Source organism: Eutrigla gurnardus (genome assembly GCF_963514095.1).
Source record: "Eutrigla gurnardus genome assembly, chromosome: 10".
NCBI lineage: Eukaryota > Metazoa > Chordata > Actinopteri > Perciformes > Triglidae > Eutrigla > Eutrigla gurnardus.
The window spans coordinates 7654180-7798358 of NC_139924.1; the positions used below are offsets into that span (position 1 = coordinate 7654180).

At 42.1% G+C, this 144179-nt stretch overlaps 5 protein-coding genes and 1 long non-coding RNA gene across 7 annotated transcripts; 3 read left to right on the plus strand and 3 right to left on the minus strand.

Moving 5' to 3' along the window:
- The first annotated feature begins 2761 nt into the window (after nt 1-2761).
- On the plus strand, nt 2762-39048 carry LOC311020371 (solute carrier organic anion transporter family member 1C1-like). The gene is made up of 15 exons (XM_084020369.1): nt 2762-3040; nt 16425-16576; nt 22099-22240; nt 25072-25204; nt 25422-25543; nt 25618-25764; nt 26541-26639; nt 27563-27811; nt 29091-29255; nt 30795-30990; nt 33135-33300; nt 33633-33805; nt 34315-34379; nt 34614-34731; nt 37092-39048. Exons 2-15 carry the CDS (start codon nt 16502-16504, stop codon nt 37327-37329), a joined length of 2088 nt encoding a protein of 695 aa, XP_083876495.1. The 5' UTR covers nt 2762-3040; nt 16425-16501; the 3' UTR covers nt 37330-39048.
- A 65-nt stretch (nt 39049-39113) lies between these two features.
- On the minus strand, nt 39114-46331 carry dus4l (dihydrouridine synthase 4-like). The gene is made up of 14 exons (XM_084020468.1): nt 46025-46331; nt 45805-45926; nt 45489-45606; nt 45213-45335; nt 44619-44845; nt 44261-44523; nt 43031-43151; nt 42161-42278; nt 41677-41777; nt 41332-41479; nt 41112-41247; nt 40703-40805; nt 40422-40522; nt 39114-40172 (listed from the first exon to the last, which is right to left on the minus strand). Exons 1-14 carry the CDS (start codon nt 46114-46116, stop codon nt 40137-40139), a joined length of 1809 nt encoding a protein of 602 aa, XP_083876594.1. The 5' UTR covers nt 46117-46331; the 3' UTR covers nt 39114-40136.
- A 2283-nt stretch (nt 46332-48614) lies between these two features.
- rflnb (refilin B) lies at nt 48615-51138 on the minus strand. The gene is made up of 3 exons (XM_084019618.1): nt 50565-51138; nt 50094-50188; nt 48615-49926 (listed from the first exon to the last, which is right to left on the minus strand). Exons 1-3 carry the CDS (start codon nt 50763-50765, stop codon nt 49608-49610), a joined length of 615 nt encoding a protein of 204 aa, XP_083875744.1. The 5' UTR covers nt 50766-51138; the 3' UTR covers nt 48615-49607.
- A 256-nt stretch (nt 51139-51394) lies between these two features.
- vps53 (VPS53 subunit of GARP complex) lies at nt 51395-74526 on the minus strand. Of its 2 annotated transcripts, none has more exons than XM_084020287.1 (22): nt 74386-74526; nt 73923-74003; nt 72696-72745; nt 72533-72599; nt 68125-68211; nt 67347-67462; nt 66853-66972; nt 64372-64450; nt 64087-64230; nt 63824-63966; nt 63147-63288; nt 62312-62398; nt 61574-61668; nt 60260-60502; nt 58264-58411; nt 57871-57953; nt 57684-57762; nt 57294-57442; nt 57118-57187; nt 56767-56904; nt 53226-53330; nt 51395-52736 (listed from the first exon to the last, which is right to left on the minus strand). In XM_084020287.1, the coding sequence occupies exons 1-22, from the start codon at nt 74470-74472 to the stop codon at nt 52569-52571; spliced, it is 2481 nt and encodes an 826-aa protein (XP_083876413.1). In that variant the 5' UTR covers nt 74473-74526; the 3' UTR covers nt 51395-52568. The 2 variants fall into 2 exon arrangements, with proteins under 2 accessions (XP_083876413.1, XP_083876412.1); XM_084020286.1 differs by having other exon boundaries at nt 62312-62401.
- Nucleotides 74527-107765: 33239 nt separating this feature from the next.
- Nucleotides 107766-137868, plus strand: LOC311020383. Its single transcript, XR_014597902.1, has 3 exons — nt 107766-107909; nt 137077-137590; nt 137751-137868. It is a non-coding gene; the product is annotated as an uncharacterized lncRNA (long non-coding RNA).
- Nucleotides 127360-128540, plus strand: LOC311020425 (uncharacterized protein; the record flags this gene model as incomplete). The annotated part of the gene is made up of 5 exons (XM_084020447.1): nt 127360-127411; nt 127494-127690; nt 127792-127951; nt 128040-128127; nt 128231-128540. The coding sequence occupies 5 exons, from the start codon at nt 127360-127362 to the stop codon at nt 128250-128252; spliced, it is 519 nt and encodes a 172-aa protein (XP_083876573.1). The 3' UTR covers nt 128253-128540.
- Nucleotides 137869-144179: the final 6311 nt, after the last annotated feature.

The window sequence follows — 144179 nt, forward strand, 5'->3', positions numbered from 1 at the left end:
GTTTGGTTGCAAATGAAATAATTAATTTGTCACGTTGAAGGTGATTTCACAGCGGTTTCATGCATTGTGACTATAGCCAACAGCTGAGAATCCTACCTAAAGGGCTACTTTCTGCATCATGAAACGAACGGCAGAAAACCAAAAGTGAGTGCCGAAACATGCAGTGGAAATGAGGCATAAGCATATAGGATTAGTAGTGCAGGATTTGTAATTTGATACGAACATTTACTCTTCACCGTCTCCCGATGAGGCTCATTCTCGGCTCTCTGTTGTGATCTCTAGCTCCCTTTCACCGTCTTTCTGTATCACCAACTATCTCAGAGCTTCACTTCCTCCCCTCCATTCATTCCTCCCTCCAGATAATCTGTGGCGTTCTTAGCTCTAACCTTGTGACATCTGTGGATAATGAGCATGGATAGGAATCGAGCCGAGGGATCACCACTCACCATTAGTCACGTCTGCACTTGAATCAACCTTCATCACAGGAAGCAGGTATTTGTCACAACCAGACCAGAGTGGACAAATCCAAAATAAATCCATCCTTTCTTTATGGTGCGTCTACTGGGTAATTTTACCTGGAAATATTAATTAACCGCTTTCTGGAGCGAGAGGGTGGCCTTACCAAAACTGCTTGAAATGTATTATGAAAAACAGGTTTTCTCTGGTTTCTACATCTATAAACTGGTCCTCCCTGAGCCCGTCAACTCCCAGAATGAGGAAAACAAGCGACTCCTGCATGGTCTCTGCAGCCCCCTCACTGGTACAACGGCGCTACTACAGGCTGTTCAGATTCAGCTCCTGTTGTTACGTAACAAAGGGAGTCATTTGCATAAGCCGACCTCCTCTGATGATAGGAGATATCCGAGAGGGTTCATCACCGAGGGGAAGTTCGGTCTGTCCTGGTGAGACAGCTGTGAGATAGCAGTGTTTCACAATGTTGAGCGACGACATTGTGAAACACTGCTATCTCACAGCTGTCTCACCAGGACAGGAACTAGACACGCAGATTGCTCTGTTGTTGGTTGTACAAATCAACATAAGTGCTTATATTCTGTCCCAGCTATACAGAAAAACAGAAGAGACGGTGGTTGTGTTTCATTTTTAATGACAATGTGCCGGCTACGGTCCGTGTTAGCTTGTATGTGTGTGCTAACCACTTCACATCGGACTGCTTCAGTAACGAGGGTCAGTACAAAGCTGGCTTTGCCTCGACAATGACCCTCGTAAAAGGATCTGTCCCAACCATACGGGACCCAGCAACTTCACCTGAGCCACATAGGTGAGCCATAGCGATACATCCACCATAAAGATTAGCGCATGCTGCCACTAGCATAAGTGGCATCGTCTCCGTCACTCTCCAAGGAGGCGATGACAGACGGAGCTCATTAGCATTTAAAGGTCCAGGCACACAACCAGCCTGTTCTCAGCAGAGCTCATTTGAGCAACTTTTAGACAGCTGAAATTCAGAACCATGGATGGGTTTGGGGCAATGCATATGGAATACAGTGTTGTTGGACCTCTGACAGCTGTGTGGAATTGATGAAAAACAGTATAATATGGGACCTTTAATGAAGAAACGTGCTGAAAGTATGGGGCACATCAAAGTTGGTAGCATTCATTCCCTGGGGACCATGCATCTCTGTTGAGGCTTTGTGTATCATATCAGTGATTTGCCATGTGAGTGTTGTACCCTCAATGCCTTCATTACAATTCATTCTTCAGACTGGGAATACTCCAACTATTCTGTGGCTTCAGTAAATGAAAACATGTTTAGCTTCATTACTGCAGCTGATGAATATTACTGTTTACGTCGATGTAAACTGACAGTCTGTCGTAAAGTACAAATTAGCTGTAATCCATATCTAATCGCATAACATTGCTTTTTATGTTACGGCCAGAGGCCAGGGTCACGTCACAGAATTGCAACAAGTAAAATCGCCTTCATCTTGCCTCTGTCGTGATTAATAGCAATATTTTGTTCAGTGTCATCCAAAAATAGTCACCTAAAAAATAATTTCAAGAGAGTAAGTATCCCAATCCAGAGACTGATAAAGCTAAAACAGGTTAGAGTAACAGTAAATTGATATTCAAGGCAAGGGAATTGTGTGATTCAGTTAGTCAGCATTGAAGGTCTCACTAGTCCCCTAAAGACATCTGGGATTATGTTGGTGTTTATTCTCAATTAATAAAGTAACAAAGTAATAAAGAAACAAAGTTGGCTAATTCCTTTTGAGCCTCAAGCTATTTTGGACCTCTTAGGAAATGCAATTAGCAGGCAAATTGTCTGAACTTAATGAAATCCCCGGTAAGAGAGGAGAGAATGTTTGTTGTCAGCGCAGAGCAACATGGAAATGGAGCTGAATCAGCGAAATACACTCAAAGTCACTTTAAGAAACATGACTGAGCAGTTATCTCCAAATGAATTCAATCGGGGGAAATACAACTAATGGCATAATGCAGACCATGTGACCATGACTCGGATCAATACCCAGCAGCAATGACGACATTACAGTAACCCATTGATAAACGCTAAAAAAGCTCTGTTGAATTGTAAAGACGAGAGAGAGAGAGAGAGAGAGAGAGAGAGAGAGAGAGAGAGAGAGAGAGAGAGAGAGAGAGAGAGAGGGAGGGAGAGAGAGAGAGGGAGAGAGGGAGAGGGAGAGGGAGAGAGAGAGAGAGAGGGAGAGAGAGGGAGGGAGAGAGGGAGGTGTGTGCTGAAGCCCGTCTGTGTGCTCAGTCAGTCCGGGAGACAGAGGGAGCAGCCGGGTCACCTTTCAGCGCTACCTTAAAGACCCGACATGATGTTTCCCTTTTGATTTGGATTAGTCCGCCAGCGAGAGTGAGCGTGAAGTCGGCTGGAGATGAACTGTGAACGTCGGTCTCAGAGCATTCATGATACGAGTCGGCGCGTTTCCTCCGTCACCATCCACATGAGAAGTTCGACCGGAGCCGGCTGAAGGGAGGCAGACGCTCTTTCCGATTGGCTGTTTAATCTTCGTAGTTCAAGCAACCGGAACGGCTGTTTCACAGAGACACCGAGGTAATTCATGCTTTTTGTTTGCTATCCCAAATTAATTATTAAGATTTTTTTTTATCATGGTGTGTCGTCACATTTTTATTTTTATTCGAGTAGCAATATTAAATGAAAGGCCAATGATCCCTCTTTAAAACATTTCCATCCAACTGAGAATTATTTTTTCCTTCTTTTTTTATTCTTGAAAACGCAACTATGACACACTGCTTCGTGAACTGTGCACTAAGTGTATGTAGTTATCAGTGAAAGAGATGTAAGATGAAATTCTCCACAAGGCATCTGCTGTGCCTGCAGGGCATGCGGGTTCATGCAGGATCTACTTCAGTTTATATCTGACACTTTGATAGAGATAAGTGCCACAAGTATCACTCAGATAATTGTGGCTCTTAAAAATGAAGGTCTAAAAAACAACCTTTAATTGAATAATCTAAATTAAAGTTTCCATATGTAGCCTATAGGCTACAGTTGCCTTATATATAACCAGAGCCATCTTCATACAAATGTTTACTGAGGTCCTTTAACTCTTTTACCCAACTATAGTACAATAATCATCTGAATAAATAATCTAAACAAATGTATAGGAATAATTTAAGATGGCACCACTAACACCTGCACTAGTGAGGAGAGATTATTGAAATGATGTTCAAACTGATGTGGAGCTGATGTGGTAATGTTGTGTGGATGACACCAACTGGACCCCATTTACCCAAACCTTTTCCTCAACCCCCCAACCACAAAATATTATTCTAAACCTAATCACCTTTAATCTACATTTTAAACCCAATCTCCCAGTTTCCTGGTTGGTGGTTCCTGAATGCAAGAGAGTGTTTGACCCTGTTGGCTATATACAGTATATATATGTATATACTGTATATAAATATATGTACTCCACAACTCCGACACCTTTACTTACCTTTCACATTATAGTTTCCGTACCCTTCCTGTCCACTGTATCTGCAGTTGTGATTTTAAAGTGTGTGATACACTGAAGGACACACAAAATGTTCCTACTTCCTCAAACTAACTAAATTATTTGAAATTCTTCTGGATCTGCTGGATATGACGTCATCACAAAGCTGAAAACTGTTTTCTGTGGTACAGGATGGAACCTACAGCAGTAAAATGCAAAGTACATTAATGCAGCAGTAATATTAATCAAGAAACATCTAATAGCAAAACACCAACAGAGGCATTATATTCTTACTTTTGATACTTTTTTAAAATACTGGTGATATAACTTAAATACTTTTACTGAATGTAGGACTTTTACCTGTAGTATTTTCATAGTGTGGTGTTGTGGCCATTTGTCCTTCAAACAAATCATAATCAAAGGGCCACCGACGCACCACGGGGAGGTGGCGTATGCAGGCAAAAGAAGTGAATCGTCCATCCAAGTTTTGGTGTTTTTTGATGGTTTATTTTCCAACAAGCAAGCAAACAAAAGAACAAAGGATTGCTCCGGCTGCCTCTCTAGCGCTGGTAAAAAAAAACAACCCATAGGCCCACCCAGGTGCATTCTGGCCCTATACCTGCCTATATTATCTCAGGTGCACACAGTTTTACCCAATTCAAAACACAATACTTAAAAACTGAATATGCTCTTAACTAAACAAATAATTAGCAAAGAACATACATCCAAAGATCTGAATAAACAAACTTCTAGAATAGACCACCAAACCAATAATACTCATTAATAAACCACCCACCAAATACTAACAACAGATAAATGGCTCCTACAGTGTGGTATTAGTACTTTTATTTTAGATCTGAATACTGCTTCCACTACTGGCTTTAAGTCGTTTTTTTTGTTTGATTGCTGCAAGTGAATGGAATACATCTTAGTTTATTTAATATTATGTGTGTAGCGGCGTCCAAAATTCCAAAAAAGAAGGCCGTGGGCGGCGTGGGTTCGGCTTGAAGACTTACGCACCAAACACAGTTTAAGTTCCAGGGTTTTATTCCAAAAATTCCATTTAAACACAAAAGCTCTTAATCATTCCATCTTCCATCTCCAAAGCATTCCATATTGCCTGCGATTTGTGTATGTGTGTGGTAAAAATCATTTTTTTTGTCCACCCGCCCCACAATGTTTGCCCAACACTTCACCCAACCCGCACTCAATCATTCAAGCCTCTCAAATACCTGCAGCCGTGCGCAGGTAGGCGTCACCGAACCCAGACCCACGGTGATAAAAAAGAAAAAACACAGAATTGGCCATTACATTCCGGCCCCTAATTCTTGAAACAAGTAATTATAAACGGAATGGCCATAACACATTACTATGTGACAATTACCTACGTCAATTGTATGATCCCATCATGCATGATTCAATACTTACGTATATACATGGCACACATACAAGTTTCCCCCCTTTTTTTTTTTTTAAACAAAGGCTTCAGAGTCCATGATTTCAAATACAAAAACTTTTAGTCCAAAAAATAAGAAAAATTAATCCTCTTCTTCTTCTTGAATCTTCAAATGTTTCTTCCAGATGTGTGCATAATGGTTTGTGTAAAAATGTGTGGACTGTGTGTGTGTCGATGTCAAGGCCTCAATGTCATTAGGATCTTCAGAGGAGGCAGTGATTGGACGGTCGTTCAGTATGGCCTCCGTTTCACAGAAGACTGTCTGCAGGGCTTCATCATCTAGGAGTTGCTGGTTAGTTATAGAGCATAGTACTCTTTTAATGTCTTTAACCAAGCGTTCCCATACACCACCATGGTGGGCTCCATAGGGAGGGTTAAAAGACCACTTAATACCATCCTGCATCAGAGTGTTCTGTATTTTACTTTGGTTCAGCTCCAGGATGGCTTGTTTCAACTCACGGTTTGTGCTGACAAAGTTGGTTCCGTTATCCGACCGGATTTCTTCCACTTGCCCTCTGCGGCAGATGAATCTCCTGATGGCGTTTATGCAGGAATCTGTATTGAGAGAATGTGCCACCTCTAGGTGTATTGCACGACAAGTTAAGCATGTAAAAAGGACCCCATACCTTTTGATTACACCTCTGCCCTTCTTTACTTCTATGGGCCCAAAGTAGTCTAGGCCAACATGTGTGAATGGCGGGGAATCCGCTGAAACTCTGTCACCAGGAAGATCAGACATTTTTTGCTCACCCGGTCTCTGGCGCTGCTTTTTACATACCATACACTCTCTGATGATTTTTCTGGCCGCTGCATTTGCGTGAAGGATCCAGTACTGTCGTCGTAGAGTGGAGAGCATATGATTTCTTCCCCTGTGCCCGACTTTACTGTGTACATGCTGCAGAATGAGCTTGGAGACATGGGCTGTGTCCGAAATCACTCCCTACTCCCTATATAGTGCACTATATAGGGAGTTCGCCATTTTGTAGGGGTGTCCGAATGTGTAGTGAGCATTACTATTCCCTATATAGTGCACTCAAAGTTTCCCACAATGCATCGTGAAAAGTAGTGTACAGCCGATGGTCACTAGCCGAGCAAATTTTACCATCATGCATTGCGCTGAAAGACAAATCGCGAAGGGACGAGAGGAGAGAGAGCAGGAAAAAGCGGAGGAAATATGAATAATCGTACAATAATAAATGTTAATATTTAATATATGTATTGCAGAGCAGAACAAGACGACACAAACGGCCAAAGTGTGATGTTTTCCTTTATTTACTTAAAAAAAACGCGATATATATTAATTATTTATATATGACTTTGGGCGAGCGGCGGCCGGCCGGCGCCCGGCGACAGGCTGCAGGGGCCGGCGACAGTTGGCGGTGGCTGGCGGCGGTGGTGGTCGCGGCGGCCGGTGATAGGCGGCGACAGTTGGCGGTGGCCGTGGCGGCCGGCCGGCCGGCGATAAGCTGCAGTGGCCAGCGACAGGCGCCGGTGGCCGTGGCGGCCGGCCGGCCGGCGATAAGCTGCAGTGGCCGGCGACAGGCCGACGAGGCGGCGGCCGGCCGACGAGGCGGCGGCGGGGTCTTCGTCTGTCAAAGACCGTCACTCAAACCAAAGCGCCGTATGACAGTCTGAAAACTATAAAGATGCGGAGATGAGGGACAGATTGTGGCGAGCGATCGCCGAGGAGTTTGGGATCGGGGACGGACTGCAGCCTGTTCAGGTCTGGTGGATCGCGGAGATGTGGGGTGCCGGTAGTGCTGCAACCTGGTCCTGAAGTCCACCTGGACCCGATCGGGATCGTTGAAAATAAAAATAGCAGTGAGGACGATGTAGTGATCGTCTCATTATTGAAAATTATTTTTTTCTCAAGAAATGAGACGGCCACGGAAACCCCTTATTGCTGGAGGACTCGTTCTTTTGGTTTTGTAAATTTTCGCAACGAATATGTATTAAAAAATAATTATCCTGGTAATTTCTCTGCGTGACACTAGGCGAATTCGACTTGATGTAGCCGCCTGCAGCGCGCTACCTAACGTGATGGATTGTGGGTTGAAAGCGATGCATGATGGCTAGAATTAGGCTTGTTTCGAATCAAGCATGCGCATGCATTTGCCTCGCAAAACAAGGCATTCTGGGAAAAAAACGTCACAAATGCTGGTGATAACTTCCCTTTGCGACATGTCACATGACTTTAAAAACTTGCGGTATCTCCAGGGTACCTCCCTTCGCATGCTTTTCTCTGCAGATGGTCTGAAATAAGTGCGGACATAAGACACTCCCCTCAACGTTGCCCTAGTTGGTTAGAATTATCACGTGGTATTTCCCACGTGAGAAAATTCCTCAGCCTCCGTCAACAACGGGACTTCAAATGCCTCGGCTCGAGTTCATCAGCGACGAAGAAAGCCAGTGCCACTGGGCAGGCCATATTCTTTGTGCAAAGTCCGTGAAGTTTCCCCATGGCGCGATAGTTTTTGTTATGTATACAATTATTAATAAAGTTTAAATTAAAAAAAAAAAAAAAAAAGTCCGTGAAGTGCACCTGTGTCCGACTTGACGTGGTGGGAACTTGGCGTGTTTATGACGAGTTCCGGCGGATCCTCTCAAGTCTCGTGCATGCATCGGCGCAAATGCATGCGATCCGAAACGCGCCCATTGTGTCCGACTTAGCAGCCGACTGCAAAGACGTCACAGGGTTGCGACCATATCACGTGACCCAAAACATTGCGGGAACAAGTTTTTAAGAGGCGCTTCTTGCAGCGCTTCTTGCAGCGCTTGGCAGCGCGGTCCACGGTGGCTGCAACCGGCTTGTCCTCACCTCCGCTACAGTGGAATGGTTCTCATTGGTTAAAAGTTCAATGACGTGTGTTCAGGTCCGCACTCGGCGGCCACCTTGTGGTGAAATGATACTTTTTATTTTGGTCGCATTGATCTCATGGCTTGATCTAAAGTTCCGTGCATTGTGTTGTTAGTAGGCCTATTATATGTGAGGTCTGGTTAATACAAACATAGAATGAAATCAAATATACTGAGAAAAAATAATGCCTTCCACATGTTGCCTTGCGTGTGTGTGTGTGTGTGTATGTATGTATTTATGTATATATGTATGTGTGTGTGTAATATATATATATATATATATATATATATATATATATATATATATATATATATATATATATATAAATAAAACATATCCTCTTTGGTTTGCTGCTGTTTTCTATCGCTTGAGCACCATAGTCACGTTGACTTTGTTGTCCGACTTGACAGCGTTTGGCTGCCGTCTCTTTTAGAGCCCGCCCCCTCAGACACCTGCAGCTCTCGTCGGCGTGGCAAGTCAAGTCAAGTCAAGCCAAGACCATCCCGAACAAGCCTACTTAAGAGCCGTTGGCGGAATCTGACACGTATTAATTATGCGTCAGGACAACGTCATCAACGGCGCCGAAAGAAATCCCCCGAGTAGTGTCCGAAAGTGTTTTTTCATTTTGCCTTTGAGTCCACTATATAGTGCCCTCCATAGAACTACCCTATATAGGGAGTAGGGAGTAGGGAATGATTTCGGACACAGCGATGGTTTTCTTTTGGTAATATTGCAGGATGCTTCGTTTCCTCAGGTAAAGCTGACCTGCTCAGCCGGCCACCCACTCTCAACACATTATCAATAACAACGGGGTCGAGTTTGTACAGGTGACTAGATTTTTTCACGCTACCAGATTTCAATGCAGCTATTTCTCTGGAATAATGTTTACTTTGTATGAAGCGCACTATAGCCTCCTCTGCCAAGGACAGGTCATCAGTTGTGAGTGGTGAGCATGTTTTCTTTTTCTGATTCATTTATCTATACAAATAAAGTTGCCTTGCCTTGATTTCCAGGGTTTATATTTTGTTTCAGCTTCGTCCTTAGAATGGTTTTCAGTTTCAAAATCCAAGCCACGGCTCTCTTAAGCCTGGTCCAACTGGAGAAGTATGTCAGCAGCTTAGTGGTGGGGCATACCTCTTCAGCTTGTACTGCGTAGGAAAATACCTTCTCCCTCACCTCTGGGTCAGCATCCAAATGGAGCGATGCTTCATCCACGCTTGCAGGCCACTCACACTCAGCTTTTCTGAGAAAGTCAGGACCAATAATCCAGGTTGCGGATTTCAGGAAGGGGCCAACTTTGACACCTCGGGATGCGGCATCTGCAGGATTCAGCTTGGAGCAAATATGTCTCCACTGACAGACTGTGGAGAGAGCTCTAATGATTGAAACTCTATTAGCCACGTACGTCTTAAAGCGAGTAGTTGTATTTGCAATGTACTTCAGGACGGTCATGCTGTCAGACCAAAAGACAGACTCGCTGAGGTTGAACTCCAGTTGTTTAGACAGCATCTTGTCCAGGCGCACCGCTACAACTGCTGCAGCCAGCTCCAGGCGTGGAATGGTGACTTGCTTAAGTGGTGCCACTCTTGCTTTACCTGTAACTAAGGCAACACACACTTCCTCCTTGCTGTTGGTTAGACGCAGGTATGATACAGCACCAAATCCAACTTCACTGGCGTCACAAAAGTGATGCAGCTGTGCCATTTTTGTCTTTCCAAATTTGTTGGGTGTGAAACATCTTCTTACACTAAATGTGTGTAACAGATTTAAGTCATCCACCCACCTTTGCCATGCTTGTGCCATCTCTGGTGGTATTGCCTCATCCCACCCCAACTTCATTTTGCACAGATGTTGCAAAATCAGTTTTGCAGGAAGGATGACTGGACTTAAAAAGCCCAGTGGGTCGTAAATGGAGCTCACACTTGACAGAATTCCACACCTTGTCAGCGGTTTGTGTTTGTTCAGGATGCTGAAGGTGAAGGAATCCTGTTCAACATCCCACTGGACGCCCAGAGCTCTTTCCATGGGGAGCTGGTCCCGGCTCAGGTCGGGTGTTTTCACGCCACTGGCTCGATCTGCTTCAGGGATCTCAGATAGAACAGAGCGGTTATTGCATATCCATTTATTGAGCTTGAACCCTCCTTTCGCACATACCTCAGTGAGTTTCTGGTAGAGAGAGAGAGCCTGCTCGTTGGAGTCGACTGACTTGAGGGCATCATCAACATAGAAACTATTTCTGATTGTGCTGATAACCTCCTCTGGATACAGATGTTCATTATCCTCAGCGGTTTTCAACAGAGCATATGTAGCACAACTCGGGGACGACACTGCTCCAAAGATGTGGACTAACATCCTGTGCTCAGCAAGTTCTTTGGTAATGTCACCGTCGGGCCACCATAGAAAGCGTAAGAAATTAACATGTTCTTCTGCCACCCTGACTTGGTGAAACATCCCTTTGACGTCGGTCATAAGGGCTATTTGACCCTGACGGAAGCGGATGAGCACGCCTAGCAGGGTGTTTGTCAGGTCAGGCCCTTGGAGGAGCTGTTTGTTCAATGAGGTTCCTGCAAAGGTAGCAGCACAATCATACACCACACGTAATTTTTTCTTGCGGGGGTGATACACTCCATGATGCGGTATGTACCACACCTTTCCTTTTTCATGCTCCAACTGATCTGGTGATATGATCTCTGAGTACCCTTCCAAACTAACTTCTTGCATGAAGCTTTTGTACTCCTCAAAAAATGCCTCATCTCTTTTGAACCTTTTCAGCAGGTGTTGCGCCCTCTGCTAGGCAACTTGTTTGTTGTTGGGCATTTTCACATCAGCATCACGAAATGGTAACTTCAGGTAGTAGTGACCATTATTGAGAGTCGCTGAGCTTGACAGTATATCCATAAATTGTTTGTCTTCCTCAGACATTTCAGCATTTTCGTCACAATGTTGTTCCACAAAATCTTGATTGTACTGCCTGATTAACATTTCCTCCAGGTTGCCTAAAGAAATGCGGTTCACCTGCACAGCAGCATCAGGGACAGCAGCGCCATAATCATCATGACCGAGTGGGCCATTGATAACCCACCCAAGACGAGTCTGGACAGCATAGGGTCCGTTACCCTCACTGTTTACTATTTTCCAGGGTTCCAGCGCTTTGGGAGCATTTGCACCAATCAGCTGTCCAATATATGCATCAATTGGCGTTATTTCCACTTCTTTTAGGTAAGGCCATTTTTTCAGGTCTTCTTTTTTGGGTATGTTGTCTTTGGTGACAGGGATTGACTTTTGAGTGTATACATCAGGTAGCAGCAAATAGTTATTGTCCTTCAAAGCAGCTATTTCCAAACCAGAGATCTTATAGCTTGTCACAGGCTTCTCCTGCCCCATTGTCTTCAGTAATATGCCCACCTTTTGTCCAGGTGCATGCAGCTGGGCCATTAAAGACTCAGTACAAAATGTTGCTGAGCTGCCTGGGTCGAGAAAAGCACATGTCTCAATCACTTTTGTTCCTTCGTTTAGTTTCACCTTAACTGGCAGAACAGACAGTGAACATTCCTTTCCACCGGCCCCAGTATAGCCTTCAGGATCCCGTTCCTGACAGTTCTTGCTTATGTGTCCTTTCGTTAAGCATCCAAAGCACACACCTTTGCTCTTTAGGAACTCAACCTTCTCTTTGTTTGGTTTCTTTTTGAATGCTCTACATTTATCAAGAATGTGGCTTTTGCTGCAAAACAGGCACAGGCTTTCATTACCATTTGTCGTCTGTTGACTGGACTGGTTTGAGAGTATTTTCATGTCACTCTGCTGTGACACATGAGCAACAGAGGTGGCAAAGCTGCTGCTTTTGACTTTTCCAGCTGATTTGAATAATGACGTTACTTTCGGGGACATTGTTATTTTTACTTTTGAGTTTTGACTTTCACAAAAGACAGGATCCATTGCAGCACTCACATGTTTTTCCAGGAAGTTGAGAAGATCTTTAAATTCCACTTTGCGTTTCTGTTCCTCTCGGATGCTCCACACTTTCATTCTCCAGCCCTCACGCAGTCGGAATGGCAGCTTGGAGACAAACACCTTCATGTGTGATGAGTTTTCCAATTCATCAAGAAATCCTGCTTCCTCCATTGTATTGTAACTTGTTCTCAGAAAGAATGTGTATGATCTTAATGCCATGATGTCCTCTGCTTTCAGAACTGGCCAATACAGCGCCTTATCCAGGAATGCAGCAGTAATTTTCACACTGCTTCCAAAGTTCCATTCCAACTGTCTTTTAGCCTCTCCAAGTGCTGTTTTGGGGTTCATGTGCATACAGCTCTGCACCAGTTTTTTGGGCTGTCCAGAAGTAAATTGTTCCAAATAATAAAGCTTGTCCTGCAAATCATCGGTTTTTGTCTCAATACCCTGCTCAAATGCCTTTAAAAAAGATCTGAATTGCAGGGGGTCACCATCAAAATGAGTATTTGTATGGGGGGTAAAAGTGACTGTCTTTGCTGCTTAATTAGCATTTCAGTTATCTTATTTTGCCTGCGCATTGCTTTAGCTAAATCACTTTGATCGCTGTTACTGCTGACGCTATGTTGGAGATGTCGGGTTTTAGCTTTACTTTTTGCGTGCGTTGTGGGCGGAGCGGCTGAAGTAGAAGGCTCAACAGTAGAGAGAGGAATAGGAGCTGGTGAAACTTTTATCTGCCTTTTAACTGGTCCAGCAGGTATGAATTTAGTAGATGAAGAGGACGTGGACACTGCTCTTCTCGGCGTGTCCAATTGATCTCCAAACACCTGCATCTTTGCCCTTGAGATAGCCAACTTTGTTTTCACAGCCAGTGTCTCTTTTTTAGCTTTTAACTGAGCCTCCTCCAGCTCAAGCGCATGCTTTTCCTTTAACGCCTCTGCCTGCCCCTGCAGAGTTGCTTGCTCTAGCCTAGCATGGAATTCTATTGCAGTAGCGGCTTTGCTTTTTCTAGAAGTACTGGAAGATCCACTGCATGCTTTAGAGCCATTGGATTGTACATTATGAGCTGCTTGTGAGACACTGTCGCCCGGAGTTACATCATCACTTTGGCAGAATGCGGGGTCGAAAGCAGGCAACACCTGGTGCTTCTTCACATTTTATCCGCGCTTCAATCAGACTGATAAACTCTCTGTAGTTTATTAATTTGGGTTCGTACCAGTCTGCGTGATCCGCTTCTCTTTCCTCTTCTTCCAGTAGACTTTGCACAGCAACCTGCAGCTCCATGAACTCCTTGAGCAGACGATGGAAAGTTTCCATTTGCTCTTGTACCACAAGCATGGATTCATCCTTATCAACCAAGCCATTAATTTCGTTCTTCTTTCTTGTCAGGGCGCAGAGTTTCCCTCTCCGTGCTTTAATCGCATGCAAAAGTCTTTGTTCCTTTTCCAACTCATCCTTCTCCGACTCCTGGTCACTCATAATGTTTAAACACAAAATCCGTTAGGAAAAAATCAAAAGAATGTTATCAAACAGAAAAGTCTCTGATTTTTCTTCTCTACAAGTTTTTAAACAATTAAATTAGGTCCGTCCCGACGTTGCGGCTCAATAGCAAAAAAAAAAAAGCGCCTTCTTAATTCGGCTTCCAAACTTCCAGCATTCCAATTAAGAAGAGAAAGGTTGCCCAAAATCCCAAAAAAAGATTTTTACTTAGTGTAGCGGCCTTCGTCGACTTCCAAAATTCCAAAAAAGAAGGCCGTGGGCGGCGTGGGTTCGGCTTGAAGACTTACGCACCAAACACAGTTTAAGTTCCAGGGTTTTATTCCAAAAATTCCATTTAAACACAAAAGCTCTTAATCATTCCATCTTCCATCTCCAAAGCATTCCATATTGCCTGCGATTTGTGTATGTGTGTGGTAAAAATCTTTTTTTTTGTCCACCCGCCCCACACTGTTTGCCCAACACTTCACCCAACCCGCACTCAATCATTCAAGCCTCTCAAATACCTGCAGCCGTGCGCAGGTAGGCGTCACCGAGCCCAGACCCACGGTGATAAAAAAGAAAAAACACAGAATTGGCCATTACAATGTGTATGAACAAGGATGTTGGTGTTGCCAATGGCTACTGCAGTCCTGCTCTACACGTCTCAGAAAAGTTAATAATACTGTCGTCTCCATCATCAACCTATAACCACTGCCCTTCAAGAGCATGCTGTTTATTCAGCAGGGAGCTCAGTCATCACCCAAGTGATATTGTAAATGATATATGTACATACACAAAGAAAACATTTAAAATTGTATTTCACCAGTTTATTTAAAGGTCCCATATTATGAAAAACACTGGGGCGATGCATATCGAAAACTGGGGCGATGCATATCGAAAACAGTGTTGTTGGACCTCTGACAGCTGAGTGAAATTGATGAAAAACAGTATAGTATGGGACCTTTAAGTTTAAATGACAGTATCCAGAAGTGGCTTACAGGAAATAGTATAGTAATAATAGCATTTGTTTTTTGTCATTTTGTACATTTGTTGTGTGACAGGAACAGAATACACTCAGTGTTGTCATTATATCAGAGCGATGAACTGTCACAGAACTTGCTTGTCTTGATTCTTCAAAAGATAATAATAGTATCACATGACATTCATATAGTATATCATTCCGATATTTCATTCATCTATAATAAGGAAGTGATGCAAGAGCAGGCCATCCTAAAATCACCCACTTTTATCCCTGCTGCGGTGACTAAGTTAGAATCTGAATATAAAAGTCTAGAAAGGACATCCAAGTGATCAATTAAATGTTGTTTGATATCGTACTTAATGGGAATTAGAGAATGAGATTCAAATTCAAAGATCGGTGGTACACAAGGAAAAAGCAGTGAAGTACTGCCTCATATCGGCCTACTTAAAGCTGCTGCTGGTCTAATTCCTTGAAAGTAGGTCAAACCTGTTGTGATTAGCCAGCTCTGGCCTTCAAGACAGAAAAATCATTCAGGAAGAAATCCAAATGCGTTACAATTGGCACCAGGGCCAGTGTCATTGACAGAAGTGGTGATGCTAATGCGGTTGTGTTCTTCCCTGCATGGCAAACACTAATCAAGTCCCCTTGAGCAATTACATTCACTGTTTTACACAACTTCTGGGAACGGACTGTGGGAGGAGAGGCCAATATGGTAAATAAGTAAGATGAATGTGACCAGTTAGACAAAATTATTACTTGAAAGGGAGAGGAAGAGGTGGAAGGAAACAAAAGAAATGAAGTATAAAAGCACCACCAGAAGACTTTTACAGTTAGACAGCTGCTACCAGCTGTTGATTTTACATCTGAAATATATAGAATCACTTTGCAACTCTATTGAGGAAAATTAAGTCGCAATCTAAGGGATCAGATCAGAAAACATAGGGGCATCGTTCCATACTTTTCATGGATTGTAAGAATAGGAAGCTAAACAGCAACTTCTGCTTTTCACAGCACGCTGAATGGTCAGCAGCATATGTGAGTGTTTTCCGTGATGCCCTTTTTTTCTTAGTTGGAGCCACTCTGGTGACCATGATGTCAGTACAGCTCAGCTTGTGGTGGCACGATCATGCTTTGGCCCTGTTCACAAGCCTGCATGGATACTGCACAGGCTTCCTCAGGAATCCCTGCTGCAAATGCATGATGGGACAGACTCACAGGCATAACACCTAAAGTGGGTTAAAGTGGTTAAGGTGCAGCACATGTACATCATCCAGTGGTTGTATTTTTGCGAAATACTGCCTATGGCATAACTATGTGGCACACAATGGAATGACTTCCTTTATGTATTTATTTCTTTCCATTATACCTTTAATATTCCTACGTAAAATGCACATTTATTCCACACGTTTTAAAAGGTCCTCTTTAGTAGATGTGGTTTAAGATCACACACATTCAAGTCACATGCTGGTAGTTACCAGTTAAACAGTAAATCCAAGTATGTGGTTGTGATATGTAAGAATGTTGGGCTCCCAGTTTTGGCACAAGCTTCATAGTTTACTGGAAATGAAAACATTTTTGCTTTGAAGTAAGTGCATATGTCACCTGTGCCATGACAATCTTAAGTTGTGATTTAAGATCACGGACTGTTCTTTTGTGCGTTTGTGTGTCAGTTCCCCCTCTGCTGGCTGACGAAGACGTGCTTCTGTTGTTGTGCAGAGGATGAGAAATGGGTCACATGCTTGAATTATCCATTTGCAGGGTTGCATGCATCAGTGCCAAGAAATTGCATTACGTGGGAGACTTCTGCTAAGGAGACACAGAGACGTTACTGAAGGATGGAGACGGGAGCTGAGCAAGGACGCGCACAGAGGAACGGACAGCAACGCTCGGCGCCCTGCACCAGCCTGAAGGTACGGAAAAGTCTGGGATGGAGAAGTTCTAGTTGACACCTATTTCTCTGGGAGATGCTGTGTGTGTGTGTGTGTGTGTGTGTGTGTGTGTGTGTGTGTGTGTGTGTGTGTGTGTGTGTGTGTGTGTGTGTGTGTGTGTGTGTGTGTGAGTGTGTGTGTTTTGGAAGAGGGGTCACATGCTCTCTAAGAATGTAGGCTTGCATGTGTAGAGACCTGTACTAAGTAACTTATAACTAAATTACAGTCATTTCCACAAGCATGACGTGTGCGATGTCCATGAGGGATGCTGGTGTTTGTAACCTGAGACCGTTCTGTCTTAATAATAGCCAGACATTTGTAAGGTACTTCACTTCATCAATACACTGTGGAAGTCTGATACAAGGCTTTGCATTATTGTAGCGGATTTGACATCAGCGTGGCATGTCCTAACATTTTTTTTACTGGTTTCCAGTAAGTTGCTTCTAGATACTGGAAATGCCCACGTGTACACGTGTTTAACAGGAAAGCAGTGTATATATCGCCACTTGTATGTATTGCTTTGCAATGCTGAGGCTTCCTTCCTTCCTTTTGCTCAAGTGTTGGAAGAGCAGTTGTCATAACAATCTCACCGCCGGGAGATCATTCAGCACGTCAAGGCCTTCTCATCCAGACGCATTCTTGACCTGAGAAAGAGCAATTGACAAAGCATTTACTAGGTATTCAGCATTTGTTGATCATATCACATCTTCATGATGTTAGCATATGATGAGCAGAACTGAGTTGATTTCCTGACTTTATGACTGATATGACTTGTGTTTTTGGGCATAGCTGATATTAGAAAAATGACAGGAAAAGAGGGAACAGAGAGATGAGGAATGGATGTTAATGGAAGAATTGGTCTGTGGTCAGCACCTTAACCCGAGGCCAGTAATTCCCAAAGACTGGGTCAGGACCCAGAGGTGGGTCGCAGACGATTCTATCATGGTCTACCCTACATTTGCATAATTCTATCAGCATTTAGCTCTGCAGTACAGCTTTGACATACGAGGGAGCCTGAACATTCATATTGTCCTGATATGTGTGGCACATAATGTACTATGAAAAACTAGCATACATTCTGGTCTCATTTATCAAGTATTTAATGTTGTCAACAACACACGCATGAAACGTGTCCTGATTCCTGAAATGTTTATCTCTTCAGAACGTCTTGTCTACCTATTCAAGATAATATGAAGCGATGCAGAAAGGGCATTGAAAATGGTTTGTTTACCCACAAATTTACTCTTCTCACTATTTATAGAGGAGGCCTATCATGAATTGGGTCGCCATTGTTTGTCGTTTTTGCGAAGCGGGTCTCCAGAAAAAAGCAGGGAGACAATTTTGAACTTGTTCCAGTGAGCGAGACGACATTACAGGAAAGGTTCCTCTCGTTGTGAAATCTCATAGAGGGGTCTTGTGATTTGTTGGATAAGAGTTGCGGAGGAGAGTGCTCGGGGGAGTGTGGCTGAAGATTCAGCTGATTTCGGCAATGTGGACACAACTTCTCCTTGAGGGAGACTTGGTGAGACACAATAAAAGAAAAGATCACGCTTCATCATGGTGTGCCACATGCTGCACATTCAATTTTGGTCCAGTTTTTTTTGCCCCCACTTAGACACAAGATATAAAATAATTAAAAAAAATAAGGTTGAGGTTGAATAATTCCCCCTTTTCCCTTCCCTCAACCATTCAGAATAAAGGGTAACCCAATTTAGGTTAACATTTTTCATAATATTCCTATTTTCTTTTTAAATGGCTCTTAAAAAAAAACCCTGTGGTATCCCATAGCATTTAAGAAAGCAAGTAAGCCATAATATTTTTATATATAACAACATATCAATGTTCACTGTTATACAGTGAACATTGATGCTTAACCTTTTCTCAGATTGCCCCATCATAGAAAAAAAAAATCCATCTGTAAATCCTAATTCAACCATTTTTATTCAACAGGCAACACCACGCCACTGCTTATCTGTTATACATCTCATGTAGTTAGTAAACAAATAAAAGTGATTTCTTTGTGTTCTTAAAGAGTAAAAGTCATGTTGGGATAAAGACGCTTGAGTCTATCAGCGTTGAATTAATGGTTTTCTACTGAAGCAACTGCATGCTTTTTTATAATAATATTGTTACTCTTGTAGCCATAGCGCCAAAATCACAATATTCATGGTTTATTTCTAAGAAAAAGGCAGAACATCAGTGAATCTCATAGTTATAAATAGTCAACCTCAGGCTTTTCGTCTTTATCCTTTTTTCTCCCGTCTCAAGCAGCCCTAATAATAAAAAAGAGGGCTCATAGAAATCAGACAACCTTGTTGATTTTCCCCACTTGAAAGTGATGTGAGACAATGGTGTTCAAGCAGCTTATCATAATACAGGTTCCAGTGGCAGGATAGACTTGTGTTTCTTCTCAGAATTGTTTGCTCCCCTGACCGGCTGGGTGGGACATGGCATCCACTCTAATCGGCTCCGTTTCATTTTGTGCTTTTTGTTCACTAAACCAATAAGTATAATGTCCCAAATCTGTTCTTTTATCGTTTGATTCCTGCTAAAAAAAAACTCAACTCTTTTATAATCATGTCATGTGTTGTGTGATAAATTATCACTCTCACAAATAACAGAAAAGGGTGTGCTTGTGCTTTTTATTTCTGCCTCGTGTTTTTTCCGCTCTCGACTGGAAAATATTGGATAAGAGCAATATTCCACCACAAGTAAATTAGAATATATATATATATATATATATATATATATATATATATATATATATATATATATATATATATATATATATATAAATATATTTCTCATGTCGCATCAGGCATGTCATATCAAAAGATTGCAGTGGCTGTAAGTAAGTTGGATATTTTTCCAAACTTGAGTTTCTAACAGACTCTGTTACCCACTCTGGTACAAACAATGTCACCGTGACCTATAAATAACCCAACAAGCGTCAACTCGATCATATTGCACTAACCCCAACAGCTTTAAATGTGAAATATTGTAACTAAGCATGTGACTAAGAATGGCTTTGGACTTTTATTATTATGTATTAGTTTTGCATAAACCACTTACTCAGCAACAAAATAAGCGAGAAGTAGCCTGGAAATGGTAATTAAGAAAAGCCTTTTCCTTGCTTTAGAGGGAAACAAGCGTATGCATGCGTGCTTGCTCGCTAATCCCCCCAGGAAATGCACATATGATGAGCTACTTTGGTTAATGCCCCACAGCCAGCACTTGTGGTCATCAAGATATCAACAGAGGTCTGTTTGCACTGATCTCATCCTATCATGCAAATGGACTCTTTGTGTGTGAGGAGAGGAGCAGGTATTCGTTATAACAGTAAACCTCCTGATTCTCTCACAACTGTTGCCATGATGAATAGACTTCTACTTCTCTTTGCCTCTCTAACTTTCTTAATGGGGTTTTCTCAGTGCTGGCAGCGCTGCTTCCCATTCAACTACCACTATATGGTCAAAACTGATTTGCACCCTTTGAGCGATTCTGTTGGGTGATGCTACGGGTGACTAATGCCAGCCATCGTCCCGTCTGCTATGATGCGTCTTTGCCTGATCACGTGTGCAATGTGACTCTCATGCACGCTGCTTTTCTCACGTCAGCGCTGGATGCAGAGTGAGCCGACGGGATAAAGTACAAGAACCGTGACCAAGGGCACAAACCATTACTTATTTACAAGCACTCAGGAAGACTGAAAGAGATCACACTTAGTCCATTGCTCAAAGGCTTTTTTTTAAATTCTCCTTCTGACTAAAACCACTGCCATCATGTCTGCAAGACAAATTGGCGAGAAAGGCAGTTATTGTGGATATAGACTGAGGAAGAGATATATGGAGGTATAAAGAAAAGAAAAAGACTACAACTGTATAAACCTGCAAAGGCTTTTCACATATGTGGCCTTGAATATACCTTTTCTACTGAAATAATAGTATTACTTTTACAATGTCACATGTTGTAGGTTCCCCATAATGCTTGAGGAAATAGCTGCATTTGGACTGCTTCTTTCATACGAGCCAGCTGCTGTCTAATTGGTCTCTGTGCCTCTTATGGATGTTCACATACGGTGCCATGCTAGCTCATTTGGGGGCAAAAGAAGCATACACTTGTTAACATAATTGAATAATTGCTGTTGGAATGCCCCGTTCCCTATGATGTTATGCCAGGATTTTTATGATGGCTCCCATGTGTCTGTGTGTGTGTGTGTAAGCACTTGCGGCATTAATAAGCAGATGGTTTGTGCTCTCTATGCCATTTTTCTAATAATAATTATTAATAATTATGTATGTTATAACTAAGATTATCTGCACTGCTTGCTTCTTTAGCCTAGCAGGGGCAAACATGTGACTCTTGATTAGAAAAAATAACCTATTTCTGACATATTTCACAGGAAGCTGTGTTATTTTGTGTTTTCTTTAAATGCATTTATTTCATCCAAGGGCTCAATGAAGCGATTGTGAACATTCAAAAGCATACAAATATGACATGCAGCCATAAAACAAACCGGATGTGAGAATGAAGATTTTATTCCTCATTTAAGGGCACCACTGTAGAAATGCACCACCTTAAGGCTTGATCATAACTTTCCACAAAATCTCAAGCATGGAGGGGGGATGTGGTAAGCCTTGGCCAATTTCCCAAAAAGCATACAGAACACCATTATACTCCAAGTTGGTTAGTGGAATATAAAACTGTAAATGATTTGGCAATTTCAAATAAATCACAACAGGCAAATAAAATAAAAGGGTTCAATATAAAAAAACAACAAACTAATACCATAACATATTGATTAAATTATTTAAAGAATCTAAAAAACTATTGATTAAATTATTTAAAGAATCTAAAAAACATAGTGATTACAGCTTTTTCTTGTGCTGGAGGTGGAGGGTTATTGGAGACTGTTATATCCATCGTATAATGTAAAAAGGCCAGAGTCGATATATATTTTGTTGTTTAATCATTTTTAGTCTCATTTAGACTGCTTTGATGTCAATAAGAAAACTGAATTTGTGTAGGGATTTGGACCTCTGTCTTCAATGAATATATGAGTTTATTTGATTTTTTATTTTGTCTTTGGTCTCTTTGGTCAGTCACTGTTGGAAGTGGCTCTTATTCATCGATATGAGTAGATATAAGAAGTGGGCGTAGTCTTCCCATTGGTTTGTGGACTTCATCCCATCGCTCAGCTCCACTCCACAACCTCTAACTAATATAAAGCCCATTATTCCTGTGGCGCTGGCACTTGTTAATTAGTGAATGTTGGACCAGTTAAAGTAGGTTAATGGGCCGAGTTCATGCATCACGGCACCAATAGTGATTTCACACCAGTGCTTCTTTTTTTTTTTTTGTTCTTACACAGTGCACACAATCAAGATTGTTAGTAATAATAAGGTGAAAACAGCATTTGCATTATACTTCCATGCTCCTATGCATTAAATCCCTTTCTTTGTTTCTTTCTCTCCCTCTTTTCTCATCTCATTCTCTTCTCCCAGATGTTTCTGGTGGCTTTGTCCTTTGCCTATTTTGCAAAGGCTCTGTCAGGGAGCTACATGAAGAGCACAATAACTCAGCTGGAGAGGCGCTTTGACATCCCCAGTTACCTAATAGGTGTCATTGACGGCAGCTTCGAGATAGGTGAGTAGGCCTCGTCGGTCACTGTTGTTATTTTGTTCGCAGCCTCAGTTTGGTGGGCTCCCCTCCCTTCTCTCTTTCTGTCTTTGGGACAGAAATATGAATGGATCACAGAGGTATTCAAGCTGCAGATAAAGGATTCATCAGGCTTCCAAGAAGAGGACAGAGGGGTGTGTTTGTGTGTGCGTACGTGTGTGCGCGTAGTGAGTCAGTGTCGAGCAGGGACACAACAGCCCATCTCTGGAATTATTTTATGCGATCACTTCTCTATACTCTTTGTCGCCGTATACCCCCAGAAATATACATGGGAATTTACAAGCTTCAAACATGCAAATCAGACCCTTCAGGCAAAACCAAACAACGTGTTGTTTAAGTGAAGCTCAAACTGCCCAGCTCTGTATGAAATATCACATTCACCCTGTTCTTGCACTGCATATCCAGATGTGAGTTGTCTTAGAGACACATAATCATTTCAAAATGAGGTAGATGGTAAAAACACACAACACAGTAAAAAAAAACTTGATACAAAGCAACTACCCTCATTAAAGCATCTGATATGTTCACTGCCACTGTCGCTGTAACACTTGCCCCTGGGTGATGTTGGGACTTTGAAAATGTGTTGACTCTTGAAATTTTGAGCGTATTCTAGTCCTGCTCAATGTGTTAAGTGTCCTGAGATGACTTCTGTTGTGATTTGACACTATAAATAAAATTGAATTGAATTCACACGCTGAATACTTTAAGCCGATTTCGACTTATCCCAGATACTATATCTATATCTATGTAAATGCTACCTTAATGCCAACCTGATTTTGAAACAGTGTCTTAGTCGCTTACAATACCAGTTCTCCTGGAAATTTGCTGCTTTTAAAGTTGAACTCCTTCGATTTTCTAGTCTGTTTCCACGTCTTGGAGAGTACGGGTTTTGACAAGATTTTCCTTTTCCTGTGTTTGAAGCTTATTTCAGATTTTCAGATACCACTTGTCATGACGCTTACATAGCAACCTCTTATAGCCTACCTTTCATTGCAGCAGGAGTGCGATATCACATAGATAGTTCAAATGAAATGACTTGACCAAATCACAGGTTTCATTTGTGAATATACAGGTACTGAGTAGATCTGGCTTGCAGCACTGTACATACTGTATGTAACAAAGTTTACGATGTTGTAACCCGAGTTCTATAAGCACAAGTAGAGCCCTCTGCTGGACTTGATGAGTAGAGGGTCGCGTAGAGGGTGGAGCCTGTGTGAGTTACAATCTCTGCTCCCTTTTAGCGCTGAATAATTCTTGATGACGTTGAGCAAAGTGTGTTTCCAGCGTGTCCCCCGACCCGTTTCTAGGCCAGTGATGCAAGGCTTTATTCAACTAAAGATTCTAAAAGCTCAGGAGACGGGATTCATCCGATATACAAGTCGTCATCTACTATCGGACATTCTGCTTCTGTTCTTTGGCTGACAGGGAGGTGGTCAGGGTGCATGGTGACACGCTAGTAGTGAGAAATAAGGACCGTAGGTCCTCAGTAGCACTATGGCACCCTGCTGTTACTCTGTTGGAGGTGGGGCTGTGTGCCGACCTGCTGGACAAAAAGGTGAGGACGACACCTTCAGTGCAGTCAGAGCTGAATACCCCCCCATATCTCTCCATCTCTGTCTCCTGTGAAAGCTGCTTCTTTTGCGTGGCCTAGGCAACAAGCTTTTTCTATAGGACCGTTGCCAGGGGAACATAGAGGCAAAGCAGGGCAGTGTGAAGAGGAAAGAAAAGGGGAAAGGACAGCAGAGCAGATAGAGGAGAGAAATAAAGAATAAAGTCGATTAGAGAGTGCTAACGATGGAAGAGGAGCACAGATGATTCACCCCAGCTCTAGTACATGCTGCATGAAATCACACACTGCACATCAAAATCCAAAAAGTTAGAACAAGTAATGAAACATACATAATTATCATAAATGAAACAGAATTAAATCGTTTTTAAGTCAAGATGAATTAAAAAAAAAACACATTTTAACCCTTTTAGATCACATGCGGGTCATATTTTGCACATATTTAACAAAATATGCAACAATATTTACTTTTCTTCCTAAAAATGTGTTTGCAAGCATCAAGTGAAATGGTTCTATATTGTAGCCTGCCTCTTTATTAGCGGTCAACAAAGACAATCACTTTCTTATGACTATGCACGCAGACAAGGATATGCACACTTACTCCTAATTACTTGACATTTCACATTCAATGCTGCTGCTCTCTCCGTCTCTCTCACGTCCACGACAACAACAGCCCAAGTATTATTGTAGGGTTTGACGTCATCCGTTAAATTAGACTTCACAATGGAGAAAGGTCAGGCAGCATGGATTAGGTTTAATTTCTAGGCCAGATTTCCGTCTTGATCTTACAAATTAGTTTCCACGTCATCATTTTTTTTATGAATGCCTATGTTTGCTGCTACATGCTGTAGATAATAAAAATCTCTTGGAGCATGAAGATAATGCATCATATGTGAGAACACTTCATCTGCCTTTCAAAGTACGGATATACACAGCAGCCTAGCTGTCCGTTTTCATCTGATCATTTTCACATGAAGGGAGAAGTCATCTTATATGAAAACATGAAAATGTTGTACTGCATGAAAGGTATCTGCAGTATGTAATCGACATGATACTGGCTAATATATATGAAGAGAATGATTGTTTGAGATGGTTGTTTTCCAGATCTTTTCTTTTTTTCCCTCTTTAATTGAGTAAAACCATCTGAATGAAAATATAACGTAGCAATGATCCTGTTCCTTCGTTCTGGAGATGTACAGTAGCACTAGTAAGTCCCTGATACTCCTCCCAGGTAACCTGCTGGTGATAGCTTTCGTCAGTTACTTTGGGGCCAAGCTCCATCGGCCAAAGATCATCGCAGTGGGTTGCGTACTGATGTCCATCGGCACATTCATCATCGCTCTGCCTCACTTCATCATCGGACGGTGAGTTAAAGAAAAGTCAATTGACTTGTAAAAATTCCATTAAAAAACACATGCTTCCCAGGCTGACAGCATTATTTCTCCTGATATATTACTGCACCCAATAAAGCAGTATATAGGAGAACATAATGCTACTGATTGCATTCTGTAACCATTTAATTCTGATTATTTCATCACTGCCCCCTGCATTTTAACACTTCTGTGTGTGTTTCGTGCACAGCTATGAATATGAAAGTTCTGTGCGACGGGTAGCGAACTCGACCCTTAACCCCTCTCCCTGTACGGTGGACTCACCGGCAGACGTGACTCAAGATGGTAAATTGCCTCAAGTGCCATCCACAGGTAAGCACTTGTACGTGTACACACTAGTGTGGGCAAGTAAAGACGTCTGAGACGGTTCTCATCTTTTCCTCCAGGTTGCGAAGGCGACTCCAACCTGTCGATGTGGATCTATGTGCTTCTGGGAAATGTCTTGAGGGGGATCGGAGAGACGCCTGTTCAGCCACTCGGGATCTCTTACATAGATGATTTCGCTACTGAGGAGAATGCTGCGCTATATGTTGGTAAGGTAAACCTCATCCAGTGGTAGAGATACACTGAAGTAAACACATTGATGATATTCCCTGTAAATTATCTGCAAAATATCATTTCTAAAAATGTGCAACCCCCAACAAATATAAGCAATACACAGGGGTTCTGTATCTTGATGTCAGTTTAACACGCGTTGCATTTTATGCAGCTTTATTCACCCTGGACTTGACAACACTATTATATCCAATGTATATCTCTTTGATACATATACAGTATATGCACTGTATATGTTGAAATATATATATATTTTTTAGATTTTCATAGGCAAAGCACACATTTATCCCATGTGAATTAGCCCCGGACACTCTGCTGACTTCTATCGGTGTCACAGTAGGTGCAAGGCTATTTCTGCTACATGGGCACTCAAAAGGTTTTTAAAAAGGTAGAAAAATGTTTTGCATGCTCGTTGCATGAAATTAAAATGTTGCTGCAGCATTCATTTCAAGCAGCCAAAGCACGCTTCTTCAGAGCCCATTACAGTATCTCACAATAATGCCATGTGCAGTGGTGTTTAGCTCAGCATGAGCAATAGACATTAAATCCCTTTAGTGTTCTACAATAGCAGAGGAGTATTGCTGAAGTAGAACATGTTTACTTAGCAAGCCTTTCCCAAACCAAATGAGGCTTAAACCATGTATATAGAGTAAATGTGAGCACAATTTGTGGTAAAATGTTGGTGTAACCATCTACATTCAATCCTGGAATTCTAACCGCACTGTGTGTTGTGTGTCTCTTTACCACATCCAAGGCTGTGTGCAGACCATTTCAGTGGTTGGACCCGTGTTTGGCTACCTGTTAGGCTCCCTTTGTGCCAAAATCTACGTGGACATTGGATTTGTGAAAATGGGTGAGTTTAAACAAAAGTACACGTCTAAGTATTTTAAAGCCTTTCTTTGAATTTGAGGATGTCATTCACCTCTCACCCAGACTGACAAAGAGCTCATGTGAATGAATTTGTTCAACATCATATTCCTTAGCCAGTATGATGTCCATTACACACAGCAGCTCATCACAATGGTATACCAGAACCCAAACATTTTGATGTCTTCCCATTCAGTTTTCATGTGAAAAGCTTGCTGGTTCACTGATATGACTTTCTGGGATACTTGAATAGAACAGGGTCATTGGTAATGTTAGCTCTACTTTCTCTACCATTCCGGATCAAAATGTCCGTTTCATTCATAAAACTGAGCCATGATAATAGGCTCGTTGGAGATGAACTGCGCCTCGCCTGGAAAGAGCAGGTGTGCATGATTAGGATCAATTGGCTAATGAACAAGGCATGGTGAGGGAGAGGAGGGACAATGTCCTGTGATGAGCTACAATCAAATAGAGTGCAGTGAAGGGAGAAGGCAGGAAGGCAGCCAAAGAAAAGATGTAACTAGCAACAGAAGAACACCAGTTAATAAAACAATTTTAAAATGTTCCCTGAATCATAGACATTTTAGAACTTGTTTTTAATAATAGCTAATCAAAGCCACTGTTTTCAACTCAAATGAAACCACATGAGTACCTTCTAACCTTCATGTCAGACTTTGAATTTCAGAAATGATAGAAATTAAAAGGCAGCCTGCAGGTTCTCAGAGTTCTGTTGTGCCTGATAGGAAAATCTGCCCCTGGTGTTCCATCTTTGAATCCTTTTCATTTGGTTATCCAGTTTAGTAGAGGCCTTAAAAACAATATGTTAAACTTCTTCTCATAAAATTGTCCCACTGAACCACAACAGATCTGTGTTTATCCAAAGCATTCATCATCTGTACCCCAACACAGAATCTATCACCATCACCCCAGCGGATGCTCGCTGGGTGGGGGCCTGGTGGCTGGGCTACCTCATAGCTGGGGTCATCACCCTGCTGTCCGCCATCCCATTCTGGTTCCTGCCCCGCTCCCTGCCCATAACCGGGCCCCAGGGCCCAGAAAAGTGCACACCAGAGCAGACAAGCTTCATTAAAGACCCTCCTCTTCTGAAGCACAAGTATCCTGTGGACGAAAATACTACCTTCATTGAAATGGCCAAAGGTAAGGCTGGATTAGGAGGTTTGTAGTCGTTTAACAGTAAAATGTGGAATTTTCATAGATGTCAACGTTGGAAAATGATGCTATCTGGAATATTAATGTTATTATACTAGTCTGAACACCCATGTGCAGTATGCACATTTTTTATGCTTGAGGGCTTCCGCTGATAATGCCATATAACGTGCTATGATTTATGGGTAATTCCCTCAGATATGTGGATTTAGGGAAGTGTGCATTAAGGGCTCTCTGTCTGAGAGAGCCCTTAAGCACTCGATGGGTTGACAGTGAGAGAGCACTAAGCCCTCAAGGACTTTGTGGGAAGGCGTCTCAAAGTTGGGATTGGGCCTCAGTATTTCAGATTCCATCAATGGCCTTTGTGTTCAGACATTCTGATGGATTGAATATTTAAAGTGTAAAGCCCCTAACTTCAGAGATGAATGGGCTGAATGAAATGGCTGAAAACACATAAACTGCACCATTTTTCTACAAGAACAAATGTACACCATCACAATGATTCACAATGTTGATATGATCGCATCAAAATTCTACACATAGGATCTTTAAAATATTTTATATCGTGCATTGTTTCTATCCATGGTTACTTGCTAGAAGTATTGTTCACTGCCTTTCTTGGTGCATTAAGGCGGGCTCACACCGGACCGAAAATCGGCGTCTTTGAGAGAGTCGGCGTCCGTGACATGAGTCTCCTTGGTGTGGTCGCTCGAATCGGCCCACGTCGGCGTTCATTTCAGCCGATTCAAATGTATAATCCGCCATTCGAGTCGGTCATTCTTTTACCATTCTGATTGGTGGAGGCTAGCAGCTTGACTAGCGAATCAGTGAAGCCCGGAAGTGACGATGGTAAACATACCAGATAACCAGTGGAATCGAAGAAGGTGGTCTAGAGAGGACCGCCTACTTCCGGTTTTTGTGTTTTTTGGCCCACAATACAGATTAGCGCCGCCTGTTGTTTTGGAGACATTACATCTGGCGCAAGCGCGGAACGTATGGCGTCGGCTGTAATTCCGTAGGTGTGAACCGCCCATGTCATTGTTCGAGTCGGCCATATTAAGTAGCCGACGCCGAATTTACCGACGCGAGTCGGGCAGTTCTTCCGGTGTGTACACAGCGTTACCGCCGTCAACTGTCAATCAGCAGAATAGTGCTTCATGTAGACAGAAAGGAACACTTCATAAACAGAGAGGAATTCAGTCAGTAACACATTGCATATTTAACATTTTCAGAAAGGTGTGTTTCAACTCTGATTTGTATCCCTCTACAGACTTCATTCCGACCCTGCGAACTCTGCTGGGACACCCTGTGTATTTGATCTACCTGTGTGTGACAATCATCCAGCTGAACTCTCTCATCGGCATGGTCACCTACAAGCCCAAGTACATCGAGCAACACTTCCGGCAGTCTGCCTCGAAGGCCAACTTTCTCATGGGTATTGTATTGTGCTCTTTGCCACATACATTATTGTGTTATGCAAACTGGAAAATCAGCACACAACCAATGCAGATGAGCAGATGCGTTTCTGCTGGGTTGAATGGGAGAAAGATCTATTGGATGTGCCTAAGTTTCAGATATATTCTTGTGTCAAGTATGTACACGACATACACTGTTAAAGTCGCAGTCAGCAACATTTGTTTGATCATATTCACTGAAACCGACACTATGCTCCGATAGAAAAATAAACGCGTCTCTACGTGCACATAGAGCCTGTTGTTTGTTTTGCAAAAATCCACCGCCCCCTGGACTTAAATCCTGTCCACTCAGCAGTTCACAGTTTGTGCACACGCCACAGATCCCACCTCCCCCCCTCACACATGTTACAATATCACAGGCACACGCCTCAAGCTAGGCATATGCTACATTAGCGTTAGCAGTTTCTATCTATGAGTAAGTTAGCCAGCCTACCTCTGTGTAGCGTGTACTCCATGCCGTTTATCGATGAGAAGACACGTTCACAGAATCTGGTGCACGCACACTGACGAACACTCGATGGGAGGAGCTTGTGGTAGAGGGGGAGGGGCCTGAGAGAAACATTCCAAATTTGACTGAGTCAACTCCATCTGCCAGACTGGCCGACTGCAGCTTTAAGCTTACACATTGTTTGTAAAACACATTGTTTATAAATCCAAATTTCAGAAATCATCTCGGTGTATCTTCAGGTCAGTGTTGTTTTCCCAGTGAATTAATGGTAATATTCAATTCAATTCAAATTTTATTTGTATAGCCCTTTACAATAGCCAGACGGTACCCAAAGTGCTTTACATCAAAGCAATAAAATAATCCATAAAAACAGTACATAAAAACACAAGAAAAGTGCTACTAGTGCTGCAGGGCCTTCTAAAGTGCATAAAGTAAAAACAGGCAAAACAAGTACACCTAAGAGCAGGACTACCCTAGTCAGAGTTAAATGCCACTCTGAACTCTGAATGAAGCAGAAAAGGCAATTTTCTAGAAGAGATATTGTTAAAGAAAGGAGAACTGGGTCGGGGTTTTTAATTCAGCCTATTTATCACAACAGCTGCAGAGAAGAGAGAGCTTTGTGGGTATGAAAAGTGCTTTGCATATGAATTGAAATATCTAATGAAGTTGATCACATCAGATGAAAGTCCCTACATACATGTGGTCTCATCAAAGGAGATGCCTCCACTGAATAGACTTGCTGCATGAAAGAGAATGCATTATTAGTGACCAGAGCAGATGACATGGGTGAAGATAAAAGTCCATGTTTTCACATTGATGTTAAATGAAGGTATAAGTGAAGACTGAAAAAATAATAAGTGTGGCTCTTTTTTCGATCAAGGCAGCTTGGAATTTCCTGTAGTCTTATTTCCCCTCTTGTGTGAAAGATCATAGCTGTACTTTGACACATTATGTTGATACATATTTTCTGCCTTTTTTCAAGATTTCCAGATGTTGCCTTTGAAGCAACATTTCATTTGTGATCTTGTGTTTTGCTGTCTCTTAAACTTAGGTGTGATCAATATCCCTGCTGTGGCACTGGGAATGTTTTCTGGAGGTCTACTGATGAAGAGGCTGAAGCTCAACATCATGGAAGCGGCCAGGTTTGCCTTTGGCACATCTCTGATCGGTTACGTCCTGTCGCTGTTCTTCTTCGCAATGAGCTGCGAGAACGCCAAGGTAGCCGGAGTGACACTTTCATACAACAGGTGAGTCATTGGTTGCAGTCGAATAGTCAAAAAATAAGGTCCTAACTCCTATTCCTAACTCCTATTCCTTGACCTCTTGGGAAAACGTCACAGGGTTAAAGGAAAACACCACCGCATTTCCATACTGAACTATGTTCTGCTCTGATCTTAGACGAGGTGATACATACCTCCCTCTCCTCTGTGCGTGCACTCAATGGCTCTTGCGCGCACTCCGCGCAGTGCTAATTTGCTAGCATGTAGCTTGTCCCAGTATATTCCTTAGGATCCAAAGGGGGGTGAAGTTAGAAGCGACCAAGCACTTCCACGTTGTCCCTATTTAAATACGGTTACGTGAGTAGTTACACAACCCAAGTTTGGTTACACAAAATGAAACATGCCAATTTTTCTAAGCGGATAACGAGGATAACTATATAGTATGGCGGAATAACAACTGGAAGCACTTCGACGTCGGCGCAGTAATATCATCACTCAAAACATGACGGGACTATATATCTTCTGCTTGTTTTCACAACCCTGTACGATGCACGTTATAACCATGATGTTTGATTGTTCACAAACTATCTTACTACAACCTGATGCTTCCTCAACTGTGCACAAACTACTACAGGTAGTGCAGGCGACGGCGTGCAGGTCACGTAGGTTCTATTGACGGAAGTAAGAGGGGGAGCGGAGTGATGATATTACTGCGCCGACGTCGAAGTGCTTCCAGTTGTTATTCCGCCATACTATATAGTTATCCTTGTTATCCGCTTAGAAAAATTGGCATGTTTCATTTTGTGTAACCAAACTTGGGTCGTGTAACTACTCACGTAACCGTATTTAAATAGGGACAACGTGGAAGTGCTTGGTCGCTTCTAACTTCACCCCCCTTTGGATCCTAAGGAATATACTGGGACAAGCTACATGCTAGCAAATTAGCGCTGCGCGGAGTGCGCGCAAGAGCCATTGAGTGCACGCACAGAGGAGAGGGAGGTATGTATCACCTCGTCTAAGATCAGAGCAGAACATAGTTCAGTATGGAAATGCGGTGGTGATTTCCTTTAAGGAAAGGCGATAGGAGAACTCAAAAGGATTTAGGAAAAGTCGATCGCGGTGCTCAGAAAATCCAACCGGACTTTCACTAAGCTACGTCATTATAACGCGGCCGCTGATGATTGACAGCTGATGATTGACAGCTGATGATCGGCACATAAATTCATGCCATATGCACAGCCAAAATGATCGTAAAAACAAAAATGAAAACGACAAAAATGTCCCCAAGGGTCCCTTAGGGTTAAATATGCAAATGCACATATCGTTTGTTTTCATGAACGGCCGAGGTGTGTAACACTTTAAATGTTGCTCTCGCAAAGAAATGTGGGTCGGCGTAATCTCCTTTCCTTTCGCATAGGAAGGTCCGTTGCATCCTATGCTAAAGGAGCTCTGAAAGGAAGCATTGGAGCTCCTTTCCTTTGCATTTAGAGAATCCCAACGGCTCTTATCACTTGTTTACTTCTGGGTCACTTCTTCAGTTAGGAACCTTCCTAAGCAAAATAGACTATTCGACTGCAGCCATTAAGTCGTTCCACTGTTTGTTTATTTGTTTATTAAAAGGATCCCCATTAGCTGGACGCCATGGCGCCAAGCTAGTTTTCCTGGGGTCCACTGTAATTGCAGCGAGCAGAGCCCTCGATATGCCGCGATCGCATCATTTATAAACCTTTTCCATCCTGGCTTTATGGAACCAGAGAGGCCGTGGCGTGTCACATGTCGGCATCAACGTTAGTGTGACGTCTTAAATAAGCAATATATAGACATATAATTACTCCAAATTCAGTACAACGCAGTACAGTTATTGATCTGACAGACAGGTCATTACTTGCATTGAATGCACTTGAGGTTAATTTATATATCATGAATACGCCCTCTAGAGTTAATGATATCTTTTACATCAGATATTCTGACACTATTGTACATGTCGAGATTACAAGCAGCCAGATGATGCTTGAGAGTGGCTAACTGCTCACTTATTTATAATGCAGCCCCACCTCACTTGTGTAAGCACTACTACTAAGTACTATTATGTACTATACCGTTACTGTAAGTAATGCCATAATAAATTATTTGCTCTCATGTGTGCTTTTCTCTCGCTCTCCAACTTCCAGCATGGATAGGATATCTTATGAGAAACACTCAGTGTTCGCAGCCTGCAACTCGGGCTGTTTTTGTTCAGCGAGTGACTGGGACCCAGTCTGTGGACAGAACGACATCACATATGTTTCTCCCTGTCTCGCTGGCTGCTCCAGCACTGCTGGCTCAGGGAAAAACACAGTAAGTACTCAAACAAGAAATATTACACATGGAAAAGTGTTCATGTTACCATATGATCTAAGGGCCATCACCAATATTACCTGTGCAGTATTTGAAAAAAAAAAGTTGTGTATAAATGAAAGTTATTGTTGTGCATTTTTTAATTACTTATAGCAATAAGTTGTCTTAACTGTACATGGTTGACTTTTATTTTAGTATTGATTATCAGTGATCGTAGTGATTTCGCTGATCCACAGCCACATATACACTATGGGTGTTTGTGTATATTCACTATGTGTCTATGTCTTGCTCTACATGGTCATGTGTGTGCGACTTTACGTGTGTCTCTCCAGGTCTTCTCTAACTGTAGCTGTGTGGGCGTGGCTGGCAATTTTACGGCCAGTACCGGCCAGTGTCCTCACAAGGACGACTGTGACAGGATGTTCCCATACTTCCTGGCTCTCTCTGTCATCACTTCCTTTATCATCTCCCTTGGGGGAACACCAGGCTACATGTTTCTCATCAGGTCAGATTTCAACACATTTCATTGAATTGACACTAGTACAAAGAGTTGTATTCAATGCCATCATGTCCATTATTTCACTTTATGTCTGTAAGGACAAAGCTTCTTCCCCTAGACATGTAAAATCATTTTACAGTTCACATTCTGATGCACTTTTAATTTGGGCCTACATGATGGATGGTGCTGATTTCAAAAGCCATTTTATAGCCAGCGAATGTTGCTTACTGACATTCCATGTCAAGCAAAGTCTGAGTATAGTATGTCCAAAACTATACTTTGTCCAAATTTCACAAGAAGAGTCAGTAAACACAATTCATGTTGTAAAAAAAGTTGTATGTTGAAAAAGTCATAGTAGAGTATATTGGAAAAAAGTCATACTATAGTGTGTCTAAAATGAACAGTTAATAGTATAGTAATGTAAAAAAAAAAAAAATGTAAAAACTCATAGTATAGAATGTTGAAACGGTTTCTGACTAAATTTCCTGAAAACTGCTTGCGATGTCTTAATTTAGGTGCATCAAACCACAGCTGAAATCTTTGGCGTTGGGTTTCCATGCTCTGGCAACACGTACCCTCGGTAAGTCTCCGTAAAACGTAAGCATGTTTGAGTGGATCCTTATTCCACCTTTCTTCTAAATGTTCCTGACACTTGAACAGGCAGATATACTCTAATTTGTTTTTGATATTTTATTCTATTGTTTTTGCCAAAGTTGTGTTTCAGCCCTATTTGAATAATTATGCCGACTAATCTGAACAGTTGCCTTTCAGTTCTTGGCGATGAGGTTGTGAAAATCTGTTTTTGGTCTCACAGCAGGGATCCCGGCACCCATCTACTTTGGTGCAATCATAGACACCACATGTCTAAAATGGGGTCAGAAGAGGTGTGGAGGCATAGGAGCCTGTAGAATATACAACACCACTGCATACAGGTAGTACTCACATTCCAGCAAATGGTATTACAGTTTTTCTCCATTGGTTTGGCTCATTTCTTGAAACAGAAATTACATTCTCAAAACTCTAAGATCATTTGGCAAAACAGTCTTACAGTTCAGCACAACACCATAGTTCACTTGCAAAAGCTCATATCTCTCCCAAAACTGTTCACTCATGCTTCAAAACTAAATTCCTTTCCCATATAAATAGTCAGTGCCCCCAAAAGACAAAAGATCCTTCTCAATTGCTTTGGCTCATTTCTCGAAACAGACCGGACGTTCTCAACACTCTTGGTGCTTTTGCCAAAATAACCTGGATGGTTCAGCACAACACCATGGTTCACCTGCAAAAGCTCATATCTCTCCCAAAACAGTTCACTCATGTGTCAAATCTAAATTCCTTTCTCATATAAATAGTCAGTGCCCCCAAAATGCATCATCCCTTTGGCATTGTGTAAGCACTGCAAGTCAAAATGTTTAGACGTTTTGTCACTATGGCAGAGGACAATTGAAATATCCCTCATGTCCACCACTAAGTCTTAGCCCAGTCCTTCATTGACAATGGTTACTGTACTCGTTTTTTTGTCTAGCTAACAGAATACAATTGTGTGTAAAACTGAAAAAAAAAATAGGATTTTACGGTAAGAGTAGCCACCCGTGCCAGGTTGTCGTTCAAACATAGAATTCAAAGGACAACACTCCATTCGTAATGTATGTCTTATGTATTTCTTACAGAATGAGTTACCAATGAAATTGTATTGTTGCTTTACTTTTTACCACTATTCTAATGCATCACTGAACAGTGACTGGAATACTACTGTATCCCATTGAGGTACATTACTGCAGGGCTATAACACACACACACACACACACACACACACACACACACACACACACACACACACACACACACACACACACACACACACACTAAATGAATAGGTAAATGCACATTTCTTGCTTTATGCACAGTGTCCAGTTCTACAGTATACAACATATAATTCAATTATTGACTGATATGAGTACATACCTGTTTTCCGTGCGAAAGGTTTGGATGATGGAGGAGACTGTAGAGCGAGGCACATTAGGCTGCACTCTGCGACCTGCCTCCACCATTGTGAGACGGTGGTTGACAACATGGTCTATAATTGTGGCCAGAATTTCATCCGGGACAACATGGTGTCTTCGTGCTCCTCGGTCTCTTCCCCATATTCCACCACCACGTACCCTTACTCCTCTTCCTCTTCTTCTTCATGGAGCAGGCAGTTGCCCTTGTTCATTTGCTTGGCCAGGTGCCTCCATGTTCAGAAATGGTACTGGTCCTGGTCAACCTTTATATATATATACTGTATATGTTTGGCAGCATTCACAATCATAGACAGCACCTGTCAGGTAACTAAACATACGGTTTGATTGGTCATCTGAGATGAGTGAAACTCCTCCTTCGTTAGTCAAGTTCTAGTTTCACCTGACTGTCAATTACTGTACTCAATGTATCAAATGTTCCAAGAGATTCATATATGGTATTCATGGTATTCTGTTCTTGACTAATTTTGACAATTGATCAGACTATTGTGCAAGTGATGACTTACACAATGAAATGATGCTGACATGTTTTGAAGAGAACAACCATTAGACTGAGAATCGACAATCAGTTTAGATCAACAAGATCTATTCACTTGGAAATTGTGCTAAATGTAGGCTACCTGTACTTAATCATTGGCAAAGATGTAATGAGATATTGAGACATGTACTAAGACAATTGCAATTTGATTAATGAATGAGAATTGCAATTTTGTTGTGGACAATTGCCAAGTGGTTTGGAGATTTGTCCATGTTGTTTTGAGAATGTAATTTCTGTTTCAAGAAAAGAGCCAAACCAATGGAGAAAAACTGTAAGAGTTTTATGGATCTTTATTTTTCTGCATTTGTGAGAATTAGTTCATATCAGTCTCAAGCAGTCTACTTCAGGGTCAAGACTTTTTCTATTTTGTCTAGTTTATCATACTGTAACATTGCAATGAAAACATGAAATTTCAAATAGATTTGAATTAAAACAATCTTTCATATTCAGTGTAACCTAAACTTCCCAATATCCTGGTCAAGGCCATGAATAGAAATCCACTCAGATATAAGTGAAAAATAGGCTCTATATTATTTCAGAACTTGCCTGAGAATAATCCCATTTTTAAGTTATTTTAAGTATTATCAAAATTATTTAGCGATAGCAGTCTGAACATCTAGGCTACATGGTCATTATTTAATGCTTTCTGATGTCCCCAGTCTCTTCCCTCCCTCATTCCATTCCTATTATCAAAAGAAACCTAAATCAGCTTTACTTTTACATCTCTTCTTAGAACAGCATACCTGGGCCTGACCCTGAGCCTGCGGACTATCTCGTTTGTTATTTGCATCCCGGGCTTCATTCTGCTCAGTCGACAGCTGAGGAAGGAGGAAAGAAATGCCGTCCACGGAGATCTGGCCAACGGTGGAACAGAGCTGGAGGCCCTCAGGAAGGAGGAGTTTGTGACTTCTAATTCTGACCAATCACAACAAACAACAGACAACAGCACAGACAGGGAGACGCGGCTGTGATGGATCCAGCAGAACTGACCCCCCGTGTCTCCATCCCACCACAGACACTACAAGTACACACACACACACACATGAAATGTTCAGGGAATCACATGTTATATCCGATCATGTCATATAAAGAATAAATTCTATATTTGTACTACTGAAACTGTGCAGGCTTTGTGAATTTGACAGAACTTTGATATAACTGAAATATTTCTTGAATGTACATGCTGTTGTTTTTTTCCAATATTACTATGTTTCTGATTTTAATGGCTGTACAAGAGGTTAGATGGGAAATGGGACTTGTGCAGACTTTTACCAGCACTTAGCTGCCTCTTTGGATTTATCTTTCAAGTAAATGTTTTCTTCCTTATGCCTTATAACACAGAGGCACAGCACTTAATTAAGATGAGGAAAATTAGGCCTTCAAGGAGAAAGTGAGGATTTTTCTCCAGAAAACAATAAAAGGAGGAAATATGTGTATGAACATATATTTCAGTGATGTCAAAAAGGTTCGGCAGGTATGACATATGTGCCTCATTAACTCAACAGTTACCTCTAAATCATGTATCGCACATTTTGAGTATATGGTATATGAATACTGTTTTATTTTGCTTTCACATATCACTGAATGCAAGTCTACACTCACTTAAAAAAAACACTTAATTTCCGACTGACTCGAAAACGTTTGTGTTTTACTCTCAGCCCAAAGTCAAGTCTGATTGTATTGCAGTTTGTGTTGTGCGCTTTCTGGATATCAACTTGTTCCTTTGGTACTCATAATCACTAAAAATGGAAATTATATTTCAGTGAGATTTGCTTACCCGTTTGTCTCGTGGAGGCTGCTCTGTATCTGTATGTTTTCAACCAGCACCAGCCCCGATTAACTCACATCTAAATCTCATAGTAAGGAGACAAACATTTTGTCAACTTGATACTGATCTTTGGAATTTGCTCAGAATATCTCTATATAGCCATCTTTGTTTAAACAGAGGGGTGAGGTGAATACTTGCTTTTGTGTCCTCCATGTGTCGTGCCTTGGAAAAAGCAGGATTTGTACTCATTGATGAAAAGATGTCACCACAGGAAATGTGCATTTGTTATTTATGTGTGTAAGCACTGCCTCCCCGTCTGCAGCCCGTGCTATGTTGCGTTTCACTGGTCGGACTATTTTTAGGGTTGTTTTTGGTTTTTTTTGCGTGTGCATGAACTCATGTGCCAAACCCAATAAACAGATTGGTCTTTGCTTCATCTCATAATCACAACATATTTTTTGTTGAATTGTCAAAATAATTTCTCAAGTAAAATTAGTCTACTAGATTCTGTATCTCAAGACAATAGCTAATTTTAAAAAGTATTTCTTTTGTCTTTTCTCAATGTATAGCCTCATCATTTTGCAAGACTTTATTTACAAAGTGGATATTTTTGTAAGACCGTGTATTAGGGCCATTTAGGTAAAAAAAAACCCAAAAAACAGGGGTTATTTGTCTGAATACCCCCCCTTACCTGGCTGTATATTTTTATACCTACAATGGCCCTAATACGCTGTCGTAATTTGGTAACTTACCCTTTGTGGTGACTGAATCGTCTTTTCAATTCAGGTTTAGTTTCAGGCGGCTACATGCACAGACTCAGAGAGGAGCAACGAGAGGTGTGGAGGAAGAAGTCGTTATCTCAATGTAAGGCATTTACTTGCATTAAAGAAATCAGAATGTAAATAATTTTCTTGGATTATTTTTGTAAAATTTCAAAGAATACCTTAAATGTAATACTAAAATAAAAAGGTTTAATATCCAATGAAATAATGTGTTCATGTCATTTATTCAAAAGAAGGCAAGGCATAAAGAACTGCTCCTTTACTAAACAAATTATACTACATCCATCTAAAAGGCACTTCAATCTGATTTCTGTCTACAACAGAAATGTCAGATTACAACTTGAATTTATCACATATAAAAAACAGGGACCATTGAAGCATTTGATTATCACTATTGCAGGTTCTCCCATCACAGTAACAAGGCTGTATCTGGATAAAGGAAATATAACAAACACCATACATCCACTTTTCAGTCCAACACTCACATTAACCCAATAATGAATGCTTGAAACCCTCATAGGCAGCAAATATACAACAATCTGGGCCTTTCAAGTTTATCTTATCCCTACAGATATTCACTTTTATCTTTATGATTATGTAAGATTTTCTTCCGTGTTTACAAGTTCAAATTAAGGTAGAAAACAAAACGTATGCACTAGTACGAAGGTAAAAAACACAACAAAGATGTGAAAGGGTTTACAGCCTATATTTGTACAGCCATGCAGACACTAACTGATCTGATTCTGTTGTTAAACTCAAAGTGGTGTCCCCTGCTACATACAGAAATATATATCAAATACATTCATAGCACTCTAGCTTTGGACTAATCTTGCACTGTGTACCTGGCTAAAACCAATGACGCAAACCATTAAGCAACACTCATCCTTGTGTAATTACTTAAGATATTAAGTGCCCTGTGATGAAACCTGGGTCAATTACTGAGTGAACTTTCTTCAATTCTCTTGCACAACTAATCTGTCTGACAAGATTGTGCACTTGAAAAGCAATCATTCAAAAAGGAAAAAAACATAACCGTATCACTTATTCCACAAACCTCCATGCTTTAAAACCATGACGGATATCAGCATAAGCCCATATCTCAAAGAAGTAAATCCTGGTTTTGTGATGCGACACAAGGTGCTATATGGAAGTAAAGAGTGCTTTGCGGTGGCTTTCTCGTGATATGCTTTCTGTGTAAACAATTCAACCTTTAAAGATTTTACAATAACTAGTCGTCCTTTTTGTTTCCACTATCTTGGAGATTCTGAAAAGACAAAAGAAAATGAAGGGAAAATGTCAATCAATGTTATGTTTCATAATAATGAAACCAAATGTATTCCATTTATCTACTATGAATTAACTTTAAGTGTCTCTTTAGTTTAGATCCTGGAAATAAATAGGATTTGTTGTCTTCACTTGAAGTCATGGCCTTTGTTTTCCATAAACAAAGGCCATGGCTTCTTAAAATGTGATTATAGAGGTAGTGAATGATGTGTTGAGGACATAGTTTTACCTGGAGCTCCTGATGTTCTTTCAGAAGTCTGTCATACTCCCTTGTAAGGCCCTCTGTCTGCTTTTTCATTACATACGTTTCTGACTGAGAGTTCTTCAGTGCTGGAGAGGAAACAAACATCAACATAAACACATTTTATTTATTATTTTATTAGAAGTGACACATTATAAAAGTAACAGTTTTATCAACTTTCCTGGGGTCCAAATATGAAGAAAAAAAAACACCAACACAAACATGTCAGGGGTCGTGTGCACATGTAGATGAAGTACATGAACACTTACCATCTTCTGTGGTCTTCAGTTCTTTCTTCAGTCCCACCACTTCTTTTCTCAGCAGCTCCATGCCCTCTTCTGTAGCCTTATTACCCTTCCCTTCCATGAGAGTCTGAAATACATCAATTGACATAAACCTCAAGTACATGAAATACAGCTTTTCACAGCTACGTGTACCTCCAATGTAAAGTGCTCAGTGTGTATATTGACATCTACATCTCAAAGTTTTAAATGAGCGGAGTCATGAGTCAAACTGACATTAAAATGTCAACATTTATATGTCAGGTACATAGAAATCAATTTCACTATTAAATAGTACCGTTTGTTTTATTGATTGTCTGATGTAGATTTCGCAATTGTGGCTTTTGTGGCAATATTGTGGCAATATCTCTCTTTGCTGAATCAATGTGGAGCCTACCTGTTTCAGCAGCTTATTGTCCTCCATGTATTTCTCGGCAGCCTGGTTCGCATTCGCAGCTTGCACCTGAAGAGCAGCTGTGGTGCCAGACGCCGCTGCCAGTTGGTTAATCAAGGTGACCACTCTCTTCATAACACTGTAAAAAGACAATAAAATAACAGGGTTGAGCAACATTGTTGATTGGTCATTTAGTTATTAGCATAATAAAGCAAAGACTCACAGCCAGAGGAAGACAGCGAAGCCAGAGATGTAGAGGTTCCTCTGGGCTCTAAAAAGCTTCATGTGCAGATGATCAAACATGTTTGGTTGCAGCCTGGCGTCTGTGCCAAGTTCCTTAGCTGAATATTTCCTCACCTCACGCACTGCATCTAAAGAAAGAGGTGTAAGCAATGAGCATTAGTGTTTTCCTACTAAACATCTTTATGAAGTTTTCAGTTTACGTTGCAGCATTCGATAATATGCTGAGATCCCCCACAGTTCACAACACGTGGTCCAACTTGGAGTTACTACCTAGAGGTTCTACATGGTTGTAAGCAATAAAAACTGACACACACGTCTCACTTACCAAGGAAAAGAACAATGAGTATTATGATCATTGTGAGAAACACTTTGTTCCAGAACCTTGAGACAAAGCTCCAGATCCTCAGGTGGAAAATTCTCTGCCACCTGCAACCACACACACACACACACACACACACACACACACACACACACACACACACACACACACACAGACACAGACACAGACACACACACACACACATACTCACTATAGCCCGACTATTATGGGAATTTTGGGGGTGATGCAGATTCTACTAATATGGAATAAAAATTGTTCTGATCACGATATATATCGGACGATATTCATTTTCATTCATTACTTGTGAATATTGTTATTATTGCTTCATTCTTTTTGTTTGTTGAAATGAGTATATGACATTATATGTACATACATGTGTCCTAGCCTGTGTTTTTGTTGCATTCATTAAGATTCATCATGCTGTGGTAATACAAACCTGACCTCACAACTATTAGTGTTTATCACTTACCTCTTTGCTGAGATGAAGGGTAAACAGAGGATGACAAGGACGCCCATCTCCACGTAGAGGAAGAGGGCCACTGCAGTCCATTGTAGCGTCATCTCTAGCGGGGCCCTCTGAAGATAACCTGACAAGGATAAACACAAAAACAGGTTCTGACCAGCCTCTCTTTAAGCAACATCAAGCTCAGTCGATCTGTAGAATTTAATAAAACGTATGAATGTAGGCTGAATGAATGTAACATAATGGTCACAGTGTTGAAATAATGACAGCTTACTGGATGGTAAATTATGTAACGAGCAGTGGAATAACTGTAATAAACACGTTGGTTTTCCAACGAAGTGGCTGAGATATCCTGGCTGTTAGCCTAGTCTGGAGCAGGCTAGCTACACAGGATAAATCTCCATGGTAACTTATTCCATAAAATATGCGACATGCTTTCGTGCAACCGGGTCACGGATAACTTCAGTTTCAGCTTAATCCGGTTATCTAGGTCTAGCAAAAGCTACAGTTCTGTCAAACTCACGCCATTGTAGTTACAGCGTCACCAATAGCAACAACAGTTGTGCGACCACAAATAAGAGTAACTTGCGAGCATATATGTTTATGAGACAAATATACATAGCGTACGCTTTAAATAATGATTATACTCGTTTCACCCTCCGTCCATGTTCAAATTCATAAATCGATTGCCCTGGTGACGCAAGCTAACGTTGCCTGGAGTAAAAGCTAATGTGGCGATAACGCGATTAAGAAAAAGCTAACGCGAACTAGCTTAACATTTTAAAATGGCAATACGACGGTAAAGGATGTGAAGACATGTCGGCATATGGCTATAAACACACACAATTTATCAGAAAGTCAAAAATAAATACTTACAAAACAGAGTAGCTGTCGTAAACTTCAGACTCGACCAGGGAAAAGTTTGTTTGGCGCCTCGCCCTTCCTGTTCCTGCTTCCAGCAGCCAGTCAGCGCATTCGAATGACGTGACTTCCGGTCCTAGATTTCCACAATAACACTTAATTCATAATTATGTTGTTTGAGACCATACCAGTCTAATTCTGACTTGTCTCCATTAGCAGAGATTTCTCGTGTCTTTGTGTGCATCAGTGTATGGTTTGTATAGCTCAGCCTACCCGTTTTAACCAGAGTCCACTGCCAGTCACACAAAAACACTCTACGAGACTGTAAAGTCTCTGTGTTGAGATAATTCAACCTTGGGAAAATCACTGCATTGTTTATTTTATCTAAAACTCTGTATTACTCTTAATAAACTTTTTGTATCAGTAGAAATAAAAACACACTGCACATTCCCCACAAGGGACTTCATCATTTAAATCTCATTTGTCACCTATAGCGTGTTAGAAATAAATGTACACATGTGAGGTATAAACAGCTTAAGTGATGCACAAATGGTAGCCCAATCTCAGTTTACTGCTGAAATATACCGCAGCATGTCAGCAGAACTGACTGTGGAAATGTGGTTACAGTATCTGGCTTGAGGTATTTTGCATATTGCATCCCGTTTATGCAAATATCCACATGCATACAACCCCACACATACAGGAACTCACAGGAAGGAAACAGTGAATGGGCTCCCATTATGCCAGAATTTCTTTCATTGTAAGAGCTTAGTGGCTTCATTTTCCAAGTGTGCGTTTGTGTCTCCATGCATGTGTGTTTGTGTCTCCATGCATGTGTGTGTTTGGAAATTGCTTTTATGAGATTTTGCACTTGAGATGGTTGTTCGTGCTCGCAACATGTATATCAATGTAACAATTTCACTTAAGATATTGCACATATAGGAATGTTTGTAAGTCATACCAGTCATATCCAGTCAATAACTGGATGTGGTATTTTGTTTCAACACACGAGCACTCACACAGATTAATACATTGAACAAAGTGCATTGTTACACGGTAGTTTCCCACAGCCCTGAATAAAAAATGATTTCCATTTTACTTTTAGAAGAACACGAACATGAGAAAATATAGCAATAAAGACAGACATTGACACTTCTATAGTTTTGCAGTTTTATTTGGCATACAAATACATCAAAATAAAAACAAAAACATTAAAAACTAAAATATTACATTTCAATATGCCTATGTTCCAAGCTCATGCACTGACCCGTATGTGTTCTGGAGGTAATCTATTACAGCTGAGGTACTGGATAGAGAGTTGAACACCTTTCTCTCAGGCTGGGAGCTAACCCTCTCCAGCATGTAGATAAGATGATGGTGGAAGCAGGTGAACGTGTTGCCCTGCTCTATCGAGAGGTCCACCCAGTCCCATATACACTCCAAAGGAGTATCCTCATAGCCAGCAAACATGGCCGGGTTTGAAAGCAACCCCCGAGCAGCCATTACACCTAATAAGCAAATCCAAACAAACAAGAATTCAACACATTTGAAAGGAATATTGTCATGAGTTAAGTGTAGTGTGATTGGTTGAAAACAAACTTACCATCGACACCAGTTAGCTGGTGAGTGGACTCCACATCACGGAGGTACTTTATGTCTCCATTGGCAATGACAGGTATGGATAAGCTGTCTTTGATCGTCTTAATGGCATCATAATGGACTGGCTGGTGGCGTTCTTCTGCTGTGCGGCCGTGGACAGTTATCCATGAAGCACCTGCTGCTTCAGCCTTCTGGCACAGATCCACTGTCCTCCTCAGGTCCGTGTGAATTCTGTGAGTAGAATCATTTCAATGTTTATTATTATTATTATTATTACAATGTGATTTTAAAAGAGGAGGATACGGTTATGCAATAGACATTTAATTACATGTATTCTGACACATTAACAAGTGAAAAAGGTAACCGATATTGGATTATTGAGGTGTTACTGATTTAAATATTTTAAAAATTCAATAAAAATATCATCCAATAGTGATTTCTTAACCATACACATTTTTTACAAAAAAAAAAAATGGGGGCATGAATACTGAGCTAGACATTTTACAATTGAAAATAAAAGTACATTTCAGTGCTCTCTGGTGGACACACTATGTAATGTATAATCAAGTGTAATGTCAATGTGGGTCAGGTTGTTTACCTTATTTTGATGGAGGCTGTATAGTTTGGCTTGTCCACTTGGTTTCTGACATGTCTTACCATGTCTTTCACAAGTTCAGGTTTATTGATGAGGCATGCACCATACCCAGCTGACATAGCCCATCTGAAAACACAGCAATACAAGTTAATCAAACAACCCAAATAAATAATTTGTAAGCATGTTGTTGAATAGCTCTTTGTACAATTTTATTTTCTAAAAGGAGGGATATAAAGAAGGGAACCAGGCTGCATGAAGGCCTGGCGTCAGTAACTGTACCTCTGGGGACAGCCACAGTTGAGGTCAACTCCGTCTGAGAAAGGTGCCACCACACACGCAGCATCAGCCAGACTCTGGGCATCATGGGCAGCAAACTGCACTATCAGGGGCCGGTCACCTGAGGAGGAAGAACAACGGTTATGAAAAAAAAAACATTGGATACATTCACAAGGTTTTGACGATACAGAGCTCACAATTCACAACAAATACATCATGTGGCAAGAATGACATCTTTGTGTGAAGATGCTGTGCATTGGAAGCGGTGGTGCAGCAAATCAACATGGTTGTGCACCATTATAGTCACGTTGCTACTCACTCTCGTTGGTGGTGAACTCGCTGTCTCTGGCTTTGACGGATCGCATGAAGTCGGCAACAACTATCATTGGGGTGAAGCAGATATCACAGTTGTATTTCCTCACCAAGGACCTGAATGCGAGCCTGTGGGAAAGTACTTTGTTGAGGTATAGTGTGGAGACAGACACGCAACAAACAGCAGTTTGAATTAAAAAAAAAAAAGAGAAAGTTAACGGACTTACTTTGAATATCGAACCATTGGCGCACATATTTTCAGGACCTTTCCCTTTTCAAACATGTCCATGACACTCGTGTTTCCGTTGCAAGTATTCATTCTTCACAGGTCGTCACGCAGCTAGCATAACAAAGCTAAGCGAGAGTGCAGTTTGTGGACAGGTTCCGTCGTCTGAGGAGTATTTACTCGTTACAAAGATGTGAAAAAATAAGCCCATACATTCACACACAGACACGTAAATACAACGTTACGTAGCTTTACTCCGGAACAGCAATACACAACGACGCTTCAGTCCTCCATGCGGGAAAGAAATGGAGGCGTGTCCGCGACCCCTGACCCCATTACGTCACACAACACAACGTGTCTGTTTATTTATTTTTTCATCCTAAACATCCAACCACCGATGTAAATAATAAAGGCTGTCATTTTATCTCATGACATCGTAAAAAATATATTGAAAAATGTAGAAATCTGCTCCAAGTCTCGGCGATACATCAACGTCATACCTTCCACGCAATGCTGCGTTCAAGTTCTGTGGGGGATAAAGGTACTTCTTACGCTGTTAAATCAGAAACACAAATCATTTGCTAAAAAAGTGTCTCAGATGCGTAAAGAAAGGACAACAAGTAAAATAAACTTACAATGTAATCCAAAGGGTTATCCATGCCCATCGAACCTGAGCTCTCATCAGCTTTATATATGGACACTAAAATATAAACACGGACACATTCATACCTCTTCTCTTCATTTTTGCATCCCCATTGTGTCTGCTTTTCAGTGTCTCAGGCTATATTGCTAAGTCAAAATCAATATAAATCCAAAGTAAGGTATACAATGTTGAAAATATGAACTGCAGCGCAGAATCAGCCTCGCCGTGGAATGAACTTTTTCTGATTCTTTTTGTAGTACTTTTCATCTCTGGCCACAGGAGGGCACCAAAGCAGCACTATTCTGAAAGTCAGAACTACCTGAAAACGGCCCCATTTAACTCCAAACAACGTTTGAAAAAGTGTTGTGGCTTTTTAAAGTAACGTAATACCAGATTTACAGCTATCATTGTGATTTTTTTCACACTTAGATTTTCTTGTAATCACAATGTTAAATCTAAACATTAATGTTAAATAACAAGGGTTTTTTTTTGTTAGTGCATAGACATGGCTGCAGTTGTTCAAGTCTCAGTTGAAAAGCTATATCTTCTGGTTGTGTGCAGAACTTCTTGATAAGACAGAGCATTCACCCATTTGCTTCTGTGATCAGTCCTGATGTGCAGTTGTCTGCCAAACTGTCCAGCATCTGCAGTAAAGATGTCTTTCACACTTTCAGCCCAATTTCTGTTGGAGCAGTGGAGAAACATTCACATCCTACTGTAGCAGTCTGTTGCAACATGAACAACCAACTTCCACCTCATCAGCTTGTGGCTTCAGAACATCTTCCAGCTCATCTCATCTGACACCTTCCTGTCCTAGAAAAGATCATGACATTGAGCTTTTTGATTTTCCATAACAAAGATGGATCACCCAAGAGAGGATCACACAGATGAGCACGAAATTCATATCTGCATTTCATTTGTGTGTAATTTTTTTAGTCCCCATAGTATTAACACAATAACACTGTTTGAAACTTGACATTGGTGTATAAAATAACCCATGACCTCTGGGACGATCAGCCTCATAAAACTTTACAGCCACAACCTAGACGTCTGGGTATTCAGAGGGTGGATGGCTTTCCTTGGTATATTGACAATACGGAGGTTTGTGAACAGTTTCCAAAACATAAGTGCTCACCATCCACTCGCAAATACAAAAATCAATAACAAATCTCAGTCTCACTTATTGGGGTTTCTCAAGGTCTTCTTGTCTCACTGCAGTATTTTAGAGGGATTTTCCTGCTAATGTTTTTATCAATTCTCGAGTGTTAAAAAAAAAAAAAAGAAGGTTAAATAGTACAAAATCTGTGTTATAAATCACCACAGATTTGACTGTGACTGACCCTCTTCTTCACTGGTTTTTGGAGCTTTTATTTTGGTACTTCCGCTGACCGGAAGTGTGAATATATAGATTTTGTTTTTCAAGCACCTTTAGATTCAACAGTTAGCATTCAACATTTAGATTTTAAAAATAAGTAAAATGAAGCATGACACAAATCACAAACGTTGCTGTAAGTCTAGTAAAATGTTTTACTTAAAAGATTCAGACCACTTCAAAAAAAAAAAAAAAAAAAACATTGTTTGGAGGTAAATGTTGTAATTTCAGCGTGGACAACCTACAATCCGATACTTAAGGGACCATTCACCAAAAATCAAAGCATATAGAGCTTTCTGACGTTTACAGATAGATAGCACACCCATCACCCAGATTGACCCAGTGTGATTTGATGAGGTTTGAATGCATTAGCCGCGCATAAGTCATCCACACAATTGTATTTGATGTCTGAAGTAGAATGTTGACATTAAGATAACCCACTAACCACGTGAACATCTTATTTTATACATGCGTACATGTTCCGTTAGTGCCTTTGTTATTTTGTTGGGCCAAACATAATGAATAATTACAATAACTCTCTAAAAACAGACGAAAATTACCTCATAAATGCAAAAATAATTTTACTGGTGAACACTTTATTTCAAACTGGCACGGAATAAGTGATCATTAAAAAGGAAGCATCAACAGCAATACGGCACACATATCCCTTTGCCGTGACTGTGGAGAGACCTGTTAACAGCTGATAAATCGCACAACCAACAGAATAAATACAATTTCAAGCCAAGTGACGGCAGCAGAATACAGCTCATCAATTCCCCTACTTGGATGAGACTAATCTCAAAAATAGTATCCACATTTCAGTAAACCCGACCCATCTGTACTACCTCCTCAATCCGTTTGTTAAAGCTGACGCAGCGCCAGACAACGTTCCCTTAATCTACATTTACATACAAACATTTGGATCGCCGACAGAGAGAAACACGCAATACCCTGTGAAGAAACAAAAACACGTGTGAATATTTTCCCACCACATCCCTGGTACAGTGTGGATAAGTTAGTGATTTCTTAGCATGCATCCCAACACCAGCGCCACGTTTCATTTCCCTCCCGCTGTCTCCGACACGAGTCCCTTTGAACCATGTTAGCAGTTTTTAAACGGAACTTAACACGTCTTTACACATTGTTTGAACTAAGGCAGGTCTCACTGTTCAAATTACATTTTAAAAATCATTCTGCGTACTTGACTGAGGAGTGGGACTCTGCTGGAGGCAAATCTCCTCATCCCAGCCCATGAGTCACTCAATTAAACAGCCGGTAAAAAAAATAATGAAATATATGAGCATGCCTCTGGAAAATCAACAAGCAGCAAAGTAGAGCATTCCGACCGACGTATCGTCCATGGGCAGGAATAGAAACCTCAACGTGGGCTGAATGGATTTTTTACCCACTTTGCTGTCTTGTCATCGCAGCACAGGTGCTTCCGGTCCACCAAGGAAGGCTAATTAAAACAGGGTACACAACTGTACAAAGACAACACAGCAGGTCATTGGCAGCGACAGTGTAGAGGCTGTGTGCCCCCTCTCCCCCCCCAGCCACCTGTCCCCTCCCTCACTGTGGCAGCTTCCGGCAAGCCGCCGCCTCCAGCTCCACCCTGGAGAGGTAACGTTTGGCTAGCCGGTGGCAGTCGTAGCTCAGCTCCGTGGTGTAGATGGCGCTGGCTTTCTTGGGGTAGACGATGGTGGTGCTCCTGAAGTTCTGCGGCCGGTGGCGAGGCTGGAAGTCCAGCTGTGTCCTGTAGCGGCGCCAGGTACTGTGGGGCACGGCCATGACGGTCTGCGTGCAGTGTTCGAGGGCCTGGCGCGTAGGCCGCAGGGCCACGCCCTGGATGAAATGGCGGTCCGAGTCGTAGTGCACGGATGAGGTGTATCTGTGGAGGAGGGAAAGGGCAACAGTTTTACATTCTAGTCTGCACCAACTGTCCATTATACACTACAGCACGAGGGCTTCCCCAGTGTCCACTGTTCTCTTGTTCGCCCATGAACACACCAAGCAGTTGTTACTCTGACACTTGGATGCTTATCAAAAACAACCCACCTGATTTCCTTCGGCGGTAATGGATCAAGTGCTATTCCTTCCCCATAGGACAATGGGTGCAGCTGCTGGGAACATCCGCTCGGTACAACTGGAACCTGCGATCCAAAAATACATCATCCCCAGTCAACACAATACAATCCACCTACAATACTGTAAAATGTTCTCAGTTCTGTGCCCAAGTGGCTTCAACAAACATTTGGTTTATATATTGGGAGTCAGCAACACAATGGGCATGGTGTGATAATGTCGGAACAAACTTCCTGTGTGCATAGAAAACACTACTAGAGAACCTGCAAATGGTAGGATAAACAGCCCCATGTACCATTTGTGGAAGCAGGGTTGTAATACATAGTAATCTAGCAAGTACACCGGCATTTCAAAATAAGAGTTCAGATGAAGTTTGTGGTAGTTTGCCCACAAACGGCTTAAATCAAACATATAAAAGGTTAGTCAGGTAGCAGCTGAACCCACCAAGGAGCCCCGTCCCTCGTCCTCTGACACCGGGCTCGCTCCCCCGGCTTTGTCCGCGCACACAGGCAGCAGCAGCCAGGCGCTGGGGCTCGGGCTCGGGGGCAGCCCGGAGTCCGGGCTGTCAAGTCCTCTCTCAGCCCTGCAGCTCATCTCCAGTGGATCTCCTTCACATATATTTGGCAAGTTCAACCTGCCAACCATTTCAAATTAAAAGTTGCGAAAAAAAAAAAAAGATATCCAGCGAGTGAAACGCAGATGAGGAAAGAGAAATACTTCCAGATTGCAGTTCCTTATTGTTGTTGTTGCAAAGTCCCACAGTGTTACTGCAAAACTATTCCCGGACAGGAGGCACACGGCTGCACGCTGGAAATATCATAAACCCAGCGGTGATTCAGTCCGTCAGACGTCGAAAAACACCCAACCCCAAGTTAAAAAAAACAATCCTTTACGTTGACATTTAAAAAAAAAAATCAAATGATAAGCCAACTCAGCCGTGAACGCGTGTGAAGAGATGAGAGGATGTGAGGGCTCCTGCTGCTACCCGCGGCTCCTCTTCAAACTTATTTACCCTCAAAGGGGCCTTCAGCTCCGCACACACGGAGAGGAAACGCCTTTTGAAGCATTAGCAGGCTCCTGATTGGAGGGAGCAGAGGAAACCAGAGACGGGAGCTGCTCATGGGAACTTCTCCAGCTCTCCATTCAAAATTGGACCCTGGTTAAAAGGAAAGAAATCAGGTTGATAGGCTATGTTTTATTAATTTTTTCCTGATATCGTGCATAATGTGCAAATTGAAGCCGTATACACTCAGTGATGAAGCCCAGAGGGGGAATGGTGGTAATGTTTTAATAGTGTTCATCACATGCTTGTGGAGCATACACTTCAGACAACACAAACAAGTAACATTTCTTTGCACTTGAAGGCTGGAATGTACACTAAAATCAAAATCAGCGATCGGGCATGGACTTCAAATAAATAGCTGGTATTGTTTTTCTTCCAGAGGATAATGGATTTGACATCGCTGAACATCCGTTAGTAAGGGAGCAGCTCCAGAGACCCAGAGATCACTCGGCTAAGCAGAGACAAACCCATTTTGTTGTCACGTGATGTTTGCCCCATGGATGTGGAGTGATGGATAAATGGATGCATTCAAACTAAACCTTTGTTTTCATGTCAGTTGAATTGTAAAATGCATATTTTGGGACTTTTTAACAAATAATCCGACACACATATGCATACTTCTGCACACGCATACAGTAGACGCCACAGGCAATGGCCCAATAGAAAAGACTTCAGGTAGCTCCCTCTTATTTCCATGTCAACCTGGATGGATTCTAAAATGCCAAGACAAAGCCAGCCTGAGTGAAGATGCAGGGAAAGCCAAAGATTCTCTTTGTCCCAGACTTTGGGACTCTAAACCTGGAGTCGGTGATTCATTTCAGGCCACACAAACGATCCCGACACCTATGACGCATGTCCACTTTAATGGACGGCATGCACATAGCCGGCGTAACCCCCACTTGGAATTAAAATAGTTGAGGAAAACCATGGCTATCATTGAAACATGTTATGTTCAGAAACATCGACTTTAATTGAAATCAGGCTGCCTGCAATCATTGTGGATTAGAACTGTCTCAGAGAGGCGGCCAGAGGCTTTCTGAGCAGTCGAGTTGAAAGCACTACAATCGTTCTCCTGGGTGCATAAACTGACAGTGACAATGATCTACTGATGTTAAGAGGCTCAAGACGGTGTCATGACAAGAAAGGTGGGAAAATACAGAAGTAAACGACATGTGCTACGACAGATAAGCATTTGAGGAAGTTTCTTCATAATCAGCTCAGGTTCATATTACTGTCAGTCAGAAAATTCAGTCAACTTTTTTGCTCTCTTTCTCCACAATAACTGAAAGAGTGAAAAATGAAGTCTTTGAGATGAATTGCTGCAAAAAAAGACGCCACGACCATCCCAGTCGGACCGCCGTTCCTTTTTCAAGACGCAGTCCTCGTTACAGTCTCTTCTTGATGAGTTTCTCTAGTTTGCGGATGCGCGACGACTCCTGCTCAGGAGTGGGGAAGCTGAAGAGAGAGGGGCCGCCGTCAGCCCCGGAGGGTGGAGTGGGTAGCCTCTGCCTGAAGAGCTCCAGCATGCTGCTCTGCTCACTGCGCTTCAGACCCTATACAGAGATCCACACACACAAACACTTTAGTACGCTAACCAAGAGGAAGATGCAGTAACAGGTTAGAAAAAAAACCAAGATAAGGTTACAGTGAGAGAAAATGCTAAATTGCCATGTTAAGGCAATAGTTTGACATTTTAGGAAATATGCTTAATTGACTCTCAACTTAAGTTAGATAAGAAGATAAATACCAGCCTGGCTCTGTCAAAGGAAACACAATCTGCCCACCATCACCACTAAAGCACCCTAATGAACACATTTTAATCCACCCAACTACAACTTGGGTGTTACGTGCAAATGTTAATTAGTGAGCTTTAGAGGTGCTGACAGGCAGATTGTGTTACCTTTGAACAGAACAGGACTCGCTTTTTTACCCTGACTAGCTAAGCTAAGCATGTCCATACTGAAGTTACAGTGGTATCAATTTCACCTCCCAAAATGTCCAACTATTCCTTTAAATTACAGGTATAGTGAAAACTGAGTGACCTTCATGTCCAGAATCTTCTGGAAGGTCTCAGGATTTCCATCAGCCAGGAGCTTTATGTAGTTATCAACAAACACCACCGGTGGTTCATGTGGGGCCATCACCACCTGCGGAAAAAGTAGAGTTTAATGTTGGTTTCACCCCTCCCCTCCTTTCCTGTGAGCCATCATGGGACGACCCAAAGATCTTTAAATGATCCCACATGGGGTAGCTATGGCCCAAATGAGGGAAAGGGGGGCACCGAGTAGTTCTAGCTGCAAACAAAGTTAAAATGATATTGGAAAAAAAAAAACCCACGTCTGACTTTTTCCTCTTTCCTTTTTACACGCCAATTACTCCATGCATCGGTGGGCAAGAATTGGTTTTACCGGTAATTATTTTGGGGGTATAATGAGTCTGGGCAAAATCTGCATTCATCAAGAGCATGCAGAAAAGCTTTAATGGGGCACATGTCTTTGTGGATTGGATTCTATTTTTTTCTTTTCCAACAATAGAGACTGGGAGGAAAACTTCTTGCAGCCCCTCCAAAGCAGGCAGAGCAACACATGGCTGACAGACCCCGACCTCCCATCTCATGCATACAAATCCACGCAGGGATCATCTCACAAAATGTTTCTCCTTTCCTTCTCGTCTAAAAGAGACCCAATCTCTCCTTTCAGTGTTTACTCTTTTTTTTTGTTTACTAAAATATATGAGACGGTGCACATGGAGGGAGAGAGTTTAGCATCAGAGGCAGGAGAGAAAGAGAGGGAAGAGCAGGCATGAAAGGCTCAGGATTGTGTGGAATTTGTTGCTTTCTTACTAGCCCTGCTGACTGAGTGATTTACTTAGCAACTGTCCTGGAGCCAGGCCAAGGGAAAGGCCTGTAGGGACCTTGTAAAAAAAAAAAAAAAAGAAAGAAAGAAAGAAAGAAAGAAAGGGGGGAGAGGGAGTTTAAGAATGAAAAGGGACATAAAAAGGGAGAGCGAGAGCAACTGAGTAAGGGTGGGGGGGCTCAACACGGGTGGGGAAAGGGGTTTCTTTTAAAGACTCCCCAGAAGAGAACTACAGAGGTGGGAGAGAGAGCTGGAGCTGTGGTGGGCCGGGCTGGAAGAGCGTGGAAAACAGCCACGTCTCACAGGCGTCGCACCGGCCAGGAGAGGCCGTCTCAGACAGACAGGAAGAATCATATGTTCTTCAAACATAACTGAGCGCTGGCTTACAAAGCAGACAAGCCAAACACAGTCATCTTCAACACTCAAGGTAGATACTTTGACAGTTACGCAAAAAAGGATCGTGGTCACTTCCCACCTATTTCGAACATCAACAGGATAATATCTGATTAGTGTGAGATCATCGAATCAACACTAGAACTATAACAGAAAATAAATGTGTATTTGTGTACATGCCATGGAAAACAATTCAATTATGCCTGAATCCCAAAGTGAGCTTTGAAAATGTAAAAGCGCCACTTCAACTGTTCCAGTGACTTGCAGTTTCTCAGTGGGGGTTAGCCAGATTTAATTTCATGTTGCAGCATTTCATAGTGTAATTTAAAACTATTGTTGAGTCTAGACAGAGGAATTCTCGTATTGACTCTCTTTCAATGGGTTTGTCTTTCAGAGGCTTCGGTCTCTGCCCAGGGTGGAAGCAATTACCTGTGAGGAACCTTGATGTTGCACTAAGTTGATGGTTAAAATGCTGGCCATACTACTAACGCTTTTCTTTTCTCATACGGGCTTTCTCTCTCCAAGGCCAGAAACGCTCACAGTAGAAATTTGAATGGCTCTTGAAAACGTTTAAAAAATTTTTTTAGAGCGATGTAATTCAGACAACTCATCCTTTGATGCCTTCTTGCTACCAGGGACACAATGCAATGCTTGGTTGTATCTTATTCACAGGACATTATTGCCCATCACTCTAATTATTACAAATCATTTTCTTCTATACGATGTGTATTAATGCCTTTTTCTTTTGATATGCTGTGCAGTATCATTTTTCTAGCCTCGGCAATGATTATTATGTCGTCTGCTGTCACAGTAATCAATGAGAATCCCTCGGAGGCCTGCATGCATTGTCAGCGACGTCTGTGAAAGTTCTGCAGAGGGCCGTATAGATCACATTCCAGCTGAAGGGGCCCACTGGCAGTCGAATGCAGAAAAGGCAGACAGTGAATGCTGATGCGAATGCATTCTATAATTCTATAATGCGAAAGCCCCTTTAATGTGTGGCAGATGAGTGGAAATACTCATATATACATTCAGGGCATTTTTCCAGGGAACAAAGACAAGCCTTAAACGGAACATATGGAACAGTGTGCATCCCAGAAAACAGGCAGAGGAGGCTGTCAAATCTGGAATGGTGAAAGGGGGTTTGTCAATTTCTGAGACAAAACAAAGTCAGTGTGCCTGAAGGCACGAGTCAAGACGTAAGATGATGGTTACAATATTAGACCGGAATATAGCACAGCATAGCATGGTTAGAGCAGGGCCCTCTTGCTGCTACAAACATCAAGACAGTCCAACCACCATGACTTCAGGAAGGAAAGAGGGCCGCCCGGGGGGTCCAAGGGAAATCAAGGGACAGGCGTGTATGTGTGTGCATTTCAGTTCACTCCAGAGACAGTTAATTAGGGTGTGGTTTATCTACGGCAGCCACATGCCATTGTCCCCTAGGGTGTCATAAGGTAATTATGAGTCAAGGCTAACGGACTGAATCTGATATATACACCGTGTCATACTGCATACTGTGTTTGTGAGTAGATGCATGGTTATGTGCAGCTACATATGTACTTACTCACACCTTTCCACTGGCACAACGTCAACTACTACTACTGTGTTAAACAATATGAATGTGTGTGTGGTTGTGTGTTGGCCCATCTCTCACTCATTAAACCGGTGGGGCATAGGCTCAATTTGTATTCCCAAAGTGGGCTATTTTATGGAAAAATCATAAAGTCCTATTGTGAGAGACACAGTATATAATCTGAGAGTGACTCGAAACAAACTTTAATACTGGCTCGCCAGTCCAACCGCAAACACTCGAGGGATAAAAGATCGTCTTTTGTTGCTTCTTGCGATGGAACCGTAATCAGTGGAAAAAGCAGTTAGCTGAAGGTTGTGCCAAACTATTCCTGGTCAAGCATTAACGTCACACCAACACTCATGTTTGTGTCAGCGTTTCAACAATAAATCTGTACAACGGCAAACAAGAGATAAACCCATTCGGACCACACTCACACCAAAGGGTCCACCTGAAGCTCCAAGCCTTTAAAAGGTCAGAAAGTGAAGCTTTGGTTGTATATATGGACGTCATGGATTTAGCCGAACAAGCTAAATGTCATTAAACCTCAAGTGTCCCATAAAGATCGAGCAGCACTGATAGTTGTTTAAGTTGAACTATTTTGTATTTAGAGAAGAACTCAGGTTCTCTTTAAAATCCATCAGTTAAAGATACGAGCTCGTTCCGAGTATATATGCGACGGAGTAAACTGTTTAAATTCATCCCTGCAGGCCTTAAGTGCAAGGTTGAGTGTTTTTCCAACATCCATCCAAGGTGCCTCACCTTGAGGATCATCTCTGCGCGGGTCATGCCTTTCACCACTATTTTGGTGTAGCTGGCAGGTGCCTTGCGGAGCACCTGGGAGCCTATGGAGGGCAGATCCAGCAAGACTGTCTTCAGGGAGTGAGTGTCAAGGAGGAGCTGGTGGGGTAGGATACACAATACAGAAACGTAGGCATATGTTATTGAAGAGTAAACATATAAACCAGTCCACAAATGTAGGCATGAATTCTCTAACCATGGTCACTGAATCGTGTAATATCACGCATACACGTCTGGTTTAAAATGTGCTTGAGATGATGATAATGCAGCTCAAATTCTGCTTTAGGACAGATTAACATGAATTAAACTTACTTGTTCAGCTCCCACCATGCTGATAGGTTTACATCTGAACAGGTGGTTGATAAATTTGGGAATGAAAGAACTAAGGAAAGGAAGGAGTGAGAAAAGTGTCAGCTTTGGTAACAGTAGGGCTTATGATAGAACAATGATGTGCACATGAATGCTTGTGTGTGTTGGTTTGCATGTACTTTGTGAACTTGATGCAGAATTGTGTGAAGTATTTGCGTGTGGAGGCCAGATTTTCTCTGATGATGGGCACATTTTGCTTGATGTGCATGATAATTGACGTCACATAAGGGCTCTGGTCACCCACGTGCTCCACACTCTGCCACGGCATCTGAGAAAGAGAGAGAAGCTTTAGAACGGGAGGTATCGATTAAATATTGATTGTTATCCTGTTATGTGACAATACTTTTAAATGCATTACAAATTGAAAAAAAGACTATGGAATTTACAAAACATATTTCCTGGATGATGATTGGCAGCAAAGTGTGTGTGTGTGTGTGTGTGTGTGTGTGTGTGTGTGTGTGTGTGTGTGTGTGTGTGTGTGTGTGTGTGTGTGTGTGTGTGTGTCCAACCTTGCTCATAGCAGTGAGCGCAGGGTCACAGGCAGCATCGAGATCTTGAACAAGTAGCTGGATACTGTTTGAGATCACACTGACAAAACATCAAAGTAAATTAATGACACCAATAAAACATACTCTTCACATGATAGAAGGTCGTGAAACATAAGAACAACATTGTAGTCTGGTAGTTGACACTTACGTGCTGAATGTATCCATCTCCCCGGTCAAATTAATTCTCTCCACTAGGAGTTTATCTACCTTTTCCTTTAGCTTCTCTTCCAACTGGAACATAGAAAAACAAAACCACAAATATAATCTTTTAATATAAATAAAAAATAAAAAAAGACCAACTTAAAATGGCTGTATGCGTGTTGAAACAGCACGAATGAAACCGTCCCGGATGTATTGAAATCATAACGGCCACTGTGAGTTCCTTAAAACACTGATGAAACACAGGTCAAACATTCAGTTACTGCTACGCTATAGGCATTGCTTATGTCCTCTTGCATATACTGGCACTGCAGTTCAACTTAAGCATGGATTCAGAGATATTTCAAGTCTGTGCGTCTGTATGCTTAATTTGTGTGCATGCCTGTTGTGTGGTAGCCAGGCAGTACTCCGCAGTGCTAAGGATGCTACAGATCAGGCAGAGCTCGTCCATGGTGAACTTTGCAGCTTCGGAGCCTTCTTTCTCCTTCAGCAGACTGCTGATGGTCAGGCCCACACTGTTACTGCTGGATCTGGATAGAGAGACACAGAAACAGACGTTTAACATAAAGAAAAGACATTTCTTATGGTCCAATCAGTAGTACTGCCACATGTTGTATATGTAAATTTGCATATATAATTCAAGAGTCTGAATTGTTAACAGAACACCTGTATTTTCTCAATTGATCAGAACTAAAAAATGATGAGTCTACTAATAACTAAGATTTAGCTGTTGTTCAGTGTTGGTACTCCTATAAAGACACGCATACATATTTGAGTGATTGCTGGTTTCAGTCTTTTGTGTTTTAAATGTTTGTGGTGACTTTGCTTTGTCTGCATTTGGATCATAGATTACGGTATGTCGTAAAGTTGCAGTAATTAGAGAGATCCAGCCCCAAAATGTGCGTATTGTTTTTCCTACAACTGGCTGATGTGGACATCTGTGCTTCTTTAATAAAAGCACAGGTAAAGAACTAGTAACCGAAGCACAGGCATAACTACAAGGAGACGCAAGTGTCGGGATGCTGCACCAATGAGATTTCAACAGCGACCCAGTCATTAATAAACGTCACAAGAGAGACGTGGGTGAAAAAAGCCACAACATATTTCAAGCTGCTTTCGAGGGGCCCCCTCCAATCTGTCTCAGCGCACGCTCTTGCAAAGCCTTTGAGGGCATCTTTGTACAGTGTTCACAGTGATCCAGCTCAAAATATGGTACACATTAGTCAGCGAGTGCAAGTGTGTAATTAGCATGCATGCATATCATATATATGAGACAAAAACTGAGCACGCTTGTGTGTGTGCATGTGTGTGTGCATGTGCGTGCGTGCGTGTGTGTGTGCATGTGTGTGTGTGTGTGTGTGTGCGTGTGTGTGTGCATGTGCGTGCGTGCGTGCGTGCGTGTGTGTGCGTGCGTGCGTGCGTGCGTGCGTGTGTGTGTGTGTGTGTGCGTGCGTGCACCATAGCCAGTGATGAGTTCTAATGTGACCAATGAGCCAGACATGTTTTTGCTGGTAGCATATTAGGCTTTGCCACAACATAACCAACTCCAGATCCCTCCTAACATGCCATCCCAATCCATCAAACACATGGAGGACTGAAGACATTAAGTTTCAAACTAAACAGCCCCTTCACCATACGAAAAGAATGAACAAATACGGGCATGACATGCTTGTTTATGAAAAAAAATTAATCGCAAATTAATCTCTGCTTGTGTTACTGCCCAGAAAGTGTATGATTCTTGTGGATGGAAATGGTTGAAATATTAGTGAGTGAACACGAGTGAGTGTTTTTTGTCAGCGGGACGGTGTATGTGGGATTGGACTCAAAATAAAATACACTGCATGTGTGCGCTGTAATAAAAGGAACATGTCACCATGTGCGACAATGTGGCTGAATGGTGCGTTTTTATAGTCTTTGGAAAATAATGGAGGGCTGTGGCTCAGTGGAATACACAGGCAATACTTGTTAGTACAATTAATTCATTGTTGGCTTTGACCTTTTCATGGTAATTGTCGAAAAGAAGAAACATTTAAATATTGCCAGACTTTGACTATAATATTAATATGGAATGACTGGATTTTCAGAGAGAAGTTGCCTTTTTTATTATCCAAATCTGTCCAGCAGACTTAGAGCCAGCACCTACTGACCATTACAGAACATAACTCTAAATCTCCATTTCTAAACCACATGAGGTCCCCTGGTTATACTAGTCCCATACAAATAGGGCTTTAGTTTTAACTCTACTATTGGATTAAGTTTACTCAGGGAAAACCACAGGGGCCCCTAGCTCCATATTAAAAGTACAACTTCACTTATATGAGAAAGGACAAGTCTAATATATAACTTTGTTTAAATGACCAAACCCAAACGTGTCTTACTTAGGCAGGTTGCCAGAGAGGATCTTCCAAGCGTATTCTCTCAGGAATTTCTGGAAGATGGTTGTGAGTGCAATCATTGGTTCTCCGGTGCTCAGTTGGGAGCACTGCACCATGCACTTCTTGTAATAGACAAAGAGGTCAGCACAGCTGGGCAGCACCGCTCCGCCCTCCTCCGTGCCGGCCTTGGGTGGGCCTTGCGCTCGGAAGTCAGCCACAAATCGGTCAATCAGTTCTCCCAGGTTTCTGCGGATGCCCAAAAATATACAGTCAACCCCAAAAAGGTTCACACACACAAGTACAAATGGTCGGATTAGGTGCACATGAAAGTGATTCAATTAATCAAATAGATACATTTAAACATAAAATATATGATGGATTCACCCCAAACATATTAAAAGTATAAAACAGGCAGACACAGCCAAATAAAGAGAAGTATTCCAAGCATATCAAAAACCTCAGCACTACAGTCAACAGGCCCACAGTAAGTTGGTGTAGCCCAATCCTACTGCATCTTGGAACTAAAGCCAAGGACAAAACAAGCAGGCCACTGTTCTCTCCTGCTATGTCCCACTGGGGACATGCTGATCTGGCTGTTGCCTGTTTAAGGATTTTGGATTGAACTGAAATGAGGCTGTAGCTGCAGAATAGGTCAACGCTGTTCCCTTGGACAGACAAATAGCATTTAACGGTCCAGAGAGCCAAGAGCCAGGGGCTGCATGCAAGCACAGCGGTCCCAGAATTGTGTTCAGTTTCGAGAAAAAAGATTAACATGACTGGGGGAGGGGACTGATGGAGGAGAAGTGAAGGACGGTGGTCGAAGAAAGAGGAATGGGAGGCAGGAAGTAAACAGAAAGAGATGAGACTGTAAAGAGCTGGGAGAGAAATACAAAAACTAAAGAACAAGATATCGAGATGGAGGGAAGGAGGAATGAAACTAAAATTACACAGAAAGATAGAGGGGTACCAAAAAGAAAAAAAATAAAGAGGTGGGAATGAAAATAGGCAGATCTGCTGTGGCAGCACTTATTCAACCTCCCTCTCTCTTTCTCCCAGCGTCTGTGGTCGTGTAGCTAATGGGAAACATTTCTGCCACAGTGGAGACAGAGGCATGTACAGGAACAAGAGATGGAAAGACAGAAGAGGCAATGAAGTAGAATGAGAGGTGGGGGATCTGATTGATGAGTGGGCAGTGGAAAAAGGCTGGATGTGCCAGCTTTAAACACAACCTGCTCCTGATCCTGGCTTTGTTTACCACGACCCAATTTGGCCCGATCTGCTCGTGTGTGTGTGTGTGTGTGTGTGTGTGTGGCTCACTTGTCTTGGGATTCTATGTAGACGTATAGATGAGGTTCGAAGCACTTGGAGACAATGCCATGGAAAGGGTTGTCTGGAGCTTTTGGCTTCCTGGGCTAAAATAATGGAGGGGAAATGAGGAATTAGTGAAATTACAGATTTAAGTTGTAGCTCCCCTGAGTACCAATCAGTGAGCTTATGTTTGCCACCAGCTCAGCAAGCAAAGGTCGATGTTAAAGCACTGAACACAGTTTGCAAAGATAAGGTGGTGTCACATTTACTTCCCATGCATACACACAGCTACCGCCTTATTGGCTACACCTAACTATAACTGAAGCAGCCCCTCATTGAATTCTAGTGGCTTTAGCCTGTGGTTCTGTTGAACTGTGTTGTGTTATACTTATAACAAGTATTTCTAACCTTATTGGAGGACTACTTTGGGCTACTGAACTATTGTATGATAACATGCTTCAGCTGAGACGTTAACTATTGTGTTCATGTGTTCAAACTACTGCCACATAAGCACATGGTTGTAAGTTCGGTTAGTATGGGATATATTTAAATCAGACTGCTACACCACTGTTTCACTTGCCACTGCGTTGCCAAACACAAATTAGCCATATTATCTTTAAGAGGAGCATTTTAGGAAAAAATAGATTCTATTCAGCCTCAAGAAAGCCCCACATCAGAGGGAGAATCATCTGGCTATCCCTTTATGTTGCAGAACATGTCAGATGGGGTCATTCCAGGACAACTCACCTTAGCCAGATCCTCTGTCCCCACTTCCTCACCTGCCTCATCCTCCAGGAAGGGGTTTGTGGAGTCCAGAGGGCTCTCTGGCCTCTTCTGCTACAAAAGCACAGATAAAACTTCAGTTTTCTATTGCTCAGTTATTAGAATGCCACCAAGTCAATTCATGTGAAAAATACTCTTCACTAAGAGAACTGTTTCTGCAATTTTCACAAACTTTTTTAAAATTGCATGTTTATGAAGACCATTTCATGGAAGGATTTAGTGGGAACTGCACCTCCAATTACAAAATTCCACCCAACCAAAATCCTGATTGAATTACAGAACCCAACCATCATGGGTGTGTACTGAACTGAAGACAAAAGGGCCTCCGACTAGCCTAAATATTATCAGTTGTGAACAAGCGTGGTCTAGTTGTGTCCCAACAAAATAATCATAATCTGTCCATTCTCTGCATATCACTTTCAACTCCACATACAACATGAATAATACAACAAGAATCAGCAATTTCATGTAAATGTGATTATGGTGCAAACAAAAGCGAGCAACATCAAAGAAATATTTTTGCCTTAATGGAATCAATCTGCATGCAGCCATTTTGCTTAAACAATACTGAAAGTATTTCAGATGCTGTATACACACATGGAAGATTTTACTTGAACTTGAAAAATGCTGCGATTGGATGACATTTCATAATGCAAGAAAGGTGTTAGTGAAGGGCAGGACTGCAATTACAATCTCTGATCTTATTTTCCATTTGTTTTGACATTTTCGGCTTGAGTAATTTGAAGCAGCTGGCGTTAATCGTCAGTGTGTAATGTTTGTGAGCGTGTGCTTTTCTCACTCCAGGGGTGTCAGTCAAGGTGCATCCTGTGAAACGTTTGGCCAGAAGACCCTCGAAGTTTGTGGTCCTCTGAATAGCAAACAGGAGCAGCTTCACCTCAATCTCCTTAGCCCGCGTTCGCATCACTTTGGCTAGCTCCACCCTTACAAGCACACATGAAAAAATACACATATCGTTAGTTTAATTCCTATGCTTTGACATCACAGAATTTTGTAACAATTCTTTTTTATTTGTCTTTTAGCAAAAACTAAAAGTCTTGCCAGACGTTTTTTTAAAGACATCACTACAATTTCTGCCAGATGTTTTTTTAATTGACAGCTGCAGCCGGGAGTAACACACAAACTGTGCCCACTCTATCTTTCCTCATGTAGCTGAGGGGGAAAAAAAGACTGAGAAGTGTGGACACAAGGTCATTGCCCATGTGGGCCACCTACGTTAACTGCACTGAAAGCCAAATCACAGACTCACATCAGGCACGCGGTTCACTTCATAATGCAGAAAAGTTCCACAAACTCTCTCAATTTCTGCTTTTTTTTATTTAATTTAAATAGTTTTTCCTCTTCTTTTCTTGCTGACAGAGACAGCATAATATATTCATTAAATAGGCTGCAGTCACAAACCATAGCATGTTTAATCTAAGGTGAGTTTTTAGACTGTGTGTCGTGGTGCATGTTTACCTGGTGATGTGGCAGAACTCCACGGCAATACGCTCTGTCATGCACCACTCCTCGGGAAACATGCGGCCATACTTCTCCTCATAGTCCACCAGCTGCCGTTTGATCCAGGCATAGCGGCGATCGATCTTGTCGAGCCATGCGACCTGTGCAACAATTATTTAGAATATTTTTTAATATATACCTGAATAACACCCTTTTCAATTATATATTTTAATGCAGTGAGATGTGATCGTGTACATTTTAGAAGTCAAATTCTAACTCACATCTTGGTTTTCCTGGAATAGTACCAGGTACTCGGAGAGGTGCTGCCTGATGAACTTTTTGATGATCTCCTGTTTGATGCGTGGATCCAACACATTGGCCACCAGACAGGCATCTCTCAGCACGTTACTGGGACCACCTGGTCTCTGGATGGATCAAAGTAAAAGGTTGACATAAAGATTTTTACAGAACATTATCTAAATAGTAAATAGTAATAGTAAATAGTCCAGAAATAAAAAGAAGACATCACAAATCTGAATATCCAGAAGCCAATACATCATATTTACCTTGGAGCCTTGAGAGGGGAAGGATTCTTCAAAATCTGCAAGGATCTGAGTCCCCAACTCACTCTGTGCTGCCTTTACTCTAGAATGGACCAAAGACAATAACACTACATTATTTGTTGTTTTATCAATCATTCAAATTAGAATGCTGGCAACTTTACATGGAAGTGACCAATATCCAACAAGCTTTAGCGACTTGAATCCAGAAGATACCTTGTTTAATAATTGTCCAACAGTTGCAGAGAAAGTTGCTTGGTGGCAAACCTCAAGACCAGCGATGTTTTTGAAGTATTCACAGCTCCCACTCTTAAAATCGCTATTTTAAAATATTTCAACTCTTATATAATGAGGTCATTTTAGACAATCCAAGTCTGTCCAGCCGTCGGAGAGTCAGCGCTCGCCTGAAGGCATCCAGGCTGGGTTAACCGAGGACAGCACCAAAGGCCATGACAACTGTCCAGAGTAAACAGGGTTGGGTGCAAAGATAGTATCACAGATGGATGGCAACTGAACTGGTAGCCTTCGTTTCGAGTGCTCAGCTCACTATCCAGCTATCCGCATCGGTCTGGTCAGCTCTGAATCTGATACTCTAATCACACACACTGCTCTACAGCTCCTGTTTCAGCTGCGTCTCACTCTCTGATAAACTGATGTCACAGACAGCAAGCTGACAGCAGCAGATCCCGTCTGTGGCTGCATTTTGTCCCGTCATGTATGTGTATGTAGAGGATACAATAGCGCTACACGGTGTAGTTGAGACATAGTGAGAAAAGCAAAAATAAAAAATAAATCAAAGTTGATCCTGATAAAAGGTGACAGCTGCACTGACTCCATTTCATCAGGACAAAAGGCCAATTTCACTGAATTAAAGAAGTTAAGGCAAGAGTTAAAAAAAACCTGTAACCTTGTAGATTTTTACATTCGTGACTTTAAAGCTTGGGATATATATCTTCTATAGCCTGTATAGGTTTTACTACTAAAACATGCACTTAGCTTATTTTCCAGAAGGGGAAATTATTTGGTTTTATCCTACTTTTTTAATACAATTAAACATGTGCATTGACTAAATAAACATCCTTTAAGTATAGTCTTCACAATCAGATTAATTTGATTTTTAACAATCACGCTATCACAAACATATTTACTTTTATTCAGTTAAAAAAAAAAGTTTTATCAATTGACATAAATATTCTGTCTAAATTATTTACCTTCTCCCTCAATGTTCTTTTTAAAGATTTTTTTACCATTTTAATTTGAATTAAGAAGTCAAAATAAATGTAGTGTTCTCGCTTTTGTTAACTGTACATACAATGGTTTAATTGTGTAGGTGACAGGCTGCTCACTGCTCTAAACATCCCTGCTGCTTTTCCTCCTGGCTGTAATTCTGTAAAGTCCCCATCTAAGTATTCATCCTGCCTCTAAATCAATTGCTGGCTGATGTTTGTCTTCCGTTGTAGTTTTGTGGTCGATGTGTTAGTGTGTCAGAGTTTTCCTATTAGTTACTTTCTATATACTTTCTATTAACTGTTTGTGTCCAGCTGTCCCCAGAAACACACACAGTGTCTCTCCTGTCATCTGTTTCTCCAGCAGTCTTCTTCTACACAGCTGTTATTTGGTATGAAGACGGTCCGCCACACCTTAGTCATAACAGAACAGATGGTCATCCTCTTTTTGTTTTGAGGGATCAGCACCACTTTGAACTTGAAAATCAACGTGACCAATGAGTCCCAAATTGATTCTAATGTTCTCGGAAAATAATGGTAAAATGGAATTTATTTTTCAAGTCAGGGCTGTGGGAAACTACAGTGTAACAATGCACTTTGTTCTGTGTGTGTTAATCTCTGTGTGAGTGCTCTTGTGTTGAAACAAAATACCACATCCAGTTATTGCTATGAGTAACAAACAAACATTCCTAGATGTGCGATATCTAACAAGTGAAATTGTTATATTGATATACATGTTGCGAGCACGAACAACCATCTCAGTGCAGTGCAAAATCTCATAAAAGCAATTTCCAAACACACACATGCATGGACACCCAAACACACACTCGGAAAATGAAGCCACTAAGCTCTTACAATGAAAGAAACCTGGCATAATGGGAGCCCATTCACTGTTTCCTTCCTGTGAGTTCCTGTATGTGTGGGGTTGTGCGTGTATGCATGTGAATATCTGCATAAACAGGATGCAATGCGCAAAATACCTCAAGCCAAATACTGTAACCACTTATCCACAATTCTGCTGACAAGCTGCGGTATATTTCAGCAGTAAGCAGAGATCGGGCTTTGAACTAGCTACTGGAAATGAACATTTCTTACAGCTATGCTGCTCACGCAACAGCCCGAGTGATCTGGAGCAAGGTGTTCAAGAGCAGCTGCAATGCAGCCAATACAGTCATAGAAAGTGTAGTTGAGGAGAGTATGTGCAAGAAGACACAGTACATCACGGGTGAGTGTGTGGTGTAAGTGTGTGCATATCAGTTACCTCTCAGAAAGCTGTCTGATCTGTGGTATGCTCATGTACTTGTGGAAATGTTCAAGCACATTGACCACTCCCTGCAGCAGGTTGGCCACCTCACCATACTGCCTCTTTCTGGTCATGGCTCTGGAACACAACACATGTGGGAATTATTTCAATTATTATGTAAAGAAAATCTATCATAACTTTAGCTGTTTATCCCTCACATGTGTACATTCATTCTTAACACGCTATGGGTGACAAATGAGATTAAAATGATGAAGTCCCTTGTGGGAATCCACATTATGTTTATCTTTCCACCGATACAAAAACTGGTGAAATGATATGTGAAGTTCAACATTACTGAAAACAGACTGGATTCCAATAAAACTCATCCAACCTGTGGTTTTCACAACAACAGGGCCTCTACACAATCTCAAATACTTTATTTTGATCAAATAAGCTTCAGTGTAAATTGTGTGCATCTTTCGGTCTGCTCTGTTATATATGATTGTACCCACTCTAAAGAGTCAACTCCCCCTGCCAACATATGCAGGTGGTTCAGGGTGGTGATGGATGTCGTTAGGTGGCGCTTGGCATGGTCCAACTGCTTTATGTCCCTTGTAATCTCCTTGACCTGTGCAGGAGAGGAACAAGTCCAACAAGTTGGTCATATATAGCATGGAAGAAAGGAGAAAGTAAACATACAGAAATGGAGGAAGCAAGAGAAAGTGAACAAATGTAAGTGGTTCACTAGATGGGGCGATAGGACAAAGGGAAATGGAACAAGATGAACGACACACCCATTGGTTTAAGAAACATTGCTCCTACATGCCTCCGGAGGGAGGGTCTCCCCCCCCACCCATCCTTCCACTATGCACCCAGCCTTCTGGCCTTCCTGTGACACATGTACGAATGCACACAACACATGCACGCACACACGTTACTGAGAGGTACATGGACGGTGCATTTCCTCGACTTTAAATAACTATTCCCACTCTACTGTAACGGAAGGATAGAGGGTGTATCTCCCATGTTCTAGGGGTCATGACTAATGTCCTTGATGCACTAAAGTACTGCTCAATTTCATCTATCATAGGAAGCATGTTTATCTGGAAACGGATATGTTTCTTGTATCTCTGAAATTGTAATACAGTATAACAATGTGCTGATCTGTTTTATCCTGTTGGATCATTCAAAAAATTGGATACTTAATGAAACCTGACTTGTAATGCGGAATTAAATAAAGTACATAAAATGTGTGTGTGTGCGTGCGTGTGTGTGTGTGTGTGTGTGTACCATTTGTTCAGACTTCTCTGCCTTGTCCTTGATGTCTTTGATTTTGCCAAAGAGTTGCTGGATAGCTATCTGGGCCTCTTCCAACGCCTGCCCAAAACAAACAGAGCAATATGAAACATACAGAGAAACAGAAAGACACATTTTCAACTGCTGTGAGAAAAACACTGATAATGTGCGTGTGTTTGTGTGTGTGGGTGTGGGTGTGTGTGTGTGTGTGTGTGTGTGTGTGTGTGTGTGTGTGTGTGTGTGTGTGCGTGTGTTTGTGTGTGTGTGTGTGTGTGCGTGTGTGTGTATTCTTGTGAGTCGGCACCACTATTGAGTGGTCTGAATGGCCTGGAAAGTTTGAGCCCCAAGGAATTCTAACGGCAGAGTCCAGCTCAGTCCATCACTAATCATGTCAGAAAAACACATGAAGCAGTAACAGAAGCAGGATATGGAGGAAAAAAATGGGGAAACCAAACTGTTTGACCATAAAGTTGAGAGGAACAAAGGGATGAGAAGCTTCTCATTAAGTCTACTTTCACATATTCAGCTTGACTGAGGAGACGGCCAGATTTGTCTACCTGCTGGCTGATCAATCAGTCGAGCAATGGCGAGATAAACAGTACAATACATCATTCATTTTTCTTTAAAAAAAATATGGTGCACTAATAACACTTTGTTGTGAGAAGCAGGGTATGGGCAGAATAATTGGGTGCCAGTCCGGGTCAAATTTCCAGGGATGTTTTCCTATACACGCTCACCACTGGCTTTGGGCCATGTGAAACAAATATCCCACTTGCCTGTTCCCAGCTCTGGAATACAGACTAATTGGCCATCTAATTGGTGAGCCATCTCGATATCTGACATTGGTAGGTCTTAGTCTGACACATGAGCCATGAGGCTAATCTCTGTGTAAAGGCTGTCCCTATAAAGGCTAAAGAGATTATTAACAGTTTTCACAGCGTATAAACCCAGACCGGATTAGATCCCATTAGACAGTTACAATTGTAAGAAAGTTAACCTGCTATTTTAATACTTCCCCAATCATCTGACATGGCAGCTGTTCTTTGATGGTCCTACACAGAGATTGTGCTCTGACATCCGATGCCAAAGTAATTGGCTTCACTTGACCTGATGCTGTGACACAACTTGACTCTTAGATTCTCACACACACACACACACACACACACACACACACACACACACACACACACACACACACACACACACACACACACACACACACACACACACACACACACACACACACACACACACACACACACACACACACACACACACACACACACACACACACACACACACACACACACACACACACACACACACACACGGAATGCTAACAGCCGGCACCAACTGTGGAAGGAATTTATCACGTTTACAAGCACCGCTAAGAAACAGTGACTGGGCAAACAAACAAAAACTGCACACAAGCATACGCACACACATACACAACCATAAATACAGCCTGCCCTGACAGCAGAGGAGTAATTTTCCCTGGTGAGCACTCGGTGACGGTGTCGCGGAGACACAAAGTCAAGACGACACCATGTGACCAGTTCATAAAATCAGAAAAAGAAAAGCAACAACCTTCCGAGGAGTGTTAACCTAAATGTTGTTAAAGTAAGATAAAACTTGATTTACTCTGTGTAATATGGTTTTCTGTCAACACAGTCTGCCTTGGAGGCCAGACAGAGAGGAAGACTTCTTTAATAGTGATGAGCAGAAGCTGACTGTAGCTTACATGGAACCCTCTCTTTCTTTTTAGACTTCAAACAACCCTTTGGTTGTTGGGTGATTGGATGAATGAATTGGGGGGAAAGTAGGCAGGTTATGTGCTTACTCTTTGATCTGAGAGTGTGGAGGAAGGGAGTGCCACTGAAGAGGTTCCCTGGAGGACTTGTTGAGCAAACAAAGTGTATGCAGAAGAGGCCAGAACCTCCAAGGCTGCAATTGTCGCTCATGCACACTCAGCTGAGTCAATCTGGCTTGCTTCCTCGCGCTCATTTCCTGTATTTAGCCTTGAGGAAAGCAAAGGGAGACCACTGCCCAGCAGGCGCCTTCATGCCCGAGATTGTTATCTGCTCTCACACAAACTCGCACATGCACACCAGTCAGCGTATGGTGCAATAATCAGAGGACAGCACAGAGCACGGGTTCAAAGGCACACATAGGGGGTACTATAGTTTCTAAAGGGACGATTAAACAGGCTTGGGATGCACTTCTCCCTCTTACAGACATGAGTGTAACCTCGGAGTTCAGGGCCGAACACTATAAATCTGATTAACCAAACAGGGTTATTTAAACATTGGGTCCTTGCTAAATCAACGCTTCATATAAACATTTTTAGAGAGACAGTTTAGAGAGAAGATTGTTTCACTTAACAGAGTAAAGAATAGCTTGTGAAATGCTTTTTGTATAGAATAAATCGTAGTGTTTAGTCATAGCTAAGTCTGACAGTAAATAATAGCCAGAACACCCATTTCTAATGCACTTTGTTATAAATATGCTACTATGCCGCTGCTATGCATTCCCTTGTTAGTTTAGTTTTCCATTCATAAAACAATACAACATTTTAGTGTTCACAGATGACATTATGGTCAGATTTAATAGGCTATACTGAAAAAGCACAACATAAATGAGGACAAAGTAAAGAGCATATAACAAATAACAATGTTTTTTTTGTGTGTGTGTGTGTGTGTGTGTGTGTGTGTGTGTGTGTGTGTGTGTGTGTGTGTGTGCGTGCAAAACAACCATTCATAGTTATGATATTGAGTCGACTATGGAACAAGTGTGCATGCAGTATCCACATGGCCTTGACAACAGGCAGGAGGGAACATTGTACATTTGCCACCAATCTGCCCTGATCTTCAGCACATTAGGAAATAAAATCTGTACTATTTTGACCACATGAAGTGACGCAGGTTTAGAGGGGATAATCTGGATTGTTATGCAACGAGGAACGAGCTGCAGAGCACTGCCACAATTTCCAGTTAATGACAGAGCTTGTGTCATTATAATTGAGTCCGTTTCTCTGCCCCTGGACACCATGTACTACAGTCAATCATACTGTCACCATTTTGGCTTGTGGGGCCATGCGTGTACACATCTGTCTTAATGTGACACAATAGATATTTCACCACCACCACCATTTTTATTTATACAAATGAAGCAAAATGTTTACTGCCAAGTAACACAGCCATTGACTAACTAAATATAAGCTCTATTAGCTGATGGTGACTGACGATCAAAAGAATCACATTTCTACACTCTGTAGCATATAACTATCCGACTCCCTACACGAAAGGAAAACACAGGAGACATTATTCCCCAAACCTCCTTCACTGTCTCTCTCCTCCATCTTGCTCTCTTCAACCTTTTCCATAAATGTTACCATCTTAGGTTTCAAACGGGGGATTACATTCAGCTCAGTGCGCAAGTTCAGTCAACAGCAGAAATGACTAAATTGCTGATATTGTTGGTTTTAATATATTGCTGCCTTTATGTTTCAATCGCCATCTTGAAATGTAAACATCTCCATCTTTCCGTCTGCAGAAAGGATTTTCCCTCTGGAAATGTTGGAATGGCACTGTGGGGTTGGAAAAACAAACTAAAATTATTGTGTGTGACTATATAATGTTATTGGTCTGGAGGGGATTTGGAGCGTTTCCGCTACCAAACGGTAGCTAACTGGGAAAGACAGGGCCACCAGGCCAGACACCCTGACGACAACGCACACCTAATCATGTCAACTGGTCAGAACATACATGGCTCACCCGTCAGGTGTCACGTTCCCTCTAAGCCACAACTTCTTGACAGAGCAAGGACCTGGATTAAATCAGCAGGGGCTGTTCTTTTCCGTCATGCACCCACAAGAAAAGGCAAAGACTCAAAAGCCTGGGTTTAAAGAAATCGAAGTATTTACATACGAGAATCTATTTCCCAGACGTGTTTTCCGTAAAGAGGGGCAGATTGAGTGGTGGGAATGGTTCTGAGTCATCCTGTCCTTTTCCATGGAAGCAACGTGGAGAGAGGAAAGAACATGTTTTTCTGGGTTCGGAGAAACCAATGGCACTATTCTAACTTCAGGAGAATTATGCTGTTATGAGCACCACCAGTGATAAAAAGGGTCTCATGGGTGTATGTACAATATGCAAACGTTGTTGTTCATCTCCCCATAGCACCCATTAGGGCATGCAAGATCTACATGCTGTATTTCTACAATGTGTGAGAAACAATCCTGCATTCTGTCCTTCTGGCTTAGACCAACACATATCACTTAGTCTTTTGCGAACAACTGAGACTGCATCACCACCTTCACCATAACAAAAAATATCCACCAGTCGATCAGGATATTCTAACCATTACAGTGTTATGTCTCTAAATGACCTAGAGGTCAACTTACCTGTCTGCCATCCTGGCCCACATTAGTCTGGCCTCTCACCACTGTCCTGATGTTGTCATCCAGGCGCCTATCATATGTTACGCAACATAGCACAAAGTCAGATTGTGGGTAAAATACAAACAAAAACAGGACATGTGTTATCAAATAATTGACATCAGCTCACCTGATTTTCAGACGAATCTTGTTTACAACATCATCAATATTAGCCAAAGACTGAGGAGAAATAACAACAAAGAACAACAAAAAAATCAGGAAAGCATGAAACAAACATACAGAAGAGAATAGATGGATTACTCACAAAAAAGTACGCTTTTCTATCAGTAATACCCTTTATTATATCATTCTGGTACATTACCCTGTTTAAAGTGTTGTGTTGTTGACCCTATATATTATTATACAGTTTGTAGCATTTAATGCATTTGTGTTTAAACAAGCTGTGTATTTTGCTTCAAATGATACACATATTCTATCATAATCACACACACAGGTAAAATGTAGGGAACATCTCACCTGCTGAATTATTAAATGCATGCACACTACTAGGAGACCTTCTATGTATGCAGGGTTACAGTGACCCCTCCTGGAGGTGAGGTGAAGTACATAGACATGTACGTGGATAAGTCTATGTATTTACCTAACCTACAGTATGTATCATGCTAACATTGCAATGTGCAGTATATACACAATAGGCATTCATATAGCATAAATTATACTGTCTGCTTTTCTCTCTAGTTGTTTTTATTCCCTTGGTTATAATGGTTACTTGTATTGCTCCTGTTAAGGAAATGCAACAGTTCAAATCTATGCAACTTCTTGGATTTATGAAGTACAGTATTGTTCAAAAGTTTGAAATCACATTAACCATTCCACCCCTAAATACCCTTCAATTTGTATTTTGATCCCCAGTCCAGAAAAGCTAAAACTGACAAAATCACAGCCTAAACTTTCCATAGTATGTTCATCTGAAAATGTTTATCTCAGTCTGGTTGAAGCATCGTAAAATGCTTTGTTCTGGTGTAAAAACTTGACTTGTTTTGCAAACTTTTGACCGTTTTGAAACTATGGCATAGTCAAGCTTTTGTGGTGATTTAACTTTTGAAGGGCGGTGTCATGGTGCAGTACATTAAGTTTTTCATAAACCAAAGATTTGAACATTTCACAATAGCATAAACAATTAAAGCAATGTCTGAATTATTTTTGTTTCATGGTTAAGGGTCCTAGTAATGTCACTGTCACGCTGCCATGACTTACTGGGACGCCCAAGTAGATCAGGGACACTGTTAATGTTATACAGCATAAGTAACTGGTCGTGACAGTAAATGGACACTAATATATATGTAAGACACCTTGTGAAGTCTGGCTGCAGATGTTTCTGTGTCACCAACAGTACCTGCTCAGTGGGGAACAGTGTGTTGATGTATTCCACAGCATTGAAGTCTGCTCGGTCCAGTGGGTCTTGACTGGGGAAGACCTTGTTCAACAGAAGACACACGACTGAATATTTGATGGAGGATTCATTGGGATGACTTCCACTTTAGCCAATACCACCGTGTGCAACGTCAATCCAGTACAGGTGGTAATAGTATCTTAACATTCACGGCGACAATTACCGAAGATAACAAGTGTCACGCTTTGCTTCCAGCTGACGTTGGCGTTATCCCAATATATAAACAACCGGACACGCGTTTCTTAATCTAAACACTGTTAGCATTGTGGGGAAATCAGTGTTTTATAGTTAGCGTTAGCGGTGGTAATGCAGCGGTGTCACATACGGTTAGCCTGCTAGCAGCTGGTGTGTTAGCAAGACCAACAATGTTTAAAAAGCAGTAATAGTCACGAGGTTGAACACCTACCTGTTCAATGGCTAGTTGCACCTCTGGGGTTAGATGCAAGACAGCCTCCAAATCCTCAGCAAATTCAAATTCTTCCTCCTCCATCATTGTCAAAACATAAACCCAACACCTCTCCTCGGCATACCACTTCCTGGTGAGGAGGATTCTGGAATACCGGTGACGTCAGAGAAACGATGCATTCAGGACTGTCGGAAATCTGAGTTGAATGAAATCTCATTACCATACATGTTTGACTTGCTCTTTCTCACGCATCCCTTTACTGTCTGACATTGAGTGCAAATTCAATCCATAATCAGATCTCTTCTCTCTTTGGAAGTGCACATGAATAAAACAGCAAAAGGGTGAATCCAACAAATATATGAGTTTATATGAAGGAAAAATTATTGGCTGACATGATGTGACAATTATGGGGAGGGAGTTAATAAGAGATGGTTATTATTAGTTAGACTTATTTATATGTATGCAGCACATTGTTAGCTGCCATTCAAAGAACTTTACAGCGGTTTCCTGTTTTTCTATTATTAGTTCTACACGTTTACCAAATCAATACATCAGTAGTAGTGCAAGATTTTGAAGGTGGGCATCAGGTGGCGTTCTACAGGGCGCAGTCAAAGTGAGTGTGTGGTTCAGTGATATCAGGGTAGATTTTTTTTTTTAAATTGAAAACAATTCTCTACCTAATTGCATGCATTAATCGGAACCAAAAGGGGAAAAAAATTCCAGGGAATCAAATGATAAATTTTTACATTAAGGGCTGAGTATATTGAAACAAACTTCAAATTCCACTTTTTATTGCCCTGCTTGTACTGAGGTGACGAGAATCCTTTCTGAGAATCCTGTCTTTTTTTCTGCTCACTTATCTCCTCATAGTTCTGCACTGACCTTCATACATCATGGGGTATCCTGACCCAATGACAATGTGCCCTGTGCCCTATACACATCTTCTCTAACAAGAAACAAGCTTCTCACTATAGTAAAACATACATTACTGACATACAGTATGTACACACATTGCCATTCATGGAGCAGCAGTGCCCCCTGCTGTAAAAAGAAGCAACACACAAACACAGGCACACAAGCTCTCGCTGTTACACCGCCAACAGTGTTTATTCCAAAAGGCATATGAACCCATAGGAGAGCTTTGAGGACATCTATTTAAAGGACTAGACAGAAGAAGAGAAGAGCTGTGTCTAGAGGAGAGGGGAGGAGGAGTGGATTAGTGAAAATGCAAGAGACGACAGAAGAGTGAGGAGAATTGAGGACAAATTAACGATGGGCAGGTCAGAAAAAAAATGTACAGAAAAGACAAAAGAAGACAGAAATGGCGGTATCAGGTTTAATACACTTTAATTTATTGGGATGAAAATCAATAAGTTATGGAGAAAACAGAGAACAAGAGATCAGGTGTAACAGGTCCTCATTGTACCCATCATGCAAAGACAAAGAGTTAAGGAAGCATGGAAAGTATTTAATTTATGACATTTGTACAATGGCTTCTGACAAAATTGCTACAATTCATTAGCTAATAAGCGTTGTCTGACATTTTTAAAGGATGTAGGAATTTACTGATAAGGAGGATGAGATTGGATCACAGAAGAATTGAAATAAAAGCACTGAGAGAAAGTAGGCAGGCAGAGAGAAGAAATGTGTGTTGTGTTAATGTGGGACAGAGCAGCTGTCAGACTGCTGATATACTGTAAATCTCTCCCACAGAGGAAACACATTATGTTGGGGCCACAACTTACACCACAGAAAAGCAGTGCAGTGTATACGTTAGTGTGGAAGGGATGTCGCAATACATTTTATGAGAACTGTGAATTGTGATGTAATATTGAGTCCTGGCTCAGTTAACATGATAGTGTATGATAGGCTTATTACATGCTATAGATGAAAAACAGCTGCATAATTCAAGTGCAGAGACAATTGCAGTAAAATTAAGACACCTTTGCTCGACAGACCTGACAGAAAAGGCAACTGAAACTTGCCTGATGTGTCCAACTTAACAACATAAAAGTAAGTGAAAATACTTTTTTTTAAACAGCTAAAATACTCGATTACATGTAACAATATCAAAGGAATAGTTTGACATTTTTGGAAACACACTTATTTGCTTTCTCGCAGAGAGTTATTTGAGAAGGTGAGTACCACTCACACATCTGCACATTCAATATGAAGCTGGACCAGCAGCCGTAATCTTAGTTTAGCATACAGACAAGAGCAACAATAGCTTTTCCCTCCCATTTCTAGTCTTGCAGGGTATCGATCTTCTCTTTTAATTCTTGGAAAGAAAACAAACAATGTTAAAGTGCTCTGCAGAACGGCCCCTGTGAGTGTGATACATTTGCATCATCTATTAAGTTCTTAATAGTGATGCATATAATCCATAGACAGCATTTCATTTTTGTAGCATAGTCATACTTTCCACAGGTGATATAAACACATTCAGAGTAAGATTGGAAAAAGCTTGCTAGGCAGAATGAGTGGATAACCATGGCCATAGCACTTAATTAGCCAGACGGTTTCTGATAGCTTGGGGAAAGCCATTTGCTGCTAATTCCCGAGCTGACTATGCTGAACTGTTGTCACTTAAAGCTTCTTTTTTTTCATTGACTGGCAGAGTTCAAGAAACAAGAGACTCAAGGTCAAGCAGAAGCAAGTGGTTCAGCATGGCGAGGCATACTTAAGTCTCTGGAGAGGAAAAGAACGGCAGATTAAATTATTGCACATCAGGATGAAGTTACAGAGGTCTTGGCGATGGATGTGATGTCTTTCAGGGTCGGGAAGATGTCTAGATTCAAGTATTCATGAGAACAGCTTTTAAAAGTCCTGTGAAGGAGAACCTATATGTACCCACATGTCGAGTTTGAGCCACACATGTGTCTTGAACATGTGTCTATAAGCACCACTGATCAGCCACCACAGTTCATTTAAACATATCAAAATGTAAAACTCCTCTTACCACTACCTCCAAAGTTGTGTTAAAAGCCTTTCTCCCAAAATCAGCTGCTTGAGGCACAATTGGAAAAGAGACTGAAGATTTGTAAAGTGGATGCAGCAGTTACGCAGTGTGGTCCAGGGGTTTAACGCCTCTTGGAAGAAAAAGGAGGGAACGATGTAAGCAGAACCCAATTTCCCTCAATGCCAATCCAAGATGTTCTACTTGACGAGATTTCCAAAGACTGTTACGTCAGTCAAAAGTCTGCTTGTCAGATGCATCAGTTTCTGTATTTAATGTTTAATCTCCAAAATACCTTAAAAGCAGGCTGATTATGTGTGAAATATGTTGGGGGAAATGCATATAATCTACTCCTTAAGGCCACAGAGGGGATTGCACATCTCAACTCTTGAGAAGACATAATGTGCTTTAATCCCTCAGAGCACGAATCTGTCAGTTGGAACAAGTTACACAATCTGTGCCCTTGGGCAAGCCCCTCAGCATTTTACTGAGTCATCCTATCTGCATACATACAAAACCTGAGCAAGGCAAGTATAAAATATTATTTTAGCTCCATGATTTTACCTAAATCCTCCTATCTTAACCAGAGTTCTGAGTCAACGAACACAGCAAAGCAATCTTTCTGAAGTGAACATCGCCCGTGTCCTGTTTTTGTGATCCGTCCAAATGTTGGACTTCCAGAATATTTCCATTGGTCTACATCCCACAAGCTCTCGGCGCTTTGCTGTCGCATGCCAACATCGACATGTGCAAGGAATGGGGTATCACAGAAATGTCTCGAAGAAGCAAACTGAGTCAGCGGCAAATGCCAAAGTTTGGGGGAATGAAAAGCTTGAGAACAAATTTTTCTAAGATCTCTGACTGGCTCAGGATTTGCACCCCTGTGTTGAGGTAACATCAAATAAAAAAAAAACATGAATTGCATATTCTCACGTTTGTGGACTCACCTGCCTCCAGGAACAACCTGGTGAGGAACATGAAACATGTCGTCTGCATAGACCTGTCAGATGCGAGTAATAAACAAGATAATTAGATCATCGAGTAATAAACATGCAGTTTGGACATTAAAGCAACACTAAAGAGTATTTAGTGCCTTAAAATAATGTTTCCAAAATAGTTTCAGTGGTTCATCACCTCAAAACCGGGTAAACGGCACTTCAGCATTCGCTCTGCAGCCGTCTATCGGCTGTAACCGCACAATGTAACTTTGCCTCGTCGGGGAGCGGTTTTGTAGTTCTAATGAGACTACAAATTTGACCTACTTCACGGCAAGCGTTACAAAAGCCGATAGGTGGAGGCTCTGCGTAGAGATCAGTGGGAGAACACCCGGCAGATGCGTGGAAGATACCTTGCAGCTAGGTAGATTTTAAATTGGCGTCATGGCAGAGCCTGCAAAGAAAAGGAGCAGTATAATGTCCGATGAGGCGAAGGAAAGAAAACGGGAGCATGACAAAGGAAGAGCTCCAACGAGAGTGAATATCGGACCGGCTCGTTGGCGAGAGCTGAAGGAGGCTACAAAATGCAAGACGGATGGTGACTTGGCTTTGTTGCTGCTGGACTTGTAAATAATACCGGTAATCATTTTTTCCCCCAACAGTGTGCATCTGTGTACAATACATTGTCGATTATTTTATTGGCTCATGTTAGCTAAGGCGTTAGCTATTGTGCTAATATATATGTAACTATCGCTATGGCTCATGTTAGCTAATCTTAGCTAAGGCGTTAGCTACTCTACCTTGTCACTGGACATCGTTCAAATCACTCATCGTTTCCAGAGCCGGTTCTGCATACAAACAAATAACGTGCGTGCGACGGTAGGCTGCGGTAGGCTAAATTATATACGACGGCAGTAATGGACAATTCCCTTCCAACCTGTAGGGGGACCGAAGAGGAAAACTTCTTAAGTGTTGCTTTAATTTCTATTATCCTCAACTGTGCTCTTAGAGTTCAACAGAAGGAATGTGGATCAGGATGGATGAATGTGAGACGACATTATCTAAACAGCTTGTCTGGCCTCTTCCAAGGTAATCACAATGCATTCATCACAATGCATAAGGAAATGGAAAACAGCGTGAAACAAGCAATCTTTAATCCACTGCTGTTACCACAGTAGATGAAGAGCTAGCTGCTGCTGCTGGAGAAAAACTCACAAGGCAGAGATTGAAAACTGGCAGAAGGTGATGCTTTGCATTACAGCCAGCCTCCGGGCTGCATACATCCAGCTTTCTGATCAAGCTTGAAAACTGACCACTTGAACATGCAGATCTTGACATGTGAGCTTTTTCTTTTCCCATTTGATCTCCACCACTCCTCTAGAAATGCTATCAGGATAAAAGAGGTGTTAGAAAACAAGATCTGCTACCATGGGGCACACAGGATAAAAATAAAACACTTGATTATTAAAATAATCAATCCATCAATGAAACTTAACACGCCGATTAAGATGCAGAGGTTAAATTTAATAAGAACATTTAAAGAGCACCACGATCATCTTATTTTGCCAATTATCTGTCACGGTGGATTTTGAGACTTATTTGTCTTCGAAGCTGATGAGGAAAGGGAAACAGAATGATGGTTAATTTTAACTCTTGAATTAATCCAGCTAGAGGGATTTCAGTGTCGTAACTGCTGCTATAAATTCAAAACGATTGGTACAACTGATTCAACACCATCATAGCCCACTATAGCACGTCTCTGTGCTTGTGTGCGTGCGCTGATCGAAGGGAAATATCACACTTGGCCTTAAACCTGACATCTTGTACAGCATATGTCCTACATGAGTGTCCACATGTGTTTCTTCAATGCAGGAGGGGAAAAAGAGGTCCAATGAACCCTGAAGGCCCAAATGCACACGTTCCTCGGGTCCGCGTGCACTGATTTGAAGGCGTGTGAGCGCACATCGGTTCCTTTTGCACACACACACGTGTCTTGAAACACATGCTTGTGTATGCTTACGGCCCATGTGAGTGCGCTGGGCTATATGTGAGACCGTGTGTAGTGACAGATGGTCCGTTTAATAACCTTGCTTGCATGGCTGCCTGTGGAGTTGGCGTGCTCAAGATGTGGGGATTGACCTTGTGTTTTGTGCGACCACACAGAGAGCAACCTGTTACAAATGGGAAGGGTTATTGTATCTGTATGTGTGTGTGTGTGTGTGTGAGACCATGAATTGAAAGTCAAAGTTTAATAACTTACTTTCACAAAGCCCCCCCCCAAGCACATACCCTCTTGGCTACATTTATAAAGGTTAAATATATATTATTTCAGGCTAAATGTCCTTGAAACAGGCAATTTAAAACCAGAGTCGGTTAGCTTAGCTTTAGATGAAGAGCAAAGCCAAGTTTACAAAATGTCAACTTATTTACCAAGTGTATTACAAACGAAATAACTTTTCTGAACTTCTCTTATAGTCTCTTTAAAACATTGCCTGACAAATTTGTTAAAACTAGAAGAAAAAGAGAATCTATGAAACGGACCCAAAGCCATAAGAAAGACTTTAACGAGGAACAATAACAACAAGCTAGAGAACAAATGGTGCATGGATCTCAATCGGCACATGTCACCCAGCCAGACTGTTCAACTGTGAGAGAAGGCCTCTCCACAGCCTGGTGTTACAACAGTTGAGGGGAAATTCACTTAATTTCCGAAGACTGGTGCAATGAGACACAGCATCAAAATTCAAGTGAAAAAGATTAATTGTGAACATATATCACATTCATGATAGACACAAATCCTCCTAAAAAAAAAAGGAAACAATTTTGATTTCATTTTTCTTTCTTTTCTTTCCAATCTCACTCCACTTTGTCCGGTTTTTTTGGCTTCTTGGCAGAAGTGCTATGATAAACCAGAGAATTACTGTGTGTGGGAGTTGGCGTGCATGCATGCAGGTGTGGATGCAAATGACCATGAAGCGGCGTGCGTACGACGGAGTGGGTTGCACGCTTGCGTGTTCCCATGAGCACGTGTGCATCAGAGTGTCCGTGTGAATATCTATGTACCTTTAGTGCCAGGATGTGGAGGACTCATTAGAGCATGTGAGACCCTGTAATGGCAACAACAGTAGCAGGACACATGACAGCGACAACTACTTCCCTCTCAATCTTGATTTCAATGTCTGTCAGAGACTTCACATGGGTAATTACATGCATGACTCTGTTGCTCTCTGTCTCCCTGGGAGTTTCTTTCTCTTCTTGCTTTTTTTCTGTTTTATGTGCCAACTGTTTTCCCTGCCATGCCTCTCTCGGGGTATTTCTGAGTGAGAGTGATGGCTTCGTGCTGATGTTCCTTTTTTTTTATGGCATCAAGGCGGACAACGTGGAAAACGACAGAGACAATGAATCACATGTGGAGAAAGAGGTGGGGAAATGAGGCAAGAAAGAAAAGAAATCAAAGAGGGAGATTAAAAGAAAACAGATGTCACGAACGTTTTTGCGTGGATTTTTTTTAATCCACGATTTCAAAACTCTTTATTTTAGATTGACTACACCTCAGGTAGCTCCTGTCTGCTGCTCAGGGCTCCGTCTCTCTAAAATCAACCTGTTGTTGAGCGGTGTGAAGACTTAGCAGTCAGTTGTCTGCTTTGAGAGGTATATTTGTCCATGCTCATAACGTTAGTGGGATTGATATGGACCCTAATACTTTTCTGCTTCAAGAGTCCAAAAGGAGCCGCTTTATAGCTCAATTATGTCCTCCTCCAAGGCCATATTCTTAAACTGTTCATGCCGACATTGTACAGAAGCTTTGTTTAAAGTATATGATAGAAGGTTGTGCTTCCCTGTTCTTCTCTGCACAGGTACAACCACACTGTGACTACGATCAAGACTGTGATTACCCCAAAATATTGATGGGTACATTACAGCTGAGTAATTAGTTCACTGGACTCGTCCATTTCCTGGATAAATGGATAAATGTGCCCTTCAGCTGTTGCATTGACACACAGGCACACGGACGCACAGGCAAACACACACTTCATTAGAGCCCATCTCTGGCATCTTGAAGAAAATCCAATGCCGGTATTAACGACTAATGTGCTGAGTCGGTGTTCTAGTGGGTCTAAATCACTTACAGCATACTGTATGTGTTTCATATATTACTGCCATTAAACTGTTGAACTATGCCTGACACCGAACCATATCCTGGTCAATCCACTACTTATTCTGTACCATAATCAAAATTCCACTGTATCCTGCTATAATGCTGTCAAAACATACATTTCTGAAAGCCATAATATGGAGCAATTAACTGTACACAAAGTCATCAACTGAGACTGAAACGAATATGCACAAAGCAATTTTGCAGGGTGCCTTATATTGAATTTGCACCTGCTATCTGCACATAATGAGCTCCTGGTTTACAAATGCAAAAGCTCATTATGCAATGAGTTCATGACTGGCTTCCAATATCACCTAGCAATATTAATTAGCAATCAGCTATAGCCTTGTGCCCTAACATGTTTGAAGAAGTGAACGTTTTAGCCAACAAACATCAATTTGCAACAAGACGGTAACCAGGCTGCTGAGGCTTTAAAGACTTGGATCTGGCAGTTATCTGATGGGCAGTCAGCAAAACATGCTTATAACAAGAAATATAGAAATGTTTGACAAGTACGGGTATATGTCGTAGTATAGGTCTCAGGTAAAACAAAAAAAAAAACATCTTTGGGTGAATTCTCCAGCTGTCGTACTTGCTGTAATCATTTCTCTTTACCTATTCGGATTTGGAAAATAACTACCTGTTGCTGAAGGAGGACTAAAGAGTCCATCGCCTGAAAATAAAAGGTATTCAAACATGCTACAGTTGTGAATGAATTCTGGTAATCTTACACCTCCAGGCGGCCTGACTGAGAGAAGTGACTCTGTAGATGCAATAACACTTAACAGTTTGATTCGGTTTGGAGCGATCTGTTCTTTCTTTAACATGTTTTTTTCAGGGAGGAGAGGGTTTGGTTACTATGCAACAAAGGTCCCTGATTGAGAGCCAGGAACCTTGAACCGAGGCACCCCACGAATGTGTTTTGGATTCTATTCTGCTCTAATCCACCAGGTCTTTTTGTGCTACAGCTATACGCAGCACACGTCTGTGTGCCATTTTAATCCTCATGTCTAACCTTTATGATTTTAGAGCCCAACCTTGAGCAACACGACCCCTATTGTAGACCTACAGTCCTGCCATGCCACTGTATGGATTTAAATTCCTCGTGGTCCGTAACTAACACACATTCACCATGCTGACATCAAATCTGTTCCAACTCTTTATTTGTGTGCCGTTCCATCAGCAACACATTCTTTGCCTCTTCCTCTTCTTGTTTTTCAAACTCTGCCTTTGTCTCTATTGCACAAAGTAAAAACATCTGCAAAATAATATGAAGCAAACAAAGAAAGGTGCTATTGTTTGGATATGCAGTGCCCAGTGTTGTTGCAGCGTTTGAGGACATGTATCTTCCGCTAGTTAGTTTTAATCTTGCCTCCATAAAACGTGTTAATGCCCAGTGTTAATCGGGGCTTCGGCTGAATGCGTCTGTGAGAACAACAGGCTACTAAATGTCAACTGTTACTGGATTATCGGCTGCCTGGAAAACTATGATAATGATATATGGAGAATGCGTTTTCTGTGTGGGTGCTCCTGCGACCACGCATGCGTGTGTGCGATTGCGAGTGTGCATGCGGTGATTAAGATGGGCTATTTCTATTTTTCCTGGCTCCCGGAATGATTTCCTTTTGAGCGTAAATCCGTTATTCTGCCACTTTTATTAAATCAGAGGGAGACTGGAGAAATCGCGACGGAGGAAGAACGACAGGGTGAAAGGAAGAAGGATACCACGCCAGGGGAAAGAAAGACTGAAAAAGAAATACAAAAGGAGCGTGAGACAGAAAGACATGAAGTTGGGGGGAGAGTTTTAAAAGGGGGGTGTATAATCCCTGTAGTGTTTGTTGTGGTTACTGTCTGCAGGGTGGTAGACTTTGAACGCTCCATAAAAGCCAGGCTCGTGTGCTCTGCTATCCCAACTCACACAGCGGTCTTCGCCATAAGTGGCCCATTCATTGTTGTGTCATCGCTGGCAACTAAACCAAGGAAAAAAACGCATGAAATGAGGAGCGACGAAACAAAACCGTTTAAATGCCGAACAACTGGATACCCATGATAGTTGCCTGTATCAAAAGTCGTGTTTGTTCATCACACACAACAATACACGACACGCAGCAATACTTATGTAGATACACAGCAACGTGCATACTGATTATCAGTGTTCCTCATTAAGTCAGGTTATTAGACCTCAGAGTTAATTGAGTCATTCCGCTAGATAATAAGGTCGCCTTAATTTCCTCTCCCTTCTGCCCTTTTTTTTCCATTTCAGCTCCCCCCTGTTCTTCATTTCTCCTTCTTCTGAACCTGACTTTTGTTTTCATTCCCTTTTTATTTCCTCCTCTTATTATGATGCCTCTTCACCCCGCACCTCTGATCCTCAAGTCTCAACCCGGACCCGATCGGTCTTCACATTTATTTTTTAATCGAAATTAGACTCCCGTAGTTTGTTGGTATTCTGTTTGTAGAGGCAGCACGGATAAAACAGTGACCTTATTATTATGCGCAATGACGTCGGCACACACCTGCTGTTTCTCATAGTGTCGCATCACATGCCACCTCACCGAGATACTGGTCCATGTGACCTATTAACTTTAACCTTTAACATCATCTGTTGTATTCTTGTGTCCACCTGATTAATGTGTGTCATATATTTAACATGCTCGCCCAAGGACCGCAGAGAAGATGCAAATCAAGTTCAAGGTAAATCCATTAAAAAGAATAGATGATTCAATACATCATCCATGTGTAATAGTTTTAAAGCAGTAAAGTGTTCATGCTTGTCTTCAATAAGATTGGCGATCGCCAAATATTTTATGATTTCAGAGCTATAAGCTTCAAACCTCTCCTTGATTTGAATTCAAATAAAAGCCTATTTCAAATGTTCAGTTTCTTTTTTTGAATGAAAAAGTTTATAGTACTAGTTTATCATTTTCTTATTTCCTTGCCACCAGACTTCATTTTACATGTCACCCGTATTCCGTCTTCACTGAACCATCAAAGCACAAAGCTTCACATTCACAAATTCAAGGTGTTCCCATATCGGACAAATCATCTTTCTCCTTGCATTCAACAAATCAAAAGGCCTGTGGATGTTGAACTTTAAATGTCACTGCTGAATCTTTGATTCTGTCTTTCTGGTCCAATGCTGCACCCACCGTGTCCCCTATAAAGGTAGTAGAATTACCCTGTGAGAGTCACCCAAGAAGGAATTTCTGTCACTGTCTGCAGTCTCTTCAACACCACCTGTATCTCCAGTGTAAGGGTGAGATATTGGGCCCTAGTTTCGTAGACCAGGCGCAGTCAGCACTCAGCGCACCTGCGCCGCGCCGACGGGGTGTGTCCGCCTGGACTTTGCAAGTTTCGTGCACCGCGCAGGCTCGCGCAGGCACACCTCCCGTCTCGCCCACCCGCGCAAGTGGGAAAGAGGGAGGAGAAGAAGGCATGAGTGGGAGACGAGGAGGAGACAAGGCGTAGACTGGGATTAATACAGCCGATTCAGATCCTCACCAATCAAATGAGCTCCTCTCCTCTCCTTTAATGCGTTAGGGGAGGTTCAGTGTAAGATCCGTCACTTGACAACCCGATGACAGAAGCAGCGCCGCCGCTCCCACAACGCGCATCACGCGCTGTGCGTGCGTATCATAATAATAACATTGCCATATTATAAAAAACAGGAGAGAGAGAGGGAGATGTTTTGGTCCGAGAGGCTGAGTTTCCGTTACGCGTGCCATCCGCCTTTGATCTGACGTCAGATGTGACGGGACAATTTATATAGATATAAATTCACGTGTTGATTCAGTTAGTTGCATTAAATAGTGTTTGTTGTGATTATTTATTGCATTTAAATGTGCCTGGAACTGTGGAAACCTGCCTGTGAGGTCTCGGTGACGTGTGCGCACTGCGCGCCGTCAGCCAAACTTCCACTCCGCCAGCTGTGATTCGCCTTGAATGAATGGACTTTATTTGCGCCTTGCGCCGAGAGTAGACCAGGTTGGAACTGGCGAGCTTTCAGCGCAGTCTCGACGAGGCTTTTTGCCACGAAACTTCCGCTACGCCAAGCTGAATCTGTGACGCCTCCCCCTGCTGCACCGCCACACCCATCTTGGCGCAGGTGATCCACCAAACTGCCAAACTGACCATGCGCAAGGCTGCGCGGGTCGAAACTTGCATTAAGGTACGTGTCCACAGGGGCGATTTTAAACGCGTGTGGACGCGCCGCTTCCCAGTATTGCACGCTTGGTGGGCTGCCACTAGAGGATGATTGACAGGCGCTCTCCTTCATACAATCACGCGTACAGTTCATGGCTGCACCTGATTGGACGATCGCTTTCACAGCTGGCCTGTCTGCTCCGGAGTTCAAGCAGACCAACATGGCGGCTCGTTTGGAAACTTTCTCCTATTTTACGAAAATAGTTCACCGAAAGGTGTTTCTGAAAACATTTTAAGCGAGAAATAAGCTATGCAGTTGCTGAATCTGTCTTTATTTTAGATCGACAACATTCAGTTTAGAAGATTTTCGCGAGCGTTCCCGAGGCGGCGAGTCGAGCCCGGTGCCTCTGATTAGCATATTCGCTGCGACGCTACGAGAATGCATTGCACGGCTTTTCACATAGACAATGAATGGGACGTGGGGAAACACCGCTGCCTGTGGACACGTACCTTTACGCTGGCTCCGCCACCCTCCGCCACCCTCCGCCACCCTGCGCTGCGCCACGAAACTAGGGCCCCTAGTGTTTTCTTTTGCCACATTAATGCATATTCACTTTACGTGGAGCTAAAATTAACACTTTAATATGTTAAATCAAGTTTGCAGGATGAATTAATATCTGTTAATGAGTTGTAAGAAATAAATGTGATTAGCCGGAATGAAAAGCCTTTCCTAAGGAGTAAAAAGTCATGATTTGTGATTTAGAAGTAACATCAGGAAATCAAGATTAAGGCCGTTAACACCAGCTGGCTCGAACATTGGCACGATAGTGGAAAATGGCCGACTTGTAGGCAAATCTGAGGATAAACCTGTACAGCAAACATTCTGAAAAGCTATCTGGTAACATCAGGAAAATCAACTTACTTTCAAAAGGACATGACTCCCCGACACAAACAAGTGTTACACATTCAAATTAGCCCAGACATTAACTAATACCCACAAAATGATTATTTGAACATCAATCGCTCCCTCTTTGATATCTTGATTTCTTAATGAAAAACAAACAAAAACAAAGAATCACAAAACAGAGAATATTCTTGATGAATTGAAGTCCATCTGTCGACAAACTCCCAAACTCATGCAGCATAATCCAAAAAGCCAAAACCATGCACAAATCATTTGTACACAGCTGTTTTAATATAGTTTCGCTGTGGTTAAATACGGCCCCCATTTACTTCATTGCATCAAGACTTTTCTCCATTGTTTGATTCCTCATTCACTACGGAGGCATGCAATAAACACACAGGGGGAGTAATTGATATTCAAATGGTCATATTGTGGGTAGTTTTCCTTTAAGATCTCAGTGCAGACAGAAACAGTGCAGTGTCCTTATAGGCTGCATGGTAGCTGATGTTTAATTTCAACAACAAGGGTTGTTAATCTGCTCCATAAAGATGACAAAAAGGATTAATGTTGGCACTTTTACGTCCCAGGCAGTGTGTGTGTGTGTGTGTGTGTGTGTGTGTGTGTGTGTGTGTGTGTGTGTGTGTGTGTTGGCAGAGCTAGCCTCATATTTCCTGTGCTGAGTGTGCAGAGAAAGTAGTTCTCTGGAACTTTCTAAGCCAGGGATGAACCAAGTGATCTCAAGAAGTGCAGCGGAGTTCATAGCCTCTCTCTCTCTCTCTCTCTCTCTCTCTCTCTCTCACACACACACACACACACACGCACACACACAAAATGCTATGTAAGTGTCAAAGATGCTTTAATACAGTACAAATACCACTTAAGCAAACAGTGAAGAATCTAATAATCTAATCACACACACACACACACACACACACACACACACACACACACACACACACACACACACACACACACACACAGAGCTGTTATTGACAAGAGTTCCCTGGTGTGATTTACCCTCTAGCTCTGCGCCAGATAAAACACGTTGCCCTCTGTTCTGTCCTCTCCTGTTTAATTCTGGTCTGGTGTGGTCGTTCGTGTTTCTGCCTTTCATTCTGTGTCTTTTGTAATTTGGTTGTGCTCTGCTGTTTTTTTTACTACTTTTTACTAACTATCTGAGGAAGAGTGTTCAAAAGGATGTGTGCATCAAATCCCTGCTTCATCCCACGTTAAAATGCATTTCCTATGTTTACGTATATTAAAAACTTAATCTTAGACATTTTTAATATTCTGGTTCAGAAATCTATAGGTTACATATATCATCAACACTATTTCTGTTACCTACCGGGAATAGGTGCTACGTCAAAATGTAATTTTGAGAAAAGCTTCAATATATAATTACACCAATCGATTGAAGTGTTTTGTACAGAATCCTTTATGACAAAGCTGTTTGTGTGTCTAGTGAATGTACAAATAGGTTTTGAAAGATTGCTTCCTTTTCGTATGGTCAAACAAAGCACTGTTCTGTTTGCATTTGATGCTGCTACCAAAGAGTCTTCATACGGATTAAGATGTGCAGCTGTGCTTTCACTAGATATGGCAGAGGAGGCCCTTCAAATAGAATTCATTAGTGGCTCTGCAATAAGCAGCTCTTTGTAAACACACACGAAGACCAACATTGTGGTCCTGCTTTCTGTACTTGGTAATAGAACACTTTAATGGGAAACACACCACTCCCTTCCATGCAATAGGCATTTAACTGTACTCGTATTGCACTTTGCACATTAGTAAACAAAGTACAGCTCATCTGCCAATGTCTTAAAGGGGCCCTATTATGCTATTTTTCCACAAGTTAATATAAGTTATTGATGTCTCCAAACCTGGTCTTTGAATTCCTCAACTGGAAAAAACAATCGGAACATGTATTTCGGAGTGGATCACACTCCTCATTTTCAGCTTTTTTACCCCACTTTTTCAAACGGGTGATTCTGTCAGGGGTGTAGCCTTATGCTAATGAGATCACCCCTGACCCCACTCCTACTGAGGAAGTGGTTGTGTCTCTCCGCCCCGTGCTGTCCGCGTCCAGCTTGTTGCCATGGTTATGGTTCTACGCTACAAACTAACAGCGGTCCAGCCGTACCGCTTCGAACCAGACTCCGACCCAGAACCAGGACCAGCTCCTGTAGAAGTTCTACGCCTTGGATGCAGCAGGACGTTTCTGAATGGTTAGTTAACATGTCTGTGTAACGTTTTGGACGGTTACTCGATGTGTGTTAGCGTAGCTAGCGCTAGCCACAATGACGCTAATGCTGCGTTCTTCGCTCTATAAGTAACGTATCTGTGAGCTCTTTCGGCCACAATTAATATCGTTAGTAGTGCCGTGTTGTTGACAGTTCACAGTTGCATGTTTTCCAAATGGGGACGCAACATTATATTTAAACGGATGAAAACGGCGTCCTGTATGAGGGAAGTTTGTTTACATCACATTAACTGGATTAAAAACGTGATCCTCTACACATATAAAGATATACAAGCAACAGGATTTGGTCAGTATCATGTCGTCCTCCAGAATTATGTGCTGAATTGTGAATTATAGGCTGTGTGCTGTGTTTTATAACGTGATTGTGCTCCATCTCAACATTATGTGCTAAACTTACTGTTACAAAATTCAAACATGAGGTTTACACCTCAACTTGTCAGCAAAGTCAGTCAGGTTACCATATTAACAAGATTTGTTGTTGAAATGCTCAAATTCTGTACTATATTCATCTAGGTGACCATGTGGTCCTTCAGACACCGAACACGTCTGCTGCATGGAGACACCACGGGTAATGTTACTGTCTGTTACACCAAGTTGTCTGTTGAGATTATTATTCATATAACATGACGATGATCATGATTCACACTAGGTAAGAAGACGGATGAAGCAGCTGGAGGAGGAAGAGGCTTGCATGAGGAGGAAGAGGCTTGCATGGTGGGACATCCTGGTCGTCTGTCTGAATGTTCTCTCTCCAAAACGCATGGAATATATATACAGCTGGTTATGGTGCTTTACATGTAAGAGGAATACAGCAGTCTGTTGTTTGTTTATCAATTGTGTTTTATAAAAAATAAATCCCTCTATGCAACATATTATGCAGTCTTCCTGACCATTACTTCAGTAATATTAACCATGACACATTTTACAATTACTGTAAAGACTTTATTGTCAAATTAATCAGCAGTTGAAGTTCACAGTTATATCAGAACACAAAGCAAACTGTTTGTGGCAGACTCTGCAGGGTCATATCAAGCTCTTCTGAAGTCAAGGAAGAGCTGCCCTCCAAAGTATCCTCCTCCTCTACCGGGTCTCAGCGAGCTCTCTGTGATGGTCTCCTTATTGGAGTGGTCTGGAACCATGGCTGTGCCAACACCAAAGTCCTTGCAGGACACAGTAGCTGTAACAGAGTTGTATGGAGGAATGAAACCCATGATATCACATAATAGAAATACACATCTGCACGACTACAAGTAGTTGCTGTTAAACCTGATCTCAAGTAGGCTCTCAAGTAGGCTCTCAAGTAGGCAAGTAAAGGTGTGTCGGGCGACACACCTTTACTTGGGTAAGGAGCCTGTAGTCCTCCTAGACCGCTGACTGCCAACAGTAGCTGTGGTGGGTCGGTGTGGGACGCTGATGTGAGCTGCTGCTCTGTAAACAGACAGACAGTCAGACAGACAGTCAGACAGACAGTCAGACAGACAGTCAGAGTTTACAACTACATCTGAAATGTGGAACACGTTACTATTTCACTATAACTGATGTGGTGACGTGCCAATAGCTCGTAAAATCCGTTCGTTAGCGGTGCAAAAACAAACGTTTGGTGACGTCGTCTTTGCATCGGCGTGTATAAACAAACAGATCAGCTGCTCTCGCTGCCGCATTCAAGCTACAAAACGTTCCCAAGCAAACTGATGTCTAGCGTTATTTTACAGGTTTGGGCCCCCGCAGTACTACGTAACGTTAATGGTCCTCAATATCAATACAATGGAAGCTTTTAACGCAACACGCCAATGCTAACTTTAGCGCAACACGCCAATGCTAACACACCAATGCTAAGAAAGCAACGGTAAACTGTAACACGGCATATTACATGTAATATGCCGTGTTACAGTTTACCGTTAAGTTTCTAAATATTATGTATAATATTTAGAAACTTACCGCTTCAGTGTCTGTGGTTGGCTCTCGGACTGTCGGTACTGATCCAAACTTTAGCCCCAGGTTAGAGGCATATCCTGAGCTGTAGCGACCCATGTTGTCAAAGCTCCTGAGTCCTGTCGGTGAAGTGCGTCGCACACACAAACACACATTTACGGACGCGTGTGCGCACATTTCCATCGTAGATGCTCCGACGATGCCAGTAAATATCAGCAATTGGACTGCCAACTCGCTTTCCGTTGATTTTGGCATTTTGGTTCACTGGTTTGTATGTACATCACACTGACAGCCAAAAGGTATGGGGATTATGTGGGCGGGACCACACAGGTGGAACGATTCTAATGAGCCGAGATGACCCATATAAGGCACAGCAAAACTCGGTGCTGACGTCATTTAGTGGACATTCTGCAAACCGTTCTTTTATCGGGAGGATTTCTTTCAAACTGAGAAAGTGAAACAGGGAGATGGTGGTCTTTTCTGATACTGTAGGGACTTATTGACACCCCAGGGACCCATTTTAGGGTTGAAAAACATGGAAAAGTCGATTTTTCATAATAGGGCCCCTTTAAACCTGAAACCCGCCTTCATTAAAGTTCTGCTTAGCCACGCGGTGCGATACCACATCAAAGACGGCATGCTAACTAGCGTTTCACGCTCCAGTTCAATGCTGACGATTATTTTTTCAACCCTTCCTTTGCGAGTCCTCCAACAGCATTAAATTGCTGTAACAGAACATGCTCGGATATCAACGTTCCATTTGAGCAGATGTATTTGTTTGTTAAAATACATCCCACAGCCACACACACAGGGACGTGGGGGTTGCTTTTACATGCCCACAGGGCATATATGTATAATTATTTTCTAATCCCTGATCAGCATTTAGATCTACACTGATGAAGTTCTGCTGGCTGCGGCAGTTACTCAGGGAAAAGGGGTGCTGGATCCATCAGTTATTGGCATGTATTATTCAAACCTTTCATACTTAACTACACCCCTGTGGATGTCAGTACCACTGGATTCAAGTGTTAACTGTGTTTTGAGTTGTGTCCCATTGAATAAAATTGAATTTTAGAAGAAAAAAGGAAAAATCTTTCACCTTTCTCTTCATACCTGATCCCTCCCTCTCTGTCTATCACCGTTTTTCCTTCTCACTCCATCTCCTTTCTCCACATCCTCCTTTCTGTCAGCGATGATTTCTCCATCTTCTTCCCCTGTCAGTCGCCTCTCCCCGTCTTCCTGTCTGGCTGTCAGCTGGTCCTTTCCCTGGAGGCGCAGTTGGCTTCTAAAGAAACAATTTCAAACAACAGACAATGAAGCCATGAAATCAAGCTAAAGGCAGGGGGAGAGAGAGAGAGAGAGAGAGAGAGAGAGAGAGAGAGAGAGAGAGAGAGATCAACAGTGTTTATCCTGGGAAAGAGGATGAGAAAAGGATCAGAAGGTAGAGGGAAGATGACATAACGAGGTGAATGAGGTAAATAAATAAGAGTTAAACTGATGCTTTGAGGAAAGAAACAAATCACTGGATTCAAACTGTTAACGAACAGCAAACAGATGCTCTTGGATCTTCTTGTTAAATCAGAGTGGAGTCTTTGACATCTGTCTCAAATACAAAGTGTGGAAGAGATTGCAATGAAATGCCAAAATAGTGTCCAGACTTTACTGACTGACCTCTGTTACAATCACATCAGACATATTTTGATTGACGACAGATAAAACTGAAGCCACCGGAGACTTCCCAGTGAAATATGTCGTTACAATCATTTGCTTATTTTTAATTATTATTTGCTTTTCCACTGTGCATTGATTTCCATTAGTATGCACAATATACACGGGTGGCAGATGTGCGTGTTTCAGGAGTCAGTAGATAATCTCCATGAATGTGTGATAGCTGTCCCTTTGTTCTAAATGATCTAATTTATGATTAACGGGTACTGAAAAAATTAATGTGGTGTGATTTCCTTCGTGCTGTACTTCAATAGTTCACAACAGATATGTCATCGTCACGATTAATAATTCATAAAATATGCATTCAAAATGTGCAAAGAATGGTTATCTGTACGACACTAGCTTATTGGCTTCAACTTCAAATGGTTGGCAAGTTGCTGCTATGAGTTTTAGTATGATATACTTATTCCTTTTTTGCATAAGCCTATTACTGGGAAAACATTTTCCACTTTTTAACCTCCTTCATTCATTTCAAAACAAACAAAAGGTTGAAACCATGACCTAAATAAACTGTGGTCATAGTGACTATTTAACATTTACATTTACATTTAGGTCATTTAGCAGACGCTTTTGACGAAAGCGAGTTACAATAAGTACATTTGTCAAAAGAGAGAAACCACAACATATCATTGCCAATAAAGTAAAAGAATAAGAGCTAAAAAATAAAAACAAGTGTCAGATCCTCGTCTAAGTAAAGTAGTAGCTATTCAGCAAACATACCAAGGGCAAGTTCGGAATTTTGGACATAAGACCTATTCAGCCGGTGTGTTCGAGACGTCTGGAGACGTTTTCAAGAAATTTCATTCAGTTCTTCTAGTTGCCGAGTTCGCTTGTGCTATGGCTAGCGCAAGTCAATGGTTCTAGCTAGACAGGCATTAAAAACAGTCTTGCCCACTCCACAGTGCACCCGAGGAAAATCAATTGTAACGGCAGACTATCGATGCACATATGTGTTTATAGAATGTTTGAAATTAAACCAACCTTGCATTTTTAAGGATTGATGTCTCAGCAGCAGCAGCAGCGTGTCATACTTCCTGGTAGGCTATGGCAGCGGCGGAGTGATATCACCTAGCGCTTATAAGTTACCGGTTCTATAATAGTTTGTTTACCTGCTGTCATTACTACAGACACAGAGTAGCCTGCAGTGCTAGTTTCTTCAATCTCACAGAAATGGACACTTTTGGAGAATATACTGAAACTTTTGAAGACTCTGATGAGGAGATTTTTTCCACCCAAACCCAACCGTACCTGTACGAGCCTCCAGTGTTGGTCTGCGGTCCAAGGGCTTTTCACCCAGCTCTGAGGGCACGAGGCCCGACTATTCGGCGGTGTTCATGTGTCTATTTACCGGAGGCATAGTGGGTCATGCAGAGTCGAGGTGAAGTCTGAACAGGTGAGTCTTTTTCAGAAGATGGCAGTGACTGCTGTCCTGACATTGGTTGGGATTCCGTTCCACCACTGAGGAGCCAGAACAGAGAAGAGTCTGGACTTTGCTGAGCGACATTTGTTTGATTTCAGCGATGGTGGTACCAGCCGGCCAGCTGAAGTAGAGGAGCGAAGTGCTCGCTTCGGGGCATGAGGTTTGACCAGTGTTTGAAGGTAGATGGGTGCCGTTCCATTGTTGGGCTTGAAGGCCAGTGTCATCGTCTTGAATTGGATGCGTGCTGCAACAGGGAGCCAGTGGAGGTCACGGAGGAGGGGGGTCACATGGGGGGTTTAGCTCAGGAGGTAGAGCGTTCGGCTGGAAACCGCAAGATTGCCGGCTCCTCCTAGCTGAGTGCCTGGTGTCCCTGAGCAAGACACCTCACCTTATTGCTCCTGACGAGCTGGCTGTCGCCCTGCGTGGTCGACTCCGCCGTCAGTGTGTGAATGTGTGAGTGAATGGGTGAATGACAGTCATTCCTGTAAAGCGCTTTGGAGAAAAGCGCTATATAAATGAGGCCATTTACATGGGAGAATTTGGGTGGATTGAAGACAAGGCGTGCTGCAGCATTCTGGATACGCTGCAATGGTTTAGTCACCGAGGCCGGGAGTCCAGCCAGGAGAGAGTTGCAGTAGTCAAGGCGGGAGATGACCAGTGCTTGGACCAGGAGTTGCGTTGCATTTAACAAATTCCAATTTGCTGGTGAGTAAAGGCTATCACCAGACATGACCACAGCTCTTTTGTTCCTTCTGATGGACACTCATTGTGTGTAGATACGGTGATAACAGCTCAAACTGATATTCAGGATTTTAACATATGTATACTGTATGTGTGTGAGGAAACCTATTCTGTATACCTACCAACTTTAAACCCACCCATAGTGTGTATGTTGTGGTGCTTTGGACTGTGCTGCAAAAATGCTGGCTTCACACAAAGACAAAATACTCAACTGACAAACATTCATCCATGAGATCGCTGTGGCTTTTTTATGGGTTGTCATGCTGCTATTGTTGGCATGATTTCCTTCCAAAGAAATAACAGACCAGAAGAGAGTCCTTTTATGGATGATTTCTACCTTTCTGTCACGACCACAAAACTTTAGCCCAGTTTATCTTTTCAGAGTTTTCTGCTGGATTATTTTCTTTTACAGAGTAAATAAATTCCAGAGGAGTGGAAAAACATCTTTATTGCAGAAATGAACCAGAGCCATCTGTCAAGCAGCCGAGAAATACTGTGTCACGGGATGTCTTGTTGATGGCGAGACAGTATTAAACATGATTACTGGAGGAGAAAATATTTCATTGGTCCCCAAATGACCCGCAACCAACAGCCTGACAGGAAAAAGTGTGAGTACAATAAACACTTTTAAGGAATACCTATTCCATTATTTCTCTTCTGATACCAATTCTGAGTGCTGCAGAGACCTCATTTTAATTTTCTATTTAAAATCTTTACACATAGCTGTCTTAAAATGATGGGGATGGTTCTTCTATGGGAAAGGTAACATGAGGCGCTACCGCCACTGGATTTCGGCTTGTGTAAGTTGTGCTATCTTGTAGTTACAGTGTCAGTGTTACAAGCTCTGTACCTCATCATGTAAATCTGCTGAACAACCTGCACACAAGTCCGATCAAAGCTCATAAATCAGATCGCATAACTTTAATCATGTTTCATCTTGAAAACAGGACCATTTATCAGCGCACAGACGCGGTGCTAATACAGTCAGAATATCATTATTGTCTCAATTATGAAGAGGAAAGCAAAAAGACAGCAACGGAATAAAAGAACTCCAGGATGACAAATTTCATTTCATCAACTGAACATCGATCATCTGCACATATTTCCAGCAGAGTCGGGATTGAATAAGTGCAATGTAATGAGGTTTACATGTATTCAGAAACCTCATGAAAATGCCATTAGATTCACTTGTAATGGTGGAGATTATTAGCACCTTAAAGTGTGTTTGTGTATTCTTAAATGTCTAAAGCAGTTTTTTTTAATCATGTGTGTGTGTGTGTGTGTGTGTGTGTGTGTGTGTGTGTGTGTGTGTGTGTGTGTGTATCACTGTGATAAATATCTAGATATCTGAGTGCAGGCCTGCTGAAGGTCACTCTGAATGGAGGCAGATAAATGAACTGGAGACACCAACAAGCTTATTACTGTAGAGCGCGTGCACACATAACACACACATAACACACACTAACATCCACGCCAGCACAACGTATTACTGCTACTGTAGTGACATGAATGCTCCTCCTCTGATTCTCTCTGTGACAACATCCAAACTTACCGATGCAGAAGGGCAGGAAACAACAGTCGGAGTACCTATACAGTATTGTGCAATCCAGTGCAAAAGTAAAAAAAATAAAATAAAAAACACACTTCTGTGCTCATAATGTTGTCCCCCTCATGTTCTTGGCTCATTGCCTCCATTGTCTAAGCACCTCGTAAAAAAGTGAACAATCTAACCAAATGTCCTGTGTTTTATGAATGCATTAATATTCAGAACTGAATGTACTTTTTGTACTTGCACTGTTTAACACTTTATGTACGTAACAATTGTAATCCTTTATCATATAATGGGGGGTTTAGCTCAGGAGGTAGAGTGGGTTGGCTGGCAAGATTGCCGGTTCGATCCCCGGCTCCTCCTAGCTGTGCCTGTGTGAATGTTTGTGTGAATGTCAGTCATAACTGTAAAGCGCTTTGGACAAAAGCGCTATATAAATGAGGCCATTTACCATTTTATATAAGAACGTTTTTATATTTTTTATGAAGTGGCATTTTGCAGAATCATTCCAGTGTATGCACACATCAACATCTGCATGGCTTAATAATAACGTGACACGAGATGGTCAGCAAATCTATGCCAATGCCCTGCGTTCATTTTGATATTACATTATAACCAAAATGTGCCTACACATAATGAAGCCCTGGACTCGAAGCAAGACAATGTGCAAGCTTGAAATTCTGGGCAAGCTGCGAAAGTCTGTGAAAGATTTGATGGAGCGCTGCACTAAAAGCAAATGAAATTGAGCCGTGCAACTCCATAGACCTTGTCTGTTCACGGAGAGAATGTGAGTCAGTTCTTTGTGGTCAATTGACAGCTTCGAAGCAGGTGCAAGGATGATGTCTGAAATACTTTGTGAATTCTAGAAAGCAGACACACACACACACACAGCAAGTGACAAGACAAAAAAGAGACTGTCTGGCCCAGGGTTTCCCCCATCTGTGTTCACATTTGGAATTGACAGCCTGTTGGCCAAACTTGACAGTACAGCTCACATCAAAACGTGTGTGTGTGTGTGTTTTTTTATGTTCACCTCTACCTACGCCAGAACTATTTGGATGCTGGCACTAAGGCTGCAGCGGAAACACCTCAAGGACTAAAGGACTAAAGGATGCCATGCAATTTGGGGAGTTTGTGTTCAAACAAGATGAAATGTATCCGCCCATCATCTGCTCAAACTAATAAAAAGAATATACAGCTGATGTATGCAATGTTGACACTGTTCTATGCTGAAATGATGTGCTTTTTATTGGGGGTATTATTTTTGCTTTGATTTACCCATTTCATTTAATCATTTTAACACCGGTTTGACAATCCCCGTCAATCAGCTGGCCAGGCGCCTGGGGATTCTCACTGTGCTCCAGATGGCCAGTCCGGGCCTGCGTTGCTGGCTGGAAAGCTGGCCGTCAGAGAGATGGGGGACATACAATAATCATTTAAAGATGAAGATGTTGGCGCTCACTTTCAGATTCTTCCTGGAAGGCATTTATTGTGTGCAAGACATGAAACTGTTACTGAAATAGTTTAAACCCTGCTCGATTTCCCTTGTGCTCACACCTGGCCTATCTTGTTTTTGATATCTCAGCTATTTCTCAAGAAAGGTAATGAAACCTGAAGGTAAGAAACTAAAGCGTATACAACTAGCTAGAGAACAAGCTGCCTACATTAAGCTACAGCGTCTCCATTGCACGACACACCTGAGCACAGAATTGAATTGAGACGCGAGCCACTGCAATGATATGAGATGAGACTTTCAGCAAACATCAAGGTTAAGGAATGGTTTGGTCCACTTTCGGGGTGTCTCAACAAGATTCCTCCAGGCATAAATATGGGAGACATAATGTTTAATTACAAAAACAACCTGTTGTTTTTACCTCTTTTGCTCAACCCCCCCAAAATAATACAAATCTGTATTCTGCTGATTACAGGTTATCAAATAAGCTTCTAAAAATCATACTCCTTCCTTCCAAAGATTATATGGGCCATTATTTTTTCTTGATTTAATTTCATTTGACTGATTTACTAGATGTTTTATTGCTCTCAAACATTGCATGTCTAAGCCTATGTATCAGGGATTGGGTTTTTCTTATTTAATTTAATTGGAATTTCTAATTTCTGGTTCATTTTGTATTCCCTCTGATACACTTATTTACTTAAGTTGAAATCCTATTACTGAAAATGATACTATTTTTAGAAGTGTAACCTTTACTAGTACATCCCAGTCCTTTACATCCTTTACATCCTTCAATTCATCAAAATGAATGGAATTTGGATTTCCTCTCTGCAGTTTATAATTTTTTTTTAATCAACTTTAAGTGAAACAGAACATCTTTCCGTTTGGCATGACAAGGAGGTCGACACCCCTTTACCTTTAACAGAATGAGGAAGCAACCCAGCAATTATGCATATTAGGTGACTGATTTGCATTGACATCAAATCACATCAAAAGTGACACCATATGCCTCACTTAGAGAGCCAAACACTGCCTCCTAGAAACCATGAAGGCTGGGGCAGCCAAGAACATATGAAACAGTCACTGGAGGCTGTGTCTACATAATCGGGATCATTTATACATGTTTCCCACATATGCTCAGAGAAAAAGGGTTGTCAAAGCAGTCTTCCCAAAGGGTTATCCTAAGGGTGCATGTTCAGGTTATTGAAGTTCACCTGAGCATTAGATCCTTTAGGGTTCAAGTACAGAAGACAATCAACAGTGGTAGATGTTGGCTAATTGGGAAAAGGAGTGAAGCCTTTCCTCCCAAAGTCCCGTACATTGGGAGGAAACAGTCACAGGGGCTTAGAGCAAAATGTTCTGATTATTGCTCAATTGAGGCAAACACTCTTTCGATGTGTAAATCCATAATGAAACAAATTCCATTCGAATGGCAGTCTTGAATAGCCGGATCAAGTTTCGCTGGAGGAAAGAGATAGTTGGACTGAATGGGTGCCATCAAGGACGGACCCTGCAGGCCAAATTAATTTGAAACTGTGACCATATTTTTATAGGCACAATACTCACTCCACCTGAAATGCACCAGGCCTTAATTACATCGCTTCCAGCAAACTTCACAGAAACCAACGAGGATCTGTTTTAATATTCTCTAGTCTAGCTCATTTCAAAAACACAGAATCTGTCCGTACTCTAGCATGTCGTTCACCACCGAGGCTGTTTGTAAATGATAGCAACATTACCTTCACTTCACTTGTCCGTCCTCCGCTTCACTGTGTGTGAACATTAATATAAGGGAAACACTGGCCACATGTAAACGTTTCTGATGTTGCTTGCAAGTGAATGTATGTCTTGTTTCCTCCACTTCTAAGGCAATGGCAAAACGACTGTAAAATACTCGATTTTGACAGTGTAGTAGGACATAACACAGACATGAGCCCTCACTGGCTTCCCACCAATTGTGCAGAGTCAACTCAGACAAGCTGGAGGTAACAGGTTTGGAATAGGTCACCGAAACTGAAAACAAAACAACTATTATTGTATCAACTCCTACAAAAGACACACCTACACGTATTCTGCTGATTTACATAGACACTATTTGGGCTTTTCTCAAGCCCCTCTTTGAAGAACCCCAACCCCTTTGAACTGCCATGTTTCTTTGCCTGTCGTGTTAAAAGTTAAAAGTGAGAAGGATACAGCTAGGGAGTGACTGTATGGCAAAGAGAAAGAACAAGTATCAAACACTCACTTTATAACTGGTTCAGAGTCTGAAAAAGGGCCGTTTGTTTTTTTGGGAACATGATGATCTTGTTTATTGTTTTGTCTCTTCATTCAGCCTCATTGTGTCATATCTTGGCTTTCACACAACCCTTCATGGCCACGTCCCAGCAACCAGATTATGAAAAAGATTAAGCAAACATTTTCGACAGTTCTAATGAAATCTGATAAGTGGATACGTTATGCTTATTTTCTGTTTGGGGGGAAATGGGAGCGGAAATGGAAACAACGAAAACACTCCTTGTGACGATAGGTGAAACATGTTGCTCTAAATAAAAGAAACAACAGAACTAAACAACCATAGTGATTGTAAAGGTCGTGGATACAGCATGCCTACATGTAACCATACAGCATAATATGTGTTTCAATAGACAACCTGGTAGGAGTTGATTGAAGTTAGACTTTCTGAAGTGACAGAAGATGGATGCGTTTTGATTTCTGTGTACGTATGTGTCACAAAACAAGTAAATCCAAGGTAGCCAGATATGCGTGATGCCATCCTGAGAGCCTGAAGGGTCCTTTTTTAGAAATAAAAGACTGTTGAGTGAAGGGGGGTTTCTCTCACTTTCCTTTCTTACTTTCTTTGTCTTTCTTTTTCCGACCACAGGCCCTCCTCTCACTTCCTCCCACTTGCACTTAAGAGGGAAAGCATCTTAAGAGAAGCTGTCTTCCTTTTCAGACTCCTAATCCCTTGTCTATTCATCTTCTTTCCTCCCATCCTCTCTCTTTCACCAGACACTGAAATGTCAAACACATGATTATCTGCCGTTCTCTCCCCTTATCCCTCCCAGCTGCCCTTCTCTTCCATCTTCCTCTTCTCTCCATCCTCTCTTCCATTTGGGGTTAGTATGCCTCTGATGGTCTTGTGATCAAACCCATAAAAAGCAACTTTATCTTGGTTTTTCTATTGTTTATTAGAGCATCGATGACCTGACAAGTCATCAATATAGTTTTAAAGCGGGTGTTAAAAACTAGGTCAGACAAATATAAACACTGGGATTTTATCAATATAGTTCTTACACGCCTGAAGTTTAACTACATTGATATTTCAGCATTTAGACAAAGGAAACTACAGATAATTTACTAATGCCCCATTTTGCATAGCTTTCTAGACACTTCTCTAGATACTCCTATTATTTACAAACTGCCTCAAACAATTGTGTAATTTGTGACCAGTTGGTGGCGATAGGGAGAGGGGCTCCATTTAATCATCCTTATGCCTAATTTGCAAGGTGGTGACAATGATAAAGATAAGCCAGTTTGGGCTAGACATAGCAGAAGAAGGAGATCTGTCTTGTGTTGTTGTGGCAGAGTTTGGTGTGGTGCTATTTTTTTTTTGTAATGTGAAGCAATAAAGTCACTTCTCAAGATGAATTACCCCCTCACGTCTGTTTGTCTCTTCTTCTAATGTATTTTGGCGAAACCACACTATAAAACCTGGATGAACTCAAAGTCAGCTCTCACAGACAGCAGTGAATTTGACTTTAAACTCAGATTGCATTTTCAGGACGGATCTTCTGGACAACAGTGCTCTACTGCTGCATCGGGATCAGATAGTGAAGGTCTCCAAGTATCTAAAGCACAGATAAAGTAGAGCAGTCATTAAACTGGCAGAAAAGAGTTATCAGCAAAAATGCCCCGGAATCTATTTAAATGGTTTGCGTTGATCTGTCCTTCATGGAAAGCGAGACAGTGGGAACATGTTAGAAAGCGAAGCAGGAATGTCTATGTAACGAGATGAAAGTATTCTGCGGAGCTGCAGGAGTCCCACACAGCTTTAGTGGAGGAGATAAAAGCTGAATGGATCTGATACCACCACAGTAAATCTACCCAGAACCTTTCACGGGCCAAGGTGCCTGAAGTGCCCAAAGCTCGTATAGTTGAAGGACAGTCTGACAAGCTGTACACCAGGCTGATGCATCAGGTCAGAGGTCAACAAGGCTTTGATAAGGGTGTGTCCTGCTTGAAATAAAAACTGATATCACGCTTAGCCTTAAAGAACACAAAAAAGGGACTTACAAAAGGACCAACAAACCCGAGCAAAAGCAAAAAGCTTACCAAGAACTCCACTAACTTTTAAAAGATCTGTCCAAGCTTGTCCACACAGTCACATTTCAGGATGCAGTCCAAGCAACAGTCTCATTCAAGGCACACAATGCTCTCTGCAGCTTTCCCCAAAGAACAACAAGATCCTGTGACCGACTAAATCTCTGACTACAAAATGAGACATAAGAGACAATAGGTGACAGTTGTCAGGCCACAGACAAAGAAATTGAGCAGCAAGTGCAGAATGATGAGCACAGCTGGGAGCATTGCAAGAATCAAACTGAATGGCAGCCTGTGCTTCCAGAAGTGCACGACTCTCTCATTCTAAATGAGCTGCATAAACCAAATGGGTCACTTTGGCACAGAACGGCCATTAAAGTTGATTGGGGACTGTTTCTTTTGGTCCAAAATGCAAAGAGATCCAAACTCTTTTGTGAGAAAAGTGTGCCAAAAGTGTCTCAAGAAGAGAAAGCAAACAACAGACAGGCGTGAATCCTAAAAGGATTTTAGAAGGCACTTGTGATAATGAACTATTCCAATTTCTTAATCTGAGAAAATGCAGTAACAAATGCTGCTTCTGGGGTCATGGTGCAACTACCGTAAAGCACCGACATTTGGCACAGTTGGCACTGATACTCATAATTTGTTTTTTGCACAATATAATAATAGCCAGCCATAGTCATTCTGTCTCTCTCAGTGTGTTGTAGTCCGAGCATCTCATGCTTTGTTGACATAGTCAGGTTGGCCGCGTGTGTGTTCGTGCATGATAGCACATGGCTAGCTCAGCCATCGCTATGTTAAGAGGAGTGTGGAGGCACCAAATATGCTCTCAATTTCTGTCTTTCAGTCAGTCAGACCAACCCGGATCACTCTCAGGGCAATGGACAAAGAGAGGGGTTTAATGGAATCGCTCTCTTTATGTTAAGAACACTTTCTGATGAGTAGAAATGGGATTTTAAAATTTGCCCCCCCAAGGTCACGGGTGCCTATAATTGCACAGCTAATGCCTCTTACATTGGCAGGCAACCCACACTCCCAATAGACCTTCTGTTCAGAATTAAATCTGGAGGCTACCCAGGCAGGACTGTGTGGAGAGCAGATAGGGGAAACTGACGGTAGAGTCGGTAGAGTGGAGTGAGAGTGCTGCACTTTAAGTGGGATGCTACGATCCTGGTGAGAAAATGTGACTGAGAGAGCATGACTTAGCAAAATATGCTGCTAAACCCAAACATAATTGCACTTAAAGCATATGGGTCAGGGGCTTTGTGAACAGGAGTTGTGGGGCACAAAGCTGGCAGTGTATTTACGACAAAGAACATCCAATAATTGAGTGTTTAGGACAAAAGTCCGGGAGACAGATTGACATTGAAAACGCTGTTTCACAAGTATATATTATGATTTAATATTTTCTCATTTTAGATGTAAACATGGGCTTATGCTCTTATACATAATAACCAAGTGCATCTGGAATAATACCAAACTGACATTCTGCTTTGGGGATTATAGATTCATCATGGAGCTTGAAGGCCCACAGGTGACATAATGCTAAAAATACAGTTGAAGCTACATTCTGACAGAAACAACAGGGTGAAATCCATCAGCACATTCATACATCTAGTTGCTTGAGGGTGGAGAAATCTGTCAGTGGATTTAAGGTCCTACTATAATGTCCGCCAGGAAAATAAGTTGTTCTTTTGGCTTTGCTGCAGGTTGTCTTATACCCCTTTTTTTTTTTTTACCCAAGGGCCACTCTGATGAAATACAGATGTTTGGTGACACTATTTCACAACATCTGAATTTGTGTGTGTGTGTTGTTGTGAGAAACCAGGACACTCAGCCTTAAAAATGTGGGTCAAGTTGCTTATTGTTGGTGGCAATGCCTTTACTGTGAGAGAATTTGTATCCACGTTAGCCGAAACACATCCTTATTGTCGACGATTGTTATGCCGAACCCTTTCTCTCAACTCATCTTTGACAATGTCTAATAGAGGGCACTCGTGTGAAATTGTTTCAGCACGAAAATAAAGACTGAATAATGTGATTGGTGACACCCACATGAACCCGAAGCACCGAGCTTTGCAAACATGGTTTCTTAAAATCAAATCAAATGATGAAACTCAAGGATGTTCTTGTTATTAAGGGCCCAAATGAATCAATCTAGTCTGACTTGAGTTTTATGATAGACCACAGGGACTGGTGGTAGGTTCAAGTCTGTAGATTGGCCTGTCAGACAGCTTACTTAATCCTGCTGTCAGTTTCCTGATAAGTAATAGTACCCTGAGTTCTTTTTTGCCTCGTTCTGCAACCCCTTTCCTCTCTCTCTCTCTCCAATGCCAGACATCACTTTCCCTCAACACCTTTGATGTTTCTCTCTTCCACTCTTTCCTTCCGTCCTTTATTCTAATCCACTTAGTCTCCCTTTTCTGTGTCTCTACTTTTCTCCCTGGCCCTCCCTGCAAAATTCAGACGAAACTTCCCAAGTTAAGAAGCTGCACTCCTCGGCTCCTGTCTTCCTATCATCCTTCCCTCCCATGCTAGATGATTAGCAGCTGCTCTTCCTCCCGTACCCCTCTGCTGCAGTTCAGAGAAAATGATCCTGACTTAGAAGGAAGCATGATATTTTTGGCAAAGAGCAAAAAGAGACAGAGGAAAGAAAGGAAAAAGGGGAAGAAGAGAAGAAAGTGGTTATTGGTGGAACACACAAAAATCGAACAGTGGAAAGGAAATTGACAGGATAACAGGATAAATAAAATAAGAAAAACTGAGAGGAAAACAGTTCCCAACAGATAAGAAAAATACGCATGGACAATAACCCACAAATGGCAGAGGCTGATAGTGAAACATAAAGTGGCAGAGGGACATTTTCAATTTATAGTTTGAGATTTTAGACGGACAGCCGGGGGACTTAAAATGGCTTAACAGTAGGAAAAGCCCCAACATGCAATAGACAGATGTGAAGGTCAAAGACAAAGTATGCAGGTAGACAGGCAAGCAGCCATATTGTATTCTGATAAGGGCAAATAAGCAGATGTTCAAGAAGACAGACAGGAAAGAGCACACAGTGAGAGAAGAGAGACAGGAACGCAGGAGAGGGAACAGTTAGACAGGCTCGGAGGTGTGCAAATACACAGGCCTCTGGGTGGGAACACACACACACACACACACACACACACACACACACACACACACACACACACACACACACACACACACACACACACACACACACAACAAACAAACAGAGTGGCGAGCAAACTTTGAAATGAACAGGCAGATACACAGACATGTAAGCCAACAAGCAACAAGGAAAAACAGACAGCAAAGAGGTAGAGGAACGGGAATGGGAGGAATATCCAATCAGCATCATATGATGCTATTGCTCTACTTTGCTTTTCTCTCTGTCATCGGACACACACTCTCTCACGCACGCACACACACGCTTACAGACACAGACATACAGCCAAAGCAATCCAGTGCTTACCCAGGCATGGCGGGCTGAGTGCCATCAGGCGCCAGAGAGAAGCAGCATGCAGCTTTTGAGTGCTTACACACCGAAATGCACACATGCCGAACGGGGGGAAAAAGCAAGCGAGAGCACTGACATCTGTTATTGCCTCTAGTTCAGGCAAATCTACCTATGCCACGTTAGACCTAGAATTAACATATGCTCCTGTGATGGGATTCAGTTTTTCGGAGCATATTTTACACAACTAGAAAACGCAGAGCAGGTGCTTATTCAAGGCTACAATGATCATGAATAGAAATATAAAAATAATGATTTGGTTTGGAATTCTGAGCAGCATCTCCAACTGTAGCGTGGGTAGTCGCCAGGTATGATTAGTGAGCAGGCTGTGGTCTTTGTATAGCATGCTACACATCTATTTGAGCAAGTATTGGTTATTGAGAGGGTATTTTAGAAGAAAATAGAAATTATGGATACTGTAAGTGTTTTAGCAATATGCCTTTGGGGTATTATGATATGAAGGGAAAATTATTTATACTGGAAAGTATTTTAGTACGTACTGGGACCTGGGGTATTTAGAGAAAAAAGGGGAAATGATTTAGTTGAAAAATGTTCCTGTGAAAACTGTTCCTTTAAATGGTAAGCTCTGTTGGATTTGAGTGTACTCAAATATAAATATAGGGCAGCAGCAGGATCTGCCATACTAATGATATCCAGGGTCTCATGAATTTCTCATTTTGGTGCTTTGCGAAAGAGTGCTCAAACCTGAATTGAATTCCAACTTTGTCCCGGACAATGTAGAGTGTGTGTTGTGTTTTATAGACAGTACTGTATGACTTATGTTGTTGCTGCTGAAGTGACCCAGTTCCCCCACAAAGATAATTAAAGTTGTATGTTAAGAAGAAAAAGTAATAGTTTATGAATACCTGTTATTTTATCCCCCAAAAACATCTGAAAAACACGAGTTTGCAGATGCGGTTGCTGTAAATTGATGCCAGGGGTCCAGTGCCTTGCATAAGGGCACCTCGGCAGTGACAGAACTCAGCTGCCGTGGAACTACATTTAGGTATACTGGCCATATATATCTATATATATATGCTGGACTGTTCCACTGACATCTACCCGATACGTTGGTGTGTTTGTCAGGTTCAAAGACAGCAGGGTTTCCTTCTCTAAAACTGCTCACTTACAGCATCAAACCGCTCCTTCCTCGGTTCCCCTCTCTTTAATTTAGGCGTGAACTCCTACATACGCAGCCGCTACGTTCTGCCTCGCCTTCTCCTTAATGCACGTCTCCCTCTGCCTCCTCTTCTGTCGTACGCCCTCTGGCAGAGAAAATGATCCAACTTAAAATGAAAGTGTGACATTTAAATGAGCAAGAGCAAGAGCAAACAGAAGGAGTGAGAGAGAGATGGGTGAAAGAGGTAGAGAAAGGCTGCATGGAGGCACTGATTAGGTCGAGGAGAAAAAACAAAGTAAAAAAGATTCAGTACAGGGAATAGGGGTTAAAAGATAGGAGAGAAAGCAATGGAAATTAAAAGGAAGCGTGAACCCCAAAGCATTGGTGAGTCATTACAATTCTTGTTTGTATGGGAATATGTCAAGATTTGGAGGTTACTAGATTAAAGGCTCTACAATAGAGTAAAAAAACAAATAAAGGTAGTATTTTTAGCTACAGTATGTGTTTAGATCCTTCTCCGTCTAGGTAAATTGGTGTAAAACATCAACAAAAGTCTATATTGTCTGCCTCACATGCAGGTCTCACTGAGCCATGCAACATTATTCACCACACCACATTCCTGCATCCTATATAATATAACAATAATACAAGAAGGTGAATAAGCATTACGGTTGATATAGCTTAAACTGTTTTTTAAAACTTGTTTCTGAGCAAGTGGTGTTGATATGTGGTTGGGAAAAGCTGCTGAATCTTGAATTCAGATTGTTTTCTCTTCAGCATACGAGATCAGATGACCGTCCTCGCCACCAACTGATTATTAACTGAGAGACTCAGCCGGTGAGAGAGCTCGTTAAATAATGTCAGGGCTACAGCACTCACATCACCCATGTGAATTTCCTTCACGGTTTGTTCTTTACTCAGCCCACAGTGACTAAGCCAAAGTGCAGATAACTTGAGTATCCCTCCGTTCATCTGACATTTTTCACGACTTCCGGATCGAAAAATAAAGTCTTTAATTCTCCTCACTGTTCCTTCTCTTCTGCCCATATCAGCCAGCTGGCACAGCTACATTTAAGTCACATGTGAAATAGTAGAGTAGAGAAATAGAGCTTTAATATCCCAGAAGGCAATTTGGCTCACAAACAGCAGCACATACACTCCAAAAATAAACGCATATACACAAATACACATTCTAGCACCAACATCTCTTGATATTGTCAAAAAATAAAATCATCAAAGGAAGCAGTGCTAATCACAGGCTCAATCCCATTTTGTTTATAAAGCCAGGAGCTGATGTAATAAAATATCTAATTTGTCTGCTGTCTGTGTCAGCTAGGGAGGCAAAACCTCTGCTTTGAGGGAAGCATTTTAAACTCATTATGCAGAAGGTGCTGGGACCTGACCTTTCTGTGGGGCTTTGACTTGATACAGGTGGCACAGAGGGCATCTTGAGAATATTTTACATCGCATATAATCTTGTTGAAACAGGATTATAAGGGTTCAATGCAGGATTTGGCAAAATTAGGGCCAATGGAACAAATAAATTATTTAGAAATGATGAAATGGTAAATACACCTGCATTTCTGTATTGCTTTTCAACTAATCAGGGCACTTTACAATACATTCACTCTATTTACCCATTCACACACATTCATACACTGATAGCTGCCTTATCTAATCTAATCTAAGGTATTCATCACACGCCGATGGCACAGCCTTCCGGGGTAATTTGTGGTTCAGTATCTTGCCCAAGGACAGTTGGGCATGCGGACTGGGAGAGCCGGGATTCAAACCACCAATCTTCCGATTGGAGGACGACCCGCTCTACCTCTGTCTGCATGCCAAATTACCTCTTTCACAGCCACTGGCAGGTGCGTGACATGTTTTTTTATGGTAGCTTGATTTTTTTCCACCCACCTGCACCCTGCAAAGACTCCCCTACTCATCGCCTTCTTCAGTCATTTCAATGGATGTTTTCATAAGGATGGCAGTCTAGTATAGTGCTCTCAAATATAATTACGGATATTTAAAGTTTGATGTAGTGTCACAATTTAAGTTAATTATAACCTTAATGTTGACATGACACACTAATTATAACAACATTCAAAAATCTTCACAATAAAACTGCCATCCCCTGTATTGTTCAAAGTATAAGTCAATGGGATCATAGTTAATCTGAGAAGGCTGGTATCTGTTATGATAATGCTTATAATTAAAAACTAAAGATACCCCTCCTCAGGCACATGTAATACAATTTAAGAATTCAAATGTACCAAAAGAAATTAATAAAGGTTTAATTTGTATCAATATCTTTACCCCTATTAACCAATAATGTTTGTTTATCTGCTCTGACGTGCAAACATTAGCATGTCTGGCTAGCCATCTTACTCACAGTAGTAGCATAATTATCCATGTAGTATTACCAGTCCTGAGTGCGTCTATGCATTGGTTTTACTACCATTCCACTTTTTCAACAAATACTTGCACTGGGTATAAAAAACAGCATTTTTCATGGACGTACTTAACATACTTGGTGGATGACAAGTGATGTGGTAGTTCACTTTTACTCTGGGATCCAAACTTCCGCTGCTTCACTTTGAAAAAGATTTGTTTTCCAAAAAGTGGGCTCCAGGGTGGACTCCATATAGGTCCGACAGCTTGAGGCATAGCGGGGCGATCGATAAAGCAGCGGAGGCTTAGCAACGGATCAACTGAAGACCTCGTCGACCAAATCTCTTAGTTACAACACTGTCAACAACAGTAAGTGTCTGTCAAACTGCATTCAAGTTGATTTCCGTTGTAAATATTTCAGCCTCCACTGATTCCTGTATCTGCTGGGTAAAAGTGTACATTACAGACAACACACAAATTGAGATAATTTGTGTCATAGTGAGTAGGCTGATTTGGCAAGTGCAAAGAGGAAATCATTTAGCTGGGAGATTTTTAAAAGCTTAAGGGTTTTTTCCATGTTTCCCTTTCTGAATATAAGACACATTTTAATGACTCTGATGTGATGTCTTGTTCCCTATGCTCTTATGTGGAAAGGCTCAGTATTTAATGTGAATATCCCCCGTAATATTACCACAGCAGACACTGAATGCATGCAGTTTTGTTACCAAATTGTACACTGAACGTTGATAATGTCGCTTGAACTCAAGCATGTTGTCTTGATTGGGGTCTCTACAGAACATCATCAAATTCATCAACCCTTTAAGGCAGAGTATTGAAAGAAATGTTGTCTTTTTTGACAATAAAGTCTATTTCTATGCCAATTCAGACCGTCTTGATTCAATCAATGTAGATGAGGGCATGTCCTGAAGCACTGGGAAATTAAACAGAAGCATGTCTTTGTGATACGAAGCAACCTGCGCTGCTGTGGAGTGACGAGGGGGAAAACCTTGACTCTCAAGGCATGGCGCATCTGTTTAGTGGTACAGCAATCAGGGTTATGGAGGCTTTATGACTGCTCCGCAATAGAGTGTACAGTCATTTAAGCATCTATGGGTGACTTCAAACAAAGCAGTGATACCCGGGTTTGTACATTTGCAGATGTGGTCCACCATAAGAGCGACCAATGGGGGCTTAAAGGACACGTGTTTTCTTCAGTAACGGGAGAACTACAGCAGATTGGTCAGGAGAAAGTAATGGATGTACATTCTTCTTCATCATCTGCTTTGTAAGGCTCCTTAATGCATGAGAGAGAGAGAGAGAGAGAGAGAGAGAGAGAGAGAGAGAGAGAGAGAGACTGTCTACCTCTTGCCTTGGAGATTGATGTTTTTTTTCTTCTGTGTGTGTCACAAGTGAGCTTACGAGAGCTTATTGAAACAGAGGCAGGTAACTTGTAGAAAAACACCCAAACAAATGGGAAAAAGCCAGCAGCTATTGCTGTCATTTGTCAATTGAAATACTGTATTTCCAGAATGTCCTTGCATGTTTTTTTTCTTCTTTAAATTTGAAAGACGTTAAAGAATTCTCCCCCATAGTCTCCCTCCCTGCTGCTGTCCAACGCAAAGCCAAAAGTCAAACTCACAGTATGTCGCATTAGCTGTTTGTCAGTCAAGTTAACTTCAACTACACTCTTCTCCTAAACTCACGTAGTTTTGTTGCCTCAACCTAACTTCCTGTAGGGACGGAAGCTTATTTTGAAAGGACAGTGCATGAAAATGGTGGAAGCCCCTGCCACGTCCCAAACTGATGTTAGAGCGTTTCCTAGTCTGTCATAGTTTGAAGTTGAGGGCCACTGACCAAGCGTAGGTATTTTTGAGTTGGGTACTGGCCAGTGTTGGGAACGTTACTTTAAAAAAGTAATTAGTTATAGTTACTCACTACTTGTTCCAAAAAGTAACTGAGTTAGTAACTGAATTACTTTATAATAAAAGTAACTAGTTACCAGGGAAAGTAACTTTTTGCGTTACTGTAAAAATGAGTAGAACAGACATCTCCACCTTGACATATGCCAACTTTTCCTCGGATTGCTCCGGACTCGCCATCTCTGCTGCTTCTTCGAATTAGGGATGGCCAAAACAAAAAATATTTTTGACCGACCACCGAGCCTCATTAACCGGTTGAAACCGGTTAACTGATCAGATTAAAATGCGCTATTAAAATGCGCTATTAAAATGCCCCCCCCCCCCTTGATTTCGATTCGCGCTTGCTGCTTATCTCTCTCCCGTTCTGTCTCCGACTCACTCACACACACTCTGCCCCGGCGCCGCCCTTCCACTCACGTCACTTTTTTAAATCCCCTACAGCGCGAAACATCGAGTCCCGCGGCTCATTTAGGAAAATGACAGCTCCGATTCGTCTGGATGCAGATTTTCTTGAAACGACCCACAGAAAATGTATTCGTTAAGGTGGTGATTGTCTGGGAGGATGAGGGTTATGGCTGAAAAATCCATCACAAAGATGACCAACATGATTCCTTTGTAACATGTTTTGAGCTTTCCTGCTGGTTTGAATGCAATGCTACTGATTACATGTTTACTGTCCATTCTTATCATTTCATTGCCTAATTTTCACCCTACTTTAGTGTGTGTATATATATATATATATACTATATATATATAGTATAACTATATATACGTATGGTAAGCATAAGGTGGCAGGTGTGTGTTGTTAACTATAAAGCACTGGGGGAAACACTATGATTTTTGCTTTAATTTGTTGTATGATTTTGCTTTTCTTCGCAACAGGTGAGCATTGTTTGCATTATATTAGCATGCAATGACTTTACAGAGGTTGGCCAGACAGGCCTACACAAAGCGATGGAAGAGGGCGCGGCGAGAGGTGCAAAAAGTTACAGCGGCAGTGCGAGCAGAGATGCGTGCAGAGCAGGAGGCGCGAGCTGCAGCACCGGCAGAGCAGGCTGTACAAGAAGCAGCGCGGCTACATCAACATCAGGAACAGCTGCAACTGGCAGAGGAGATTGAAGAAGAGCCAGAGTTCATGGCAGTACCAACAAGTTCTGTCAGCAGCGCTGAGGAGGACAGCAGCAGCAGTGATGGTTCTGCGTCAGACATGGAAATGTGGGCCACACCTATGGATGATACCAGTGACCCCTACAGCGAGGAAAACCACCCACAATGCTCAGTTAGAAACTTATTACAGCACTGGGCCTTGAAACACCACATTCCACACTCTGCACTTGATGACCTTGTAGGATTAAAAGACAATGGGCACCCAGAGCTACCTTCAACAGCCAGAACCCTGCTATCAACCCCTAGAGATATCAGGACAGTCACAGTATCGGGAATGGAGTATGTCCACTTTGGTTTAAGGAGAACTATTGAAGGACAACTGAAGCTCTACCCAGAGGAGGTTCTGAAAAAACTAAACACACTGGAGTTGTCGCTCAACATTGATGGCCTTCCACTTTTCAAAAGTAGCAAGAACACTCTGTGGCCTGTCTTGTGTGCCATCCCTCTGTCACCAACTCGTGTTTTCCCTGTAACCTTAACATCTGGCCCATCCAAACCTAAGGATTTGGACTTTCTCACTGATGTGGTTGCAGAAATGCAGGATCTGCTTGAAAATGGAATTCAAGGGAAGACTGTTGTGATGCGTTGTGTTGTATGCGATGCACCAGCCAAGGCAATGGTCAAAGCAATCAAACTGTGCACAGGATACAATGGCTGTGACAAATATACACAGAGAGGGCTATGGATGGATGGACGTGTAACATACCCTGATGTTCTAAACACCATGCAAACCAATGAGATGTTCAGAACAGAAATGTCTGCTAAGGAGACCGATGGCCATACTGTTTCCCCATTTCTGCAACTTCCCATTGATATGATCAAAATGTTTCCCATTGACTACATGCACCAAGCTTGTTTAGGTGTTATGAGGTAACTGCTGGTGGGATGGGTGAGGGGAAGCAAGCAGGTTAGACTGTCTGCTGGACAGGTTCAAGAGATCAGCAGAAGACTCTGTGGTTTGAAACAATCTATACCAAGTTGCTTTACCAGGAAGCCTAGGAACTTGGAAGAAGTGGACCACTGGAAGGCTACAGAGCTGCGTCAGTTTGCCCTATATACAGGAAAAATAGTGCTCAAGGATGCTGTCCAAGCCACTGTATAGGCATTTCATGGCTTTCAGCGTAGCACTGAATATTTTGGTTTCTCCAAACCTGGCACGCAAACACGCAGACTACAGCAGAAGTCTGATGGAGTATTTTGTGTCAAACACAGCAGAGCTGTATGGCGGTCACTTCATGGTGTATAATGTCCATACCATGCTCCATTTAACAGATGAAGCAGAAACCTTTGGATGTCTGGATGCATGTAGTGCCTTCCGGTTTGAAAACTACTTGGGACGGCTGAAACGTCTGGTACGATCGGGACGAAAACCACTTGTTCAAGTGGCCAAAAGGCTCTCGGAGATGGAACAGGGTCCAAGCAGCACAGTTCCAGCACAAAAAAAGAAAATCCGAAGACCAAACAATGCATACATCTTGGCAGGTGACAAATGCTGTGAGGCCGTTGAGGAGAGGAATGACATGGTTTTGTGCAAGGTGTTTGAGAAGTCGGATCCTCTGTTCACAGATCCCTGCGATTCAAGAATCATCGGGTGCTTCAAAGTGAAGAAGAGAGACTTTATCATGAAGCTGGTTCCAGAATGTGAACTCACAACACAGGCCTTGATGATTGAGGAGCCACAGAAACAGACAAATGTTTTCTTGACAGTCCTGCATGATTTTTAGGAGACATCCAAACAAACAACTTCAATCTATTTTTTTGGAGGGGTTCGTTGAGTGTATTTGCTGTGTATGCTTGCAAAAAATCTGTACTCTGCTAATATGTGATATTCTGTTTTTGAGCCTTGTAATGATAAAGGGTGGGTTGGGATGGAGTTTTACAGGAAAATGTACCCACTCCATCCTGATGCTGTGTATATCTATTCAAAACTAAATAAAAACTGCTTTACAAAAAAACACCTAAAGGACTTTGTGACTGTTTTCATTATTGCAATCTATGGTGCTCTACTTGCCATTCTAATGATGCCTTTCTGTTAACAGATGGACTTCAGTGTTGTTGAGTTCAACGACAATGCCATTGAGGTTGTGCCAACTACATGGCTCGAAAACACTGCTGAGGTATGTGGTTTTGTGTTGACACAATTCGTTTTTCTATTCAAAGTGTCTTTTCACCACATTGTAAGAAAGGATCTGAAATGAGTTGCATTTTTTTTAAACTGCAGGGCTTCCTGTGCTACTGGACACAACTTAATGTGCGAAAGCACGTTATTAGCTGCAGCGAGCCAAGCAGAAGCTGGGCTAAATATCCACTGAAGAAAGTGTGGTACAGAAGAGGTGAGCTATCTTTGCTATGCACTAGAATATATTGTTATGCGCGCCCGCCCTTTCTCCGTGTTTCTTATCTCCTCTTCTCACCAGGTGTGCGTTGGATGAAGGTGATTACCTGTGGTCCATTTAAGAGCCGCTGGAGGTGCCGCGCGGTCTCTGACTTTCCGGCGTCCATGCTGTCGTGTGCCGGTCAAACTGCGATCGGGGCAGTTTTTGGTTCCGCTTTAGTTCTTTGATTTACTGCCTTGAGGATGGGGGTCTGGAGGTTATGTTCTCTGGGTCTTAGGTTGGTAACTCGGGTTACCACTTATTTATTTTTTTAGGGAAGGGAGTCCGGGTCCTACGGCCCACTGCGCAGCTGGCCTGGGCTCTCTTCACTCTTATGTGTTTTTTTTTTGCCAGGCTTCCAGACTCTGGTAGTGTTAATTGTTTGATTTAAATTTCGTTAATAAAGTCTTGGGTTTTTTCTGCCTCTTCATTGTCGAGTTTTGACTTTTTTTTTATAAAAAAATCTGCGGCCACAGATTGAGCCGTTTAGGTTGTGGCCGTAACAATATTAATAAAGTTTTCTCTGTATCGAAATACTGTTTTGTTCTGCTACTGGCTCATAAAAATGTTTCTCCTTACATAGATTCCTACACCAAAGCAGACCGGATGTGTCTGAAACTAATGGACTCTTCAAGTGTGGAGACCGAAGATGACACGACTATTAATCAAACGAGGCAGCGTAGACGTCCAAGGAGGTATTCTTTCGCCTCTAGTGATGGTAAGATCTCTTCAGTACAGACTACATTATTTTCACAATTCAATGTTCGTTTCCCAATCGGTACACGGTCTTTCTCTCCAGATGATTCTGCTCCACCGGCAGCAAAGCAGCCCAGGACTATGCCTGGAAACCCTGTGGGTAAGTTAACAGTTATCAAGTCATCTTTCATAGCTTGGAGCTAACGTTCATGAGGAATTCAATTCAATTCAATTCAATTTTATTTATAGTGTCAAATCACAACAGAAGTCATCTCAGGACACTTGACACATTGAGCAGGACTAGAATATGCTCAAAATTTCAAGAGTCAACACATTTTCAAAGTCCCAACATCACCCAGGGTCAAGCGTTACAGCGACAGTGGCGAGAAAAAACTGCCTTAATAGGCTTTTAGGCAGAAATCTCGTGCAGCCCAGGCCCTTGGGTTCCAACTGCATTTGGTGCTGGTAGTATAGTAGTAGTAGCATTAACAGTAGTGGTGGGATTAACAGAAGCAATAGTATTGTAGGAAGATAAGGGTTAATACCTAATGGTACCTACGTAAACTGTGTATGTACGGAAACTAAGGACGATATTAAAATATGTATATCAATGTATATTAATCTACAATTTCAATACCTGCTCTCGTAAAAGGGGCACCATCTGTTGGTCAGACAGAACTTTATAGAATTCACGTTAATGACTCTAATGACCACTTATTCATTAATTAACAATTAATCAATATCATTTAATAAATCAGTCTCATTTCCTTAGATCATAAGTTCTTGAAATAGGGATCTTTGTATTCTGCACAGAAGAAATATCCACGGACAACGACTTTATGCCAGTGTTTCCCCTACCATTGTACAGGCCTGGCGGGCCGCCAGGCCAAGGAGACCTGCCGCCAGGCCAAAAAAAAAATCAATACGCCAAAAATAAGCCACCTATCAATTCATTCATAAATCAATAATCATTTACATTAGGAGTGCCTCCGCGCAGCACAGTAGACTTGCTCCGCAAGACGCGCGGTCGCAACAATCCTCGCCGCGCGCTCCCGCTACGTTCTTCCTCGTGTACTTTACACGCTTGATGTTGTTCTGATGCCGTTCCGCCTCGTCAAACCACCACGATGCCGCTTTCTACTTTGAAAACACGGAAAGTTGACACTGTATTTTGATAAGCTGTTGCACTCTTCAGACTCGTGGTGTGAGCGGAACCGGACCGGTACCGGAACCGGACCGGTGCATTTATAAGAAAAATGCCGCTGTGTCTCCGTCCAAAATCCACTTTCCTCGCGCTGCCTGCTCGCACAGATCCGCTCGTGCGCACATTCGCTGATGCAGGTCGAGTGTTGTCGAGAAATATATGCAGAGACGGCGCTCCTTAAAAACAACATCAAGCCATAGGCAGCCTAATAAAATAAGGATTGTTTTTTGATAAGCTGTGGAACTCTGAGTTAACCTATTTCTACCTGAATTTCTATGAACTATTGGGCTGTTGAGTAAACCTATAACTTATATTTTACTTGATAAAATAAGACAATATGCACTCATATGTCGTTATAATGTTTTATAACGTATAAAAGTATCTGTAGCCATTAATGTGATGCTCCTCATTTTCCTGCCATATTTTTCCGGCCCCTAACTTTGGATCATTTCCATCAACCGGCACCTTAATAAGTCACTCTCTCCTTTAATCCTTGAAAACCTTGAATACACTCAGGTTGAACAAAAATGTTGAATGCAAATATAATAATTGCAGAATTGCAGACTGCTTGCTGTGCCACCTGACTTAATCCAACTGCACCAATACACCATCCCACGCGTCTTGTCTGTTTAGGGTTTTTTCGGTGGGTACCACCGGGCCTGAAAAAAATTCTAGGGGAAACACTGTATGCTTTAGGGAAATTTATAGATTAACTAGGGATTAAACAAAAGTGAATAAAACAATAACAGATGTAATAAACAAAACACCAATACAACGCCAGAAATATAACTGAAATGTGATTAACAGCTCATCTAGCACGTTTGGCGATAAAGGCGAGTGGGTTCTTTCTAAGAATTTGGACTCCTTAGTAAGAGGAAAAAGTGAATAATGGGATAAATGACAGATATTAGATATTAACAGACGCTATACTTAGTTTCACCCTGCAACTCGGTCATTACTGTTGAATGCGGATTCGGTCTTACTTTGGGACGCTTCTTCTCGGCTTACTGAAACTCCAAGCGGTCGCTGTTCCTGACGGTGACGTAGACCCGGAGGGATCTTCCTTGCCGTGGACCGAGGGAACCGTTAGCGCCGATCTGCGGTAGTTTCGTAGCGGGCGTCCGTCTTTGCCGTAATCCGTCTTAGTTTAACAGCTGTCTTCTCCTTGAATTCGGCCTTGGGTGGCTTAGGTATAAGCGTTAGTCAATATGCCAAATATTGCGGCCGCTGGTTGAACTAGCATTAATCAAAAAGGCTTGCGGAAAAAGAAATGCTAAAAATGCAAAATTGAAGAATCTAACGTTGAACGAACTATTCCAATAAAAGGAGTAAAAATTGGGAACTAAGAAAAGTACGAAACTTGAAGAGGGTAAAAAGAGAGAAGAGGAAGGCCGGATGGCCAGCGCCTGTTGGCAAGAGTGGGGAGGCCAGAGCCGGGGGGGCAAAGCCAGGAGGGCAGAGCGCCCGGACGCCAGAAGCTTGGAGGGAAGAACGCGCAACTGGTGTCTCTAACACGCAGCTTTTATGCTGACCGAGGGGGCGTGTCCAAGAGGGACCCGTTCAAGTTACAGTCCGAAATCTTTGTGATTTAAACTGTTAAACAAAACGAAATGCAATCCTATGACTAGAACGTTTGAACACCATCTCGCCGTTATGGTCAAAGTTGGCACATGGCATATAGTTCTCACACAGAATGATAGGTCAAACAAATGAAACGTGAACTGTAAACATTTCTCTGTACAAATCATTTTAGGTAGAGTTGACCACGGGCGGGGGGACGGGCCAACCGGAGCTCACCCCGCTGGAGGAAAAACTGGCGGGGATCATCGGAGACTCCCTCCTGAGTGGAGTGGTGACGGAGGTGGAGGGGGACACCGATGCCGGCCCACAAGAAGCAGAAGACCAAGGTATGTAATTTGTATTCCCATATTTGAAAAGAGTGTAAACCAAATGCATTAAAGTTGTGTTCACCCATTTATGTACAGAAACGATTGAGACTCCGTTCACTAAACAAGTGACTTTATTCAACATTTTTTTTGTAGTTGCTGCGGGTCCAAGTGAGGTCAGTGGTGCTGCAGCTGAGCCATGTGCGCCCAGTGTCTCCACTGCACCTCGTGCATCCCAGCCCTCCAGCAGCCGTGTCCTCTCAGATGCAGTCCTGCAGACGCAGAGAGACACAGTCACTGCAATCAACAAAGTTGCTGGAGAACTGCGGGAGATAAAACATGTCCTGTCCGAGCTCAACACCACCATCAAGGAGTTAATCAATAAATTATTATTTTGAATCTGTTTCCATACCTGTATTTTCATAAGCGACGCATCACATCCAAACGCTGGCGCACGGCAGCAGCGTTTGGCTCAAATGCCTGGGGATAGGGGTCCGGGTTGGGGCCAAGACAATTAGCGTCGGGGGGCAGGGCCACATCCCTCAGTTTTGCCACGTTATGCAGCACAGCACACGCTCTGACAATGTTGCAGACCTTCTCGGGCTTGTAGGCTAGCGTTCCCCCTGTCCTGTCAAGACACCGCCACCTGCCCTTCAGGAGCCCGATGGTGCGCTCTACAATACTGCGCGCCTGGCTGTGGCGCAGATTGTAGGTGCTCTCCTCTGCGCTCTGTGGGTTGGGAAAAGGGGTGAGCAGCCACCGCTTGAGGGGGTGTCCACTGTCGCCTGCAAGGTCGGTGAACGGATTAAACACTAGTACGGAATAGCAAGTCTCAGGATTTCCACATTAATTATCCGTACCTAGAAGCCACCCATCACGTACAGCGCCGGCCTCCAGTCTGCGCCCAACACTGCTGTGTCTCAGTATAAATGAATCATGGGTTGACCCAGGCCACCGAGCCACTACATTTGTGAGCAACATGTCTGCATCACATACAATTTGGACATTGAGGGAATGGAAATGCTTACGATTAATGAAAGCAAATTCATTCTCACTCGGTGCCCTTATAGCAACATGAGTGCAGTCAATGGCACCGATTACATTTGGGAAACCGGACATTGCTGCAAATTGCGCTTTTTTATTTGCCTGTTCACCCACCGTATAAGGAAACTTTATGTACTGATTCGACAAACCAATTATACCTCCTAACACGTCTGGCATGACACGGCTGAAGGTTGGCTGGGATATCCCTGACCTGTCAGCCAATTCCCTCTGGAATGTGCCGGTTGCCAGAAACCCGAGTGTTGTGAGCACTTGGAGCGGGACTGGCACGGCGTGGTTTCTGCGGGTGCTCCTCTCTAAGGCTGGGCCCAATGCCGCACACAGATCCAAGAGGACAGCACGTGGGAGTCGGAAACGGCTCATCAGCCACTCATCACTGTTGGCCAGTGGATCTTGCTGGTCTCGGAAGTTCTGCTCCCTCCGTATCCTTCCGTTTGCCACATCCTCTAACAGTGCCAAAGCAGCCGTTGTGCGTCATGATGCATTGTGAGTACCTGCCTTTATATGCCCATCTATTAGGTGGTATCTGCTACACGTGTGAGGATTACCCCGATTGACTAACAGTTCTTCAGACTAACAATATAAGATCATTATAGTCTTTATTTGTATGGCAACAAAACACAGTTACAAAGTGTTTTATGCATTATGCATTGAAAACGGAGATGAAACGGAATGGGCTATATGATATAGGATGTTAATATATTACACTGCATTCATATCAGTGTGAACATACTTTGCCCTGCTGTTGTCTTACTATTGTCCTAAATCATATGTTTCCCGTGTGCACTCCAGGGAGTATGTTATTCATTGTAGAAATAGTGTTTTTTTTATGGCTACATTTCTTGCAAATGAACTGTTCGTATATGAGAGGTAATATAACTATTTATTTTAAACGATCAGTATCAGTTTCACACAGTTTCTCCTGTTTCTTTCTTCTGCCATCAGTGGCGCAGTTTCTCATTACCCCAGTTATGTGCGTACGCATGGGTCAGAGTTGGCCGCACATTTTCCCGTCAAGTTCTCTTTTTATAAATCCCACGGTTTGCGTAGAGAGTGGCGTACGCCTTCTTTTGTGCGTACGCAACGTTTATAAATGAGGCCCCAGGTCATTAGTTTATGACTCCCAAGAGGGGAGGAAGGGGTCTTCACCATGCCTTGGGAGCAAATGGTGAGGAAGAGATATGGTGTTATCCTTTATACTTCAATCGAGGCTCTCTGTCAAACAAAGGTGTTAATCAGTTTCCAGATGTGTTTAGGTGCCTCAAAGTCTGTTGACTCTGAAGGTCTGGTCCTCCTTGTTCGGGGGTGCGTGGAGATCTTGTAGATGCTCTGATTTAAGGGTTCGTAAATACTCTAACCGAGCCATAAAGAGGACTCACACTTCCTCCAAGTGGTCTGAAGGAGAATGTTTACTGATCTGCTACGAGGGGACCTTAGTCTGTATATCTTTTAAAGGTGAATAGTTCATCTTTCGTTCGTTGAGAAGTCACATCCGAGAATCGTGGGGCTGTAGCCCCTACAGTATCAACAGTAGTAGTCCATGGCAGCAGGCACAGCCACGCCGAGATGGATCCATCCCAACCACTTCGCCGTAGACCAGAAAGCAGGAGTAGTTGAGCAGTCACACATACCCCTTGTCCACCAACGCGAACCTAGTTCAAGAGCCGGGCCGGTGCCGTGCTGGTTCGCAGTTGGTTCAACTAGCGAACCGTTCGAGAACCTGTTTGCGTTTCCACCGGCTAGAGAGCCCAGAGAGCCACGTCATTACGTCACTGAATACGTCTGAGGTTTCCCCGCAGCGCTAATTTCAAGCATAGCAGACATGTCTCTTCAGAAAAAGTGTTTATTTTGGCAAATAATACAATAACAATAAAATACTAAAATCACAAAAAAAATTTAAAGTGTAGAACAGTGTGTGATCAATAGATCAGAGTGTTTGATGTTTAGTCATCTGCAGGTTGGACCTCCGTTCAGTATCGCCGATGTCCGACAGCTCTACAAACACAAACCAGAGAACAGCGGTTTAATCACAAACGTGTCCACGACGCTGTGAACACAGATGTTATGTTACGTTGGTAGTTGGTAACGTTTAGGGAGCCAACGGCAGTCAGAAAGTGGCATGCTAACGTTGTTGTTAGCAATATCACGCTAGTTGGCTAGCTAGCCGGTCAGCTTACATTACCCGAGGAAGCAAAGCCACTAGTTGCTGCTGTTACGAACGTAATCACTAGCTTGGTAAACTAAACAGAAATGTATCGTTAGTTTGCAACGAGGTGAAACATTTTAAAAGTGAAACTTACCGGGAACAGTAACGTTAGTAAAACTCCGCACTCCGCAGCGGCGTATTTTCCCCCGTTGCCTCGAGCGTTAACCCCACTCCCAGCCCCTAACGTAAGCCGGGCCCAGTTCCAGCCCAGCAAAGAGTTGGGGCCGCTCGGGAACCAGTTTTCCTGGCCGAGAGCCGGCTCTTTGTCTGTGGAAACAGGAAGAACTGGTTCGCGATTGGGCACCGGCTCCGAACCGGCCCTCAAAATGCCTCGGTGGAAAAGGGGTAACAGTGGGCAGGTGGAGCTACAATATGGTGTTTCCAGCATCAGGCCAGTTAGCAGTCTGCATCGGTCATGACCTCAGTGGACTCTGCTGGACCAGAAAGCATAGCCAGACTCCCGGGAGTGATCCCGGGAGTAGTCAAGTTAGTGACAGTAGAGATTCCGATTTTAGTCAATTACTTTAATTAAAAATACTGGCAGTAAGAGGCAAACAAGACCACAACATCGGTGCAGTCCGGACCAGGTTCCACCACGGTCCAGGGAGACCTGCTAGGCAAGAGAGCACAGGGACTCCGGGGGAACATACACAGAGAGAGCGCGCGAGAGAGAGAGAGAGAGAGAGGGGCTCAGTGTGCCACTATAATCCCCCAGCAGTCTAGGCCTATAGCAGCTTAACCAAGAGCTGGCTCAGGGCAAACCTGAGCCAGCCCTAGCTATAAGCGGTGTCAAAGAGAAAGGTTTTAAGCCTACTCTTAAATGTGGGAACAGTGTCTGCCTCACGAACGGTTCCACAGAAGAGGAGCTTGATGGCTGAAAGCTCTGGCCCCTGTTCTAATTTTGGAGACTTTAGGAACTACAAGTAACCCTTTATTCTGAGAGCGTAGTGCTCTAGGAGGACAGTATGGGTTTAATGAGCTCTTTAAGATATGATGGTGCCTGTCCATTAAGAGCCTTGTAAGTGAGGAGAAGGATATTGAATTCTATTCTGGATTTTACTGGGAGCCAGTGCAGAGAAGCTAATACAGGAGAAATGTGATCCCTTCTTCTGGTTTTAGTCAGAACACGAGCTGCAGCATTCTGGACCAGCTGGAGAGATTTAAGAGATTTATTAGAGCAGCCTGATAATAAAGAATTACAATAGTCCAGCCTTGAGGTAACAAATGCATGGACAAGTTTTTCTGCATCTTTTTGAGACAGCATTGGCCTAATTTTAGTAATGTTACGCAGGTGAAAGTAGGCTGTCCTCGTGGTTTGTTTAATATGCGAGTCAAAGGACAGGTCTTGATCAAAGATAACTCCAAGGTTTCTTACAGTAGCATTTGAGGCGATGGCAATCCCATCAATAGTCGCTATATCTTTAGACAGCGAGCTTCGGAGGAGTTTAGGCCCAAGTACAATAACTTCCGTTTTATCGGAGTTTAACATCAGGAAATTGCAGGTCATCCAGAATTTTATGTCATCAACACAAGCCTGGAGTTTAACTAGCTGATTGGTTTCTTCAGGCTTGATCGATAGATATAACTGAGTATCATCAGCATAACAATGGAAGTATTAGAGTGTCCTCTAATAATGTTGCCTAAAGGAAGCATATATAAGTTGAAAAGAATTGGTCCGAGCACAGAACCTTGAGGAACACCGTATTTAACTTCAGTGTGCCTGGAGGATTTTTCATTGACATGCACAAACTGAGATCGATTGGATAAATAGGACTTAAACTAGCTTAATGCGGTTCCTTTGATGCCAATTAATTTTTCCAGTCTACATATTAGAATCTCATGGTTAATGGTGTCAAATGCAGCACTAAGATCTAGCAGAACAAGTACAGAAACCAGTCCTTTGTCAGAAGCAATAAGAAGGTAATTTGTCATTTTCACCAGAGCTGTCTCTGTACTATGATGTACTCTAAATCCTGACTGGAAGTCCTCAAGTAGACTGTTATTGTTGAGAAAGTCACACAGCTGATTGGCGACTACTTTCTCAAGGATTTTAGAGAGAAAAGGAAGATTTGATATTGGTCTGTAGTTTGATAAAACCCCTGGATCTAGAGTAGGCTTCTTAAGAAGAGGTTTAATTACAGCTACTTTAAATGACTGTGGCACATAGCCTGTTAATAAAGACACATTGATCATATCTAATAGCAACGCGCTAACTAAGGGTAAGACTTCTTTCAGTAGCCTGGTTGGTATCGGGTCTAGGAGACAGGTTGAAGGTTTAGAAGAAGAGATCATTGACGTTAGTTGGTTTAGGTTGATTGGAGAAAAGCAGTCTAAATATATATCAGGTCTTAATGCTAGTTCTAAGACTTCTGAGTTTGAGGGTAATGCGGTTCCAATTGAAGGCAAGATGCAAGTAATTTTGTCGCGGATTGCTAGAATTTTATCATTAAAAAAGTTCATAAAGTCGTTACTACTAAGATCTCAAGGAATGCATGGCTCAGTAGAGCTGTGACTCTTTGTCAGCCTGGCTACAGTACTGAAAAGAAATCTAGGGTTGTTTTTATTTTCCTCTATTATAGATGAGTAGTAGGCTGCTCTGGCATTACGGAGAGCCTTATATTTTAAGACAGTCCTGCCAAACTAGGCGGGATTCTTCCAGTTTGGTGGAGCGCCAGATGGTTTCAAGTTTACGCATTTTTTGTTTTAGTTTACGAGTTTGGGAGTTATACCAGGGAGCTAACTTCCTATGCTTTATAGTTTTCTGTTTTAGCGGAGCAACAGAGTCAAGAGTCGTTCGCAGTAGGCTTCCAGATTCATCTATAAGAGAATCGATCTGGGAGGGACTAAGATTAATATAAAAGTCCTCCGTTTCATTAAGACATGGAAGTGAACTCAAGACTGGCGGAATTACTTCCTTAAACTTAGCTACTGCTCTACCCGATAGACACCGAGAGTAGTAGCTTTTTCCTAGAGGAGCAAAGTCCAGCAACAATAATTCAAAGGTTATCAAGTAGGGGTGGGAAAAAAAATCGATATTGCAATATATTGTTGTGCTCTCTGTCGCAATAAATAAATCGATACACTGACGGCAAATATCGATATTTTTCTACAGGTTTTTTTAGACTCCTGTCGGTGCGTCTAAGAGTTAACGGTTCTCCGGAGCGGATCCGCGGGGGCCGCCCGCTGCCCGGTCTGATTGCCTATTTACGGGCAGGATTCCGAGCGGCGCGCTAGAGTTTAGAGGCTCACGGACTCACAGACTCTGGCATCGGGTACCCCGAGGCGGAGGAGGAGGGTCCGCCGACGTGACCCGCTGGCTCCCCGCCGGCGCTGCCCTCGTTTCCCCCGCTAGAGCAGCACCGGTTCAAAAATGAGCGTCATGCGCGAATGACGCGAATAGTCCAAAATGATCAAGCGGCGCGATACACGCGTCTCACGCGATTGTATTCGCGTCTATCGCGTCCGGTGTGAACGCCGCATAAGCGTGGCCGTGTGCTGGCCGGTGCTGTTGTGAGCTTCAAGCGCTTTTCACACAGCATTGAGGGCATGAGGACCCACTTTTCGGCCGGGCTCGATTGCCTATTTACGGGCAGGATTCCGGGCGGCGCGTGTTTACCGTCCACCGGAGGGTGCGCACCCGCGGAGCCGTGTGCTGCCCGGTGTTGCTGTGAGCTCCAAGCGGTTTTCACCAAGCTCTGAGGGCATGAGGCCTGACTTCCCAGGTACTGGATGGGTGAACATAACTCTGCACATAATTGGTTGCATACTGAAATGTGCCCAATATTTCATTTAATTCTGATGTTATTCTTATCTTGTTTAGCTATTGTTAAACTAAAACGGGCCCAAGTTTACATAAAACAAGTTGCTACTGACTTTTCAGTATCAGAAAGCACTGTCCTGGTTTACATAAGACATGTTATTAATGTTCATGCACTTTAATGTGTCCAGCTGGACAGTGTTTATTCATTTGTACATTGTACGAAGTTGTGGAATTTATTTTTTATGCATATTTTTTCTTTTTCAGTCACATATCGTGATATATCGTTGATGAAATTTCTTGCAATATATCGAATATCGCAGATATCGTGTATCGTGATATTATCGTTATCGTGGGCCAAATATCGTCACAGTATCGAATCGTGAGTTACCCGTATCGTCCCACCCCTATTATCAAGTAATGGTCAGATAAAGAAGAATTTTGAGGAAAGATTATTAAGTTTTCGATTTCAACGCCATAAGATAAGACGAGGTCGAGAGTGTGGCTATGACAGTGAGTTGGTTTCTGTACACTCTGACTGAAGCCAATAGAATCTATTAAGGAAGTAAATGCTACACTAAGGCTGTCATTTACAACGTCCACATGGACATTAAAATCCCCCCAGGCATAACCTGGTGTATGTTATGTGATTGATCTGATGTGTCAGTACAGACTACATTATGACACAATTCAAAGTTTGTTTCCCAATCGGTACACTGTCTTTCTTTCCAGATGATGCCACTCCAACGTCAAGAATACCTTTTTCGGGTCAGCAGAGATCTCTGCCTACACCACCGTCATGTAAGTTTTTTTTTTGTTAATTGTCTGATGTATTAGCATAGGTTCCTGTTTTGCAAATACCATGTATAAGAAAGCCCACCATAAATTAACTGACATTCATGTTCACTTTCTCTTCAGATGTTTCACCACTCAGACATGTAGCCAGCACCTCGACCAGACATGTAGCCAGTCCAACATTTCACACCCCAACACATCAACCAGCCAGATTGGAAGGGTCTTTTACACAACTGGATACATCTCTGAACCCAGTTCAAGTTACAGTGGCTTTGAATTTTCCATTTACAGTCTGAATGTTTGTTTTCGGCTTCTTGGTTAGGATAACCAAGAAGCCGAAAACAAACATTTTCTTTTCTTCTCAAAAACTTCAGCAATGACTCACGACGGAGAGGAAGGGGCCTCAGTCGTGGCCACGATTGAGAGAAGTAAGTACTTTATACACACTTAAGATGTTCACATATATTATGTATAAAACTAAAATGAATTCCATCACAAATGTCCCCGTAGTCATGGAAGCACGCATTGGCCGCCTGATGAGGAGGATTGATGCTTTGGAGGATACGGTCAAAGCCCTGACCTCAAGAACAAACTCGCCTCAGCCTCCTCTGCCTCAGGAAGATCTCTTGTTGGCACCCTGCAGAACACTTGACGAGCTAGAGGAGTTGGACAGGAGTCTGGCTCAACAAGACCGGAGGAACAAAATGGTAATTAATTGGCCATAATCCTGTATAAAATAAATTCTCATTATAATAAAATTAGATTGTATAAGCTCTCCACATTCATTTTAATTCTGTTTTTGTTACAGCAACATTTCCTTGGAACAGTTGGAGGGGCAAGTGCAGGGGATGCCATCCGACGTATATTACGGCGAGTGGCAACAAACGATGTCCTGTCCGAGTACAGCCTGAAGGGGAGAAGGGCCAAAAAGTCCTTCCAGGAACTGGTGCTGTGCAAGATTATAACAGGTAAGTGTTTATATATTGTTCACATCAGTTTTATGCCAAGCTTGACTGATGAGATTTAGATGTGTAACTTTTTTACTTCTACCTGTAGCGGCCTGTGTGAAGAACTTCCCTGGCCAGACAGAAGCCGAGGTCGAGGAGTGCATTGGGCAAGCGCTCAAGTTTGCTCCACACAGACAGTAAATCAAACTTCTGTCTCTGAAATGTCTTGGTTGGTAGTAGGGCGTTTCTTGTGCTTTTGTGAACTTGTTGTGTTTAAACCTTTTTGTTTCTTTTTTTTAGGTCAACTGGTCAGCAAAACTGAGGCCCTGTTTAGACGAGACGACTGCAAAATATTGTAGTCATTGAAGCCTGAAGAAGACGGACAGCAGCAATTCTGCACTTTAATTTTTTTAAATTTAATTTTTATTGTATTATTGGCTTTATATTTTTGTATCTCTTTTATTTTGTTATCTTTTTAAACTTGTATTTTATTATATTTTGTATTACACTTGTATTTTTTTTTTTTTTGTATTAAACTTTCAAGTCTTGCCAAATTTGCCTGTTCATTCATCACTATCAATATTCACAAGTAAATGGTTTTCTTATGCAACCAAAACAACAAACAACAAATAACATACTACAGACATTACAACATTAGGGGAACATTGAGAGAACCAACATTATAACCAACAAGGTTAGGGGAACGTTATGAGAACATTGAGGGAACCAAACATGTAACCAACAAGGTTAGGGGAACGTTAGGGGAACCAACATTATAACCAACGAGGTTAGGGGAACATTAGGAGAACGTTGAGGGAACCAAACAACTAACGTTTGCAGAACGTAACACAAACTTTCCGCTGCAACCAAGTGGCACCCAAAACCTAACCCAAAGGTAACGTACAGGGAACATTACTGGAACCAAAGGCTTACATAACTAGAACGTTCTGGGAACCAAAAATGGCCAGTAGGGGAGACGCTGCTTGTTTAGTTTGAGGAGATGGTAGTGCTAATAATATAATAATAAGATGATTATTATCATGACCTATTCTGTTACCATTGAAAATCCTGAAATGTAGTAATGTCCGAATCCAAGCCCATCCAAGATAAAACGGGCACCTTCGGAATGCGTAAAAGATGCACCGGCGTGAAATGTTTTTATTTGGGCTATTAAGTATAATTTATGAAAAATTCAGTGTAAGGGATAAGTTGTTAATTTCACACAAAAAAGATCTAGATGGCAAACTGTAGTCTTGTAGTCCACTCCTTGTCACGTAGCGTGTAGTCTTGTGTATAATAATTGAGATCGCATTCTCAGCACCTCGCATGCGGGAATAAATTAAACTTGAGGAGAAATTATACAGTGGGAGACGCTGTGTCTGTCATATATCACAAAACAGGGTCAGAGCGCACAGCTGTAGACATAATGACGGCGAGACCCCGGTGCCTCGAGCCGCCGGGCCGTTCATCATCATCACCACCGTCTTCACCATCCGCGCTCCACAGCTGCACCGGATTCCCGTCCAACACCAGAACGGCGGGACACCGGGGCCCGCGTGGCCCTCGCGCGCCGCTCAGACCAGCAGCAGCCCCAACTCCGGCTCCAGCTCGCGGCAAGTTTGCACGTTTCTCCACGGACAACAGGCTGCCGAGACCAGGCACGAGCGGCGCGCAAGCAAAACACGATCCTGACTTTTTTTTTTTAACCGACAAATTCAATTCATAGTAACGCACCGCATTTAACGTTCAGTAACGATAACGGCGTTGTAACAACGGAAACAGTAATTAATTAGATTACCCCGTTACTGAAAAGATAACGGCGTTACCTAACGTTCTTCTAAACAGCGTTATTCCAAACACTGGTACTGGCAAACACAAAATTCACATCATTAAAAATCCATTCACATGTTCGTGCCATGCCATTTCAGTGCCCATAAGGTGCTTATCCAGTGCAAATCTAAAGGTATTTCACAGTCTTAAAACATACAGACCATTGTGCATCCCCCTTGCTATCTTGCTTGACATTCCTCATCCTTTAACGCACAGAGATCAGAGCAGATGCTGAGCATTAGTTAGCAATATCCTCTCGTTGCAGCAGATGGGCAGCATTACACACAGAGGCATCATATTTTCAATCTATTCAGTGTTTCCCCCTGATCCCATCAAGTCCCTTGTATGAAATTAAATTCAGAGCTTAACACAATCTCAAAAAGTAAAAAAACGTTGTGCTTTCCCATAGTGCAGGTTTATTTGTTGTTTTATAGGCTTGAATGTTTTGCTGTAAAGTTGTGTGAATGTGTGTACATCACAAGCCAAAGTGCAAAATGTGGCAAACGTGCTCGTGCAGAACACAAACAAATAAATTCTCTAAAGTGAAAATTAGTTACCGTTACATCATGTGACCACAAGATACTAAGCAGCCATTAATAAATGTCGCAACTGGTCGAAGAAGCAGCGGTCTGGGTGCTCAGTTCCACTCGAAGACGCCTGTTCCTTCTGAGAGTTACTGATACACCTCTCCATGTCGACGTTCTGAACCGCACGTTCAGCTTATACGCTTAGCACATTTGCAATTAGGTTATAAATGAGCAGCCTGTTGAGAAAAAAAAAACACACTCTCCCTGCATGTTTTCATCCTTTTTCCCTCCCCACTACGTGTTACAGTAATTGTCTTAATAATATGTTTCATTTCTATCTGTGTAATCTCATCATTCCAACATGTCTCAGGGCAACGCACTCTGCTCCGCCGACACAATCTCTCAGCTCTTTAACTATTCACTCAGGTTAATGTTGAGAGGGAGCTGGGAAACTGTTCGTCAGCAATTCAGTGATTTTTTCCCTTTCCCTTTTTTAACTTGCTCTCACTGACACGTGGATCCATCCAAGCAGTGCAGCTACAGATGCTGCCCTTTCTCAAGCATTACCTATACCTGCAGTCACTCAGCCAAGCCCTCCAGGAGTACAGTAGAGCAGGATACCTCATTTCCATGAAGTGTATATTCCTCGTCCCGACTCACTTTGTCTAGATTTTAAAAAAAGGAAGCCGTACTGCCTTGTATATGTTGCAATATGCTGTAACATATGAGACAATAATTGCAGTCCCCTCTTAAGGGGTTCAATTCAGAGTCCACCGCTGAAAACGAAACATGCCATGTTTTGCTGAGACTACGGTTTATTGCATTCATCGCCATGTCATGGCCGTGACATGTAAATCTCACACAGCATGGGAAAGCAGGTATTTCCACAAGTGTTCTGCATCACAGATGAGGGCAGCAGAGCACATGAGTGGTGGGTGAGGATAGCAAATGTCTTTTCCATTGCCACTATGAGAGGCTGAGCATGGCCAAGCAGAGAGGGAACAATTAGACCGTGCAGGTGAATGAAAAAAAGAAGAGACAGAGTTGAGAGGAAAGGGAGCGGAAAGGAGAAAAGTTCTTATATTTTCCTCTATTATAAAAACAGCAACAATACAATGGAAGTAGGGGATTCATTATGGAACTACAATTAACTGTGGCAACTGAAGAATCTGGTATTACCAGTAAATAAAAATAAAAAACGGTTCAAGTACAAATGGTCTGTTGTGAGTGTGTGATGGTTGATGTTAGTCCATTGACTGAATTATTTACCATTCCAGCCTTGCCACAAATTGTAGCCCTTGGTCTGCTATCTGAGCCCTTCGGCAACACATCACGGACCAGAGAGCATGAGGTGAAGAGATTCTGGCGGTGAAGAGATTCTGTGCAGGCAGCTGCTTTGGAGAGCCTATTGTCATCCATTGGAGCCAGGCAGTTGGTGGACAGATTAAGAGATGAGATGTCCTTGTTATTGATGTGTTTCAAATCCAACAGTGGTCTTGCAGAGTGAAAAAAAACCTGCCAAAGAAGCCAACAGCGTAAAAGATTGGGTGGTGACAAGATAACCAAAATAGACAAGTCATGTGCCTGAAATAAATGTGCATTTGGCCATTCTCACAGGGAGAACCACTGTGTTGCCCCCAACGTAATTGAATTTCAGTATTATCCCATGGAATTCATTTCACCATTGTCAGCCATGCCCTTCTCAGGAAAGTCAAGCTTTTTTGAATTTACCACAAGGACTGGGTCACACTAGTGTTTCGAATCAGCGTGTAAATGATTACAATGTTATTGTTGTGTTAATGATCCCAGTTCCCGGAGAACAGACTGAAATAATCAATTTGGGTTTAGGAATGACAAAGATTAACATTTCCAGCCTCTCTTCCAGCTCTTCTCCCTTTGACATTAAATGCGTATTACAAGATTTGACCTCATTTAGCTCCAATAAGTGTAACTTAAACACACTTTAAAAGCGGGTTGAAAACTCCTTGAAAGAACCAGCAATATGTATTTTTATCTTAATACTTTGGCAGGACAGCTAGTCCTGGCATGTTTAATAGTGCTGCACCACTGTAATATGCCTTGACTTAAAATCACTTACGAGTGATCACAGATGCAGAGGCTTTCATTAATCATAGGTCTGCTGTTGAGTTATAGGTGGTTCTTTCAAAACTGTTCAAAAGACTGATTGATAATAAAAACTTAATTTCATAGCCATCCAAAGATTAAGGTGACTAGAACAAGCTACAAACACCGTTTTTGTTTGTTATTTCTATTTTTGGTTAAATTAGTACAGTGACATTTTCATATTTCCAAAATTGGCAAGACAAAGGCCCAATTTGGACCATTATAAACATCTTAAATGTGAGGCTTGAACAGAGGGAGTCAGACCAGGAAATAAAGGATATATCAGTAGATGATAAAAGGTGATCAGTAGAGTGTCAATACACAGTAACAGACAAGGTTAACATACTGTATGTGTTATCTGTGATACATTTGGCCATGCTTCATTCAGCAGTGTGCATTTTTCCACACATCTGCTCCGACGATGAGTAACATTGACATACCGGTAAATGAATGATAAAATACCGACATAGTCAACTCCAAGGTGGAGACTGTCATGGGTCACTTTGATGGATGCACAGCAGGAGGGCTAAACAAACGGATGCATGAATTTGTGGCTCCAGTGAGAGCTCGGCCCAATCACTGGAAATCATTCAGGCAGTGTTGAGGCCCTTTTGTTTAGAGCGGTGATGGAAAATGCTATCACCCTCCAGTGGTCTGCTATGACCTCTGTCAGCAAATTCATATTTCTTGCTCGGTCCATCTGGAAGAAACTTGTCAGGACCAGGGCCTCTGTGTTTTATTACATACCACCTGTAGGACTCATGGCAATTTGATTTATGCGGATTCAGAGTACACTTAAGTCATATGAATATGAGGTAATAAACAAATGAATAGACATTTCCACAGGAGAATACATTTGTGATTCATAAGTTTCACAATGTAAAAACAGTTTGTTAATTAAAAAACAATATTAAATCTATAAAAGAACAACACACGTAATGTAAATTATAAAAGCAAAGAATGACCACTTAGAGAAAAATATAGTTATATTTGTATATATTATAAAAAAAGATGATAATATATTGCAACTATGGGACCAATAATACACTATGATCCTGAAAAAATGAAAATGGGAAAAAAACTGCATTTATGAAGTATTATGATACATGACCTTATAAGGCATCAAATAATGTTTTATAATGTTTTACAATTATTGTTATAAAGCATTATGGAGATTTAGGCTTGCTTATGATTATATAGTGCTATAAGCAAATTATAGCGTATGTTTACAACATAATGCCTTTAATGCAATATAAACATAGGCTTCATAAAACGTGTTACTGATGTATAAATATCAACAGAATGGCTTCATAAAACGTGTTACTGATGTATAAATATCAACAGAATTTCCAAACATTTGTGAAAATTCCTCTCCTCTCCATCCCTCTCCAGGACATTTGCTATTAGAACACACACACACACACACACACACACACACACAGAAGGCAGCTTTCATGGTTTGAGAGGCGTTGATAATTTGAGTTGAAATGAGCTTGTCTTCATTAATGACAGTCACTGCTAAACCGTTTATCTTCGTATACCCAGGTTACTGTGCTAAAATGACTCCCTCTATGCAATTCCTACTAATAGCTCTCTTTAATGTCAAAGAGAGAGCACAGCCTGAAGGGGAGTGCTTTCTCCCCGGCTCTGATACATTTGAAATATACATGATGCATGGATGGGAAGAAATGTTGTCAAAAAGTAACATTGAAACACAGCCACCGACTTGTTCCTCTCCCCGGTTGTCCCGACAACCCATGTTAGGTGATGACAGGTGTGAGCTAATTGCAATTGAGTCAGTTCCACTGGGAATCAATGTAGAAACGGATACAAATGATGAGAACAGCGTGAGCTCAATGTAGTCGTGCATAGTGACTTCCATCCATGCATCCATCCAATTGATCTATCCTATTGATCCAAATGATCCAATTGATCCATCCATCCATATGCTGAACAACGGACCTTTAGCAAAAAAAAAAAAAAAAAATACATCAATGCAGCTGTTTCTGCATATTTCAAATGTCTACAATAACTGTGTAAGATTCAGCATTTTAAAGGAGAAATCCGGTCATTTTTGACCCCATTTTCATTGTCCCCAGGGTCATCACGACTTTTCAGAAGCAAAAAAACTACCAAAATTGAGTTGACCTAGCCCGGGATCTGTCCCTGCCTGCCAGCCTTCCAGACTCGCCCCAATGCTAACCCATAGGGGCAAGTTTTATCTGCTTTTCTGGGCCTCAGAAAATAATTCCAAGACCTATGCAACACAGGTTGGGGGTGCAGTCGAATAGTCTTTTTTGCTTAGGAAGGTTCCTAACTGAAGAAGTGACCCGGAAGTAAACAAGTGGCCGTTATGATAAGAGCCGTTCGGATTCTCTAAATGGAAGGAAACGAGCTCCAATGCTTCCTTTCAGAGCTCCTTTAGCATAAGATGCAACGGACCTTCCTATGCGAAAGGAAAGGAGATTGCGCCGACCCACAATTCTTTGCGAGAGCAACATTTAAAGTGCCGCACACCTCGGCCGTTCATGAAAACAAACGATATTTGCATTTACATATTTAACAGTTACTTTCATGCAGACATATAGTAATTGGAATAGTGATGATAAATGTGTGGACAGTGATAATAATTGAATGGTATTTTTTATTTTATTTTTTTCAATCATGTTACAAACTTGTCAAAAACTAAACGAAAACCACAAATGAAACGTAAATAAAGCAACCGGTCAAACAGAGGAACTGCTGGAACTGAAGCCGGTCAGTGAACCAGCTGTTTATAAAACCAACATGTGGAGAAGTGGACGACGCGTTTTTTGTAGTCCATTATTGTAGTTCCTCCAGCGCAGACGCACGTGAATCGCCAGTGCCGATCATCAGCTGTCAATCATCAGCGGCCGCGTTATAATGACGTAGTTTAGTGAAAGTCCGGTCGGATTCTCTGCGCACCGCGGTCGACTTTTCCTAAATCCTTTTGAGTTCTCCTATCGCCTTTCCTTAACCCCCGTGACGTTTTCCCCAGAGGTCAAGGAATAGGAGTTAGGAATAGGAGTTAGGACCTTATTTTTTGACTATTCGACTGCACCCCGGGTCCTTACGAGACACGACAGCGCTCACTTAGCTCAAATAGTGTGGCGGAACAACATAAACGTGTGTTTTTGCTCACCTCAAATCACCCCGTAGACATTAGTAGTAGAGTGAGGACGTCAGACGGAAACTTGCGTGAGACTTGCATTGTTTTGGCTACAGGCTGCTGTTTAGCTGTAAGCAATCGTTTCTATGTTGTAACATAGTCATACATATGGACATAACAGCTTCATGGATTTATTATGGACATGATGACTGCACTGCTCGATCATTTCTTTATGGATACAAAATCAAAACTACAATGAAAACGTTTTCGTTTCTGCGGTGAGTGGGAGGGATGAGACCGGCACTCTACTACTAATGTCTACGGGGTGATTTGAGGTGAGTAACTCCATGCAAAAACACATATTTATGTCGTTTCGCCAAACTATTTGAGCTAAACGAGCGCTGTCGTGTCTCGTAAGGACCCAACCTGTGTTGCATAGGTCTTGGAATTATTTTCTGAGGCCCAGAAAAGCAGATAAAACTTGCCCCAATGGGTGAGCATTGGAGTGATTCTGGAAGGCTGCCAGGCAGGTACACATCTCGGGTTAGGTCAAGTCAATTTTTGTCGGGTTTTTTGCTTCTGAAAAGTCGGGATGACCATGGGGACAATGGAAATGGGGTCAAAAATGACCGGATTTCTCCTTTAAATGCTCTGGTAGCGCTCAGAAAAATGTGTTTTACATTTAGGTCATTTAGCAGACGCTTTTGTCCAAAGCGACTTACAATAAGTACATTTGTCAAAAGAAGGAAACAAGGAAACCACAACGTATCATTGCTGATAAAGTAAGAGCTAAAAATAGAACAAGTGTTAGGTCCTTATCTGAGTAAACTAGTACTTCAAGAGCAACAGTGCTATGATCAGAGTGCTATAGGTAAGGTAGGTTTTAAGGCACAGACCACAAATATGGCTTAATATGGAGTCTACAAATGTGACTTTTTTGGGGCTAAAACTCAAGGAAGCACCAAATATATATGCTTTCAATAGAAAAGGAGTAAGCAATAAGAAGTAAACAATTAAACATGCATCATACAAAAGCATGTACGATGATTACATGGACATATAAACACTATCACAATTGAAACGGCCATCAGAGAAACCAATTCACTGAATAGAACTATAAAGAGATTCAGTTCTTTCATATGTTTGTACAATAGATACTACCTCTCATAGGAGGTCTCTATGAAAATGAAATCTGGAGTTTTGTGTTTCACAAAGCAGGGTTTTGTCTTTTGATGCTGCGTTTGTGCTCTTTCATCCACATTGTATTTGCCAAAAGGACACTGAATTTGTGTGAGCGCTGCTTGTCTTGGGAGATTTAAGCTTGTAAGAGTGCAAACAAAGATGACGTCCCAGTGATGGTGGCATATTATTGATAGGGGTTTGGTTCTGAACGAGTACTGTACGATGTCCATGAAGGAATAGTCACTGAGGTCAGCTTTGTGCAACCATTGGCATTTTGGTGAATATGCTGGGTGACTATAGAACAGTACATGCCAATGTGTTCTAACTGGAGCATTTCTCTGGCACATCCCCAGCCTGATGCCCGCCCTTCACCCCCTCAGACTGACATCTGGATTGTAGCATCAGCCAAACAATTGATTGATTCAGGGATTTGCAACAGACTCACGGGGTGTGATGTTTCTAGCCACCATGGGATCTCGTCATGTGTAGGTTGGGACTCTGACAGAGAGCCCCTGTCATCATGGTTGGGCTCCTTGGATCGATTTCACCTGTCACTCAGCGCTTTGAATGTCTGGAGGTGGAGAAATCACAGTTCAGCCATTTGTGCTGCTAGATCACCCAAAGAGGAAAGCTGAGGTGAAGCGTAACAAGGAGAGTCGGTGGGACAGGGTACCAATGTCCCCAGCTGCCTCCTCCTCCTTCCAGCATCGCCTTCTGTGTTGCTGAGGTGAACGGATTCAGCTGAGCACAGGGAGGGCAGCGAGTCCACAGAAGGGTCCTGCTTGGAGTGGACCGACACCGCAGGAATCATTGTCATGGGAGTGTCTGTGGAAGTGTGGGCAGTTTTCCCCCTGGCACAATGTGACAGTGAGGTTTTCTGCTGCCTTCCTTGTTTCGTTTGATGTTGTTAATCAATAAAGGTGATGTGATTATGTTTCATACTGTTGAAAAGGTGACTTTTTTTTATGATTAAACTGTTTCTCAAAAAGCACATTCCTCTCTCTCTCTCTCTCTCTCTCTCTCTCAGCCTCCCCCGCACCATGGTGGCCCACGTCAACAGGCAGGGCGTAGGTCGCTCTCCTGTCATGTTGAATATGGTGACGAGCCTGTGGCCGTGAGAGTCAGACCACCTGTTGTTTCTGAAGGTTCTCCAACATCCCAAAGCAGAAGTGGGTCTGTCTGTGAACCGATACAACTGGCACAGCAGGAAGCACTTGCGGATGGAGGCCTTTGCACACGGGTGTGGTCGATGTTGTCACGCAGGGTGTGCGGTCATTGGGTTCCATCAGAGTCCAGGAGAGGAAATAGCCTGGGTGAGTTAGAATGAAGGCTATGATATTGTAACCGTAGCTCCATCAGCATAGGCGGAGCCTGTTGCCAATGGAGCATTGCCCAGTACCGCTGCTAGCCATGTTGGGGCCCTAAGCATAATTCCTTTATGATGCCCCCCCCGCCGCTCTGTTGTCTGTGTCCGTGGAGAAACGCACGACTTTACCGGAGAGCCGGAGCCGGACTTGGGGCTGCAGCTGGTCTGAGCGGCGCGCGAGGGCCAAACTGGGCTATACCATTTCAGGGAAGCAGGACGGGGGGAGACTGTTTTTATATATTAGGCAAAAACAGTTAATTTGCACAAATTGAGTGATGGGTACACATTTAAAAAAAAAAAAAGGACGGGCCTGTTTTGAACTAATTCATATATTTTTTGCAATCTAATAATGTAGTAATCATCATGACATTTTTTAATCGATCTTAATTTTGGAGGCTCCCGCCAGGTAGTTGGGGCCCTACACGCTCTGCATATTCTGCGTATGCGGAGCGGTGGCCCTGGCCTTGCCACTCTTACGCTGCTTGCTGAAGATCGGGTAGGATGTGTTACCAGTGTAGGCATGTTCTGATTGGCCATTGGAAATGATCCCACCGCTGCTGCCGCTAAATCTGGTGTCCGTCAGTCCAGACAGGGTGGTTGCTGCTGAACACAGCTCTCAGCATTTTTTCAGTGGGCAAATGCGTGCTCTGGATTGGAGGAGAGTATTACCAGAGTCCAGTAGGAGGGCCCCATCTGTACTTATTAAACTAGGGTTCAAATTATTTTAACCTTAATTTCAGTCAAATCCACTTCATACTGGCTTGTCATCCGATTTAGCATCAAGTTCTTAAACTTTAAGTTTTGCACTACTGTATTTATTCATCTTCTAGCCACAGCTTGCTGTTCAAACAGGTTAACTCAATGTTGTTCTAGGATGGGTCTCAAGAGTAAGTCCTGTAACAAATCCAGAATTTTCAGTATTTTAACATAAAGGCAGCATGGACTGTAGTCTTTTTTTTTTTTTTATCCTAGCTCTGCTAAGAAGGCTGAAGGTTTGTCACAGGTTAGTTCCAGGTAACATGCCCAATGAAGTTCTAGTTCAATGGTTCCTAATTCAGGTTCTCAAGGGGACTAGAACACTTAAATTTTTCATTCCGGTCATCAAATCATGAGGTGAGTTACACCCGAGGGACACAAGGTGAATGCTTGGATTACATAGGATGAAGACCAGCAGTAACAAGTTGGCGCATCAAATTGAGTTTTAAACAGATTTTCATCATTTATACTTCTATTCTTGATATATCGATGCAGTTCATTTGCAGATCATTATCAATCTTTCAAATATTTGTATTAACTTTTTCTAACTGTCAGCAAGTTTCCAGATAACAGAAATGCAGCTCTAGTCAAACTACAGTCGACAACACACAGTGGTGCCCTCCGACATGCACCAGGACAGACACCCCCATAATAGCAGCACTTTTTTGAGACCTGCTCTCTCACTTGGCACATCCTAGTTATTGGACCATGACTTCTTTTCTTGTCAGGTGATAGTACGTCCTCTGTAGAGCTCTGCCAGCTGTCACGATAAGGAGGAAGAGAAATTCATTGTTGAGGTGGAAAACAACCAAGCCCCCCTGCAACCGACACTATTGGATAATAAAAAATACATTGCTTCGTGAGCTGCAGAGGCTCTTCAGGTGAGAAATCAAGTTAGATAACACAAACACGACTCCTGAATTCATGGCAGCGCTCCACATTTACTTGCTATGGTATGCTGATGTGCCATGTTGCAGCGGTGCCGGCTGGTGCAGAGTGCATCACATAACACACTGCCCACTCACGGACCCCTACGCCACTATGAGTGACCTGAAAGTGAACTGTTCATAAAATGAATAAAACAGCAGGGAGCCATTTAGCTAACATGACTAAAGATATGACAAGGTGCAGAGCAGCTGTATGTTGAATATACAGCCGTAGTGTATAGGAGGGTAAAACATGTCCATGCCCTCTGCAATGACATAATGTATATAGGCATTTAAAAAAAAAATGTGATGACACTGTTAAATGTTCCTTGTTGCCTTCTAAATTTGTTACAAATCATCTGTTTCATAATCATGCAGATCTACGGTTATGGTTTGGATAGATTTGGGGGGAAAATCATGCTTCGGTTCAAAATAACTGCTAATCGTCTGTCATCATTGGTAAAATAATAACCACTTGATTAAGGTTAGGGTACAACTGGGAACATGATCAACAGAAACCTAGCTCGTCACTGGAGCCATAATGTCCATTGACACATTATACGTCATTCTGGTCTTCACATAGACTCGGCATGAGAGTAAGTAGTGGGGAATTAGATAAAAGCTCTGGTTTAAATTCCTAAAGAGCGCTATTAGGTACAATACCAGTTCCTGTGAAAAGGGTCGACAAAGAAGAAAAATGCTCAGCCAGAGACTTCAGAGGAAAAACAGAATTCAAAGCTCCTGTAAGGGTAGCAAGCGGCTATGATAGCACAGAATTTGATAGAAATAAAAGCCTTCAATAAAGGGCTGAAGAATCAGAGCCATTATTAAACCATTGTCGGGAGATTATAACAGCTACAGAAACAGTACTCGTTTTTGGTGTATGCAACAAAGACCATTGAGAATCATTTATTGATTTCAAAGGAATCTTTTTTTTCATTGGATTATTGCCATGTCTAACACCTGCTGGTTGTAATAGAGCCGGCAGGTGAGGGTTTGGGACCACCATGGAAGACACACTCGACAGGAGCATCAATCAAATCGCATAAATTATTCACGGTTTCAACTTGATCATAGCATCCACACAGTAAGAGAATGCCCCGAGGAAAAATCAGCCCTTGTGTTTTTCCCTGTTGGCGCTGGATCTTGTCAGTCGCATTGCATGGAAATGCAGATGCTTAAGCAGCAAACCTGAAAATAAGCAATTAGCAGCATCAACCACCTCACTCTCTCGACAATCCTGTTTCCTCAAAGGGATTCTCGCTATTGATGCTGAAATTGTCCTTGGTGGTGTACCCTGTCTGTCATCCCCAGAGACTGTTGCTCTTCCTTCTTCCTTCTGATGCTTTTCTCAAAAAAGAAACATTTCTTACTTTCCGTCTTGATTCTCACACCTTTTTGTTGTTGTTGTTTTCTTATTCATTTTCACCTCTTGCATTTACCAGTGTTGTTCAGTAGCGCACATCCTATCTCACCATTACCTTATCAGAACCACCAGACAACAACTCTATAGATGAGGGAAAGAGAGACCGCGGAGGAGGAAAGGAAGGCAGGAGTTGAACAGCTGTGGGTTATACATACAGTCCAGAAAGCCATTAAAGATATAAGAAGATAAGTGGCTACGATAGCATGCACACAGAGGCAAAGTCTGCAGTTGACACGGGGCACATAGGCAGGCGGAGGCATTGTCTATTCACTTACATATGATACAGATTTTATGAGTGTTCTGGTGTAGGCTCTGTTCTAAATTAATAACTATGGACATTCGCAAAGGCCTCTCGGCTACTAATTGAATTTGGTGGAAAGAGTGTTATTTATAATAGCTGGAGGCTCAGTAGGTTAGGGTGTAGATAATGTATTTCCAACATTCAGAATAAATATTCTCAGAAATACAAACATTAATATCATATGACTGGGGAAATGCATATTGACATAATGTCAGTTCAACTGACCAAGCCAATAAGCCTCAGCACTGATTTCTATTTATATCAAATTTCTGTCTACGTTGTTCTAAAGTTCATACTACAATCAAGTGTGCCTCTCCAGTGCAACAAATACATTAATTCTGAACAAACTGATGAAGGTTTAGCATATATTTTCTAATTTATAACATTTAATTATAATTTTTCTTGATAATATCCCAATGAACTAATAAGGATGCCAGGGGATACATTTGTGTATAAGGCAATCATATGAAATGGTGAATGTATTTCCTATGCATGTTTTCGGATAAAATACCGTAACCAACCAAAGTAAATCACATATTGTATTTTTCCACCTCTGTTTTTGGCAAACAAATTGATAGGATTTATGACTAATTTTAAGCGATAGAAGACAGACAATTAAAAAAAAGAATCTCAATTTTTTTTAAATCCATTTAATTTCCAAAATATTTTTCATATTAAAATATGCAACATAATTTAAACGTTAAACTTTGTATGGCTCCCTGTGCCAAGTGTTTTCCAGTTTCAGAAGGGTGTTAACTCATTTCAGACCAATACGGATTTGGCTTCATCCAGAAGATAGTGAAATCAGATGGTTCTCTAATTTCCAGGATTATCTGATTAGTTCTAATGAATCCCTTAATCCTAAATCATTGTCCTTTTTTTCTTATAGTCTTCTCTGTCATTTCCCCCTTCTGTCTGCCTTTATTGTTTCTCTCTTTACTTTGATTGATTGATACTGATGCATTTCAAGCCATTATTTTACAGTATGTTATTATTTAGTCATAATTTAGTCAAAATTAGAATTGCCAGCATGCAAGTTCTGCCTATTATTATGGTACACTGAGTTACTAGAATGAGTAAATCCCTCCGGTTTTCACATGCTGTGAATACCCTGCAATCAGTTACCTGTTTCAGTCTCGCCGCTGTGCAGTCGACTGAATGTGCCGTCTCTCCAGCTCACTGAGCGCAGGTGTCAACCCAGAGATTCACGGTCGCAGAATCTCTCCAGGTTCACATACCAGTATTGTGACTTTATTGGAAAAAAGGTTTAGCCCAAGAAGCTGCTTTCTAGCCGGGCCCTTTTGTGTAATGAAGTTGTTCAAGGTGTCTTACATGTCACCATGTCGAGTAACACCATTGATTAGTTGTCAACACCGGTGCTTTTGGGTTTTGATTTTCTGACAGTTTGGCTTGTGAATGTGGTGCTTTGTTGCAACCAACGGTCACATCTTAGGTTTTTGCTCTTCTCAATGGCACATAAATGCACTATAAGTTAGCTGTGAGCTGCATTACTGAGACAGGGATTCATTTTAGTGTGGTGTGAGTTGTGATATAAACACAAGTGGAGCTACACAGAACTGGACATTAATAAAATCCCTGAATATGCGGCATACAAAATGTATTACTTGCGCTTTGGGAACATTTTATTCAGATATGGGAACTTCCCCATGTACAGTGATTTACTGTTCAGGGCCACCTTCCTGAAATGCTGATGCTAATAGCCAATTGAGGAGTCTTTAAATGACAGAAATTCTAATGCTGTTCAGAATTGCTCCATTAATTACCATTGCTTTGTAGAACACTGCAGGGTTGATGGACCTATTCAAATGGGGGTGATTGCAACAATTCAACCAACAATGGACTATCAAAATAATGACACTTGACGGTGGGGAATTATTGGATTTACAAATGGCAGTACCTGTCAATGGGTTGATCTCCAGCAACTGCCTGTCGTCCCACTGACCCCCATTCAGAATGTATTGCAGATTTTCTGTTTCATCAGTGTAAACTTGATTTTTAAGGGTGTGTTTAAGAGCTGACTGCCAATTGTGCTCTAGGGGAGCTACTGGACATCACCACTGTAAAACCAGGAAATCACTTAAGCTATAAATCACTCCATTACCCTAATACTTCATCACACACGATATAGGCTAAAATTGAGGTCAGCCAGAATAAGTGATTTGCAAAGTGTGGCTACCTTGTACAGTCTTCAAAAATAGCACCATACAACAGTGAAGTTTCAGGCTGCAACATTTCACTGAATAAAAGTGTGCCATCATAGGTTAAAGTGGTCAAATCTTCACTGTTGTCAGCATGAAAATGAGATTCAACATCCGACAACTCTGTCAGACAGCTGAATAAAGTGGACTATTTTATCTAAAGAGGGAGGAGGCAGGGATTGGTGACAGGACAGTCCTGAGACTGTGACATAAAAATGTATAGGTCACAGGGAAAACTACCAATTTGAAACAAAAAAATAGACTTTTGAACTGCAGTGAAAATAATGAACATGATAGTAAAAGGGGGCAAATGGAAGACAGGGTGAATAATCACATTAACAGAATTTCTGTTTGTAAAATCAGATATTCTGGACATTTGTGTGTTGACAAACCTAATCTTGGCCTCTCTCACACCATCAGTGAAGTTAATCGAGCCTGAAATTGTCCACTCAACCAGCCATT

Bases quoted from the DNA above. Each gene is read 5' to 3' on its own strand.
- LOC311020371 (XM_084020369.1), top strand. From the start codon at position 16,502: ATGGAGACGGGAGCTGAGCAAGGACGCGCACAGAGGAACGGACAGCAA. The intron at 25,205-25,421 runs GTGAGTTAAAGA...TTTCGTGCACAG, and splicing joins CCTCACTTCATCATCGGACG to CTATGAATATGAAAGTTCTG. The intron at 26,640-27,562 runs GTGAGTTTAAAC...ACCCCAACACAG, and splicing joins CATTGGATTTGTGAAAATGG to AATCTATCACCATCACCCCA.
- dus4l (XM_084020468.1), bottom strand. From the start codon at position 46,116: ATGAATACTTGCAACGGAAACACGAGTGTCATGGACATGTTTGAAAAG. The intron at 45,607-45,804 runs GTGAGTAGCAAC...CTTCCTCCTCAG, and splicing joins CGAGTTCACCACCAACGAGA to GTGACCGGCCCCTGATAGTG. The intron at 41,778-42,160 runs GTAAGTGATAAA...GTGTGGTTGCAG, and splicing joins CCCTTCATCTCAGCAAAGAG to GTGGCAGAGAATTTTCCACC.
- rflnb (XM_084019618.1), bottom strand. From the start codon at position 50,765: ATGGTTGGCAGGTTGAACTTGCCAAATATATGTGAAGGAGATCCACTG. The intron at 50,189-50,564 runs GTGGGTTCAGCT...TTTGGATCGCAG, and splicing joins ACGAGGGACGGGGCTCCTTG to GTTCCAGTTGTACCGAGCGG. The intron at 49,927-50,093 runs GTGGGTTGTTTT...CCTCCTCCACAG, and splicing joins TTACCGCCGAAGGAAATCAG to ATACACCTCATCCGTGCACT.
- vps53 (XM_084020286.1), bottom strand. From the start codon at position 74,472: ATGATGGAGGAGGAAGAATTTGAATTTGCTGAGGATTTGGAGGCTGTC. The intron at 63,289-63,823 runs GTAAACATGCAC...TGTGCTTGTAAG, and splicing joins GAGTTCTGCCACATCACCAG to GGTGGAGCTAGCCAAAGTGA. The intron at 52,737-53,225 runs GTCACTCAGTTT...ATCTCTGTATAG, and splicing joins AGAAGATTCTGGACATGAAG to GGTCTGAAGCGCAGTGAGCA.